We start from the raw sequence: 121,896 nt of genomic DNA, 5'->3' as shown, positions 1-121,896 counted from the left end.
CTTATCTGTGTCATATTTCAGCAATAATAGCTTTGCCCCAGATATCTCCTTAAACTCAGGCTGCTCCTTGAACATCTCGAGCACGTTCTTGCTTCAGGAACTGTACTGGTTGTTCCATCTGCCAGAAATGTTCTTGCATCTGTAGTCTTTCTTCATAATTTTTTTTCCTCAAAAAAAAAAAATCATCTTTCAACAAGGCCTAAGCAGACTACTCTATTCAAATACAATCTTCTCCTATCCTGTACTAATCCCCCTTACTGCCTTTATTTTAAAATTATTTATCTTTTTAATTGTGATATAGTTGACTTGCAATGTTTCAAGTATAAAGTGATTCAATTATATACACATTGTTGTTCAATCACTAAGTTGCATCTGACTCTTTGCGGCCCCATGGCCTGCAGCATGCCAGGCTTCCCTGTCCTTCACTATCTCCTGGAGTTACCTCAAACTCATTTCCATTGAGTTGGTGATGCCATCTAACCACCTCTGCTGCCAACTTCTTTTGTCTTCAATCTTTCCCAGCCATATACATATACATATATATCTTATCCTCTGTTGTCCCATTTTCCTCCTACCTTCAATCTTTCCTAGCATCAGGGTCTTTTCAAAGAGTTAGTTCTTCACATCAGGTGGCCAAAATATTGGAGGGATGACAGAGGATAGACTGTCACCACCTCTATAATCTCATCTGTAACTATTCTTTTTTTTTTCCATCTGTAACTATTCTTCTGCAGGAAGATTCCAGTGACTCTAGTAAGCACAATATTCCAGCCACACTGGCCTTCTGGTGGAATTTATCTCCTCTGTTGGTTTTCATGCTTGTTTACTTCAGTCTTACCCACGACCTTGAGGTAAAGTCCATGAGGACAGAGACTGTCTTCGTTTGTGTCCCTCTGGAAGCTGACCCTGAGACAAAGATTGAAGTCAGGAAGCACCTGTTGGGCAGTGGGAAGTGAGGAAGTGAGACAAAGGAAGGGCAGTCAATGAAGAGTGTTACTAAGTGACTTAGCACTGGGGCTTGTTCCCACTGTGGAGTTCTAAGGACTGATGGAGAACATAGACCTCAGGCATGTCCCATCTGAGGGGGAAGGGGTATTTATCTACCAGCTCTTGTCAGTCACTGGCTGAGGGTTGCCGCCAGGAGGTGTTCATTTCCTGGCCCCTTCCAACCTGCCAGACCCGGAGGCAGAACAGCCTTCTGCAGTTTGAGAGGAAGCCCCCTAGCTGAGAGATGCAAACCCAGGCAGTTGCCAGTTGGCCAGCACACGCTGAAGCAGTGAGGTCACAGGGTTATGGGCGGGGAACTGACAGTGTCTGCCACAGGGACTGTGACCATCCTGTTCACTGGGCCTTGCCCATAATAAATGCTCCCCTAGATTGAAGAATGAAGGTGCTTGTTACCTGTTATGTTGCTGGAGCAAAGCTGGACCCCAAATACCAAGGCTCAAATATCCTTGGGGCCAAACAGCAGGATGAAAACATTGACTTTAAGTCTCTGACTACTCACACTGGCCTCCACCCCAACCCTGTGAAATTCCCGAGGACAGGGATCCTGGTATCTGTCATTCCTGGTGCCCTGTCAGGGCTTGGCACACAGTAGGCATTCAACTCCCAGCCCTTCATCCCAATGTAGTCCATAAAAGGTCAGTCAGTAATCAGCATGGCTATGATGAAACAGGTGGGGAGTGCCATGTGATGTTGAGGACGTGGCATTCACCACTGGGGAAGCATAGATTGGAGAACTGGCATGATTTACACAGTTGATCATATGTCTACTCCCATGATTGAACAATTGCATTCTTGGGTATATGCCCAAGAGAAATGACTGCATATATCCATCAGAAGATATACACAAGAATGTTCACAGAAGAATTATTCTTAATAGCCTCAAATAGAAAATTACCCAAATGCCCATCAATAACGTAATAGATGAAGTGTGATCTACTCATAGCAATGGAAGAGAATATAGCAGTGAACATGGGCAAACTACAAGTTCCATAACAACGTGGATCCATCGTGCAAACATTGTTAAGATCAAAAGTTGTTAGAAGTCCAGAAAGTGATTACCCTTGGGGTGGAAGATTGGACCTGAAGGGAGCTTTTGGCATTTGTTTCACATTCTCCTTTTTTTTTATTATTTTTAACTGGAGGATCTTTGCTTTACAATCGTGTGTTGGTTTCTGCCGTACACCAGTAAGGATCAGTCATAATTTTATATATGTATATATATGTGTGTGTGTGTGTGTGTGTGTGTGTGTGTGTATATATATATATATATATATATATATATATATCCCCCATCTCACCCCTTTAGGTCATCACAGGGTGCCAGACTGGGCTCCATGTGTTATATAGCAGCTTCCCACTAGTTATCTATTTTATACTTGATCGTGTATATATGTCAATGTCACTTTCTCAATTTGTCCTACCCTCTCCTTCCCCTACTGTGTCCACAAGACCGTCCTCTACTTCTGCATCTCCATTCCTTCCCTGCAAATAGGTTCATCAGTACCATTTTTCTAGATTTCATATATATATGTGTTAATATATGGTATTTGTTTTTCTCTTTCTGACTTACTTCATTCTGTATAACAGGCTCTAGGTTCATCCACCTCACTACAACTGACTTAAATTTGTTCCTTTTTATGGCTGAATAATATTCCATTGTGTGTGTGTGTGTGTGTGTGTGTGATATTATCTTTATTCATTCATTTGTCAGTGGACATCTAAGTTGCTTCCATGTCTAGGCTATTGTAAATAATGCTGCTATGAACATTGGGACACATACGTCTTTTTGAACTGTGGTTTTCTCAGAGTATATGTCCAGTAGTGGGAGTGCTCCCTTTACACACTAGTACTGTCTGCTCTGGAGCTGCCCTCAAGTTGGGAGGCTGGCCCCACAGGGGAGCACTCAGGGAATGACACTGCTCAGTTCCAGGAAGGTTCAAATGGACATTGCTCTCACCTTATCCACATACAAGTGAACAAAGACTCCTCCTGACTCAAAAGTTAGGGATACACATCACCTGTAGTGGAGGGTTCATTAGGCCAGATGTTCTTCCAATAGCCAGTGACTAGGGGCTCTTGAACTTTCCGATGTCCCAGGCAGGGACACTCACAGAGATGGGAGCAATGAGTGCATGATGTGGGAATCTGCAAGCTGGAGCTGTGGAAGGGGGCCACAGAGAAGAGGGCAGAGATGCCAGGAGCATGAAGGGGAGACCAGATGCCGAGTTAACAGGGATCTTAGGACATATTTCCCAGAAAGAAATAAAGAGACAGAGCAAGTGTCCAACTCCATCTTCCAGATCCAGAGACAGAGAGAGTCTGAGAATGAGTCCCTGATGCAAGCAGATGGCCTACTCCCAGAAAAAAAGAATGTTTGGGGGAAAGGCGGTGGGGAGAGACTTCCTGCTCAAAAGAGAGACAGAGAAAGACAGAGACAGATAAGGGGGCAGGGAGAGAAATAGGCACACATGCACAGACAAGAGAGATGTGCATCCTGAGTCAGAGACCACTCAGACTGGGACACAGGGGAAGAGAGAGGCATCCAGATTCACCAAGACACAAGGTAGAGGTGAAAACTCCAGCACTGAGAAAAACAGAGAAGAAGTTAGGGAGGGAGACAAACACTCATCCTCAGCAATAGAAAAGCCCAGCTCTGAGTCACCATCCTCAATCCCTGGTCACCCTGGCCCTTCTTCCAACATATACAGTCCCAGTGTGGTAGTTTTTTTCCTAAAGATGGCTGCTGTCCATTTCTTCCCATGTGCTACACCTTGATGCAGAGGCCTGAGCCACCGTACAAAAAACCCAGGCTATTCTGCTGGAGAGAGAAGCCACATAGAAGACTCAAGTACCAAACATGGAAAGAAAGAAGCCATCTTGGATGTTCAACCCAGTTGAGCCTTCCTATGATTCCAGACCCAGCCACCATCTGACTGCAACCACCCAAGTCTTCAAGAAGGACCACCTCGTCGAGCCCAGTCAACCATAGGACCATGAAACATAATACTAAATTGTTTTAAGCCACTAAGTTTTAGGGTGTTTGTCGCATGGCAACAGATAACCAGAATACCCAGAAAAGGCACCCCTACTCCGACGCCCCCACTCCCGCATCCCTCTTACAACAGAAGCCACACCAGCCAGTCACACTTTCAGTCCCTTTAATTAGGGGCTCTGAGGAGAGGGCAGAATGGCAGGCAGGGTAGAGAAGGTGGTGCTTCTTATGCCTCTTTTGGCAACCAGTTAGTCCTCATCCTCTGGCAGCTGGATCTTGCTGGGGTCGAAGCAGTTGGATTCCATGATGGGGAGGCCATGGGCCTCTCGGTATTTCACAAGCCTCTCAGCTTCCCGGCGGGCCCACTCCTGCATCCTGGAGGCAGCAGCATGGGGGAAGACGTGAGGGAGCCTCAGTGGACATCAATCCCCATCTTAATTCCCCAGGGAATGGACTCCTGGCGGTCTCCTTCAGTCTCCACCCTTGTCTCTGTCCCCACCCATCCCGCTCTCTTGGACACCACACGCACCTGTAGTCAGGCAGATAAGCCACAAAGGTGCTGCCAAGGACCAAGACGATGGAGAATCCAAAGAAGAAGACAACCCGCATGTTCCAGACGTCCACAGCAGGGTCCTTGTCATAACCGTGAGAGTCTGGGTTCTACAGCAGAGAGAAGTCAATGAGGGCTTCCTGCTGCTCCACAAAGCCTGATGCTGGTCCTGTATGACTGACTTGGTCTCCAACTTCACCTTGGACCAATCCCTCCTTCCTCCCTAAATTCCTGTCTGTTCTTAGGACTTGTCAAGCTCGTTTCCACCACAGAGCCTTAGAACTTGCTGTTCCTTCTGTCTGGAAATCCTCTCCCCCAGATTTAGTCGGGGCTGGATCTGTCTCCTTATTGAAGCTTTTGGCTCCATTCCCCTTAGGAGGCACTCCCTAGTCACCTTATCTATTAAGTTGACCTATAGGAAATTGACATTTTTACAGGTCAAAAATGATTAATATTCTCTATTTCCTATGGCTCAACCTCGTAACTCCCTACCCCCAAGTCACTCTGCATCCACTTATCTCATTTAACTTTCTTTCAAGCATTTATTAGTTTACCAAAGTAGCATATCCTTCAAATACTCTGATCACATTATATTATTGGTTGCATACCCTATCTGTTTTCTAATATTTTACATGTTTATTTTCTGTATTCTCCACTACCATGTAAGCTCTATGAAAGCAAGGGCTTTATCTGATTACGATACTGCTGAATTCATAACACCCTGAACTTAGCCTGGCATACAGCAGGCCCTCAATACATAGCTACAGAATGCATGAATGAGTATCCTATATATCCAAGCCCCTCAACAAGAGGTCAGTATGGATGAAGCATCTATTATATGCCAGGCCTTTTCACAAGCACAAGTTGCACAATATCCCTGTGAGATGGAAAGTGGCAAAAAAAAAAAAAAAAGAACACCTTCTAATGGAGAGTATTTACTAAGTGCCAGCTGCTGTTTTGAGCATTTTGACTCATTTAAATACCGGAGGCACATGTAGTATTTTATTCTTTTAGAAAATGTCCTAATACTTTCCTCATCTTACAAAGAAACTGAAGCATCAAGGGCTTAGGCTACTTGCCCAAGGTCAATGCCTGTATTCCAACTAAGGCATTCTAATTTCAGTCCGCTATCAGATAGCACAGCAAACCTGGTTCTACCACACATTCAGTTATGTGAGCTTAGGCAAGTCACTTAACATCTTTATGCTTCAGTTTCCTCATCTGTAGAATGGGTACACCAAAACCACCTACCTCGAAATACGGTTATTATGAGAATTAAATGAGTTAATGTATGTAAAGTGCTTCAAACACCTGAGCAAGCACCACACCAGTGTTTAGTAACATTGTTGTTATTCTATATTGCTACAAACGTGCTTTGAACATTGCCCACTTCAGGTTTGATGTCTGTCTGCAAAATAAGGCCAATCTCTGACCCTGAACCCATACAAAGGAGGAAACAAGCTAAGCAGAATTTCCAAATATTCGAAGATTTCGCCAGCTGCGCAATTCCCAGCCGACTAAGACCGTCCTCTACAGCGCCCTATCCGCCGGTCCCCGATTGACCCTTCCGGCGTCCCGTTTCCCCTCCCTCTCACCTTCTCATAGAGGTTTTCGTCCTCGGGGTCTGGGTCCTCTTGCCAGCGTATAGTCGGTTCTGACGGCCGCTTTCCCGCCAGAGTGGACGGGGCGATTACAGCTCTGGAGGAGCTGGATTCCCAGCGAACACGGGCAGCCGGGAGCCCTCGCGTCGCCGCTACTGCCAAAAGGCGGCGGCCGCACAAACCCAACATCCCAGCCGCCATAACAGATTGTTCTGCAAGTTCTCGGGGTCGGGGACGGAAGTGAGACTCTGCGCAGCTGCAGTTGGCCTAAGCGCGAGAGTTGTCGCTCCGCCCCCGCCGCACTAAATAGGTCCTGAATCTCGCCCTCTCGAAGGGGCGAGAGGTCCTCTTAGCCTCACTCTGTCATGACCACAGGGAAGCAACCACCATCTTACCCTCTCAGTCAGACTATGGAACTTCTGACCGCTAGGCTGTGGAATTTACTTGACGAAAAGAAAGCAATGACACTTGCGTAGATGTCCCCAACCAATCGCGCAGAGAGCTGCCTCGCCCTCCAGCGAAAGGGGCGGAGCCTCCGTTGGTCTTTCCTCTCAGAAGGAAGCCAAGCTTCTAAAACGCCAGCTTCGCCGGATTGGCCAATAGCTACCGCTTTTCTCGACTTGCAGGCATTCGCAAGGGAGTGGGGAGGTGGCAATACGCTTGCCAATCAGAGTAGGCCAGGGATGACCGAGGGCGGACAGCGACCAATAGACGGGGTTGGCCAGAGCGCGCTCCCTTAGTAGGTGGATGGTGGTCGAAGCGCCGGCTCCTTTCTCGTCGTCGCCATTTTGTGCTGGTGATCGCGGCCGGCTGGGAGTAGGTGGCAGTGGGTTTCCCGGGGAGCGCAGCACGCCTGGCGCTTTTCCCCTCACCCTCCCCCGCCCTTTCGCCTCCAGCCTCGGACTTGGTAGTTGCGCGGACCGGCTCGGGCAGAGCTGGGAGAGTTGGAGGAGGTGGCGGCGGGCCGAGGTGATGTCCGGGAGCCCTCCCTTGACAGCCCGGGCGGAGAAGGTGAGCGTCGACGCTGGTCGTGGGGGCGGAGGTAAGGGGCCGGGGGTGGAGGAGGTTGCGTAGAGGAACCGCGAGGGCGGACTGTGGTCGACGGGTCTGTGCTTCGCGCAGAACCGACCGATGCTTGGCACAGTCTGAGCCTGGGAGAGGGTGTCTTTTTTTGTTGTTTTTTTGTTTTTCTCCTTTTGAGAGCAGAGGCGCGTGCGCGATTGGGGCACTGGATGGGTGCACGCGGGTTGGGGGAAGGGAGGGACGGATGGGAGTGGGCTCCTATGGCTCACTGTGTCTGCGAGGCCGAACTTTTTCCGTGGGAGGCCGCTGTCTGCGACTTTTCTTTTTAGCCGAAAAAGTGTGCTCTCTGCTTTCGTGTGTGACTTTGGTACTAACCAACCCATGGGGAAGTGTTCTGTGGCTCTGGTCCTTATTCTTGGGTGGAGGAGAAGGGAGATCGTCGCTCTGACTTGGGTCTCTCTCCTCGGAACCTCTGTCTGTAACTCTGGTCTTTATCCATGGGAGGGGGTCCTTGCCCATAGAAAGTCTTATTAGGACTGGCCATAATCCATTTACTGGGTGGGGGCGGGAAGTGCAAGAAAGGTGTGTAAGACTTGACTGCTCCTTTTTTTGAGGGGGAGGGGAGGTTCGTATCTGTTACTCTGATGCTTATTTTGTGAAAGGGGGCCTGTGTGATTATGGCCCGTATTTATTGTGGGTTCCTGTCCGTGGTTTTGACCTGTAGTTCTTTGGGGTTCGAGCCTGTGACTTGGGTCCCTATCTGTTATGGATGCCTTTGCCAGATGTACTGAGGGTTTTGTCTCTGGCTCTCATCCACTGGGTTCCCTTGTTGTGATTCTAAGTCTTACCCATCTGGGAGCAGGTAACTCTCATTCCCTGAGACTTTAGGAGGAAGAGAAAATTGGTGGGAGTGTATACATGGAGGAAAGGTGTGGTGGCAACCTAGTGTTGGGCAGGTGCTGTTAACGCCTGACTTTTGCTTGATTGTTGTTCAGAGGGTGGGGCCTGAAGATTCAGGGATACTTTGTGGTGACCCCTGGCCCGGTCACATGGCTCTTGGCCCTCCTTAATTCTCACCGCGGCCCTGAGGGTTGCCGTGAAGTGACTGCTCTCCCATTCCAGCAGAATAACACGGTGCTTCGAAACAGGCTCCAAAAGGGCTGCTTTTAACCTCTGAATAACTTGGGCCCAGAGCCGTGGGTAGGGAGCAGTCTTGGGGAACCTGGCTGTGCATAAGAGACAGGCTCAGGGCCGAGCCAGTTGCCGAGTGAGGGCCAAAACTGTGTTGGCTCAGAGCCTAGGGAGGCGGCAGCTGTCTCATTGCCAAGTTCGCCCCTTTACCCCCGGAGCCTTTCATGGTCTCCTGCCGTCTCATAGTGGGCAGCCAGCATCTTCTTGGGAGGATGAAATGGCACTTGGCAGCTCATAGAAGGAGCCTGGTGGGTGCCTGGGACTCCTGTCTGAAAACTTGCCTCCGTGCCTACTGTGCCCAATCTCAGACAAGTCATCCAGCACCGAGAGCCCCCCTGGGCAAGTAGCTCCAGGCTTGAGCTTGTCTACCAGTCTCAGATGGCAAAGCTGTGATCCCAGGATGAGTGGCACCACCAGGTCTCACTGCAAGATGCTCCGTGCCTGCCGAGGGCCATGCTGTTTCCAGGGCGGCCGGCTCTAGCCTCGCGTTTGTAGGGAAGGGAAGCAGCAGGCCAAATAAGGGCTGCCTTCCTGCTCCAATCCTCAGGAGCCCTAGGAGTTGGGATACAGCGTTGCTGGGCTTGGGGACAGAAGAGAGCCTTGGCACCAAGCGTTTCTCAAGGAGACCCTCTCTGCCGCAACTACCCTGACCTCTTTCTTCCTTCTGCTGTCCCCAGAGTCCCTGCAGGAGGCATCACCCAGGCTGGCAGATCATGGTGGCAACACTGGGGGTGGCTGGGAAGTGAAACGGAGCCAGCGGCTGAGGAGGGGCCCCAGCAGCCCTCGCAGGCCCTGTCAGGACATGGAGTACGAAAGACGGTGAGTTCCCCGCTAACCCCCACCCTCTCCCAAGCAGCTTAGGTTTATCCCTGTGTGAGAATCGACCCAGGAAGGTGCTTGGGGGGGGCATCTGGGCAGGAAAAAAACCAAACAGTGCTGCAGATGATTGGTTTCTTTTCAGCAAACATGTACTTGGCACTCAAGAGCCAGGACGCGTACTGGGTTCTGGGAGTGCATTGATAAACGAGACAAATAAGATTGCAGCCTTCTTCTCACTTAGGGTCTCACAAGGGAGACCACACAGTTTCCGGTTGATAGGTGCCACGTGTGGTTGCAGGGTGGGAAGGGATCAAGAGAAAGGGAGGCATGGAGACTGATGCCCAGGTTTCCACTTTGGATGACCCAGGTAGGTATGGAAGGTATGGACAGCCATTGCAGGACAGACAAAGATGGGTGACAGGTGGGCAGTTGTTGGGTTGTAAGTCCCTGTGGGTTCTCAGGGGAGAGGTGTGGGCTGTAGCTTTGGGTTTGAAGAATGGATTGGGGGTGGTTGCCTTCAGAGTCAGAAATTTGCCCAGAAAATGTATGGGGCAAACCAGGTCAGATAGTGTTACTCAGCCACGGCCTTTTTAAGATCTAGGATTCAGGGACAGGATGGGCTGAAGTTGGTGTGGACATTCTTATCCAGTTATTTTTAAACTCTGGGACTAACCAGAAACAGTTGGGACACTTGGTAAAATACAGAGATCCTAGACCATACCCTTACCATACTGGTGGATCACCTTACTTGATTCTAATGTAGATGATTCATTCCTGACATTTAAAGATTGTATAGAAAAGTAGACCTAACCGTCCCAGAAAGCCTCTATCAAAAGTCAATAGATTTATGAAAAAGTCAAGGAGGAAATAATTTTTTATTGCCTTGCAAAGGGTTTCTGCTACCACCCGCTTTTGAAAAATGTAGAATTATAATGTTTTGGTTTCTGAAAAGGGATGAGCCCGAATTTGAGATGTGGTTATCATCAAGTGTTATTCAGCCTTGACCTTTCAAAATGTCTTGTGAAAGGCATTCGATTTTGGATGGTATTCAGTAGAAGTGCTGTGTGGCAATTTCTGACTTTGAGTAGGTAGCTTACTTGCCTCAGACTTCATTACGAGGTAAAGCCACTGGCTTTCTTTTGGCTTTTAAAGAACCTCAGGTACAAGGGTTTGGCTTTTAATCATACTTTTCCAGTCCAAGGTACGTTTCTATCACAGGTTGATACAAGACCGCCTCTTGCCATATTTATTTTTTCCTGTTTTATTTGCAATTCCCATAGCTGTAGGCAGCTGCTCTGTTGTATTTGAAATGTATCCTTCTAAAATATGTGGTATTGTTTGGAGTGTTTTCAATTTACAGAAATGGCAGAATGTTACAGTCTTCATTCTGTTTCCTGAGCTTTATATTACTCAGCACTGCATTTTAAAGATCTGTCTGTATTGCTACATGTATGTTAGTGCTTTGCTTCTAATTGGTCCCAAGGACACCATGGGGTGTGTCTGCTGCCTCTTATTTAATAATTCTCTCAAGGGTGGATACCTGTTCTTAATTTTGGTGTGCTGAAATTCATCACTTTTTTTGTCTTAAAATCTGTCCTTTGAAAAATCTTCTCTATTCTTATCTCTAGATCCCTAACTTTATTTACCTTTTGCATTCAGGTCTTTAAATCCATCTAGAGTCCACTTTTAAATATGTTATAATGTAGGTTCTAGTTTTATTTTCCTCCATATAGTGGGCAGTGTTCCTAGTATCACCCCCAAAATAGGTCATTCTTTCTTTATTGATTTGTGGTACCTCATCTCATCTCAAGTTCCCTCATGTACATGAATCTGTCTTGAGTGGTCTGATTTGTTGCATTGGTCTTTTTGCTATTCTTGTACAGAACCTGAGTGTTCTGTAGCCTTATAGAATGTCTTAATAGTGCCTACTCTGCTCTTATTTTTCGAAGTTGACTAAGTCATTTTGTAGCTTTATGTAAAAAGTTATCGAGTCTTTCAAAAAGTTCAAGAACTTTGAGATTGCATTAAATTTATATACTTCAGGAGAATTGTCATCTTTGTAAGTAGTCATCTTATCCTCTTAAACAGGTCATAAAGACCTACAAGGTTTGTTTAAAGGACATAAAAATCTGAATAAACCAAAATACAGGTCTTGGGTATTCCTTTTTTCCCCCATTGATGTATGGTTGATGTACATTATTTCAAGTGAACAGCATGTGATATATTTTGAGAGGTTGCATTCGATTTATAATTATTACAAAATACTGACTGTTGCCCCCTGCTGTCCAATATATCTTTGTAGCTTATTTATTTTATACATAGTTGTTTGTACCTCTTAATGTTCTCCCCTATCTTGTCCCTCTCCCTTTCCTTTTCTCCATAGTAAACCACTAGTTCTCTATATCTGTGAATTTATTTGTTTCGTTATGTTCACTGGTTTTAATTTTTAGATTCACATATATGTGATATCATACAGAATTTATCTTTCTCTGTCTTACTTATTTCACTCAGCATTAATACCCTCTAAGTCCATCCATGTTGTTGCAAATGGCAAAATCCCATTCGTTTTTTTATGGCTGATTAGTATTCCTGTGTGTGTGTGTGTGTGTGTGTGTGTGTGTGTGTGTGTGTGTGTGTGTGTATAACACATCTTTATCCACTCATTTATTGGTGGACACATTGGTTGCTTCCATATCTTGGCAATTGTAAATAATGCTGTTGTGAACATTGGGTTGCATGTATCTTTTTGAATTAGTGTTTGATCTTTTTTTTTTTTTCAGATATATACCCAGGAGTGGACTGTTTTTAGTTTTTTGAGAAGCCTTCATACTGTTTTGCACAATGGCTGCACCAGTTTACATTCCCACCAACAGTGTATGAAGGCCCTCTCTTTCTCCACATTCTCAACCAGCATTTGTTGTCTGTGTTCTTTTTGATGATAGTCAGTCTGACAGGTGTGAGGTGGTATCTCACTGTGGTTTTAATTTGCATTTCTCTGATGATTAACAGTGTTGAGCATCTTTTCATGTGCCTCTTGGCCATCTGTATGTCATCTTTGGAAAAAAATGTCTGTTCAGGTCTTCTCTGTCTTTAAATCAAGTTTGTTTTTGTTTGTTTTGATATTGAGTTTATGAACTATTTATATATTTTAGATATTGATCCCTCATTGGTCGTACTGGTTGCAAATATTTTCTCCCATTCAGTCAGTTGTCTCTGTTTTGTTGATGGTTTTCTTTGCTGTGCAAAAGCTTTTAAATTTAATCTGGTTGTGTATTGTTTGTTAAAGTAATTCAGAGGTGCTTCGGTAGTTTTTATTGGCATCTTTTTTTTTTCCCAAGCTGGTATTTGTTGGGGTAAAGGAACGCTGTTGATTTTGGTAAATTACCTTATCTCTGCTGTGTTGTCTTGTTATTTCTACTCAATCATTGTTGATTTTGATTGTCTTTCTAAATCAGTCCAGGCCTGATAGGCAACCTCCTTTGCTTTGGCATCAAGTGTGATGTGTACTGTAGGCTCTTAAGATGTAGTCTTTAATAAGTCAAGAAAATTCTCTAATTTTAGTTTGCTAAGACCAATCAGAAATGAGTATTGAACTTCATAATTACATGCTTTTTTCTCCTTTTGTCTATCAACTTCATAATTGCATTAAATTGCATCCTTGATATTCTTAAGGTATACCCTCCTTGATCATAGTATGTATATGTATGTTTATAACTTCTTATTTTGAAAAAACTTAATATATTCCCCATCCCGATCCCTCCTCCCACCTCCCTCTCCACCCGATTCCTCTGGGTCTTCCCAGTGCATACATGTAAATCCATGGCTGATTCATGTCAATGTATGACAAAAACCACTACAATGTTGTAAAGTAATTAGCCTCCAACTAATAAAAATAAATGAAAAAAAAAAAATAAACACAGTGGAATATTAGTTAAAAAAAACAAAAAGAAAAAACTTCAGACTTACACACAGAAAAATTGCAAGTACAATGAATTCCCTTAATCCTCTACCCAGAAGCACTAACTGTAAATATTTTGTCACATTTGCTTTGCCTACCTACAAGCCTACTCCTTCTTCCCCCTTTTTTTCTCCTCTCCCCTCCCCTCTCCCTCTCCCTTTCTATACATAACACCTTTTTTTTTCTTTTTAGAATCTTTTGAGTTAGTGGAAGACATGAGCAGTAAATACTATAGAAAATACTATAGTTCCTTCTACTTTCTCTTTCATAACCACAGGATACTTATCAATATCAAGAAATTTAACACTGATTCAGTACTTTTGTCTTTTAAGTCTGTTTTCAGATATCATCAGTTGTTCCAAAAACGTCCTTTTAGGACGTTTATAATACGTTTTAATATTTGATGGGATTCCTCTCCCCATCATTAGTCTTCTTTTTAAACAGAATTTTCCTGACTCTTCTAAGTTGTTTCTTGTCCTTTGCTATTATAAACAGTGTCACATTGAATACTATTTCTGTATACATACTAGTGCTTCAGCACATTAAATTCCCAGAAGGAAAATTAGGGGTTAGAAAGCATATAGATTTTTAGTTTTGCCAGCTGTTGCTAAGTTCCCCTCCATGGGGATCATTCCATTTTCACTCATACCACCAATATGAGAGTGCCTATTTCCCATACAGCCCTGCCAACAGTTTTTTTGTCAAACATTTGGACTTTTGAAGATTTGTTGAGTTAAAAACATTTGATCACAAGATCTTCCTTAGGGAAGAATTCCAAATAATATATGTAGATACTCCCCCCTCTAGGAGGTAGAGGTTAATTTTTCCTTCTATTGAGTGTGGGCTGATCTTAGTGATTTGCTTCTACAGAATAGAGTATAAGGGAAAAAGAAACTTTACAGCAGACCCCACCATAACCAGATGATCGAGTTCAGCGTCACCAGTAGTAAGTCATGTTGATAGCATGCACCTGAGATCTAGTGTGATCAGATGGGTGGCTCAGCTCTATTAATCTCCTCTAATAACCAGAACATATCAGATATACCCAAGTTGAGGTACATTCCACAAATTACCTGACCAGCGTGCTTCAAAACTCTGTCAAGGTCATTGAAAAAAAAAAAAGAAGCAAGACTGAGAAACTTTCACAGGCCAGAGGAAACCAGGGGCATGATAACTGAATGCAATGTGGTGTCTTGGATTCAATCCTGGAACAGAAAGAGGATAGTAGTGGAAAAATAGTGAAATGCTAATAAAATCTATAGATCAGTTAGCTTTTTAGTTCTGACAAATGTACCATGGTTCTCTTAACAGGAGAAACTGTGTGAAGCGTATATGAGAATTCTAGCATCTTTGAACTTTTCTGTAAATCTAAAATTATCTTTTTTTTTTAATAAATTTAACTTTATCATGATTAGAAACTTTGGGACTTCTCTGGTAGTCCAATGGTTAAGACTCCACACTTCCAGTGCAGGGAACATGAACTCAATCCCTGGTCAGGAAACTTAAGATGCCACATGCCTCAGGGCAACTAACTCGAACACCTCAACTAGAGAGCCCACATGCCACAACTAGGGAAAAACCTGAGTACTGCAACAACTAAGAGCAAGCACAGCCAAAAAATGAAATATTTTTTAAAAGATTAGAAACTTTTGTACATCATAGAACACTATTCAAAAGGATGAAAAGACATTCTAAAGAGTGGGAGGATGCATTTGCAAATCATATATCTTATAAGGGATTAACACCCAGAATATATCAAGAACTCCTACAACAGTAACAGAAAAACCCAATTCAAAAATTGGCAAAAGACTCAAATAGACATTTCTTCAAAGAAGAGGTATAAATGACCAATAAGCACATGAAAAAAAGGCAAAGTAACAAGTGTTGATGACAATGTGGATAAATTGGCAACTGCATCACTGGTAGGAATGTAAAATTGTACAGATGCTATGGAACACTAGCAATTCCTCAAAAAATTAGAGTTACTGTGTCCTACTCTTTGCAGCCTCATGGACTGTAGCCCGCCAGGCTCCTCTGTCCATGGAGTTTTCCAGGCAAGAATACAGGAATGGGTTGCCATTTCCTACTTCAGGGAATCTTTCCAACCCAGGGATCAAACTGGTGTCACTTGTGTTTCCTGCATTGGGCTGGCGGATTCTTTATCACTGAGCCACCTGGGAAACCCATAGGATTCAGCAGTTCCACTCCTGGGTATGTACCCTAAAGAACTGAAAATAGACTCAGATACTTGTACACCAGTATTCATAGTAGCATTATACATAGTATCCAAAATAACCAGTAGGTGAACAAATGTGGCATCACAGCTGTGGATTCAGCAGAACTTTTTGTAAGGGCTGCCTTGAAGATGACAACTTTGGAGAAACTATGGTGACTGGCAGTAGAAAGAATCAGGACGTGTGAAAATCCTTAAAAATTTATTGACTTAAATAACTTTGCCTATGTTATGAATAAAAAGAAACCTTTGTGCAGAAAACACAAACAAAAAAAAAATGAAATTCTGATACATTCTGCACCATGAACCTTGATGGCATTCTGCTGAGATAAACCTGCCAGGCATAAAGGCATAAATATTATGTGGTTCCACTTATATGAGGTATGTAGAATAGGCAAACTTAAAGGGGAGAATAGAGGTTGCTAGGTGGGGTGGGAAATGATTATTTAATTAAAGTATGGAGTTTCTGTTTGGGGTGATGAAAAGCTTCTGGAACAGGTAGTGGTGATGATTATACAACATTGTGAGTGTACATTGTGCCACTCACTGAGTTGTACCCTTTAAAATGGTAACATTTTTGTTAATTATGTATATAATTTATCACAAAAAAAGATTTGGGAAAATACACAAAAATAAATTTTTAAGTGTTACAAAAATGAACTGTCCAGTATAGTTTTAATTTTCATCTTTTGTTGAGTGAGATAGAGCATATTTTCAAATATAAACCATCTGTACAGTTGACCCTTGAACAACACAGGTTTGAACTGCACAGGTCCGTTGATATACAGATTCTTTTCAGTAGTAAATACTACAGTGCGCCACAATCCATGGTTGGTTGAATCTGAGCATGTAGAGGAACCACAAATGCAGAGGGTTGGCTATGAATTATACTCGGATTTTCAACAGAGCAGAGGGTCAGTGCTTGTTCAAGGGTCAACTGTATTATTTTCTGTAAATCCAGTTCTCTTTTTTTTCCACTATACATTTTCCTTGTTTATTGTCTGTCTTGACTTGGCTCATGATGGTTTTTGTTTTTCTGTTTTTTGGTTTTTTTCCCATACAGATGAGGGTTTTTGTTTCTCTGTTTTTTGTTTTTTTTTTCCCAAACAGATATGTTTTATTTCTATATGGTCAGATCTGATAGCTTTTTCGTGTATGGCTTCTTGATTTGGGTCACAGTTTTCCTCATTTCAAGATTATTAAAAAGCTATCTCGTGTTTTCTTCTTCTTTTCTTCTGTGGTTTCATTTCTTCCATTTAAATTTTTGACCGATTTCAGATGAATCCTGGCTCATATGTGTGACGTATAGTCATAAGATCTTCCATATGTCTAGGTATTTAATCTTTTTGATGCGATTATACTTGGAATCTTCCGATTTCTGAACAGTGGCTGTCTGAATACCAGCAAGGTATTTATTCCTCCATATTAATTTCTGAATACATCATCTTTACTGATTTATTTGTAATGATTTTTCCATTGATTCTCTTAGGCAGAGGCAGATACATCCTCATATCATCTACAAGTAATAGTAATTTTACCATTTCCTTTCCAGCTTTTAATCTCTTTTTTCCTTTGTTTAATTGTTTACTAGCTAGTTTCTTAGAATAATACTCATGGTGATGATAATGGACATTCTAGTCATTTCTAACCAGGATTACGATCCTGCTAGTAGTTATATTGGTGTCCAGTTTTTCTTGTTTTAAGTAGATACAGATTGGTTACATTTAGAATACTGGGAGTTCCCTGCTTGTCCAGTGGTTAGGACGGTGCTCTTTAGAGTCATTATTTTATCAAAAGAGAATTGTTGGGCACCTGCTAAGTATTAGGCACTAAGCTAAGCTTTGGGGAATACAGCAGTGAACCAAACAGGTGTGGTCCCTTCCCCAAACTCATTCTAGTGATTTTTTAAATCACCAAAGAAACACATATTAAATCAATGTTGAGCTAATTATTTTACAGTTATTTCAGTAGGAGAAATTTTAACAAAACAGCTGCCAGTACTAGCAAGGTAACCATGAAACAGAGGGGCAGAGTGGTGCAGTGCCCAGGGAGCTGAAGGGAAAGAGGTCAGCAGGGACCTCAGCCCACAGGACCCTGCAGGCCTTGTAGGATCTTAGTGAGCGTTTTGGTGTCTTGAGTATAAGAGGGAGCCATCGGAGAAGCACTGTGGTTGGGCTTGATTGGCTTTGCCTTATGAAACACTCACTTGTGTTGAGGGTGGAGAGAATGAACTGGAGGAGGCCTGGGTTGGGGTGAGGAGACCAGGCAGGGGGCCACACCTGAAGGCCCATTGAGAGAATGGAGAGGTGGGGAAGGGAAGGGGAGAAGTGGGCTGGATTTGAGGGAGAGGTGGTGGCAGCCTGGGGATTAGGGGTTGGCCTTAGGGATCCCTGTGGGGGTGGAGCTGAGGACCTGAAGGGGGGGAGTGGGTGGGGTCCCCCTCCCCGCTTGCCTCTTTCAGAAAGAACTGTCCTCTCATGCCTTCCCAACCTTCTTTCCCCAGAGGGGGACGTGGAGACAGGACTGGCCGTTACGGAGCCACTGATCGTTCACAGGATGACGGTGGGGAAAACCGTAGCCGGGATCATGACTACAGAGACATGGACTACCGCTCATATCCCCGAGAGTACGGCAGCCAGGAGGGCAAGCATGACTATGATGATTCATCCGAGGAGCAGAGTGCAGAGGTGAGGGCTGGGGGGCCGGCTCCTGCAGGGCCTCGATCTGGCTGCAGCCCCGCGTGCAGTAGCTCTCCACTCCCATGCCTTCAGACTGTGCTCAAGGGCTTTGCCTCACCTGAAGGGTCTGTCCCCACTCCCCTCTCTGAGGGCTCCTCTCCCAGGTTGGGTCTCCCTGACCTCCACGTGCTTGGCTCTGTACTTCTAAGGGCCCCTGGCCACCACCTCTCTCCCTTCTTCCCTGTTCTTCAGGGTTCACTGCAAGCCCTCTACTGCTTGCTCCCAGCCAGTTTGGGGACCCAACATCTAGGGTCAGGAGGGCACCTGGATGTCACGTGGATATCAGCAAGCAGAGTGGCTCTGGGAGGCTGAGTGTGGGCATTCCCAGTGGTAGCAGAGCCCCTAGACAGAAAGGAAAGCCCCCTCAGGACTCTCCTCTGAGCTTCAGCTAGCCACTTCCATATTGGATAGCTAGCCCTGGCCTGAGGGGGAGGCATGATGCCCACCATCAGGGAGCCCCCATCTGAGGGGATGAAGCAGCCTTGCCTTATGCAAATCCCAGGTTGAGAGGGTACTCAGGGCCCTGGTCCACACGGGCACAGAGGAGTGGGAAGGTTATCCTTGCAACCTCAGCCCTGGGAAGCAGAATATGGGCGGCCAGCCACCCTCTGGGGGTCCAGCACAAAGACCCCCGTGATGGGCAGTCAGGCTTCCTTGGTGGCAACTGTGAGCTGTGCCTGGATGTGTCCAGAGCACTGGGTGGACCAGGAAGAGTGGAGAGCTGAATTTTCTGGCCCCCGTGAGGGCAGGATGGGCATGGACCCAGGCCTGCCTAGCTTAGTGCTGAGCGAAGGGTTTGGGCAATGCCCAGGAATCCAGTGACCACACCCTGTTAGGAAGGAGCATGGTGGTGACGGAGGACTGGCCAGGCAGAGGATCAGGGACCAGGGGGCAGCACTGTAGCCCTCACAATCTTTGCCAACCCTTGTTGGCTGACTCTGGCCGAGGTCTTAAGCGATTCCTAAACCCACAACTTGGTGACAGGGCCCAGGCTGGGAGTCTTAAGGGATGTGTGGCCTTCTGTGGCACAGGGAGCAATTGTGCTTGTACTAGCTGAGCTGGCGAGGGAGGAAGGGGGAGAAAGAGTGCAGGGTTTAGTGTGCCAACCTCCAACAGTTTCTTCCCAGGGAGGTCTCAGTGGTGTCTGCTCACCTGTCTGTGGGAGTTCCTCCCCCACAACAACAGTGCCACCTGCTTCTCCCCCACTCCCCGTCAAAGCAGCCCCCCAAAGCATCTGGGGGAGAATTTCCAATCCCAGGAGGATTGCAGTTCAGGGCCCACCTTGCCTGCCCCGAGCCTTTAGCCGGAGCCCGCCCACCCCTGGCTTTCAGAGCCTGCCTGCCTCGGAGAGCCAGCGGCCAGCCCCTAGGCCCACCCTCAGACTGACTGCCCGCCTGGTGTCTCTCGTCTCATTCTGTTGGCCAGGATTCCTACGAGGCCTCCCCGGGCTCCGAGACTCAGCGTAGGCGGCGGCGGCGGCACAGGCACAGCCCTACTGGCCCGCCAGGCTTCCCCCGAGACGGCGACTATCGGGACCAGGACTATCGGACCGAGCAAGGGGAGGAGGAGGAGGAGGAGGAGGAGGAGGAGGAGGAGGAGAAGGCCAGTAACATCGTCATGCTGAGGATGCTGCCACAGGCAGCCACTGAGGATGACGTACGTGCTCCCCTTGTCCCCGGGCAGGCGGCAGAGCAGGAGGCCAGGCTGGGTCCCCTTCAGGGCCCTCAGCCCCTCCCTTACCCCCAACCTCCTTGGCACCTTTCAGCCCTTCTCCCCCCAGTCCTGTCCCCCAGCACTGCTCTGCCCCCGGGGCAGGCCCCATCATCTCCTAGTCTGGAAGGGAGGAGCGTGGCACAGGCTGGTTTGGCCAGAGGGCTGTGGCGGTGGGTGTGGGAGGGAACAGAGCATTCCTTCCATGCATTCTGCTGGTGATCCATCCCTTCTGCATATGCTGATCAAAGGCCAGATGCTCACCAGGCCCGCTGTCAGATATTGCTGGTGGCAGAGGCGATATGGAGACCCTGCAGGCCTGGGGAGGCTCTCCATGGGATTTTCTGAGGTTTTATTCTTATTCCCTACCACCTGCTCTCTTTTGCCAGCAGCCCCAGATCTCCTCACTGGCACAACCACAGAGCCTTAGGTCCTCCTTCCTTCACTGCTGTTGCAGCCCTCCCACCCCATCTGCCTGTGTGACATTCCCTCCCTGTCCGTACCAACTTCCCTTCATGAGCAGGAAAACCCCATTGGGGCCACTAGAATAGCCTCCTCACTACCCTACCCAATTCTCCTCCTCCTCCTCCTCACGGCCTGTGAAGGCTCCACTCAGCTCTCCCCTGAAACCTGCTGGGTGCCTGTGTTGTCGCAGAGAAAACCCCACCTGTGTGTCTGAGAGCTCTCAGGTCTGGCCCACCTGTCCTGTTCGGGGTCAGGCAGTAGCTGCGTGCTCCCGTTTGTAGAGGATCTGTCACATGGTGGGCCACATGCATAGCTGCCCTGCAGGGAAGGTCCTCTGTGTTTTTTATCTTACGGAGGAGGAGGCCAGGCCCCTGGCAGCTGGCCCCAGTTCCCACAGCCTGCAAGAGACAGAGCAGAGTTGGGGTCTGAACCTGGGCAGCTGAGCCCCAGAGCCCATGTTCCAGCCATTTCCTGAGCCCTCCCTGAGTGTTGCGATCCTGATCTCCATGTATCTCTCTTCTCCATTCTCGTGTGTGCCTGTTGTTGATCCTGGTGAGGGCACTGAGGCCCAGAGGCGTTACGGCCACTGGCCCAGAGTGCCCAGCACAGGCATCCAGTTGTTGGCGAGAGGCGCCACTGGCCTCAAGACCCTGCCTCACCTGGTCCAAACCCCAGGTTGCATCTGCAGCTTCACCTGGCGTAGGTCATCCATGAAGCTTTCCATACCCCCACAGCTGTACCTTTTGGTCTCAACCCCAAGTTCCCACTCTGTTCATGATCTAGTGCCCATGGCTGGACTTTGCTCAGACCCCAGTCCTTCCCAATTTGGGGCTTGTGCCATGGGTCTCTCTCGATGCAAGCCGGAGGGCAGTCCGTTCGTGAAGGGCCAGGTTTGCATCCCAGCTTTCCTCGCTTTGTGGCTGCAATAGCCCGTTGGCAGACCACTCATGCCCACCGTTTTTGAGCTGCTGGCTTGCTTGCTCTCGACATTCTCTGCCCCTGAAGGTCCTTACACTGCCATGCTTCACCTTGCAGCCCACCCTTCCTTCCTTTGATTCCCTCTGCAAGTCTGGGGCTGAAAGCTGAGACTGGGTACTGGTAGGGGGCTGGGGCTGTGATCACTGGGGGAGAATCCCTGAGAGAGGGAGTGGATACAGTGTGCGCACAACCCCTGTGACTCCCTTGAGGTCCCGGAGACCTCCAGCCAGCACCTGGTACCCACAGCCCCATTGTGCTGAGCCTGCCCCAATCCATATCACCCCGTACAGATCCGTGGCCAGCTGCAGTCCCATGGCATCCAAGCACGGGAAGTCCGGCTGATGCGGAACAAATCCTCAGGTGAGCTTTCGTTCCAGTACCCTCCCCTTCTGCTGGCCAGCCTCAGCCTCCGAGTCTCCCTCCTGCCTCTGCCTTCTCCCCCACCCTCCCCACCCTGCCTTCCTGCCACAGCTGGGAATGGGCCACTTGGGGGTACCCTCTCTTCTCTCCCCCCTCCTCCCGCCCTCCTCACAGCTCTGGCCAGGAGCCTCTGATGCAGGGCTGTTGGGGAGGGGGTGCAGCTGTGAGCTGCGCTGAGTGCTCCCCGGGGGCAGGGCCAGGGCCAGGCTCCGGGGATCGTCCTCTGTGGGACTCTTGAGGATCTGAGATGGTAACCCCGTCCCCCTTGTAGACTCCCTTCCTTCCCTCTTCTTCTCCTTCCCCTGCTCCTTGCTCTCCCTGACACTGTTCTGGTAACAGCCTCTGACCAGAAAGTAGGTCCCACCTATGTGTCCCGGGAGGGGAGGCAGAGGATGGCTCTTGTCCAAGAGTGCATCCCAAAGAACAGCCCAGGTTGCTGGCCTTGCTCGTTCCCTCCCTCCCTCTTTCAGGCTGCTTGGAGCTGGCCTGAGGTTAGTGGGTGGGGTGGGGTGTCTCTGCAGGATCTCTGGCCCAGGCTACCCAAGTCAGGCCCAGTGGGGCCTCGCTCTGCCTGGGCTTCTCTCTCCATCTTCAGTCTCCTCCCCACTCCTCCATCTCTCTCGTGTGTGTGTGTGTGTGTGTGTGTGTGTGTGTGTGTGTGTGTGTGTGTGTGTGTGTGTGTGTGTGTGTGTGTGTGTGTGTGTGTGTGTGTGTGTGTGTGTGTGTGTGTGTGTGTGTGTGTGTGTGTCCATCTTCAGTCTCCTCCCCACTCCTCCATCTCTCTCGTGTGTGTGTGTGTGTGTGTGTGTGTGTGTGTGTGTGTGTGTGTGTGTCCATCTTCAGTCTCCTCCCCACTCCTCCATCTCTCTCGTGTGTGTGTGTGTGTGTGTGTGTCTCTGTCCCTACCTCTTGCTCTCTCTCCATCTTCAGTCTCCTCCCCACTCCTCCATCTCTCTCGTGTGTGTGTGTGTGTGTGTGTGTGTGTGTGTGTGTGTGTGTGTGTGTCTCTGTCCCTACCTCTTGCTCTCTCTGTAATTATACCATTTCATCCTCCTGTGCATCCTAATGGTTATTCTTTTGGAGATCAAGCATGCCCCGCCGTGTCTACGCCCTCCCAGTGTGTGCACCTCCAAAGAAGGAGTTGCTTTCCGGCGGCCTCAAGCCCTGGATCCTTCTCCCAGCCCTGGCCAGGCCTGGAGTCTCTCTTGGTAGCATGTTGGTCTTGCTCTGCTGCACCCTAGCCAGGCTGGCAGGATTCTGGTCTCCCTGGGGTGGTGTCCCAGGTGGGGTGGTGTCCCAGGTGCAGCCCCCTCTGTGGCCCCAGGTGTGCCTACCAGGGCCCTACGGATTCTTGAAGGTCTCCTTGGACCACCTGGCCCCCATTCTCCTGCCATCTTGGAGGACCTAGACTGAGGTGGCTATAGTCTTCCCAGCTTGGCCCTGAGGTGGCTCCCTGGGGAGTCCCACCTTCCCTGCATGGTGGTGAGGCTGAGGGGGACATTGTATCTCTGACTCTATCTGATTCCTGATGGTCCTGGAGCCTCCCCAGCCTCACCAAGCAGCCTAGCCCCGCTTCTCTTTTGCTCCTTCCATTACACCCATTGCGGGAACCCACCTGAGCTGCCCTGGCCTCGTACTGGGCCCCACCATTCCAGTGTTGATTCTGGCCTATGTGAAACCATCAGCCTCCCCCTCTGCCCTCCTTCCTTCTCTGGAGACAGACTTCTCCTTGTACCTTTTCCCTCCCAGCTCCTCCTCTCCGTCTCTGTCACCCCAGGCTGTCTGGGCAGGTGTGCCTGAGCCCCTATCTCTCTGTCTTTCTTCCCAGCTGCCGTGTGTGTATCCCCTCCCCACCCCAGACTCCTCTCCGGCTGTGTTTTCCTGCCTCCCTTCTTCCCTCCTTCATGCCCCTCCCGACCATCTCCCTGGCCTCCCACACCCTGGTCTTTCTCTCTTTGCTTTTCTCTCTCCCTTTCTTCCTTTTTCCTCTCTCCACTTCCCTCTATGCCCCCCACCCCCAGTCCTCTCCCCTCGGGTCCCGCCCCCGGGAACGCCGTGTGTCCAAAGCTGTTGACTAACCCACTGCGTCTGTATCTGAATGCTGTCTCCAGGTCAGAGCCGGGGCTTCGCCTTCGTCGAGTTTAGTCACTTGCAGGACGCTACACGATGGATGGAAGCCAATCAGGTTGCTTTGCCGCACTTGAACCCCCCCCCAAACAAATACTACTTTGTAATCGAGCGCTCCCCATCGCCTGATTCTTACGGACACAGTTCCCTGCCCTGTGGTCCTGTGTCCCATCCCCCCCAACCCCTCTCTCTACCCTTTCCTGACCCTCACTATCTCCTCTTCCTGTCTCTCGCTACCCACTGGGCTTCCCATTAAGAGCTCACACTCGCCACTGGCCCTTCCTGCTGGTCAGGCACTAGCTCTGCCTCTCCTCCTCTCCCAGCTGAGCTTTCAGAGGAAGGACTGCCTTGGGGGTGGTAGGGGGGTTCTTCCACCCAGGTCCCCACTCCCCGGGGGACCACGTTGCCCTGGGGTGAGGCAGAGCCAGAACTTTGTTTCACTCAGGCACCACTGCAAGTCCAGCCACTGGGGAAACTTAGTTGTTGGCATACTAACTAGCAAGTCCCGTTTTGCCAGCTCTCTCCCTGTGAGCTCGGCCCTGTGATTTCCATAGGACAGGCCAGCAGGGTTCTATTGCTCTAAAGTACCAGTCAGGGGTCATAGTTTCATTCGCCAGGACAGTTTGGTGCCCCACCCCTCCCACTGTACCTGGCCCGCCCAGGAGTCTTCACTGGGGACAGGCCTGCCCTCCCAGCAAGGAGTCTTGCTGTCCAGAAGGGAGGGGAGCTCGCTCCCCCAGCCTGGCATGGGCTCCTAACCCAGCAGCTTTGGGACTTTCAGAGACCCAAAGCTTCTGCTCACCCACCCAGAGCCCAGCTCACTGCTGTGGGGCACTGTCCCTCGGGCGGGGGGAAGGGGAATGGGGCGATGTGGTGCAAGGGGGCTCAGCAGGGGCGGCCCTGGGGCCGTCTCTGCTGGTCCACAAGCTAGTGGGCCCAAGGACCCAGTTGGCCACGGGAAGACAGCTTCACTGCAGGACCGTCCATCTTTTAAATATGGCTCTTTCTTTCTCCCCTTCTCCAGCACTAGCGCGCGTGCGCTCTCTCTCTCTTTCTCTCCCCTCCTCTCCCTCCCCTCCCTGTCCCCCCTCATCCCAAGTGTACCCTGTGTAGTGCTGGCCCTGGGTGTGGCCTGGCAGTGTCAGGGCTGAGTGGGGGTTTGCCGCACTGTCCGGCAAGCTTCGGGCAGCCGAGCACTGTGTGCCTGGTGGAGTGTGTTCACGTGTGCGTGCCCGGAAAGGCAGCAAACAGCTGCGCCCGAGGGCTGTGGCTCTTTCCCTCCCTCCTTCCCTTCCTTCTTCCCTTGTCAGTTCTCCGACCTCCCTCCGTTCCCTGTCCCTCATCCATCCAGCTGAAGGGCTCGCTCACTCTCTTCTCCTGTGCTGAAACGGTGCGTGGGGCACTGCTGCCCAGGCCTCACTGTGCTCTACTTTTCCCCGCAGCACTCCCTCAACATCCTGGGCCAGAAGGTGTCCATGCACTACAGCGACCCCAAGCCCAAGATCAATGAGGACTGGCTGTGTAATAAGGTACAGGGGCGGTGGGCAGCAGGTGCTGTGGATTGAGACAACCACGGCAGGGGTGGCGACGTGTCTGTCTCCCTGGGGCCTCCGAGTGGTGTGGGCATGGAGGAACTGGCTCAGCTCCAGCAGCACCACTCCTTGCCTCCCCCTCAACCCCCCTCCCTGTCTACCCAGCCAGCTGCCAGTTCATACTGAGCTTTCACTCAGTGCCAGGCTCTGCCCTCATGCAGCACGATCTTGCCTGAGGCCCCAGGAGACATCACACAGACGTTTATGTGAGTGACTAGTGATGGTGAAGCATAACATGGTGTATGAAAAGTGGGCATCAGGGTCAGATTGGCTGAAATTAGACTCCCTCAAAATCTCCCTTGATTTTGGTCAGAGTATTGAACCTCTCTTTGCCTCACTCTCCCCATCTTGAAAATGCAAATACTAAATACCCAGAGGTGGTCAGAAGGATTGAAATGCAGTCATGAGGGTAGCACTCGGAACAGTACCTGTCAGCTGTTGTCCTGAATAACATGTAGGGTGTTCTGAGAGCTTGAGTCAGGTGACCCAACCCCTGACAAAGTCAGGTCCACAGAGACTGACTGTACAAGCTGTAGGTCTTTGCGGTCATGTTCCCTGGGAGGAGGCTGAGGCTCAGAGAGATGGAACCTCGAACTGTGTTTTATTCTGATCATGGGCTGTGGGTGCCACCGTGGGTTCAGGTCTCCCCTCAGGCCAACTCCACCTCCTGCAGCCAGCTGGCAGCCCTGAGACCTAAAGGGAGTCCTGAGAGCTTGCAGGGGGCCCCGAGTCTCTCCTCAAGAAGAACTCTGCCCAGTAAAGTGGAGTGGGGCGCGGAGGCGGGGAGTTGGGTGGCACCTCTTTGTTTGAAAATGAAAAGAGTAATACCAGAAGACAGATGTCCAACGTCTCTGGAGAGAGGGACCGGAGGACTCACTCCATCTCTCCTGTATTTTCAGATACTCCTTGAAACTAGGGCAGTCTGTTCTTTCCTCTCCTTTATCTACCACATCCTATTGCTCTCTGGTCTTGTCAAGTCCATCACACAAACGTCTTCCATTGCCATTCCCACTGTACAGGCTGGTCCTCACCCCTCCTTCAGACAGTCACCATGGTCCCCTGTCTGGTGTTCTGGCCTCTTGCCTGTCTCCCATTCCCTCACCTTTGGTGTTCCTCACACCCACTTCTGACCATGTCCCTCCTCTGCTGAAAACCTGCACATATCTGAACATGAGTGTGATGCTCCTCTGGGATCTAGTGTCACCTTACTTCTCCAGCCTTGGCTTTTGCCTTTCTCCCCACCCTCCTACACCAACTACACAAAATGTCTTGTGTCCTCTGCTAGCAAGCACTTCCCAGCAAAACCAAACCTCTGGACCTCCCAGGTGAAACAGCCATGTGGACTATACCCAGCTGAGTAAGCTGGGCCTCAAGGCCCACTCCTCTCCTGGAGTCCCTGGTGGTAACCATTTCCAGACTGACCTGCTGCCCCTCTGTGCTACATCCGCTCCCTACTGTTAGGCCGCATCCTACAGAGACCCTGGCATGGGAACAGTGCTCAGGACTTGACCGCGGATCAGAGACAGAAATGTGGTGAAAACTGGGGGTCTCCAGAGGCTGCAATGCCCAAGGCAGATTTATTTCTCAAGAGTGGCAGGATCCAACCTCAAGTTGAAGGGGTGAGGCCTGGCAGGAGAGGGGCTACTGACTTTTTAAGGATAGAAAAGTGATGAAGGTTTCTGAGAAGGAGAGTACGTTCTGGGAAGAGGAACCTACTAAAAGAACTTTGGAGGCAGAAACGTCTCTGAGCTGGTCCCTTGGAGGAGACAGCAGTTGGTAACAGAGGTGGGGGGTGGGTTACGGACTCCTGAGTTGAGGGGTGGCCGCTGAGGAGAAATTTGAAACCATGTAAAGAGTCATGTGTCTGAGAATGACAGCCATTCCCCAGAGCCCCTTGCTCCCCTCTCCCCCAACCCTGGGACCTTCCTGGGGCATGGTGGGATCCCTGGAAGATTTCTGGATCCACGTTTGGAGGGTGCAATGGAAAGCCCCCACCCCCTGCTGCCTCTGACAGCCTGGCCTGTGCCTCACAGTGTGGTGTCCAGAACTTCAAACGCCGCGAGAAGTGCTTCAAATGTGGGGTGCCCAAGTCAGGTACGGCCTTCCTACCTCTCTCTTCCTTGGGACGTTGTGGGGAGAGGGGCGAAGGGTGATGGGTCAGAGCTCTGGAAGGAGGGTAACCAGCCTGAGAGCTCCTTCCTGTTTGTCACCGGCCTCTCTCCTGATGCCCCTAGCAGAGGCGGAGCAGAAGCTGCCCCTGGGCGCAAGGTTGGATCAGCAGACGCTGCCGCTGGGGGGTCGGGAGCTAAGCCAGGGCCTGCTGCCCCTGCCACAGCCCTACCAGGCCCAAGGAGTGCTGGCCTCCCAGGCCCTGTCACAGGGCTCGGAGCCAAGCTCAGAGAACGCCAACGACAGTGAGTCCATTGCTCCTTCCTCCCTGCCTTAGGGTGTCTAGGCTGGGCTCCCTGAGGCCAGAGAGACAGTGGTGACCAGGACTTAGTCTTCCTGGGGGTCTGCCGGGTTGCAAGTCAGACACATAATGTAGGAAGAGTAGAAGAAGAGCGTTACCAAACTCTACTTGAAGGGTGTGTTGAGACGATTTTCAGCAGGCAGGTGACTGAGCTGGGACTTGGGCTGACAAGCAGAGAGGAAGAGGTGGGAAGAAGCAGTGGGTACAAGAACATGGAAGCCAGGGAGAGGAAGCAGTGGGGAGCCAGCAGAGGCCAGGGCTGGAGGGGATTATTGGTGCTCCCTAATGCTGGGTCCCTTCCCACAGCCATCATTTTGCGCAACCTGAACCCACATAGCACCATGGACTCCATCCTGGGGGCCCTGGCACCCTACGCAGTGCTGTCCTCCTCCAACGTCCGTGTCATCAAGGACAAGCAGACCCAACTGAACCGTGGCTTCGCCTTTATCCAGCTCTCCACCATCGTGGTGAGGGCGGCACAGGGGGGGGCCGGGCAGCCAGGGTCCCGGCCCCCAGGGCAGGGAGGAGGGACCCTGACCCTAGCTCCCCAACCGCGGCCCCAAACCTGGAAATGGGGCAATGGAGCCGGGGGCCTCCCCGGGCCTGACCCTTCTGCCTGCCCCCCCCAGGAGGCAGCCCAGCTGCTACAGATTCTGCAGGCCTTACACCCACCACTCACCATCGACGGCAAGACCATCAACGTTGAGTTTGCCAAGGGTTCTAAGAGGTCAGGGCCCCACCTGTGTCCCTTCTCAGCCTGCCCCCCAGCTTGGGGCCTCCTGTCTCACTTCCAGTCTCTGACATCCTCCCCAGGGATATGGCCTCCAACGAAGGCAGTCGCATCAACGCTGCCTCTGTGGCCAGCACTGCAATTGCCGCAGCCCAGTGGGCCATCTCACAGGTATTCAGAGGTTCTCCTCCACCCCAGCTCCCCCGTACCTGGGCCGCCTCCACCCTCCCACTCCCTCTCTGCAAACAGGACGGCTGCCTTGCTGTGGTGGCTTCCCGTGGACCAGAAACCCTCTCCTGGTGGTTGCCGGTGTGGGCTGCAGGGGCCTCACGGCAACTCCCTTCCCCAACCCCTCCTCCCAGGCTTCCCTTTCCAGGGCCACACAGCTGCTTTTCTCTTCTATTTGGTGGTCACGTGTCATTGTGAATTGTTTCAACTTTTTTTGATAAAAGGGAACTTAGAAGTGGCTGTAAGAAAATTGGGAGAGGAAAATAGAGGAGGGCAGGATGGTATCTTCCCTGGTCTGACCCCCAACCTATATAACACAAGCGCATCTATAGCAGTGTCAGCTCTGGGAGTGTTTTGGCACGTGTCTTTGTTCCAGTCTTGTTTTTGTCACCACCCCGCTCTGCTGTGGCCCGGTGTTTCTTGTCTGAAGGCTGCATGCTTTCTGTCAGCAGACAGACACTAGCTTCATTTGTGGGCAGATGCCTCTTAGCCGGTTCCCCTCCCCTCTTTGCCACCTCCTCTGCTAATGAGCCCCTCCCACCTGCCCCTCAGGCCTCCCAGGGTGGGGAGGGTGCCTGGGCCACCCCCGAGGAGCCAACGGTCGACTACAGCTACTACCAACAGGATGAGGGCTATGGCGGCAGCCAGGGCACAGAGTCCTCTCTCTATGCCCATGGCTACCTCAAGGGTGCAAAGGGCCCTGGCATCACCGGAACCAAAGGGGACCCAGCTGGAGCAGGTGAGCCCCAGCGTCTCCCCTAAACCCACAGTGAGGACTGGCACGCCAAGGGTCCTGGGCCCTGCCATTCACATTCTCTCTTCTCCGTTGCCCTTCCCAGGTCCTGAGACCTCCCTGGAGCCTGGGGTGGACTCTGTGTCCCTACAGGCTTTCTCCCGTGCCCAGCCTGGTGCCACTCCTGGCGTCTACCAGCAGTCAGCAGCTGAAGCAAGCGGGAGCCAGGGCGCTGCCAACAGCCAGGTGAGGAAAATCAAGGGGGAGGGTTCTTGGGGGGGCTCCTGGGTGACATGGGGTCACTGGCAGACACTGAGCCCTGTTCCCTGTTCTTGCCCCCATGACCAGTCATACACCATCATATCACCTGCTGTGCTCAAGTCAGAGCTCCAGAGTCCCACCCATCCCAGCTCTACCCTGCCACCGGCCACGAGTCCCTCTGCCCAGGAGTCCTACAGCCAGTACCGTGAGTAGCCATAGCCTGCAGCGAGGGGCGGGGGACTCCTTCACAAAACAGTGAGGTGTGTGACACTCCCCCCCCCCCCACTTCTCACTCCCCAGCTGTTCCTGACGTCTCCACCTACCAGTACGACGAGACATCTGGCTACTACTACGACCCCCAAACCGGCCTCTACTATGATCCCAACTCTCAGGTGATGGGGCAGCCTGGGGAGGGAGTGGGGTCTGCAGCCCCATCGTCTCAGTCCTCCCTCACACCCCTTCTCCCCCATCACCCCCAGTACTACTACAATGCCCAGAGCCAGCAGTACCTATACTGGGATGGGGAGAGGCGGACCTACGTTCCTGCCCTGGAGCAGTCAGCTGACGGGCATAAGGAGACAGGGGCACCCTCCAAGGAGGGCAAAGAGAAGAAGGAAAAGCACAAGACCAAGACAGCCCAACAGGTGAACACTAGGAGTCCAGCAGTCACTGTCTGTCCGTTAGGTGTCTTCTGGGCAGTATCTGTGCTTGAGAGAGACCCGGCTCCCAGTCTGACTCTGCTCTGTGCTGTCTCCTCAGTACATGTCTGAAGTACATGTCTCAGTACATGTCTCAGCTGTCTCCTCAGCTGCCAGCGCTGTCTCCTCAGTACATGGCGGGGCTGCCCACCTTCCTGAGGTGGCCACTGCCATCCAAGTGCAGCCTATCCACTTTCCTGTCTCCTGGTGGGAACCTTTGTGCTGTTGGTGACAGTGTGGGCTGGTCTGGGCACATCTGAAGCCAGGCTAACCCTGCCTAGGGAAACAGAGGCACAAGTCTGCTCCTGTGGGTCCAGAACCCCACCTGATGGTGTGTATTCATTTGTTTGTGTATACACATGCCAGAGAACTTCTTACAGGCTTATCAGGGGGTGGGCAGGAAAACAGCCATTGCAGTGTTCTGTGGTGGTGGGCAGTTGGAGGGAACCTCCATGTCTTGTCTGAGGAGGAAGAGTGTGACAGTCTGGGTGCAACACTTAGAAGCAAGAATTTCGTGTTCCCTTGACAGCCCAGTAAATTCTAAAACTGATGGTGTGCCTGGGTGGGGATTGGGCATTAATACGTAGAATCATACCTGACATAGAATCATACCTGTTAATTAAAATTGTATGCAGAGCAGGCCATTCTATGCATTTCAGAATGATGAAAACTCAGTGACCCTAGTAGCATGGACGCCTGTGAGGAGAATAGGGACACAGCCAGGGAGGGGCTTGCTGAGGAACACCAATGACAGGATGGCAGAGAAATGGGGACTTTAACCTCTGCCTCTCTCCTTCCGCTTGAGGCTGCAGGGCAGGAAGGGGCGGGCTGCTACAAGGGCAGTGGTTGGAGTTGGTGACCCCAGCAGTTGGAAGATTCCTAGGAGCCTCACCCCCCCACCACCCTCATCCCTAGATTGCCAAGGACATGGAACGCTGGGCCCGCAGCCTCAACAAACAAAAAGAAAACTTCAAAAACAGCTTCCAGCCCATCAGCAACTTGCGAGATGATGAAAGGCGGGAGTCAGCCACCGCAGATGCAGGCTACGCCATCCTCGAGAAGAAGGTGTGTTGTGGCCGTCCATCTGTGTTCTGTCCCCAGGCTTGTCATCCCTTTGGTCCTTCTGTGGAGTCCCTGAATTTCCTTATCCCTCCACCCCTGGTGCTTCAGATGGTAAAGCATCTGCAATGCAGGAGGCACGGGTTCCATCCCTGGGTCAGGAAGATCCCCTGGAGGAGGGCATAGCAATCCACTCCAGTATTCTTGCTTGGAGAATCCCATGGACAGAGGAGCCTGGCGGGCTACAGTCCATGGCGTTGCAAAGAGTCAGACTTGACAGAGCAACTAACACTTCCACTTTTCTGCCCCAGGGAGCACTAGCCGAGAGACAGCACACCAGCATGGACCTCCCAAAACTGGCCAGCGATGACCGCCCAGTGAGTGCCTGGGGCAGAAAGAAGGGCGGGGGGCTGTGAACTAACCAAGCCTGACCTCTTGCCTTCCCCTTTTCCAGAGCCCACCTAGGGGGCTGGTGGCAGCCTACAGCGGGGAGAGTGACAGTGAGGAGGAGCAGGAACGTGGGGGCCCAGAGCGGGAGGAGAAGCTCACCGACTGGCAGAAGCTGGCCTGTCTGCTCTGCCGGCGCCAGTTCCCCAGCAAGGAGGCGCTCATCCGGCACCAGCAGCTCTCTGGGCTCCACAAGGTGACTGAGGGAGGCCTGGCAGGGAACCCCAGCCTGGCCCGGCCCGGCCACTTCACTGTCCTCCTGTCCTCCTTTGCAGCAAAACCTTGAGATTCACCGGCGAGCCCACCTGTCAGAAAATGAGCTGGAGGCACTTGAGAAGAATGACATGGAGGTGAGGTGTGACCCACTCCGTGGCTCCATCTGTTGGTCCCTTGCCAAGCACCCCATCTGTCATGCAGGCATCTGGTGTGGGCAAGTTCCTCAGCTAGTTACAGTCTGGCTGCCATCAGCCACCTCACATCTGTCCCCATGCGCCAGCTTCTTCCCAACTACCCCATGCTGGCGGGCGGCTGGCAGCTACAGGACCTCAGACCTGTTGGCGAGATCTCATTCCCTGTTGGCCCCCCCACCCCAGCTGTGCCCATGTTTCCTGCAAAGAGCTGTCAGCCCCTTCATTCTCACACACATACACTGTTGCAGCAAATGAAGTACCGGGACCGCGCAGCTGAACGCAGAGAGAAGTACGGCATCCCTGAGCCACCAGAGCCCAAGAGGAGAAAGTACAGTGGCATGTCAGCGGCCTCCGTGTGAGTGCCCAGGGCCAGGTGGGGGGCATGGGTCCAGCAGATCTGTCGCTCACACTGTGCTCCTGTCCCCTACAGGGACTTTGAGCAGCCCACGCGGGATGGGCTGGGCAGTGACAACATTGGCAGTCGCATGCTCCAAGCCATGGGCTGGAAAGAGGGCAGTGGCCTGGGCCGCAAGAAGCAGGGCATTGTGACTCCCATTGAGGTGAGCCTGCTGGGATCCCGTCCCCGTCCTCCAGCACTCTCCACTGTAGCCTTGGCTGACTAACAGAGTCTGCTTTCCTCACACAGGCCCAGACACGGGTGCGGGGCTCTGGCTTGGGTGCCCGAGGCAGCTCCTATGGGGTCACGTCAACCGAGTCCTACAAGGAGACGCTGCACAAGACAATGGTGACGCGCTTCAACGAGGCCCAGTGAGCAGCTGCAAGACCTACTTAAACTTGCCATCAGGTGTCCAGCGTGGGGCGGGGGAAAATGAAATGTTGGGTGGTCAAAGCTAAGCCTTGCACCTGTCTACCAGCCCTGCTCCCCAGCCAGAGAAGCTGTGACCAAGTCAAACTTTGAGTTGCAGACTTTTATTGGAAAACTGGGCTGGAATCACTTCCTCGTTTTTGTAATAAAAGCTGAAAAGTCCGCAACTTGTGTCTCTTTCTCATGTCCCGGAGTGGTCTGTGGCCCGTGCATACATGGGACGTAAACACAGATAGACAAGGCTTTGTCAGGCTGAGGTGGGTGGCAGTGGTGGCATTCACAGTGTTTTTCATGGTAGCTCCCAGCTTGGTGAGGGTTGGGAGCAGGACATGGTGTTCTGGCCTGTGCCCCAACATGCAAGATCCTGGTCACAGCACCTCACCATTTCAGGTCCAGCAGGTTAGACTATACCAGGAAGTCAAGCACCACCAGGGCACTGTTGGGCTTGTCACTCGGGATCAGAGATAGGATGAGGAACCCCCACCCCCTGGCCTCGCCACCCCACAGCTACACTTGCTGTATAGTCATGAGGCTAAACTGTACTTGGCCCTCCCTAGATCTGGGGACAGTGCTTGAGGGCATTTCTAAGTGAATGATGATGGGCACTCTGGCACCAGCGGGCCCTGTGCTCTCAATGGGCTGATGACCCCAGAGGCATGGAGATAGAGAAGTCAACCTGCCAAACCCAGGTCCTAGGGCTATGCCCCACCATTTGGGCCCACGCTCGTCCCAGTCTTCTCCATGGTTTTTACCACAGTGTCTTACCGCTCCGGTCACGCTAACCAGTCTACACCCTGTGATTCACAAATACATGTGTGTGCTCTCAGCACAGGTCTGAGTGCAGCAGAACACAAAGCTGGGCTTTAGGGGGCTGGGCGGTGCAACAGGGCCAGGAACCGCCCCTCCCCAAAACATACAAGCTTGTGAGACAGAAAGGGAGGTGGTGTAGGAAGAGCAATTGACTCAAAGCCCCTCCCCCACTTAATAGTCTGCATTGAGACATCACCCTGCACCAGTGGCAGGGACAGGTGAGCAACATGGGGCCCCCTAGAAGTGGGATGGTGCTGATCTGGAAGTGGGGGGGGATGGTGTTGACCCAGTGGGAAAGGAAGAGGAAATAGGAACAGAAAGAGGCCACCTGAAAGGGTGGCTTTCAATCTGGAGACACCCCCATGTTCCCTTCCCTGTTGCATTTCCCCAGACTGTAACTCCCAGGAATCCCATGTTGAGGAAGCCTCATACATGGCTGGCAATAGTCAGTGGTACAGCCATTCTGGAAATATGGCTGTTTCATACTAAGGTACACATAAGGTTACCCTGTGAACAAGAAATTCCATTCTTAGATGTTTATTCCAAATAAATGTAAACATGGCAACAGAAGGACTTGTTACATGTATTCACAGCAGCTGTGTTCAGAATAACCACAAAATGGGAACAACCCAAACAACCCAAAAGAGGAAAATGGATAAACTGGTATATTCATAGAATACAACCTGGCAATAAAAAGTAACAAAATCACTGATACAAAAATCAACACAAATGAACTACAAACGTTGAGTGAATAAAGACATTAAAGAAGTACATTGTTTACTGTTCTGTTTATATCAAGTTCTCAATCAGCATATTTGTGGTGATAGAGATTTTCTGGATTTACTGGAAAGGGTTGCAAAGCAGCTTTCTAGAAAAATGAAATGTTCTGTATTTTGACTGGGGTGCTGGTCACATGGGTGTATAACTATGTATACATTCAATAAGCTGTATAATTAAAATCTGGGAGATGCGCCACGGCTTCGGTAGCGACCATTTCTCTACACGGGTGTGAGCTTCGCCAGCCCCTCCTGCAGGAGACCGTTGCAGTCGGCCAGCCCCTGCTCCTTGGTAACCATGTGTGACCAAAAGGCTGTAATCAAGAATGCCGATATGTCAGAGGAGATACAGCAGGACTTGGTGGAGTGTGCTACTCAGTCATTGGAGAAGTATAATATAGAGAAGGACATTGTGGCCCATATCAAGAAGGAGTTTGACAAGTACAACCCCACCTGGCACTGCATCATGGGGAGGAACTTTGGTAGTTATGTGACGCATGAAACCAAACACTTCATCTACTTCTACCTGGGCCAAATGGCCATTCTCCTGTTCAAATCTGGTTAAAAGCATGGACTGTGCTACACATCCAGTGGTCCATCCAAAAACAAGGACTGCAGCCTAAATTCCAAATACCAGAAACTGAAGTCTTCAGCCTTGCCTAAGGGAACACCTCCATCTTTGAACCTTTATTGTGGTTTGTACAGGGCATTCTCTGTACTAGTTTGTGGTTATAAAGCAATTAGTAAAACAGCTTACATTTGTATTTATTTTCTTAAATAATTAAAATCTGGGCATTTTGTCATATAAATTATACAAGAAGTTGGAAAAAGACCCCCAGATCAAACCTCAGCAACAGGAAAAGAAATAATAGAAGAGCAGAAATAGATGAAGTAGGGAGGGAAACAACAGTTTAATAAAATCAAGAGTGGAATCTTTGAAACAAAAATTAAGAGGAAAAGCAGACCTCTCTCTGGCAAGACTGATCAATTAAGAAAGAAGCAAACAAAAAAAAAAAAAAAAAAGAAAGAAGCAAACAAACCAAATACAAAATATAAACCAGAAGCAAACAAACCAAATACAAAATACAAACCAGAGTGGGGAATTCACTACAGATGCAACAGAGAAAGTGTATCTGAAAATACATTCATAGAGGGATATAAAATGCCAAAACTGTTCCGTGAAGAAACAGATTACTTGAATAGAGCAAAGTAGTAAAGAAGTTGAAATAGTAGTTGAAATCTTCCCTCCCCTCGCCAAAAAAGAACCCAGACGGTTTTTTATAGGTTCAATCTACCAAACTCCCAAGGAACAGTTAATTGCTATCTCATACAAAGTTGTTCTAGATATAAGAGAAAAGAACAAAAGCTATTTTATGAGACTGGTGTCGTCTTGATCCCCAAAACAGATGAGATAATACAAAAAAACATTTCAAGTCACTTATACCTGTAGATGTAAAAATCCTTAATAAAACCTTAGCTAAATGAATCCAATAGTATATTTAGCAAATATGTTTTAATCAAATACTTTATCTCAAGAATGCAAAATTGGGTCAACAATAGAGAATATATATATATATCACTACATAAACAGACTAAAAGTAAACAACAACCACAGAAATAGCATTTGATACAGTTTAAGAATCCATAAATCCATACTTACAGAAAGTAAAGATAAATACATGGAGAAGAGAAATATCTCCTTTACAGTAGAATGTCAACTAATAATTGGTACAGTAATGATGTTTGGCTAATGTGATTAGATCTCTGGGTGCTAAAGCCAGTGGTTATACTTTGACGTAAACAGGATATTTACATAGATCCAAAGTTTCACCAACTCCCGGAGCTTGCTCAAATTCATGTCCATCCAGTCGGTGATGCTATCCAACCATCTCATCCTCTGTCGGCCCCTTCTCCCTGCCTTCAAACTTTCCCAGCATCAGGGTCTTTTCCAACGAGTCATTTCTTCACCTCAGGTGGCCAAAATATTGGAGTTTCAGCTTCAGCATCAGTCCTTCCAATGAATATTCAGGACTGATTTCCTTTAGGATTGACTGGCTTAATCTCCTTGAAGTTCAAGGGATGCTCAAGAGTCTTTTACAATACCACAGTTCAAAAGCATCAGTTCCTCAGCGCTCAGCTTACTTTATGGTCCAACTCTCACATCCATACGTGACTACTGGAAAAACCATAGCTTTGACTAGAGGGACCTTTGTCCATAAAATAATGTCTCTGCTTTTTAATATGCTGTCTAGGTTTCTCACAGCTTTTCTCCCAAGGAGCAAGTGTCTTTTAATTTCATGACTGCAGTCACCATCTATAGTGATTTTGGCGCCCAAGAAAATAAAATTTGTCACTGTTTCTCCATCTGTTTGCCATGAGGTGATGGGACTGGATGCCATGATCTTTATTTTTTGAGTGTTGAGTTTTAAGCCAGCTTTTTCACTTTCCTCTTTCACTTTCATCAAGAGGCTCTTTAGTTCTTCTTCATTTTCTGCCATGAGGGTGGTGTCATCTGCATATCTGAGGTTATTGATATTTCTCCTGGCGATCTTGATTCCAGCTTGTGCTTCACCCAGGCCAGCACTTCGCATGATGTACCCTGCATATAAGTTAAATAAACAGGGTGACAATATACAGCCCTGTCCTACTACTTTCCCAATTTTAAACCAGTCCATTGTCCCATGTCCAATTCTAACTGTTGCTTCTTGACCTGCATACCGATTTCTCAGGAAGCAGGTAAGGTGGTCTGGTATTCCTGTTCTTTAAGAATTTTCCACAGTTTCTTGAGGTAAGCCTGTAATGCTATGAACCTTCCCCTTAGCACTGCTTTTACAGTGTCCCATAGGTTTTGGGTTGTTGTGTTTTCATTTTCATTCATTTCTATGCATTTTTTGATTTCTTCTATGATTTATTGGTTATTCAGAAAATGTAACACATTTGAAAACCAACTCCTGATTTTGCCCCATGCCTGCTCCTAATGTAGTATTTCCCCTGACAGTTAAGGACAACACCATCCTTCCAGCAGCTAAGGCTAAAAACCCAGGGGTCAGCCAGGGCTCCTCTCTAGTTTTCATGCCCTATATCTGATTTCTCAGCAAACCCTGGTGTCTTTACCTTCAAAATCAAGTGAAAAATCGATTCCCCACACCCACACCCCCCCTTGGCCTGACACTCTCTCATCTCTTCCTGGACTCTAGCAGTAGCTTTCCTGCTGGCTTTTCTGCTTCCTCTCTCTGCCCACACCCCCAACAGTTTTTTCTCCTTCCACACAGAGCAGCCAGATTGTTTATTCTAAAATATAATTTATATAATGTGACTTCCCTACATGGAATCCTTTTATGGCTCCCCACAGGACAGAATAAAAACCTAACCAAACACACAGCCTGACTTACAAGGCTTTGCTTGACATGGCCTTGGATCTTGTCTCCCAGTGCTCTCCCTTCCTCACTCCTCATCAGCTACACACACTTCAAGAACTTCCAACCTCAGTGCTTTGCACCTGACATTCCCTCTATCTGATGCTTCCCCCCATGTTAAATATACATGGTTTGCTTCCTCACTTTTCACAGGCCACCTCCTCAGAGAATTATTCCTTGACTACTCTACATGGGGTATCAGGGAAGATCTCTCAGAGAGAGGCAAATGATAAATCAGAAGGAAAAGATGTGATGGAAGAGTTCTCTTGACCATTGCAAGGGTAGTAGGAGAGCAAACCAGTCAATCCTAAAGGAAATCAGTCCTGAATATTCATTGGAAGGACTGATACTAAAGCTGAAGCTCCAATACTTTGGCCACCTGATGCAAACAACTGACTCACTGGAAAAGACCCTAATGCTGGGAAAGATTTAAGACAGAAGGGGAAGGGGATGACAGAGGACAAGATGGTTGGATGGCACCACCAACTCAATGAATATGAATTTGAAAAGCCCTGGGAGATGGAGAAGGACAGGGAAGGCTGGCATGCTGTAGTCCATGGGGTCACAAAGAATCAGACATGACTGTGTGACTGAACTGAACTGAACTGAGTTTCTTTGATGTGTTCCCGGAGCCCTGCACTTAGTAGGCACTCAATAGATCTTTATCAGATGAGCAAATTTGGAGGATTTGAGGACAGGATATGTGATACAGAATTTGGGATAAGACGATAAAGGCATTTTGTGTTAAATACCTTGGCTGGAGCAACACCTTCTCAGGAGGGCCTTCCATAACCAGACTATAAAAATGCAGCCTTCCCCCACAGATTTCCCCTTATGCGTGCTAAGTCACTTAAGCCGTGTCAGGTTCTTTGAGGACCCATGGACTGTAGCCCACCAGGCTTCTCTGCCCATGGAATTCTCCAGGCAAGAATACTGGAGTGGGTTGCCATTTCCTACTCCAGGGGATCTTCTAGACCCAAGGATCAAACCTGCGTCTCTTATGTCTACCTGCATTGGCAGGTGGGTTCTTAACCCCTAGCGACACCTGGGAAGCCTTATTTCCCCTTACCTTGTCCTATTTTTCTCCGTAGCAGTAATCACATATACACAACACATATTTACACATCTATTTAATTGTATATTCACATATGAATATAGACTATACACAATGTATTTGATATATTTATTATATATGTAGTTTGTTGTGTTTTTTTTTTTGGCAGCACTGCTTCCTTGTGGGATCCTAGTTGACCTACCAGTGATTGGCCTGAGCCTTGAGCAGTGAGAGCACAGAGTCCTAACTGCCAGGGAATTCCCTACAGATGTAAATTATTTACATATTGATACTAGTTATCATGTTATGTAAACTATGTAACATTTACAAATATTGACACATTTATTAGATATAATTGTTACACTTATGGGCTGTCTCTCTAGCCTGTCAGCTCCCTGAGGGCAAGGAAGATCCCTAGCACCTGGCTCACAACTTGAGCTCTATAAATGTCAAATGAATGAACTCCTTTGGTCACCTGAGCCTCAGTTTTTCCATCTGTAGGATGAATGTGCCTTTCCATCTGGAGTTACTCCCATGTTCTGATCCCTTTTCCTACCCACCCCACCCCCCAGAGTACAGCTCCCAGAATTCCACAGCCCAGGTTCACATTTTCCAGTACTCTGGGCGCTCCTGCCCACCACGTGCACCAGGCACCGGCCCAACTGGACTACGACCCCCAGCATGCCTCGCGCGTTCGGGAAGTACCACAACTCATAGGGGTGTCTGGGTCTGACACCGGCTCCAAGAGCGCAGGAGCAGGGGATGGCTCCCCTCTAGTTTAGCATCTGTGGTACGTCCCAAACCGGGGGCCCTCCAAGGCCCCGCGCTTCCGAGCTCCGCGCAAACTCTGGCTCTTCTACGACTGAGGTGATTTGCTCTTCCGTTGCCCCGTGGCTTCGGCTCATCTCCAGCAGGAAGGCGAGGCTTCCGCCCGGCACAGGGGGTGAGCTGGATCACGGTCCCCCCAGTCCCCTGAAGAACACTCGAAGGAGGGGGCTCAATTTCGGGGATCCTCAAAGGGGCATATTTGGGAGCTCTGAGCCCGGTGCGACATTTAGAGGTGGCCGTTTTTGAGGGGACGCAAGTGGCGTTAGGGACTCTGGGGTGGGACTTTGAAGTCTGTTTTCCGAGCGTCCCTCGGAGGCAGGGTTTATACCCCTTAGAGACTGGGTTTAGGGAGATGTTTGGGGCGACTCTTAGGATTCGTGTGTGAATACTCTTGTCCATGGGGTAGGATTCGGTGTGATTACCAAGGGGAGAGGCAAAGTTTGAGGTTCCTGAACTCAAGGTGGTATTTGGGGAGGGCTTGATTCAGGAAGGGTCCTGGTGACGGTGGGAACAGGCGGGACCGACGTGGCATGTGGAGGTATCTAATGGCCTTTGTGACCTCAGCTTCTATTATGACGTCTCACCGCGCTTGGGTATTAAAGGCTGAGAGACCGGACACATTGGGGCCCACATGTTGTTTTAGGAAGAGGAGCCCCCAGCCCAGGCTGTAGAAGGGACGCTGGAGCCTAGCGTGCTAGGCTCTTTCCGAGGGGACAGAGTGTCACCGGCTTTCCTTTACCATGGCTTTATTCGCTATGCTTGAGGAGATAGGCTGTTGAGGAAGACCATTGTGGCCCTTTTCGCACCTGGTTCGCTGAAAGTATCAGCTTGTGAATTATTCACAAGGGGGCGGTTCATTGTGCTTAAGGGGCGTGCTGAAAGGGGCGCCTTACTGTCTGCCGGGCAAATTTAGATCACACTGATAAAGCGTGAAAGGTGAGTAGCGACCGGAGTTTTCTGTGGCTTGTCTAGGGGTTTTGTGCATAATTCATGAGGGGCGTAGCTTTTAGGGCTTCATCGGCACGATCCGCTGTTAGCTTTTCCTTAGAGGTTTCAGGATTTAAGTTTTGCGTCTCCCGAAGGGATGAGGCCTCGCGCATTGTTCATTCTTTGCTGCCCGATAATCCCAGATTATCAACAAAGACTCTAGATTCAAGTCACATCGATCCTTGCCAGCTGTGTGATCTTTGGCAGATCTGTGAACTTGAAAAAATGAGTCTGCGCATAATGGTGATCAGGTTAGTTTGCACTCATTTAGCAGCTTGATTAGACCATTTAATCCCCACAGCAACCCTGGGAGGTAGGTTATTATCGTCCCACTTTATAGATGAGGAAACTGGGATACCAGGAGGCTAAGTAATTTGCCTAAGGTTACTCACATTTAGTGAGTGGCTGAGCCAGGATTCAAATCCAGTTAGTCTAGTTCCAGAGTCTGTAGTCTTAAATACCATAATGTCTCTCTCCCACCCACCCAATTTACTGGTACTTCTACTACTGTTAGTCATATAGCACCAACTGGCCAGGCACTGTTCTGAGCCCTTTCTACATGGTTATTCATTTAAACTTCATCACAAGGTAGGTTACTATTGTTTTCATTTTATGGTTGGGGAAACAGTGGCCCAGAGAAGTGTCTGGTTCCAGGTCACAAAGCTAGCCATTGATGGGTGGAAGTGATTTTTGTGAGGATTTGAGAACTCAGGAGGTCTCCTTTGACCTGAGACCTGAAGGACAAGAAGTAACTGATTCCCTGCTCTGCATTCCTGACACAAGTGGCACAACACATGGAAAGGACTCACCAAAAGGAACCACCACATAGCAGACGATTGGTTAATGTGATCTATTATTATTATATAGAAATGTAGTGGGTTTTTACCGTGTGCCTGGGGCTTTGGTATACAGTTGTATCTCAGGTGACCTGGTAGTCTGTGCTACCTATTTAACAAACATTGGTGGCCTTAGTGCTCTGTTTTACAGTGTAAATCTGGAAGGGTGTTTCAAGGCACTATTTTTTAGATAATGCCCCAAGTTGGGGGTTTCTCTGGTTTCTGGGTATACCCTCACCCATAACTAATTTTATATCAATACAAAATATTATATTTGCATGTTACCTTTACATTAATATATAATACTTTAAAAATGTAACAGTGCTCTGTGCCAGCAGTGCTCTGAGCTCATTTCATAGTTTATACTCTCTGGTTTTCATAGTGACACATTTTGCCTTTATGATGTAGGTGGGTTCTACTACTACCCCTATTCTACGGTTGTAGAAACTGAGGCAACTGCCAAACGCAGGTAGTAAACCTGGATTTGGGTGGACCAAAGCAGCTCTGGTTCACGTGCAGTTAGTAACGGTGGGGAGGAGGCAGCTCCACTTCCCCCCTGGGTTTCCCCTGCGGCTCTGCAGCATCTTTCATTATTCATGAACAGGAAGCGGTGACCACGTTACCTTGGCTGGAATACCATAATCCTTACTTGCTGGGCAGGGCTGTCTGGAGTATTTCTGTCCATCCAGCCTCATGCATAATTCATGAACGACTGGGTGGGACATTTCTTGACCTCTCTGAGTTTCCAGGTTGGGCTGCTGCAGTACCACTATTCATTATTCATGAGCCAGGTGAGAGTGTTTTCTTGTGTTAGCCCTATTTCCCTGTTTACAAGGTATTAGATGCAGCAATGGGCGGACCTGTCTCTTTTGTCCTTGCCCACCTTATGCATTATTCATGAGATGTGACCTCAAATCTCCTTGGCTTCCAGGCTGCAGCAGGATTATTCATTATTCATGAGCATTGGGGTGTGGCTTCCATGTTTTAACATTGGCTTTCTGGTTGCGGGGTGTTAGTCAACCAACCACCCGGCCTCATGCATAATTCACGATCAGGAAGTGTGTCTTTGGTGGCCTTTCTGGGTTTCCATGGTAGCCTGGCTGTAACAATGTATTCATTATTCACATTTCACGGGCGTGCCCTCTATGTCGTTTTACCTGTTTGCCTAGTTACTGCCAGAGTAACCCCCAGATGGTGCTATTCCCCTTCGAATGAGTTACAAACGGGGACCATCATACATGATTCATTAATGGGCGCGGCCTGCCTACATCCGGGTTTCTGGGGGGTGGGGCCCAAGGTTTTGTTCCGGCCTCGGGCTCCGCGGCCGCCATCTTGTGTCGGCGGCAGCGGAGGTGAAGGAGGTGCAGGAACGAGCAGAACCACTACGACCCGGGGAGGAGAAGGCGGCGGCGGTGATTCTAGGCGGCCCAGGCGGCGGGGAGGAGGAGGAGAAGGAGGAGGAGGGTGGCGGCCGGGCTTGGCTTCGGCTCCTAGAGGAGTTGGCGGCGGCGCGACCCGGGGAACCGGCATTGGTAACCAACCTTTCTCAGCGCCTTGGCCGGGGCAGGGGTTTCGGGATTGGATGGTGTTGGGCCAAGCTAATGTTTGGGGCGGGTGGTGATGACTCGGACGGAGGGATCGTTGAAGAGAAGTGGAGGGTACATTTTGGGCGGGGCCGATATTCCCCATCTGGGACCAGCCCAGTCCCTCGGGCTCCAAAATCTGACCTTAGGCTCAGACCTCCAGAATCTGCTATTAGAGCATTCCTAATCAGGGACCTGGCCCTGTCCTGCGTCTTGCATGGCAGATCGGAACTTCCCTCAGTCAGCAATGGAGACAAACGGAATCGACATTACTGGTCAAAGCCTCCTACCAGTGTATGTCATTAAAGACCTACCCCCAGAATCTTTCTTCATTCACCCTTCGTTCCTCAGAATTTGTCCTCGCAGCTTCCATGAGGGGCCAAACCTCAGGGAGGGTCCATTTGGTTTCATTTAATCTTCTCTAGCATCTTTCTTCAGAACCACCTTCCACACGCACATGCACACGCACACACACACAGTTTGCCCTTAGAGCTTTCAAGGAGTCTAGACCCTGTAAAAGGCTATTTGTGCTTGGCCTCCATGTCAGAGACCACTCCTCCACACCCCAGAGGTCTCCCAACCCACCTTGGCTCTAGCATCTTCCCTCCGAAACCTTTCTGGGCCAGCATTTCTATTCAGAGGTCCACTTCAGCACTCACCTTTAGAGACTGCTTTCATTCCTAGAATCTGTTCTTAAAGACTTCCTTTAAGAGAATGCTTCCTTTTTTCTTGTGGTCCCAGTATTCTCTTTAGAGACTATCCTTTGCAGGCCTCAACATCTCCCCCATCAGACACTCCTAACCCCCAGTATCTTCCCTCAGAGCTTCCCAGGGGACCAGACACCAGGGAGGAATGGCTTGGACACATAATCCTCCATTAGAGATCTCTCTGCCAGCCTCTGCCCTTGCAGACCCTAATGGCTCCTAGCCCCTTGCATCAGAGACTTGCCTCTCAAATCCCACCCTTCACTCAACCTCTGCCTTCAAAAGCCAACCAGGGTTCTAGCTTCTCTCACAGATCACTTAACGTTACATCAGGCCTCAGAATCTGCCCTCAGAGCCTTCCAGGATCCCAGCATCTTCATTCAGGGTTTCAGCTTTGTAGGACCCCAACATCATGGTCAGTTGTCTCTTCCCACAACAGGTCCAGTTGTTCTCCATCAGATTAGAAAACCTCTCCTCAGCACCGACTCTCAGAGCCACCATGGGCTTCCACATAATTGATCAGAGAAACCCTGCTTACTGAAATCTTTAGGGCCAAAACTGTCTGGGCTCAACCTCCCTTTTCCACTCCTCAGAGCAGTTGCAGTACCTAGCATGTACCAATCAGAGATCAACACGAGGCCTTTGTGCTCCATTAGAAATCCCTCCACAACCACACCCTGGGCCTCAGCATCCACCCTCCTGGATCTTTGACATCAAGGTCAGAGACACCTTTTCCCCTGCAAGTCCCTGTTAGTTTTGGTCAAAGATTTTGCTCTGCCACCAGTGTAGACCGCCAGGGCCCCAGCATCCTCTTGATGGAGAGCACCCCTGCCCCCAGACCCCATCATATTCCTGAAACCTACTTGGGTCCCAGAATCCCCCATCCATTCCTTGTGTAGCCACTGGGGCCTCCAGTGCAATTTCCCCACCCTTTCCTGAAAGCTCCTTTTCCAAAGACCCGGATTTGAGTCTTAACAACCTTGCCTAGTCACACCCTGGCTGTCCACCACACCACCACCCCCTGCCCTGGATTTCTAACATCCCCTTTCCTATCTCCCTCTGACCCTCCAGAGGCTCAGGCACCACTTCCTGATGCTTCTCTTATATTCCTAGGGATTTCTCAGTTAATCCCTCTTAGGAGGCTTGACAGGCCCCAGCATCCTGTGCCCTGCCTTCTCCCCATGCTGATGACTTGACCCGGTGGCTGCCTGCTCTCAAGCCTGCTCCAGGGCTCCTACCTCAAACCGTCTTTGGTTTGGGTGGTAGAGAATCCTCAGGCTTCAAAATCAGCAGTTTGGAGATCTCAGACAAGCTCTGAAGCTCTCTGAGTCCTGGTTCAGGTTTGCTGAACATTTGGTAGTATATGTGTCCTAACTGGGGCCTGAGTATATGTTGAGAGAGAAAAGATATTGATTTTATACTTGGGGTGTAGGATCTTTAGATCTGCTGTGGGGTTTCTGCCCCAGACCCCTTTCTGCTTGCCCTGAGACTGGCCTGTTCCCAATCTCTGCAATTGAAGTCCTCTCTCAGACCATCTGCTGAAACCTGCTTAGACCCTCACTGCCAGCACTAGGAATCCAGATGTCCAAGTCTAGAGAGCAGAGATCTCTCTGGCCCTGGACCACTTCTGATTTCAGGTGCAGGGAGATGGTGTGTGCTCAATAACCAAATCAGTGGCAAGGCAAGGAGATAACGAAGTAATAGAGGCCTCTCTGGAGGTGTCTGGGGAGGAGCTTAAGTCGCTGAGTTCTGACCACAGACTTTGATTTTTTTTAACCTCCCTAGCAGCTCCTTGAGGGTATTTCCATTTGTCCCTGCTTTGCAGAAGAAAAAATGGGGCTCAAAGGAAATGATCTCCCTACTCTGTCTTAGGAAGTCAGTCATGGAAAATGGAATTTGCCTTGGTCTCCCAACTAACTCAACAAGCTTCTTCTACCTAGGTTGGTTTTTGGCATTCCCAGCAGTTCAGTGGGGTGCCTTGGACTGTAGCCAGCCTCCTGCCTCCTGGGTACCCCTCCCTCACCTCTCATCTGTCAGCTCTGTGGGCTGTGCCCCAAGCTGGGTCCTGACTCTGTTCCCCCAGGAGGCATTTGGCAAACAGTCTAGCACCAGCTGCATGACGCTGGGCAAGTGACTGGAGTTTTATGACCCCTTGTTTTCTTATTTTTGGCATAGGTATAAGGTTATTTGGTTTGTGAACATTGTTAGAACTAGACAAAGCTGCTTACCCAGAGAGTGATGGGCAGTAAGCTCCTAGTAGATGTTAGGGTGTTCGTGTCATCTTGCTTAGTGCTAGCTTGTGACAAGTGCCAAGCTGGCCTCTTAGGTACAGTGGGGATACTTGGTGTGATTGGGTGTCAGAAAAGGCTCAGGGTAGGAGAACAGAGGCTTAGAGGTGCACTGGGGGTGAGGGGAAATGATTCAGAGTCCTGTCATCTCCAGTCTCTGGGTCTAGTCACCCCCTCGCTCCAAGATCTCACTTTCGCAGGCTGCATTATTCTGTCTCTGGGACCTAGTCCTCATGAGCTCAGGTTTTTCCATTTGTCTGGCAAGGACACTCAGCCCTGCCTTGCAGGGTCAGGACCATTGAGTGCTTGAAGCAACATAAGGTTGGGAGGCAGCCTAGGTTTCCAGGATCAGCAGATCCTAGTATGATTCCAGCTTGGCCACTCTCTTTGTGGGAACCTCAGTCAAGTCTCCAAAGTCCCTGAGTGGATTTTTTTCTTCCAGTGTGAGTCGGGGGGCGGTCTTACTGATAGTAGTCCAAACCCCACAGAAGTGCCCTGAGGACAAAGTGAGGCATAGCTCATAAAGTGCTTAGTTTGATATCTGGCACAGGGAGGACTCCTCATAAATATTCATTGATCATTGTTGACATGTTTAAAGGACTCCACACAGGGACAAGGCTTGGGAATTGTGTATTTCCTCTCTATCTCTGCATCTCTGTATCTCCTCTCTCTCTCTCTGCAACTTCTTTTATTGACTCTGGGTGTTTTCCCCTCCTGGAGCTGGAGGTGGTGGGGAGGGGGTTGGACTTTTTGAAACTCTTTTCTGTGAATCCCCTTGGATGTCCAAGTCATGTTTCCCTCCCTAACCCCTGTCGTTGGGATTAAGGGGGAAGAGAATGGCTCCTTGCTATTGCCTCCCTCCCTGCTCCATGTCAGGCTCTCTGGTCTGTGTTATATCTCATCACTTCAACAACTCCATGGGGTAGGTAAGTGGTATTCTCACCTGTGTTTTCCAGGTAAGGGAACCAAGCCCATAAGGGTTAAATGATATCTGTTGAGGAGTGGCAAGGTCTGACCTGAAACTACATCCTTCCTCTGACTCCCCCACAAGTACATTCTTGTCACTCCTTTCCCCCGACAGGATTGGAGTCTCTCCCTCATTATGCTGGGCTGGGGAGAAAAGCGAATGGCCTGGTGGTCAGCAGCATGGATTGCAAGCCAGACCACCTGGGTTCAGATCTTAGCTCTGACAGCTATGTGACCCTGGGCAAGTCACCTCACCTCTCTGTACCTGTATCCTCTTCTGTAAAATGGGGATATTAGCCCTTACATCTTCCTTTCTCCCCCCACCAGTCATCACTATCCAGCAGGAACACCCCCATGCCCCAGGCTCACTTCTGATTTCTTTTATGCTCTCCAGATGTCCAGCTCGCCGCTGTCCAAGAAACGTCGCGTGTCCGGGCCTGATCCAAAGCCGGGTTCTAACTGTTCCTCTGCCCACTCCGTATTGTCTGAAGTGCCCTCGGTGCCAACTAACGTGAGTGTGTTCTTCCTAGAGACTGGCAAGTGGGGTGGTGGGTGGGAATGTCTTCTGTATTCCTATCCTGTCTGTCCTGTCCCTCCTCCTTCCTGCACATCTCCCTGAGCCTAGTCTTCCCCTCCATTTCTAGGGAATGGCGAAAAATGGCAGTGACGCGGACATAGATGAAGGCCTTTACTCCCGGCAGCTGTGAGTGGGGCCGAAGTTGGACTGTGAGGCGGGAGGGGGCTCTGAGTGGATAGGGTCAGGAGGGCGTGACCCTGACCTGTGAAACCCTCTAACCTGGCAGGTATGTGTTGGGCCATGAGGCAATGAAGCGACTTCAGACCTCCAGTGTACTGGTATCAGGCCTTCGGGGCCTGGGCGTGGAGATTGCGAAGAACATCATCCTCGGTGGGGTCAAGGCTGTCACCCTGCATGACCAGGGCACTGCCCAGTGGGCCGACCTTTCCTCCCAGGTTCCTCTTCCTATCCCCCTTTTTTGCCAAGGCCCCAGCCCTCTGGGCTACACAGCCAGTTCACTTCTTCCTATATTGCCCTTTGCAGTTCTACCTGCGGGAAGAAGACATAGGAAAAAACCGAGCTGAGGTCTCCCAGCCCCGCCTCGCTGAGCTCAACAGCTACGTACCTGTCAGCGCCTACACTGGGCCCCTTGTGGAGGACTTTCTCAGTGACTTCCAGGTACCATGGGCCATCACCCGGCCTCTGCCCAGTTCTCTCAGAGCCCAGCTCTGGTTTATTCATTTGATAAACACTTAATGGACTAGCCTGTGTGCCAGGTTTCACGCTAAGGCTGCAGCGAGGGAATGTGAGCAGGCTCTAGACCCTGGGCCTGCCTCTTTAGGAGGAATACGTGAGCCAGCAGACGGGAAGGCATAGTGGTTATGTGCACAGACTGGAGCCAAACTGCCTTGGAACGAGTCTCTCACTGTACTTGCATAACCTCAGGCCGGTCATGGAGTCTCCTGTTCCTGCCTTTGTCTGTCTGCAGACATGGGAATGGTAGTAATGCTGACTTGATAAAGGTTTTGTGAGGTCTATGGACTAGCAGCTGGTTGTTGGTTAAATAAAAACTCTGGGCTACAAAGAGGAGTTATGGGAGCTGAAATTCTGCCCCAGGGTGTCCCTGCGAGCCAGGACACTGCTGCTGAAACCTGCTGTAGCCATGGGAGCTCACCCTGATGGGAATGGGTAGGCGTTCAAGCAGAGAGTAGAGACCCAAGGATCATGGCTGAGCAGGTGTTTTAAGAATTGGGAGCAAGTGGGCGTGGTAGGAGTGAGCTCAGACTTTGGCTGAGGACAAAGTTTTACTTCTGTGTCTCCCAGGGCATGGCAGGGCTCTAAATAGGCAGCAGTGGGTGTTGGCAAATGAAGGAGTCAGCTGTTATCCAGACTCTCTCCTCCCAGTTGCCTCTTTACCTTGCCTGCCATAGTCTAGGGATTCACATTTCCTTTCATTGAGTTTTGCTTGTGCTGAATCTGATACGTGGTAGATACTTTCTATTTGTGATAGAGAGCTGAACCAGCAAAGCCTTAAGGACCCCATGAGCCCTCCTACCAGCCTTCCTCCATGATCGCTCCCTTTACCCTTCACCCTGGTGCTGGGCCCTCGCCTGAGCTTCCATCTCTCCACAGGTGGTGGTCCTCACTAACAGCCCCCTGGAGGACCAACTGCGGGTGGGTGAGTTCTGTCACAGCCGTGGCATCAAGCTGGTGGTGGCAGATACCCGGGGCCTGTTCGGGTGAGTGCCCCTGCCCTTTTCCATCCTGACCCCTGCCTTGCCCAAGAAAAGACCCCCAGGCTGTGACTGCCCTCAGCCCCCCTTAGGCCCTTGGGTTTTGGATGCTGTGTGTTTACCTTGCCCCATGTAGCATGAGCGCAGTCTGATTCCCAGCAGTGATGGGCTGAATTTGCTCAGCAAATACTCACTGCATCTTGAAGGACACGTGCAGTTTCAGTGCGCGTGGAACTCAAGCATCAGCCCTATTCGCTCCCTCTACAGGCAGCTATTCTGTGATTTTGGAGAGGAAATGATCCTCACTGATTCCAATGGGGAGCAGCCGCTCAGTGCTATGGTTTCTATGGTCACCAAGGTGAGGAGGCCAGCCTTGGGTCCTGGCAGGCGGATGGGTGGTCACAGGCCTTCCTGTCTGCTCCCAGTACCCTGGGCCTGCCTCTGAGGTACTCCTCCTTCAACCAGGACAACCCCGGTGTGGTTACTTGTCTGGATGAGGCCCGACATGGCTTTGAGAGTGGCGACTTCGTCTCCTTTTCGGAAGTACAGGGCATGATTGAACTCAATGGAAGTCAGCCTATGGAAATCAAAGTTCTGGGTGAGCTAGGGCCGGGGGGAACCAGGGGAGATAGGAGGTGTTTCCCTGGGCTCTGCATGAGGGGAGACACATCCTGGGTGTCTGAGATGAACCACAGATAGAGTCTCCTAAGGTCTACCCAGCAGGGTGTGGGGGAGAAGTGCTGTCTTGTGTTTGAGCTGTTCGTAGAAAAGGCCCCTGATGTCTGCACTAAGGGGAGGCGAGGTCTCTGGTGTTTGAACAAAGATCAGAGGATCCACTTGTGTCTGAGCTGATTCAGACAGGGAGCAGAGAACGTCTTCCATTGTAGACATGGGGTTAGAGATGTGGGGTCCCATGGGCGCTGGATCTGGGGTAGAGGGGAGATGGTTTCTGAAGTTCAAGTGGAACCCAGGATGGAGAGGAGATTACTCCTGATGTCCGAGCTGGGTCAGGAATGGATTTTCCCTCATCTCATAGGTGGTTGTAGTTTTTAGGGAGAGTGGGTGTCCTGACAGTTTCCCTGTCTACCCTAGGTCCTTACACCTTTAGCATCTGTGACACCTCCAACTTCTCTGACTACATCCGTGGAGGCATCGTCAGCCAGGTCAAAGTACCCAAGAAGATCAGCTTTGTGAGTGTGAGGGGCAGTGGGATGTGGGGGATGTGGGGGCTGGGGCTGGGCATCTCATGATTCTCAATTCTTCTTTTCTGATTCTGATGCCCCGCTTCCCACAGAAATCCTTGCCAGCCTCCCTAGCAGAGCCTGACTTTGTGATGACAGACTTCGCCAAGTATTCCCGCCCTGCCCAGCTACACATTGGCTTCCAGGCCCTGCACCAGTTCTGTGCTCAGCATGGCCGGTCCCCTCGGCCCCACAATGAGGTGGGTGTGGGTGAGCCAAGCCAAGGCAGATGACCTTGGCACTGCAGGCCCACTCTGCCCCTCTGCCTACACCTCTCGTCCCCCACACAGTGACCTAACAGGCATGCTCTTGGTTCCTCTGGCCCCACTAGGAGGATGCAGCAGAGCTGGTGACCATAGCCCAGGCTGTGAACACTCGATCCCTGCCTGCAGTGCAGCAGGACAGCCTGGATGAGGACCTCATCCGGAAGCTAGCATATGTGGCTGCTGGGGACCTGGCTCCCATAAATGCTTTCATTGGTGGCCTTGCTGCCCAGGAGGTCATGAAGGTCAGCATAGGTGGAAAAAGGCAGGGTTGGGTAGGCCAGGCGCCTCCCTGCCTCTATCACTTGTCCCATCTGCATGAGGCCCCAGGTAAACACTGACTACTTCCCCTCTTCTGCCCATTCTCCAGGCTTGCTCTGGGAAGTTTATGCCCATCATGCAGTGGCTGTACTTTGATGCCCTTGAGTGTCTCCCTGAGGACAAAGAGGCCCTCACGGAGGACAAGTGCCTCCCGGTATGTGAGTAGAGCCCTGGGGCAGGTGACATAGGGGTCATTTCTGGTGAGGCTGCTCTCTGACCTTTGTCCCTTTGCATTCCTCAGCGCCAGAACCGTTATGATGGGCAGGTGGCTGTATTTGGCTCAGACCTGCAGGAGAGGTTGGGCAAGCAGAAGTACTTCCTGGTGCGTGATCTGCTGGGACACCTGCTTCCTTCATATCCCCTGGCTTCTGGCTACCTGTTATGGGGTCTCTTGCTACCTGAGGGAGTGTCTTTTTGTTCTCGTATCTGTATCACATGACTTTTGCCATTTTTTTTTTTATCTTGGGAAAGTCTGGTATGTCCTTCTGTTTCCCCCATCTCTGCCTCCACTCTCAGATGACTAGGTTATTTTCACAGCCCTGGCACTTAAGGATGTGGCACTAGACACCCCTCTCTTGCTGTCTTCTGGGTAGTGAGAGTACAGAGTGATAAGTGACTTCACACTGACCTGCATCACCCTGACCCAGACACTGTCTCTTCTTGGTTGTCTGCTAGGTGGGCGCAGGGGCCATTGGCTGTGAACTGCTCAAGAACTTTGCCATGATTGGGCTGGGCTGTGCAGAAGATGGCGAAATTGTCGTCACAGACATGGACACCATCGAGAAGTCAAATCTGAACAGACAGTTTCTCTTCCGGCCGTGGGATGTCACTGTGAGTGTGGTGGGGTTGGAGGTGATACTTTGTCATCTTGTTTTCCTCTTGTCTTTTGTTCCCATTTTTCCTGGAAAGGGGGCACTACTTACTGCCTTTTTCTTTCCTTCAGCCTTCTCTCAGTTTCTGTCACTCGTTCAATGAACACTGAGTACCCTTCCATTGAAGCCACCATTTTTCATCTCCTGTTTTCTTTTTCCTTGACCTCGTGTGAATGCTGGTTGGGACAGTGTGTTGGGGGTCCCAAGTTCAGTGATCACTAAGGGGATTCACAGGACTCAGCATATAGTCATACTCACGGCTATGATTTCTTCCAGTGAAAGAATGCTTAACAAAATCAGTAAAGAGAAGTTGGCTCATGGGGTGAAGTCTGGGAGAGCCCAGGCACAGGTTTCCAAGACACTCTCCCAGTGGAGTTGCACAGAACATGTGTAATTCCCCTAGTGTCGAGTTGCCACAACACATGTGAAATGTTGCCAATCAGCAAAGCTTGTAAGAGACCCAGTAGCCAAGGGTTTTCCTGTGGGCTGGTCATGTAGGCGCCCTCTTCTGGGAACATACCCAAATTCCAGACTCCTAGAAGGAGAGCAGGAGTTTGGCCTAAACCATAGGGGAGCATAAGCAGCCTAGGCACAGTGAACAGCCTTTACCAGATGGGGAATGGCAAGAACTCTTGAAATCCAGGTTTCCAGACTGCATCCAAGGCCCAACCTAGCCAGGAGACCTCTTTCCTAGGAGAGCACTTGTGCTAGGTTCACTGTTCTCTGCACAGGTAGAAGCTAGGCTATACGGGAATCTAGCTCGTCAGCCTTCTGTGGGGAATAGGGTCAGTGCCTGGCCAGGATTGACTCCCCTTTTGTTCATTCATTTATTCACCAAGTAGTTATCCAGGGAGGTGCTGTTGTAGGTACTTGCAGTATACCAAGGAAACAAAGATTTGGTGGGGTGGGGACAGAGAGTAAAGAATAATCACAGTACAATAATGAAGTTTATACTCAGTGTTCTTGGTAAATGCTGTGCAGAGGAAAGAGCAACAGCAAGATGAGGGAAGTGGGCAGACCGGGGACATCAGTTTGCAGTTTTGATATGTGGTTGAGGAAGGGCTCATCTCTGCCAACTTGGAGGGCGTGAGGGAGTAGAGTTCCTCAACCACTCAGGCCAAGATCCTGAGGTGGGAGGGGAGTAGGAGATAAGCTGAAGGAAATGGGGACCAAGTCATCTTACCTTCAGTGGAGGTAGGAGCAAGGGAGGGTTTTCAGCAGAGGAAGGATATGGCCTGACTCGAACTTCTTGTCTGTATGCTAAGATTGTTTTGTTTAGGGGGAATGTTCCCCAGCCTAGGTGCCATTACCTGAAAGAACAATGGATGTTGGGTAGGCAGAAGGACAGACGGCTATGCCTGTCCACTGCTTCCCTTTCCACCGAACTCCTGGCATATCTGTGCCTGCCCTAACCCTGTGGTACTGTCATGAACTGTTTCCTGCCAAACCAGGGAGCTTCCCGAACTCAGGGCCTAGTTCTTCACAGCATTAAATATGTAAGCCTTCAGGAGGACAGCTCTGTAGAGGTTCTCTGACTGCACACATGAATAACTGAGTTTTGTTCCCCCATTCCCACTCTCACCCCCTCTAGAAATTAAAGTCTGACACAGCTGCTACAGCTGTGCGCCAGATGAATCCTCATATCCGAGTGACAAGCCACCAGAACCGTGTAGGTCCTGACACTGAGCGCATCTATGACGATGATTTCTTCCAAAACCTGGATGGTGTAACCAATGCCCTGGATAATGTGGATGCCCGTGAGTTTGGAGGCGGGTGAGGAGGTCACGGGCCAAGTTGCCAAGTTACCTGTATGCGTGTGCACATGTGTGTGTGTATATTTTGGAGGCGTTTGTCTTCCTGCCTCCTAATGTTCCATCTTGCCACTCACGTTATGTTGTGACCCCACCCCCAGGCATGTACATGGACCGCCGCTGCGTGTACTACCGTAAGCCACTGCTGGAGTCGGGCACACTGGGCACCAAGGGCAACGTGCAGGTGGTGATCCCCTTCCTAACAGAATCTTACAGCTCCAGCCAGGACCCACCTGAAAAGTCCATCCCCATCTGCACGCTGAAGAACTTCCCCAATGCCATCGAGCATACCCTGCAGGTGATCAGCATTGGTGGGAGAGAGCAGGGAGCAGGCACCCTGGCCTCATGGCTACCGGCCCCTCTGCTTTTTCTCTAAACCTTTCTCTCTTACTTCCCATCTTGTAGCCTAGATTGCTAGAATGATCCATTTCTTTCTCTCTCTTTCTTGGGAAAATATTCAACATTTAGGGCTTCCCTGATAGATCAGTTGGTAAAGAATTCACCTGCAATGCAGGAGACCCTGGTTCGATTCCTGGGTCAAGAATATCCACTGGAGAAGGGATAGGGTACCCACTCCAGTATTCTTGGGCTTCCCTTGTGGCTCAACTGGTAAAGAATCTGCCTGCAATGTGGGAGACCTGGGCTCTATCCCTGGGTTGGGAAGATCCCCTAGAGAAGGGAAAGGCTACCCACTCTAGTATTCTGGCCTGGAGAATTCCATGGACTGTATATTTTGCAGCCTATATTGCTAGAATGATCCATTTATTTCTCTCTTTTGGGAAAATTTTCAACATTTAGACAAAATACAAAGAATAGTACACGAGGAACACTCAGATACTCTTAGATTTAACATTTGTTAATGTTTTGCCACATTTTCTTAGATTCATGTGTACTGTGGACATCATAGTGCTTCACTCCCTATACTTCTTCAAAGGGAGGCTATATTCCCACACAACAACAGGGTCTCAGCCTCAGCACTGGTGACAGTTGGGGCCCAATATTTCTTTGTCATGGGGGCATCCTAAGCACCATAGGATGTTTAGCACAATTCCTGGCTTCTTTCCACTAGATGCCAATGGCAGCTTCTTCTGTTTGTGACAACTAAAAATGTCTTCAGACATTGCTAGGTGTCCCCTGGGGACAGAATCACTCCCAAGTGAGAACTGCTGCATCTAGCCAAAATACCACCTTCATGTTGAACAACATCAGTGGTAATTCTTACTGTCTCTCCTGGTTACTTATTTGTCTCTAACACTCAGTCCATATTCATGTGTCCCCTGCTGTTGCTCCAGATGGGTTTAACAGCTGGTTTTCCAGGATGATTTTGTTGGTATGATGCATATACATGTATAATACACAGCAGTGCACATATTATCTGCCTGGAGGGTTTTACAAAATGAACAATATCTAGGTTATCCAGCACCTAGGCCTCAAATCAGAACCTGAGGATAATCATTGCGCTATCAGATGATTTTTACTGCAGTCTTTGAAAGCAGACCATTCAGAATGTTTACTTGAAGTATGGGGTATGGGAACAAAATAGGGAGAGAAAAAAAAAGTTTCCTCCATCACTTCCCCTTTCACCTCTCCAGTTCCAGGCTGGGTGTGTTTATATTTGTGCACCTGCCACAGTGTCACTAGGCCTTGAGTGACCTTGGACTTAGCTTCTCTGTCTCATGAAATGGAGTTGGCAGTGGTGTATACCTCACAGGGTTGCTGTAATGCACTTAGCATTCACTATGTATCTGGTGCTATTTTAAATAAGCTGTAAATGAAATGTACACATACTTGCAACCCCTGAGGTACTTAGGACTGTTACAGTATCTATTTGGGAAAGACCAACACAGGGTTAGGTGTTACTGTGTATTCCTGAAGTCACAAAGTTAGATACTATGTAACAGCTGGATTTGAACCTAGATCTCACATCTGTGTCCTCCAAACCCCCTCAGAGGGCAGAGCCTCTGTCTAGTTTGCTGCCGAATCTTCAGGGCCTGTATAGAAATTGTTTTTGGGTTTGGTCTGAATTTTCTTTTTTCTTTTATTTTTAAATTTTAAAATATACATAACTTTTTTTTTTTAACTGAGGCATGACATATTTCAAGTAAGGTGTACAGATCTTAATTTTTTTTTCACACATTCACAAGTGTAACCACTGTCCAGGTCAAGTTCATTGATTTTTCAATTGAGGTATTAGGTGGTTGAGGAGTGGGGAAGTTTGGGGATACTTACTTTCTCCCAGAGCAGCTATGTTCTTCCCATTGATTTGTTCACTGATGGTGTTTCTAACACTTCCAGAAGTCCGTTTTGTCTACCATTGCCCCCTGTAATCTGTTTGCTCTGTCTGTAGTGGGCTAGAGATGAGTTTGAAGGCCTCTTCAAGCAGCCGGCTGAAAATGTCAACCAATACCTCACGTAAGTAACCAAATGCCCCCTTAGCCCACCCCCTGCCCACCAGTCAAGACATCCTGGCTGCTTTCTTCACTGCTGAGACACCCAGCACAGGCACACTTCTCAAATGAATCTGTGAATGAGGCTTGGGCCTCATTCCATTGGGGGTCAGGATTTGCTTTCTCTGGAGAAAGTGAGGTTGCCCTGGAGCCCACTCCTGAGGCTGCTGTGTAATCCTGCCCCTTTGATCCCCCCCCAAATTCCTGATAGAGACCCCAAGTTTGTGGAGCGGACCTTGCGACTGGCAGGCACCCAACCCCTGGAAGTGCTGGAGGCTGTGCAGCGCAGTCTTGTGCTGCAGCGGCCACAGACCTGGGCTGATTGTGTGACCTGGGCATGCCACCACTGGCACACGCAGTATTCTAACAACATCCGGCAGCTGCTACACAACTTCCCTCCTGATCAGGTAATGCCCATTTGCCAGGTCCACTTGGCAGAATGCATTTTTTCCATAATGGGAGCCTGCTGTGAGTTCTCTGGCTCCTCCTGGGGATTAGTCCAGCTGTGGCATATGCCCCAAGGTGTGGGGAGTCTCAGAAAAATGATTAAACTTGACCTATTTTTGCCATCCCCTTTCCTTCCAGCAAGACACTTTCATTTTTGTTTCCCTTACCTGTGAGATGGGCTGACTCATCCACCTCCTAGGACTGTAGCGATCATAGAGGAGAAATCTTGGAGTTAAGAGCTCAGGAAATCAGTGGGGGTTCAACTCCCAGCACCATTTGCACTTGGGCAAGTCACGTAGCTTCTCTCTGTACTTCAGTTTCCTTGTCAGTAAAGTAGAGGTGGTAATAATTACCTAATGAGAGTTCTTGTGAGGATTTCTTGGTATTAATATCAACTCAGTACAGTACCTGGCAGTTCATAAGAGTTTGTTAAGTGGCTGTGTCTTGCACAGAGTGAGTGCCAGGAGAACTCACTGGCACTGCCCCTAGTTCATCCTGGCATCAGAACTTCCATTCACAGGACCCTTATAGTCTGGGTTGTTCATGATTGACTCTATCCCCTGCCATGCATGCCCAGCCAGGGCTAGTGAATAGGGCACACCCAAGGCCCAGGTGAGAAGTTAGGATTGCTGGAGAGGCCTCCAATTTTAGATCCTGCTCCTGAAAAATCTCTCCACTTCTTTAGCTCACAAGCTCAGGAGCTCCATTCTGGTCTGGGCCCAAACGCTGTCCACACCCGCTCACCTTTGATGTCAGCAACGTAAGTCTCCTCCTTGGGGTCTCCTAGGGTCAGGTGGAGAGTGGGTGGGAGGGAAGGAGGCCGAGGCTCCCCAGGTGAGGGCAGATGTGCTCACCCTTCTGGGCCCTGCCTTCTCCCAGCCCCTCCATCTGGACTACGTGATAGCTGCTGCCAACCTGTTCGCCCAGACCTACGGGCTGACAGGCTCTCAGGACCGAGCTGCTGTGGCCACGCTCCTACAGTCTGTGCAGGTCCCCGAGTTCACCCCCAAGTCTGGAGTCAAGATCCATGTCTCTGACCAGGAGCTGCAGAGCGCCAATGCCTCTGTGGGTGAGGATGTTTGGCCCTTCTGCCAGGAGTTACTGCCGCACTGGTCCTCTGCCCAGTGCAGCCTCCTCACCGGTTCTCTGCCCCTTGCACTGCTGTGCAACCCTCTCCTGAGACTTCCTTCTTGATCTGTTTATCTGGAGGGTGTGATTTCCACCAGTGGTCTTGCTCCTTTGGTATCTGCCCCCATCTTCTCACCCCCATGTTCCTCCATGTGTCTTCACCATGATGTTACCCTCCACATAGTTTTCCTTATCCCCCTCTTCATATTTCCACCCCAGTTCCCGACCTCTCTCCCCCAGCTCATGCTCTCTTATCGGGTGAAGGGCCAAACTCTCTTAGGCCATATAGTGTCTGCAGCTAATGATCTCTGCAGTTGAAGCCCAAAAGCAGCCATACACAGTGAATGAATGTGGCTGTTTTTATTTTCTCCCATGTCTCCCATCTTCATCCCAAATATCTACCCCTCATGTTCCTCTCTCTATATTTTTTCTACTTCTGCATTTCACCCATATTTCCTTTATCTTTTTCCTCATATACATGCACATGTATTTGTATATGTATAAAGTATATATAAAACATACACAAGGACATGTAAAATGTGTATAAACATTGTGTGTGTGTACACATTGTGTACACATCTGCATACTTCTCCCAACTTCCTCTCTGTATATCTTCCCCTGCCCTTTCCCCCTGTATCTTCCATGTCTCCCCACCTCTCTGCATCATTCTCCCTGAGATTATAGCTCTCCCGTCCTTATCTGTCCATCCCCACTTTCTCCCAATGTCTTTGTTTTAGTTCCTTAGTTTCTAGAGATACCTCTCTTACCTCTCTTGATATTCCACACTGCACCCCTCCCGACCCATTCTTCTTCAGGTTTGTACTCTGTTGTCCTGCACTGTTTCTTGCCATTGTCCCTCGTCTCTCCCAGGATGTCTTTCCTTTTCAAATCCTTTGTCTCCCTAAACACCTTTTGCCCCACTTGTTTCTATCTCAGACCCTGGCCTTGGATCTAAAGTGTTGATGGTGTCCCTCTCTCCCTGCAGATGACAGCCGTCTGGAAGAGCTCAAGGCTACGCTGCCCAGTCCCGAAAAGCTCCCTGGGTTCAAGATGTACCCTATTGACTTTGAGAAGGTGCTGGGTGGGGGCCCCAGCAGGCAGTGGGGATGGGCTAAGCATAGGTGGGCTGGACAGAACAGGCTTCTGGGGATCGGGAGGCAGCCCCAGGCCTTTGTGGGATTGGATCATGGGCCTGCTACGTAGCCCTGAAGGAATAGGTGTTCCCAGCCATGTCTTTGTGATCTGAGAGCCCAGCAGGTAATTGCAGTGGATACCTGTAACCCCTGAGGCTAGGAATCCTCTTCCTCTGATTCTCTCCTATTGTCTCCCCGCCCTCCCTTAACCTCTCACTCGTAAAAGGATGATGACACCAACTTCCATATGGATTTCATCGTGGCCGCATCCAACCTCCGGGCAGAGAACTATGACATTCCCCCTGCAGACCGGCACAAGGTGAGGCAAACCCAGACCCAACGTTCCACGCCCTCCCGGGTTGGATTTGCCCACATTTCATCCCTTCTTTAGATTCAGCCTCTTCTACTCTTAACTTCCACCATCCTTGATCCTTTGCTGCCTCACAGAGCAAGCTGATTGCAGGAAAGATCATCCCAGCCATTGCCACAACCACAGCAGCCGTGGTTGGCCTTGTGTGTTTAGAGCTGTACAAGGTGGTACAGGGGCACCGACAGCTCGACTCCTACAAGAATGGTTTCCTTAACTTGGCCCTGCCCTTTTTTGGCTTCTCCGAGCCCCTCGCGGCACCTCGTCACCAAGTGAGTGTCTACGTTAGGAAGTAGGTTTGTGGGTGGGATGTTTGTAGAGCTGACTCTAGTTTGCTTCATAGCCTGTCACCAGGAGAGGGTTTCTGTCAATGTATACCTCTTTGTGTATACCCTTGTTCATTTATTCACTTACCATGTTTTTTTTTAAGTACCTTCTATGTGTTAAGTAGGTGTCTGATTCTGACTGTGGAAGCCCTCAGAAAAAATATTTGAATATTAGATTATGATTAATAAGTGCACAATAGTAGCACCCAACATTTATTGAGTGCTTACTATGCTCAGTGCTTTTACTTGCTTCATTCATTTATGCACTCAAATATTTATTGAGCACCTACTGTGTGCTAGGTACTCTTACAGGTGCTAAGGTTATATTCCTGAAATAGAGTAATACAGTAAACGATTTTGGAACCTCCAAAAAAGAACAAGATAAGGAGAACTTGGGAATACCAGGGGGCAAGGGGATGGATTTAGGATTTTAAATGTGGGATAGTCAGGAATGGCCTTAAGGAGAAGATGACATCTGAGTCCAGACTTGGAGGAGGTGAAAAAGACAGGCCAGACCTTGCCAGAAAGGCATTCCAGAGAGAGGGCCAGTGTGTGCAAGGGTACTGAGGTAGGAGTGTGCCTGGCCTGTTTGAAGAAGAAGTCATTAGAGCAGAATGTGGGAGAGGATGAGGTGATAGGAAATGAGCAGAAGAGAATAGGATTCCATGATGTAAGGCCTTGTCTCCATTATAAAAGTTTCATTGCTTACTCAAGGCCAGACAAAAGCCACAAGAACATTTTGGACAAAAGAGGCTTGTAGTCTGACTTAGCATGTCTGCATGAGTGAGGGGGAGACTGGTGGGGTTTGGTGCCCTGGTGGCCCCCATCCCATAGACTGCTACTTTCCCCACAGTACTATAACCAAGAGTGGACGTTGTGGGATCGCTTTGAGGTACAGGGTTTGCAGCCTAACGGTGAAGAGATGACCCTCAAACAGTTCCTCGACTACTTCAAGGTGAGAGCCCTTTCTGACCTTCACCCCACCTGTGGGTGGAGTGTGCAGGTGACTGACTGTCCTGTCTGTGACACTGCTGTCCTCCCCCTCTTCCAGACGGAACATAAGTTGGAGATCACTATGCTGTCCCAGGGCGTGTCTATGCTCTACTCTTTTTTCATGCCAGCTGCCAAGCTCAAGGAACGATTGGATCAGCCGTGAGTTGGGTGGTGGGGAGCCTCAACTTGCAACTGTCCCACTGCTGCTCACTGCCCCCAGCTACCTGCCCCTCCTCACTTCCCTTTTGCCTCCCTGACCCTCTGCTCCCTCGTCCCCAGGATGACCGAGATTGTAAGCCGTGTGTCGAAACGAAAGCTTGGGCGCCATGTGCGAGCATTGGTGCTTGAATTGTGCTGTAACGATGAGAGCGGCGAGGATGTTGAGGTCCCCTATGTACGATACACCATCCGCTGATCCGTGTCCTCTCCTGTAGACTGACCCCAGCACCCCCTTTCCAGATCCCTTCCATCCAAGGGCTCCCATTTGACCTCTGGCAGTGGCCCAGCTAGCCAGCTTGGTGTTCCCCTCCTCATCCCCCTACCTGAACTCCTCTTGCCACTGCTTTCTACCTTGTTTGGAACCTGACTCCTAATAAAGAATTGTTAACCCAGATGTGGCATACCCTGCTGGTTCCAGGGAAAGAAGGGACTTCCTGGAGCTGTGTAATTCATGTGGTAACCCAAAGGGCTCAGCCTCACCCCAGCTTCCAGCATCCCAGGCAGAGAAAATGTGGGAATTGTCATGTCTTCCCCGCTGTCCTTCCTGCTTAGGAAGAAGTGGCGGCATGGGTGAGGCCATAGAGAGCAGGTATCTAGGTCTCTGTGACTTAACTGGAGCTGGGTTCCAATTAGCCTTCTCCATCTCTAGCTCCTAACTCCCTGCCTTATTGATTTTGAGAGGTAGTAAAGAGTAGTGTTTGAACAAGTCTTTTAACTTCTCTAAACTTGCTCCTCCTCTGTGAAGGAAAATATGGCAACCAGTCAGTCAGGGATTGGTCACTGTGGCTTATGTCCTTGGGGAAGATCCCTTCCCACCTGGATCGAAGCACTCAGATCCTGGACAAGCCTTCAGCATCACAGTTCCCAGTGCCAGGAATTCCTTTGGTGCCCTTTGTTCAACTTCCCTGCTGAAGGGAGGGCTCAACAGCTCTGCTGAACTGAGGAATGCCAGTGTTTGTGCATACTTTGAAGTTTTGATGAAAATATTTGGCTGAGAACATCTGTGGAGGAAAAGCCTCTTTCCTGTCCCTCAGGTCTGGGCTCCTTGTCATGAGGCTTCCCACCCGTGAGAGCCAGCTGTGGATTGTTGATTGGTTAGAGCAGGCAGTAGGAGGCCCACCACAAACCCCACCAGGACTGCAGAACTTCCCACACTCCATCTTAGGTCTTGGCTGAACACATCAGACAGTTGAAAGCACCAGTCTGACTGGCCACGTGGTGCCAGAGGATGCCATTCATAACCACTGTCTTTCACCCAGCCAGACTTCCAACTTTTTCCTTTTCCATTTAGAAAGTCCTTCACTCAAACCTGAGTATTGGGAATTGCACAACTGGCCTGAACTTGACCTGACACCCATCACAGCCTGTCTGCACAATTCTTGCCTCCTGGGCCAGCTCCAGACCCCAAGGACAGCATATGCCCTTGCCTACCTCGCTCTGGTTACTTTTCTTGACCTTTGCTGCTTGGGTGACCTCATCTTCCATACTTCCCTTCATTCTCCACCAGGACATTAGGGATTGAAGTGCTTTACTTCTGGGATCCGTTTACTGGTCATGCTGGCTGGCTAGGTCAAGTGGAGAGGTTTTCCCACTACAGGTACTTTGTCCGTTATTGCTGCTCTAGAGTACCCCAAACACTCTGCACCTCTGTCCACTGTTTTTACTGTTGCAGCATCTGAGGTTTGCACACGAACTTGATTTCTCTGCTTCTAGTATCCTGGTACCTTTGTGGGTACTCTAGGCCTTGTTCACTGTATCCCCCTCAGCACAGCTCCTGGATCCCCTTGCTACCTAATTCACACAAGGTATGAGAACAGCTTCTTCATCAAGAACCCATGATTTCTGGTTGCATCTTTGTTGCCCACACATGCCATTTTACTTCTCTGTCATTTTTGTCTACCATTATAACACCAGCAAGATGGGAGACGAGGTCTCAGTGGGCAAGGTTTCCAGTCACTGCACTGAGCCCTCTGCACCCAGCAGGCACAAAGGACAGGGTAGGGACAAGGTTGTCTCTTGTCACTGCCTAATACTATTTACCATCAGTCACTCAACAAACATTTGTCAACTGCTTACTGTGAGCCAGGCAGTATTGTAGGCGTTGGAGACAGCAACAGATTAAAAAAATCCCTGTCCTGGGTTGGGAGGTGTGTGTGCATGCACATACTGGTGAGACTCAGTAAACACAGTAAGTAAATTGCATGTTAGAAGTTGATCAGTGCAATTCAAAAGGTCAGTAGAGCCAGGTGTGGAGGTCTGGAATGATGGGGTGCAGGTAGGCATTTTTAAATAGGGGAGTCAGAGAAGGCTTTATGAAGAAGGTGACATTAAAACAAGGACTTGAAGAGGATGAGGCATGTGAATATCTGAGGGAAGAGCATTCCAGGCAAAGGGAACAGCAAGTGCAAAGTCCCTGAGACTGGATTTTGCTTTATTCAGGAACAGCTAGGATAATAGTATGGCTGGAGTGGAGTGAGAAGGGTAAGAGATGAGGCCTGGGAAGTGGTAGACCTGAAAATCTGTCCTGAGGTGGACTTTTGTCAAGTATTTCCACTCACGACATGCTCTGGTAAATCCTTGTTTGTATGAACTGGTATGGCCAAGGGTATCATAAAGCGAAGCCCAGAAGAGGTGGGGAATATGGCTTTAGACTGTAAAGATGTGCAATGGAGTCAGCCTCCATTTGAACTGGGCTTGGTGATAGTGTAGGAGTTTTCCAGGCAGAGAGAGGGGTAAGGGATTAGGTTGGCTTGGCAATGCTTGACACACAACAGGCACCCAATAAATAGAAACCTGGACAGCTCAGGAGGTGGTGCAGGGGGGAGTCACGGGTGGGGCTCTGGCGGACCAGAAGAGGTAGTTGAAAGGTGGCAGTTCAGTTCAGTCACTCAGTTATGTCTGGCTATTTGCGACCCCATGGACTGCAGCACGTCAGGCTTCCCTGTCCATCACCAACTCCCGGAGCTTGCTCAAACTCCTGTCCATCGAGTCGGTGAAAGGTGGCAGTAAAATCCAATTTAGGGTGCAAGTCCTCGGGCGAAGGGAAAGAGATGTCCCCTTCCAAGTCAAAGTCTGAACCATGCCAAGTAATGCTCTCGCCCCTTTAAAGGTCCATCTTTCCCATTAGCCTAGGCTGCACCCTGTGAGCTTCGTTGATGGAGATGGGAGTGGCTAGAGGCGGAATGAAATTCGATTGAGCGATCTTTTGACCAATCACCTTGCGAGGTATTCGACCTATGGTAAGAGGAGCTCATAACAAAAAGGAGACCCGCCCCCTCCAAGACAAAACCAATGAAAACCTGGTGGAGGCGTGGTCAGGACAGCGAAATCACGCCTTTCCAGGCAGGCCACGCCCTTCATTCTTGCTCAGCCTCACCCAAGGGAGCAAATCCGATTGCCTGGGCGACACCTCGAAGGGCGGGGCTGCAAACGTTCACAGTTGGAATGAGCTCGCGGTCTGGGAGGAAGGCGGGGGAGCTGCTGGGCGGGGCTAGACTCTCTCCTATCTAAGGTGGTAAATGCCAATGATTCTCCAGGCCGCCTCTCCGAGAAAAGTCATCTCGCGAACCTTTAAAATCCCTGCCTCCCGAGACACCTCAGGGGACTAGGACGGACTGCCTCATCTGTCTTTTTCCTCCTTGCAAAAGTCCCGTTTTCTATTATGGGGATGTACCAAGTGAGACCGAGTAGGGTGAGCGAGTGGTGACTGGCACGCTGGTCACTGGATGCTGCCCACTTCGGCGTTAGCAAATTTCTAGCAAGATCGCAACTCAGTACTAAATAACCTCTACACTTCCCGCTGGCGCCGTTCCAGGGCCAGCGCCACATTTCCCAGTGGGCGCGCAATGGCCGCGCCCCCTCCCGCTGCGGACGGGTCTTTTGGTACCTGCAGTCCGAGGTGAGTCCCCTCCTTCCCACTTCACCCTTTCCAGCGCGTGCGTGCGCATGCGCGGAGCGCGGCGCGCGCAGCGGTTTGGCCGTTGGCTGTTCGGCCCTGGGATTCGCTGCGTCTCCGTGAGCAGTAGGCTCTGAACCGTGAGCCGCCGTGAGCTCTCGGATTCCAGCCGGCGCCAGCGAGCCCGGGGGCATCGCCCGCAGCGGCCAAGCTCATGGCCGGCTGAGCGGGACGCCGCCTCCGCCTCAGCCACCGCCGCCGCCGCCGCCGCCTCCTCCTCCTCAGCCGGCGGCGGCCCGGGCCCAGCAGCCATGGCCGAAGACTACTGGGACGGGCGCCTGCGGCGAACTGGAGGAGAAGGAGGTCGTGCGGCCTCAGTCCGGGCCGCCGCCCCAGGCGCCGCCGCGCCGGCCCCGCGGCACTGAGGTTGCTCGCGCGCCCCCGCCGGTGAGCGCGTTCACGAGGCATGGGGTGGGGGCTGCTCTTCTTCCTACAGAACCAACCCAGACCCCGGGCGGTGCCAGGGGTCTGGGGTGCACCGCTGGCCTGTGCCCCCTCCCCCAGCGAGTTTCCCAGAATGCACCGGGGCGGGGGGGTCATTCAGGGCCTCACTGACCTTGGCCCCGCCCTGGGCCTGGTCTGGGAGCTAGGGATGAGAAGTACTATGGGTGCTAGTGGGGAGTAAGGTGATCGAAGGACCAGGGGGTGTGTAAATGGGTGGCAGAGTGGTGAAAGACTAGAGGTTTGCTAACGGGGGCCTCAGCTGTGAAGGGGTCGGAGCATGTGGTAATAAGTCTTACCGCTGTGTAAGGTTTTTAGGCTCAGTGTGTGCTAGCAGAGGGGCGGTGCTGGGCCCAAGGATGAATAACAAGGAAGAGGACGTCAGAGGAGTGCTGAGATATGCAAATGGGGTTATAGCTGTAGAAAGGCCCTGTCGGTGTTGCTGTTGGATAAGGTGGTAGAGGTGCCGGAAGGTTCGCTGGTGGGATTGGAGCTCTGAGGTCCTATGTGTGGTAAGGGAGTCACGATGGTGTTAACACTGTGTATTTGTCCATGAGGGACTTCAGGGTTTGAGGATACAGTGTGCTCATAGAGGACAGGGTCCAGTGTTGAGAGGGTGCCAGTGGGGGTCGTAGCTCTCAAGGGTATGTGCATATGGTAATAAAGGTCTGGGCAGTATAAGGCCCAGTGTATTAATGAGGGCAAACCGGTGGAGACCTGAGCCCTGTGCTAATGGGTATCAGAATTGTGGATATATGTGTGTGGGGAGTGGTGGTAAGGGAAGAATCTTAGCATTGTAAGAGGTTCATTGTATTAAGGATCAAAATGGTGTGAGATGAGTATGTATCCATGAGGTCAGGGGATGTAAGATTGTGTGTCTGTGTGTGTGTTAGACACTCAGTCGTGACTGACTCTTTGCGACCCCTTGGATTGTAGCTCGCCAGGCTCCTCTGTCCATGGGGATTCTCAAGGATTCTCAAGTATTATTCTGGGGTGGGTTGCCATGCCCTTTTCCAGGGTATCTTCCCAACCCAGGGATCGAACCTGGGTCTCCCACATAGAAGGCAGATTCTTTACCGTCTGAACCACCAGGACGCCCTATAAAGAAGTAGGGTAATATATGAAGTTCTAGTGACTGCTCATGTGGGTTTAGTGACAGAGGTATGTAAATGTGTGTTAGTGTGGGGAGAATCAGTGCAGTATGAGTTCTGGAATATGCTAGTGAGTGTTGGAATATGCTAGTGACTGTCAGAATATTGTAAAGATAGTGTGTTCCTGAGTGCCTGAGATTTGTTGAGCTTCCAGGGAGTGCTAATGGAGGATAGAGCTATGGAGAAGATCTTGTGTGCAATAAAGAAGAGAAGGGCTGTGAAGGGATCCAGTTGTCAACCAACGGGGTTATAGCTGTGGAAGAACTGAAGCAAAGAGAAATAAAAGAATATGTGATGGTCTAGGTGTGCTAAAGTGGATTAGAGCCATGGAGGGCTGAAGTGTGCTACTGGGGTTCTGGGCTGGATGAAGATTTGTGTGTGCTAATGAGGGTCAGGCCATTATAGAACAGCGTGTTTGTGTGTCCCTGGAGAATGGGGCTGAGTATGGGTTCAGGGTGTGCTAATGGGAAGGCACTGTGAGGTCCGGTGCGTGTTAATAGGGGTCAGGGTGAAGTGAAGGTCCAGCCTGTGCTGATGGGAAGTGGGGGGACAGGGTAGTAGGAGGGCCAGAAGACAACGTTAATAATGATCACAGCTGTAGAGAGGTCTGAGTGTGGGCAAAAACAGGTTCAGGGATCTGCAATATTCACTTTGTGTTAATGGGATTCAGGGCAGTGTGAAGGTCCAGTGAGTGCTAATATAGGTTACTCTGTACAGCTGTAGAGGGTCCCAAGTGCATGTAAATAGGGATCATAATCTTGCTGGGGGAACAATGAGTGCTGTAGAGAAGCTAACAGGCAGCATGTGGTGCTAAGAGTTAACTTAGAGGAGCCGGCTGGGTGCTAACAGAGTTCAGTGTTCTGTTGAGGCTTTGTATGCTAATAGGGTCAAAGATAAATAGGGACATTGCGATGCAGAGAAGCCTTCCTGAGGGTCCAGTGTGTACTGAAGGAAGCAGGACACTGTGAGAGTCCAGTGTGTGCTTATGGGATGTGCCTGAACAGAATGAGGATGGTATGTTCCTATGGGAGTTACTAGAATGTGATAATTGTGTCCTCAGGGGCTGGTGTAATGTGAGGTGGTAAGTATCCTTGGGTATGAAAATATTTTGAGGATGGAAACATCCCCTTGGGGAGTCAAAAAGAACATGTGCCCTTTTTTGAGTGTGGTTGTGTATCTAGTTTCTTGCTTCCTCATTCACTATTCTAAAATCTAAAAATCTGAGAAAACTAAGATGATATTTAAAAGTTTTACTGCATGTTAATGTTCAAGTGTCTCTGCTCACAGGACCCTGTGCAGGGTCCCCCTGCTGGGGGCATTGTATGAAACACAGGTTTTGTACCCCCATCTTCCTAAAATCTCCCCAAAACTAAGCCCTGGAACATGTCCAGCCCTTGGAGTTTCCACTTAGAGGTCATGGATCCATGGCTCCTTCTGGCTCCTTCTCATCCTTCATCCAACCCTACTTACAATACACACCCCCCCAGATCCTCTATTCCCTTCCACAACAGGCAAAACAACTGGATATCCATGCCGTATGGACAGACACAAGAGCGTGTGGGGACTGGCCATTCTTCACCTTCCTCAGCCTCAGGTCCAGTGTTCACCCTCCTGGGTCAGGATTTTTTTTTTTCTCTTGTTATCCCAGGTTGGACTTCAGTCCTCTTTATTGAGGTCTTTTCTGCTAGGCTGGCCCCTCTACCCTTCTGGGGGTGATGAATTCAGGCAGGCAGAAGTGGGGTGTGGGGACCGCTGGGGTAAGCACCTGATTTCACGGTAACAGATGATTCACTTATCTCCTCAAATCCAGCCCCAGCTTCCTATCTAGCTCTGCTTCCCTTGGGCCCAGGGCCATCTTAGGCCCTGCTGTGAGTCCAGATGGTCCCTGGGCCAGGTCTTTCCCCCTCCTTGCTGGCCCAGAGCCCAGGAGGAAGCAGAAGAAGGCCGGCCTAAGCCTTTTGGTGGCCCCGTTCCTGCCAGCAGCCCCATCTAGGTCATCATCTTGCCAATGCCAGTGTCCCTGGGCCACCTTGTCTGGAGTTGTTAATGAGTAGCAGGGACTCACCCTGACAAATGTTGGTCCTAGGTCCTTAGCTCCTGATTCATTAATTTCTGCCATGAGCACTTTTTGAGCACCTACTCTGTATCAGTCACTGTTCCAGGTCCTCAGGATATAGCTGTGACCTAAACAGACATCCGTCTGTCCTGGCAGAGCTGATCTTCTAGTTATGGTGGTGAGGAGACAGTAAAGAATAAAGAAACCAATAAGTACATGGTGTCATTTCTGAGGAGATGATAAGTGCTGAGGGGACAATTGACAAGGTGAGGGAGCTCAGGATGGTTCAGATTTTAAATAGGGTTATTCTTAGTTATCTATGAAAAAAAGTGATATTTGAGCAGTGGCCTAGAGGGGGTGAGCTACTTTAAAATCTAGAGAAAGAGTATTCTAGTACCGGGAACAGCTGTTGCAAAGGCCCTGAGGAGGGACTTTTGGGTGTGGTTGCAGAACAGCAATGAGCAGTGAGGTGAGGCCAGAAGGGTAGTAGTGTGAGTGGGGTAAGACCTTGAGGGCCACATGAAGGACTGAGACGTTTATTTGGGGTGATAAGGGACACATGGTACATTCTCAGCTAGACAAAAAAAGTGACCTGGCTTGTAAAAATCTCTGGGACCCTGTGGTCCAAACCTGATTGAACCTTTCCAGCAACTCTCAGGACAGCTGGTATACTTTGAGATCCCCCCACAACCCCACCCAGTGGTTGGGTCTGGGCAGGAAACCTCTCCCTCTCCCTGCACCCCTCATCGGGGTAGCCCAGTGGGGTAGTCCACTAGTCACCTTGACGATGGTTGCTGAGGGAGGCGAGAGGGACCTTGTGGTGACGAGGAGCGTTCTGCCTTGGCGGTTGGGGGTGATGTGGGGCTGGTGCCAGCGGAACATGCCATTGTATGGACATCCCTGGGGCCGTGTCAGTGGTCTCAGGGTCCTGAGAGAGTCCCCCACCTCACCAGTGGCTGGGTCCATCAGTGCCGCTGCACCTGAGAATGCCTGCTGTAGAGCCCTCTGCTCCCACAGTGAGGCTGCCCCCAAAGAGGCCAACACTTCACCAGTTGTGCCCTTTCCCTCAGCCAGCCACCCAAGCCTTAGTACCCAGGTGGGCTCTTAGGAGCAGGGTCTCCTGGGGCTGGTTGGTGTAGGTGGCAGGCACTGACCGAGATCTCCATCCATGCCAGGTTTCTAGGAATCCTGTGTGATTCCAGGGTTCCACAGTGTTTGGGTGGGCACTGCTGCAGGTTCCTGTCAGTGCACCTCACTGGGTTTTAGGGGGCCCATGGGGGTCAGGCAACTGCTAGGGTGGGACCCATTCCCATCCCTACCCCCTGCTCAGGTCGCCATGGATCGGATGAAGAAGATCAAACGGCAGCTGTCAATGACACTCCGAGGGGGCCGAGGTATAGATAAGACCAATGGTGCCCCTGAACAGATAGGCCTGGATGAGAGTGGCGGGGGCGGCGGCAGTGACCTTGGAGAGGCCCCCACACGTCCTGCCCCTGGGGAACCTCGCTCTGTGCGGGGCCCACTCAGCTCTGCACCAGGTGGGTCCACTGACCATTCCTGCTCCTAGCCTGGTCCCCAGGGGTGCTACCTGCCAACCAATTTCTTCTTAGACTTGTATTATTTTCACTTTCCTTTCTCCATTTTCTCCCCTACCTCTACCATCCTTGCTCAACACCCTCTCTCTGTTGTCCATCTGTGCCCCTTTCCTTGGCTTTGTGCCCAGGTCTCAGGGGGAGGAAGGGTACCCCGCCTGCCACAGCTGCCCCAAGCCTCCCTCTGCCCTTCTGCGCTCTGTGACAGCCCCTTCAGGCCTCCTAGCACCTGCCTGCCCCAGGCCTGCCTTCCCAGGGCATTCGGCTACTTCTGCCGCTGCCTGCCCACTGGCCCTGGGCAAGCCACAGTCTCAGCTCGCCGCTGACACGGGGTGCTCCACTAGGTGACTATTGCCCCCCCCCCCCCCCCCGCCCAATTCAACCTATTTTGACCTGTGTGAACCTCCCGGGGCCTTCCCACCCTCTTCCCTGAGGAACTCCAGGCTGCTCTGGAGTCCATGTGCGTACATGTGTGATGAGGGAATGTGTTATGAGGGTGGGGGGATTTGTCCTGGGGCTCCTGAGCCCACCTGGTGTGCCCTCCCCCTGTCCCCACTACCAGAGATTGTGCATGAGGACTTGAAGATGGGGTCTGACGGGGAAAGTGACCAGGCTTCAGCCACGTCCTCCGATGAGGTGCAGTCACCAGTGAGGGTGCGCATGCGCAACCATCCCCCACGCAAGATCTCCACTGAGGTGCTTAACTCTCTGTCTGGGCAGTGGCGGGGCTGGATAAAAAGGGTTGGATCTGGAGATTTGTAGCTGATGGTCCTGTTTCTTCTCCCATCTTGCCTGCTAGGACATCAACAAGCGCCTATCACTACCAGCTGACATCCGGCTGCCTGAGGGCTACCTTGAGAAGCTGACCCTCAACAGCCCCATCTTTGACAAGCCCCTCAGCCGCCGTCTCCGCCGCGTCAGCCTGGTGAGCATCTTCTGTTCCTGTCCTCCTTTTCCTCCTCCCAGTCCCTTCCGCTGAGCCTACTTCAGTCTGCATCCTTTACCTGACAGTCTGAGATCGGCTTTGGGAAACTGGAGACCTACATCAAGCTGGACAAGCTGGGAGAGGTGAGAGACAGCCAGGAGACCCATGGTAAGGCTGGGGTTCAGTGGGAACTCCCTGTAGCCTCATAGCTTCTCTCCTGTCACTCTTCCTCACATTCCAGGGTACCTATGCCACTGTCTACAAAGGCAAAAGCAAGCTCACAGACAACCTTGTGGCACTCAAGGAGATTAGACTGGAACACGAAGAGGGGGCACCCTGCACCGCCATCCGGGAAGGTACAGGTCCCACCCCATCTGTTGCAGGCTTCCCAGGCTCTCCCCATGGTGTGTATGTGCACATACACACCCATAGTGAGGACAGGATTGGGGGTTCTGGGACTTCTCTCGTGTGCTCTGGGCTTCATGAAAATGCTCATCACCCACATATCCAGATAATAAATTAGGGTAACCAGGAGTCTTCCTATGTTGAGAAGAGGCAGATAAATTGTTTGCTTTGATTCTGGGAATATCCCTGAAGTGCTAATCAGTTTACTTGACACAATAGTTTCTCGTCAGAAAATCACATGGAATGAGTCTGAACTGTATAGAAATTGAGTGTACAAACTCATTTTTACATGAAGCTGCAGGTCTGTATACTGAGGGTTGGAATAAGGGCCCTTTCCAAAACCAAAAACTGGTTGTGAAGATCTAGTGTCATGTAAGCCTAAGGCTGCGATCCCAGGTTCTGGCTCTGTACTGTTCTCTTGAGCCTTAGTTTCCATGTCTGGAACTTGGGGACACACCTTCTTCCTGATAGCAGGTGCGTTGGAGCTGGGTTAGAGTGGACTGTGAGCCACCATCCCAAACCACACAGGGAAAGGAGGAAACCCTGGGTTTGACCCCGTCTAGTCCTCTTCCTCGCCTCTGTCCTGAGCATAGGCCTTGATTCTTCCCCTGTCCCAACTCCCTGCTTCCTGCAGTGTCCCTGCTCAAGGACCTCAAACACGCCAACATCGTCACACTACACGACATTATTCACACGGAGAAGTCCCTCACCCTTGTCTTTGAGTACCTGGTAAGGTTGGGTGGCCATGGGTCCTGGGGGAGGTGGGGAGATGGCCAGGAGCCACAGGATGTGACCCTCTTTCCTCTACCTGCTCTTCTTTCCTCAGGACAAGGACCTGAAGCAGTACCTGGATGACTGTGGGAACATCATCAACATGCACAACGTGAAAGTGGGTGTGGGGCAGAAAGCAGGGGCACAAGGGGGCCCCCCACTCACCCACTCCACCCCACAAATCTCCCAGAAACAGATGTTTCCCGTTTGGCTTTTTGCTGGGAGCCCTTGAAGGGCATTGGGACCCTATCCTCTATTTGTGAGACAAGGCTCTGGGCTCAGTGCTTGTGTTTGGGAGGGAGAGCAGTGCCTGCTTGGGGTCAGGCTGCTGCTACTCTTTGACCTCTGCCTGCCGTTCCTGGGTCCCCAGCTGTTCCTGTTCCAGCTGCTCCGTGGCCTGGCCTACTGCCACCGGCAGAAGGTGCTACACCGAGACCTCAAGCCACAGAACCTACTCATCAATGAGCGAGGAGAGCTCAAGCTGGCTGACTTCGGTACCCCTGGCCTCCCCCTTCATCCCAGTGATCCCCCAACCTTACTCTCCCAGCCCCTCCTTCCCTCTGACCACCTCGTCTCAGTCCCTTCCCTTCAGCCTCTCTAGGCTTCACTTGGGAAGCCCTCAGTCCCAACCACATTCTCCCCCAGACGACCCATGATCTCCTCAATTCCAGCTGCTCATTATCTCCACCTACCAGGCCTGGCCCGGGCCAAGTCAATTCCAACGAAGACCTACTCCAACGAGGTGGTAACACTGTGGTACCGGCCCCCTGACATCCTGCTTGGGTCCACGGACTACTCCACTCAGATTGACATGTGGTAAGGACAGGCTGAAGTGTGGCAGGGGCCACGCAGTAAAGGGGAATGGCTTGGTCACAACAGCCAACTACCTGCCTATTCACTGTTGGTCTCCCTGCCCAGGGGTGTGGGCTGCATCTTCTATGAGATGGCCACGGGCCGGCCCCTCTTCCCAGGCTCCACAGTGGAGGAGCAGCTGCACTTCATCTTCCGCATCTTGGGTAAGGAGGCATGAGCCCTAGGGGCTGTGGGGATATGCAGGGAGGCCCTGTGAGATGCTTAGGATAACTCCGCTTCCCCGCCAGGAACCCCAAATGAAGATACATGGCCAGGCATCCTGTCCAATGAAGAGTTCAGGACATACAACTACCCCAAGTACCGAGCTGAGGCCCTTTTGAGCCATGCACCCCGGTGAGGCTGGTGGGTGGGTGGCTGTTAGGGGCCAGAGTACCCAAACTCAATTTAAAACAGGTCCCCTTGTCCTTGAGGTAGAATTGACAGCGACGGGGCTGACCTCCTCACCAAGCTGCTGCAGGTGAGACCACCTTCCTGGGCCACCCTAGGGGCCTAGTGGATTCCAGGTGTGGGGAAACAGAGCTACAGGGGCAGGGTCTGGGGTGGGGAAGAAGAGAAGCCTACTTGTTGAAGTGTCAATACTCCCCCACCCCAACACACACTCAGTTTGAAGGTCGCAATCGGATCTCCGCAGAGGATGCCATGAAACATCCATTCTTCCTCAGTCTGGGGGATCGGATACACAAACTTCCTGACAGTGAGTGGGGCTGGGGAATGGACCAGCTGGTGGGGGGCTTTGTGGAACAGGATTGCTGCAGATAGCTGGGCAGTTGTGTTGAGCTCTAGCTGTGCCACGTCTGATGGGGTGAGGCATATGCCCTTGTTCACATATGTGATATGTTGTATTTTATAAAAAAGTTTTTTAGCTTTCAGTTTCTTTTACCTTTCATGGAAATTTTCAAACATAAAACCTGACAGAACATCCATCACTTTACCTTAAAATCCCATATATTTATATATTAAACCAAGTAATATGGTCTATTATATATTGAACTAAATAATAAGTCCCCAAGTACTCCAACAAGTGATCAATTCATGGCCAGAGTGGTTTTATCTATATTCACTCTGATTATTTTAAATCAAGTCTCAGATAGATCATTCATCTATATACAATTTTAGCATGTACCTCTGAAATATTTTCTTAAGCACAACAATAATACAATGATCACACTAAAAAAAAACAAAAAACATTGGATTAATCTCAGTTACAACCCAAACATCATCCATCATCTAGACTTAACAGGTGGTAATTGCAATACCACTATTACACTTGACAAAATTACTAATTTCTCAGTGTCATGTAATAGTCTACATTCCATTTTCCCTAGTGGTAGCTGGTTTGTGTGTGGGATTATTTGGCTGATGAAAGTCAAGACTCAAAGAAAAGGCAGCTTTTTCTAATTGCCCTGATGGGGCCACACAGGAGGTGGTCCTGGATAGCCTCATGGGTCCTGCCCCACTTCTGTGTCTCCTCCACCCACAGCTACTTCCATATTTGCACTAAAGGAGATCCAGCTACAAAAGGAGGCCAGCATTCGATCTTCGTCAATGCCTGACTCAGGTAAGTGTAGGTGTGACCCTTGCCCTCTTCCCTGCCCCCTGGCCCCCATCCACTTGCCTGCTTGCTCACCAACAGCCATCCGCTCTGCTTTCCCCTGCAGGCAGGCCAGCTTATCGAGTGGTGGACACCGAATTCTAAGCCACAGACCGAGGCCCCAGCAGGCAGCAGCTGGAGGGATGCCACACCCCTCACAGGGCAGCCCCCAACTGCATCCTCCCTGCTTGCTGCCTGCCTACCTGCCTGACTCATGCTCCCATGCCCACATGTCCCCTGCTGCCTGTCTGAACACCTGACCATTGGCCTGTTGGCCCACCCATTGGCCTGTCTGCTGGGTGCTAACAAAGCTCTCATCGCTCCTTCTCCTGGTCTGTCTATCTGTCTATATGTGTCTCTTTCTCTCTCTGTCTTGGTAGTTGCCGGTGGACAGCGTGGCCGTGCCAGCCTCCCACACTGAGGCCAGGCCTAGACCCCTCCCCATCATACCCTCCCCCAGGACCACTACCCCATGGCCAACCAGGGGTCTGGAGCTAGCCCAGGCTGGGGATCTCGACTCAGACAAGTCATGGTGATGCCTTGGGTCTGAGGCTCCCCTTCCTGCTTTCCTGCCTCATGTTGTGTGGGCCTTGTTTGTTTGTTTCATTCATTGTTGTTTTTTTAATTATTTTAAATGAGGTTTTCATTTTTTAAATGCAATATCTCTGTATACAGACTGCTGGGCCCCACTCACTGTGTGTGGCCCTCCCACAGTATTTTGTGCAATGAAGCCCTACTCCCAGCCTTTTCATGGCAGGGACATAGTCCCTATTCAAAACCCTGATCATCACCAGACCCTGGGGTCAGCTAAGGGAAAGCATGCCTTGGCAACTCGCCTTCCAACCCCCACCTTCCATCCCCAGCCACAGGGGGACTTGGGGACTACTGGAGACTCTCTGGGAGATGGATGAGGTGGGGGGCCCCACTCTTTCCCTCCTACAGTCCCATAGCTGGGGCTTCCTTCTCAGGGTCTCCCTAGCCCAGCCCTCCTGCCCCCATCCTGCACGGTGCTGTCGAGTAGGGGCCCTGCCAGGAACTGACCAACTCAGTGATGGAGCCATAGTGTGCATATGTGCACAAGCAGGGACAGAGGGGCGCATGGGAGGTTATGCCCAGGCATTACCCCCATCCTCTGGGGAAAGTGAGACAGGGCAGGGACAGTCTCTGGGGTCAATCCCCAGATGGGTGGTTACCTTCCCTTCCTCCACTCTAAACCCTGGGGCCCTCAAATGGGGTGGGAGGGCAGGGGCAGGGGCCCTCCTAGGGGAGTTGGGAGGGGTGGGTTCCTGAATGCACCATAATCGCTGTATGAAATATTAAAAAGTCTAAAGTGAAAAACCTGATTGCAAATCCCTGTGGGGGTGGGCTCAACCCAGGGTGAGTACTGGGACCTTGGAGAATTCACACTTGGTGCCTGTTGCCTAGAAGAGCACTGCTAGTGGGCCAGGGATGTGTCAGGACTATGAAAAAGCATCTGAGGGGTTGCGCATATCATGGTTGAAGCAGGTAGGGCAGGCTGTATAGAGGATGGACTAAGGATTGAGCAGAGAGGAGTTAGATTTACCCCAGAATATGAGGAAACCAGATAGAAGATAGACTGTTAGGTATGGAGAGGCTGTTTCTTTGAAAGACACTTAGAAGGCCCAATAAAACCAGGATTTGGGGAGATAAGGCAGAGAAACCCAGTATGACTAAGACATGTTTAGCTGGGACCATGAGGCAGGCCAGTTGGAATATGATACAGTAGATTTTAAACCACAGAGAAGATAGGGGAATCTTTTTAATACTTGGGTCAAATTTAGGACTAGGACCATTGATGGAAGTTTAAGTTATTGGTATCTAGGAAGTAATGGAAACCATGGACATGTACGAGATGACTGTGGAAAGAATGCAATGGTTTGTGAGAAGTCTATAGGTAGCCTGGGACTCAAGTTGAGGCTTTGATTTCCTCTGTCCTAGGAGTTCTAACCCCTGTCCACCATCTTGAGCAAAGCCTAGGATAGATTTCCAGGCAGAAGACGTGGGGTGCGCAGGGCCTGGCAAATGCTATAGGAAATACAGGCCTAACTGGCTGGTTGATGAAGTCCAGCGGTGGCAGTGGACCTCTGCTGTGTCCTGTAAGCATTCTGGTGATAGTCTACAGCCTTATGGTTCCACGATGACTGTGAAGTCCCCAAAGATGGGCAAGCAAGCAAGGAAAACCACCTTCCCTGTTTCCTTATAATGGCTAAAACTGTTAAGCCCCTCATCAGACTTCTTGTGCCATCCTTCGACTAGAATCAGTTGGCATGGCCACTTCTGATAGCAAGGAGGTGGGGAAAATGAAGACCTTGCAAAAGGGGACAAGATTGCCAGGCTGGACTTAGGACTAGAATTCACCCAACTGCTCTAGGAACTGGTAGGGTCATTGGTGTGGGCAGAGATTAGTCTCTGAAAAGGGGAGAAAACAAGCCTAGGGAGAGAGGCCTCTTGTTGGACTGTAGGAAGGACAGGCTTAAAATTAAATGGGGAGGAGTTGTCTGCAGATGGGCAATGAGAGTCCGTTCAGAGAACCTGACAAGCTTCAGGTAGGCCTGTAGGGCATCTATCTACCATGTGCCAGACCCAACTCGAATGCCACTTTACAGATCCTGAGGTGAAATGGCTGCTCCCTTTCCTCCCTCAAAGATTACACAACTGAGTTGTGACCCCCTCATCTGTGCCAGGTCTGAGCTGGAGGCTGGCATCAGTAATTCACAATTCCTGCCCTAATGAAGTTAACTGAAGATAGAGGTAAATTGTGAGATAATGTGTATTGGTGGCAGTGGGGGTTGAAATTGTGCAAAGAAAGGGTATTTTGGACACCTGTGTGTGCATGGGCCTAAATGTGTGAAAAGGCAAGGTATGCGTTTGCCTGTGGGAATGGGTAGTGATAGTGAGGGAAATACACTGAGAGAGACCCAGAATCATGAGCCTGTCTTAGGGAGTTTGTGCAATGGTTAGGTGGGGACAGCCAATAGGCAGGTCGATATAAGGGAGCCAAAGGGGGAAATTTTAGTTACCACCAACATAAGAGGGCTAGGAGCCCCGGCAGAGAAAATGTAGACATATCCTAGAGCAGCGGTTCTCAGCAGATAATCTCCCCCACCCGCAGAGGAAGTTTTGCAACTAGGAGATGCTCCTGGAATCTAGCAGGTAGTGGCCAGCAGTGCAGCTAAACATCCTACAATGCTTCCTACAACAAATGTCAATAGTGCCTAAGCTGAAAAAACCCTGATGCATTGGACTGGTTCTCAAACTTTTGGTCTCAGAATTCCTTCCTATTCTTAAGGCTATCCAAAGAGCTTTTGCTTACGTCATGCAGTCTCTGGAAAATTCCATGGCACACGCAATAGAAAATGACCATGAAAGAGTCTTGTGAATAGTTTTGACTTCGTGAACCCTGAAAGGGTCTCCTGAACGGGTAGAAAGCCAAAAAGGACCCTAGTTTGAAAATCTCTGGCGTGGAATTTAAAGGTGGCACCTCTGGAACTGGAATTCCTGAGTTCCAACCACAACTCCAGTACTTTACTAGTGGGGCGAGGTGAATTAACGTTTCTGGTCTTCAACATCCCCATTGTTTCCCATAGGCAACCTGCTGCCTAAGACTACTATTTATGTGCAATAAAACACCGAAACAGAGCCAACTATTATTATCAGTGCTATAACTCCAATAAATATACCTGGCCTGGGGCTGATTTGCCTTCAACACGTTTATTAAGAGGATAAATCTAGTTCACGTAAGGAAGAGGCCGGCAGGCCAGGGTAGCGCCCTGGAAGTGATGCCTTCTTTTGCATTAGTTTCTGATAGAGAAGGGTAGTGCAATGAAGGAAGGGCATCCTGGTCAGGCTTGCAAAAAGGCCGCTCCCAGGATACAGGCCCGCAGTCCTCAGCAAAGCATGGGACCGAAAGGTCCTGGAAGTTTCCCCTGAGCACGCCCCAATATGTCCTCTTCCACCTCGGGGACCACTACCTAGACCTTCCGCACAATCGTTTGTCCTGACTCAACATGGCGTTAGAATCCCACAAGACACCTTGGTCCTTAGTTCCCAACTGGAGGATTTACCCCGCCTATTGGTGGCGGAAATCACCGCCCACGTGCCTATGCCTGCCCAGCCCTTCGACGAGTCCCACCGCGGGGGTCCCTTTTCAAGATGGCAGTAGCCCCCTGGCTGTATGGGGGGCTCTGCTTCCGTTTCCGGGACCCAAATCCGGAAGTGGCCGTTGAGGGGCCCTTCCTATTCCCAGCTGCGGTGGCCGCTAGAGGAGGGCAATGGCTATGGCGGCGGTCGCAGCGAGTCCCGCGGATGCGGCTGCGGTCGACGACCAAGAGCCACAGCGCGAAGCGGTGCCGGACCTGGAGAGCCAGCGGCGCCAGATCGAGAATGGCGAGAATGGGCGAGGGCGTCCGCTGCAGGTTGGCGAAAGCTGGTAAGGCAGAGCTGCAAGCGGAGCCTCGGCTTGGGGGGACGGTGGGGGACGAGGCGGCGGAGCTCCACGTGAGAGCCGCCTTGGGGAGGAGGAATGGCCTATGGGACTGGGAACGAGAGGGGCGGGGAAGTGCCTAGTCTGGGAAAGAGGTGGAGCCTGTGCGGTGCAGCCTGCAGCCTGACAGCGCGGCGCGATTTGGCGCGGAGGCAGGGGGCGGGCCATGAGTAGGGAAGGCCGCGGCGGCGGGGCCAGGCCTGCGAGGTGGGGAACTTGGGAAGGAGGGGATCTGAGCAACTGGGGAGCTGGGGAGCGTGGTCTGCGCGGCGTTACGAAGCATCTGGGGGCGGGCCGTGACTGCTGCGCGGCGCCTGAGAACTAAGTCAATGCCGGTGACGTCAGGCCGAAGAGCGGTTTGGGAGCTGATGGCGGAGCGGGTGGGGGAATAGGGAGGGAGTCAGACCCTGCGTGGTGGAGCGAGCTGGAGCCTGGGAACGAGGCTTGTGACGAGGCCGAGGGGTGTGTCCTGAGGCTGTGAAGAGACTGCAGAGGGGAGGTGGTGCCCGTGAAGCAGAAAATGGCGCCTGCGAATGAGCAAAGCTTGTGAAGCGGCGAGGTTTTTGTCTCTGGCCAAGCTCATCTTCCCAGGACGGGAGAAAGTGCAGGTGATTGGCACGGGAGGGGCCTTCGATGTTACGTTTGTTTTCTGTTTTAGTAGTGGTTTCTTTTGTAGTCAAGAAAAAACAGCTATTTTTAAAACATCAATGCGTATCTTGATAAATCGACTTGTTTAATTGATTTCTTTGCTAACCGCTGCTCGAAATGTACTGTTCCTGGGTTCATTTTATTTCTCGCCGAGTTGCATCTCGTTTTTTAAGTTGTGAAATACGTAAGACCTGCAAAGGTAATATGAAACGTTTACGTAGGCCAGGTTGATGGATATTTTATAAAAATAAACGATCTGTACTCTTCAAAAATTTCAAGGTCGGGAAGAACTGTTCCATATTGAAGAAATTAACGGGACTTAACGAATGCATAACGAAATGCAATGTGTGATCCTAGATTGGATCCCGGAGCAGAAAAATTATTTAAAAATCTTTTTTTTTTTTCACCTCATAAAGTGAATTTTCTCTCTTTTACTGTAAAAGATATGAATGGGGAAAATGATAAAATGTTTACCAAAGTCTGTAGACTAGATGCTAGTACTGCTAATTTCTTGGTTTTGATCATTGTATTGTGATTGTGAAAGATAATATCTTTGTTTTTAGGAAATTCATTTAGGGTTAAAGAACCGAAATATTTAAGGTTAAAGATCTATTGTAACAGCATGTATATTATCGAGGGTGAAACAGATCACCAGCCCAGGTGGAATGCATGAGACAAGTGCTTGGGCCTGGTGCACTAGGAAGACCCAGAGGAATCGGGTGGAGAGGGAGGTGGGAGGGGGGATCGAGATGGGGACTACGTGTAACTCTATGGCTGATTCATATCAATGTATGACAAAACCCACTGAAATGTTGTGAAGTAATTAGCCTCCAACTAATAAAAAAAAAAAAAGATCTATTGTGTAAGCAAGCTTACTCTGAAATGGTTGAAAGAATAGCATATATAAAGACGTATTTCAAGAAATAATGACCGAGTGAGTAAAAATTTAAATTTGGAGAATCTTGAATGAAGGGCACGCAGTGATTCTTTGTATTATTTTTACGACTTTTCTGAGTCTAAGTTTAAAATTTAAAGAATAATACAAAATTTGTGAATTAACCACCTAGGTTAAGATTCAAACTGTTACCTTAAGAAATTCTGTGCCGCTTCCAGATGAAAATTCCCCTCCCTGCCACAGGAAATTATTACCCTGAATTTTTAATTTCGTTATCAGTTTCCCACCATTGTATGCATCCCTAAAGAGTATTTGTGGTCTAAGCTTTCTTTTTATGGGAGGATATGTGTGAAATCAGACTGGCTGCGTATCGAGTGCCCTGTGCATCACATCAGGTGGGTACTCAGTATCTATATGACGTCATTGGTGACGTTAGCCTTGATCACTTGGTGAATCTATTTGCTGGGTTTCTCCACTGTAATGGTGCTATTTCCTGTTTCTATACACAGTGATTCTTTAAAAAAATAATTTTATGTCCATCCTTTCCTCAGAACGTTCCAACAGTCTTCCTGTTTCATGCAGTGTAAATGCTAAAATTCTTACAGTGAATTGCAGGGCTTTACAGTTTCCAGCTGGTGTCTGGCTCGGATCATTTCTCCCATCTTTCTTCAGATTACCCTCCCCCCTCATTTTCTCCATTCGGCTATATTGGACTCGGCGTTCCTCCATCGCTGCAAGCAAGCTCTCACCTGAAAGCCTTTAGGATAGGAGTGAGGTTTGCTCCTTTTAGAGTTCTTTAATCTCAGTACTAGCGAAATACATATTCCTGTTACTGGAGAGACAAGTTGAGATTCCCCAAATCGGAAATATGAAACCAGTTTATTTTACTATTGCACTATAGCTCTCCAGCAAGGTAAAGCCTCAGTCCATCTTGAGAGTAAACAACAATAACAGAAATATTGCCATAGCCCATTTGGAGGTGTTCAGAAGGGCTTGCAGGCTTTGGTTCCTGCCCCATCTTACCTTTACAGCCTTGTGACAATAGCCTTTAAAAGTATCCCACCCATACCAGGTTTCCTCTTGGTGTGTTGAAAATGTTTTGGAAGTATATAGAGGTTGTGGTTGCACAACACTGAATGTATTAAATGCCACTAGATCGTTCATTTTTAAATGGTTAATTTTATGTTATATGAATAATAAAATTATGATATGTCAATAGAAAATTATCCCATCAATGTTGGTTAAGCATTGAAGCCAGTTTAATTTGCTGTCTTGTTTTATAGGGGGTCACTGGAGTGATCAGGAGTTTTGTGTTCATAAAGCATTTCAAAGTCTCAGACCTACCCCAAATCATAAACCTAAATATACATGTTAATATTTGCACTTTCTAGCTTTTGTCAACTGGCAGATCTGGGTGAGGGCACTTATTTGGCTATCTAAACTGATTAATTTCTGGGAGAAGCTTAAATTTTAAAATTCAAATCAATGATACGTATTTTGGCAAATTTTCAAAGGTGAACTATCTGAAGTTGTATCTGGGGTAGCTGAAGGAGCCTCTGGTTGTTTGCAGGGTGTAGATAGTTTCTTAACGAGAGGTAAATAAGCATGAGTCTGTCTTTGTTCAGATCAAGGAAGGTGGGTACCTGGATGCAGTGTTGCAGAATCGATTGTGATGTGTGAAGGGAAAACAATTTCTCACTGGAAGTTAAGAGACTAGACAGTGGCCAATGCATATTTATCCTGTGTAACAGCTATAGCAGCAATTGACAACCAAATGTGTGAAAATTTCAGTCGGTTTAGTTCTAGGGTCTTCATTAAAGGTTAGTGCTGTGCAGACTTCTCCTAAAACTGTTACACAGGATAATTATGCCTTGGTCACTGGATCTAATGAAAGAGTGGAATAAATAATAGGCCTCTGACAGTTCCCCTGTAATTGAGTCAGCACCCCTAGTATCTGCTCAGATTTTTTATGAACCAAAAAGGAAAAGGGGGTAGTGAGTCTAGAGTTATAGAGGTGGAGATCTTTTGATAGAAAGTTATTGTACCAGTCTTTGTTGGTTGAACACGAGTATGCTGTTTAGCTTCAAAAGTATGCAGTTATTGAAAGGTTTTTATATTAGTATATCTAATTATATATAATTAACCATAACTAAGCTAGGAAGATAAACTTTCTTTTTGGTTTGTCATTTTTAAAAATTTTGAAAAGTTTGAAAAAAATCAAAGAGCTTTTCTAAAATAGTTAATTAAAATTGGGGGAATTTTAGGTAAACCTAATGCATTCCTTTTGTAGGGTGAAGGAGTAGATCTTTGTGGTATCTCCCAGAGATAGTTTAGGCAGAAAAAAACATTTGAACAATGTTACTATTCTTACTTTGGCCTGAATTTGAGAAAGACAAAGCAAGAATAGTTTATTGTTTTATATTTATTTCTGTATTTTTGACTGCATCAGGTCTTAGTTGCAGCATGTGTACTCAGTAGCCTTGCGGCATGTGGGATCTTACAGGGATCAAACCCCCATCCCCTGCATGGTAAGGCAGGTCTCAACCACCAGCAAGGGGATCCCAAGAATAGGTGTTTTTTTTTAAAAACAAGATATAAATCGAAGTGAAGACAAGAAATATTTATAGTCAACCTTGTAAAACATACAGTGATAAATAGCAATATTTATTAGAAGCTTAACTTTTCTTAAAAGCAAGAATTCTTTTTAAAAAGTGAGCTAAGAGAGGTCAAAAGGCACCAAGAGTTAACAGTAATTTGGTGACAAAAAAGGAGCTTCCAGTCTGGGCATAAGTTAACGTAGCCATTTTCTAGGAAAAAACCCCAATTCTAATTTTCCTCCTTTAGTACATTATTCATGTAACAATTTACAGAAAGGACTTATTTACATCTATTTTTATTTATGCATTTAGGCTTATACAGATAAATAAGTTAATTTAGAACAGTGTAATAGTACATTTATATCTGAATAAGCTAACAACCTTTTAATAAAACGAGTAGGAAATCATATCTTAGTTTATATCCATATTTTTGTTTCTCCATAATTATTATACATAGTAATGTAATGATTAACCAAAATAACCGATATTTTCTCCAGACACGAGAAATCTAGAGGACAGACAATATTTTTTAGTAATTTCTTTCCATAAGTGCAAGTTTCATATCACTTTAACAAATTGGAGGAAACAGAAACATAAGTGACTTTAACAAGATCTGTCTTATTTCTGTATATTAGCAATAAGAAATTAGAAAGTTAAAATTTTAGAGATACATTTACAGTAGCAACCAAAAAAAAAAAAAACATGAGCATATAGGAATAAATGTAATGATGTGTGTGCTTTTCCATTAGACAGTGACAACTCTATATGTCATGACTGTCACCTGAGCTGACAGATTATGAGCCATCCCAATTCAGAAATGTTAAAAAAAATTAAAGTGTCTTTGAATTGAAAAAAACATGGTAGTAATATTTTGTGAAAATTTATGTAAAGCTTCAGTCTTCTATGAAGGCTTCAGAAATTCTTGTTGTAGCCAGGTGTGGAGATTTTGTTTACCACTCTAAAAAGTTATTTTAATGTTAATTTTCCTTTAAAATCTGCTTTTAAAAAAACCTGTTTAGCTGTGCCTTCTTTTGTGTCAAAGTTCCCATTAACAAGAGACTAGTTTTACTGAGTAAATTCACCTCATAGACCATCCATGGAGGCAATTAAAACCTTGAAGGTGCAAGTGGTAGAGGGTAAGGTCCGTGACAGAATCTTCTAGATGAGAGTCTGTGGCATGAACCACTGGGGTGGGGAGGGTGTGTATGTGTCCCTGGCCTGGGTGAAGTGCGGGATCTGTGGGAGTCACTGCAGCCCCCCCCAAATAAATAAAACAGCCCACAGAAAAGTTTGCCTATTTTGGATGACATTCCAGGTTAACAAAGAAAAGTGCCATTTTAAAGAATCCAATGTGGGTGGAGAGGGAGGTGGGAGGGGGGATTGGGGTAGGGAATACATGTAAATCCATGGCTGATTCATGTCAATGTATGGCAAAAACCACTACAATATTGTAAAGTAATTAGCCTCCAACTAAGAAAAATAAACGGAAAAAAAAATAAAGAATCCAATGTATAGAGTTAAATAGCTAGAAAACTGTTACCTATTTTTCATCCATTTTGTAACTTTTAAAATAAGTTTTTATTTGAGGCTGTTAAATACTTTGGATAGCCTTATATGTATCAAAAATTGCATAGCAGGAACTTCCCTGGCAATCAGGTGGTTAAGACTGTAAGCTTCCACTGCAGGGGGACATGATTTGATCCTGGATGGGGAACTAAGATCATGCTGTGAGCATGCCCCCCGCCACCCACCAAAAAAAGTCGTTGCTGAGCAACGAGGTGGGGGGAGGGGTGGGAGCTGGAGGGTGGGGATGGGGCATGAGGATTATGTGTACCTGAACTTTTTTGTCTAAGCCCTAGGATTAGAATGATAACAGCTAATGTTTATTTAGCACTTTCTATATATCAGGTATTCTGCAGACTTGAGAATTTGTCATGGCATTCTACAAAGGCAGATTTCAGCAGTCCTAAATGTTTATCCTAGTAGGCATATAGAAGTGTCTCCTTTAAAAGAGGGCAAGTCAAACTGTACTTAAAGATGGTTCAGATGGTAAATTTTATGTTACATATTTTTCACAGTTTTACACAGAGTAAGCTAGTCACCATACGCTTAGAAATTTATTATAATATCAATATAAATCCTAAAGACAAAAAAATTATTTTAAAGGTCACAGTGTGCAGTTTTTGAAGGAGAACTTTGTGATTCTTTTAGCAGTTGAAAAATTTTTTTTTTTATTTCTGAGCGGATTTTCCATATTTAACAATCCATTTCTCAGCTGAAGAGTTTTGTATCCTGTACAAACATTGCACATTCAAAAAATGGCTGAAGTCTTATAACATTAGCTGCAAATAACAATTATTTTGAATCTAATTTGATTGTGTTACCCCACAGATTAATACAAGTAAATTATCATTTATTATATAATAAAACCTCATGTTTTCTGGCATCATGGGTATGAGTTTGGTTTTGGTTGTTGTTTTATTTTTTTAGCTCTGTATTAGTTTCAGATGTTCATGAAACTTATCCTTTTGGTAACGTGTGGCTATGTTTAGTCCAATAACCATGGGATGTGGTACCACTCATCGCCAGATAACTGTGTAACACGCCTGTCACCTGTCTGGTCCAGGTTCCTCGTGGGGCAGCACTGGTACAAGCAGTGGGAGGTGTACGTGCAGGGAGGAAATCAGGACTCCAGCACCTTTCCTGGCTGCATCAACAATGCTGAACTCTTTGAAGGTACTAGGCTTCTGCCTCCCCATGTCAGTCGAGCCCTGGAATTCTTGTCATCTCTGTCCCAACAAACAATCATGAGCCCCTTCTCTGTGCTAGGTCATTGGTGAGATGGCCAGACTGACTCATCACTTTCCTTCCCTGATTGTTCCTCTGCCACCTCCCCCTGCCCTCCTGCAGACCAGGTAAACTGGCGCCTCAAGAAGGAATTGGTGGAAGGTGAGGACTATGTGCTGCTCCCAGCGGCTGCTTGGCATTACCTGGTCAACTGGTATGGTCTAGAGCATGGCCAGCCTCCCATTGAACGCAAGGTATAGTGGGTGGCGCGGGTGCTGTGGGGTGGGGTTTGGCTTCTGGTGGGGGGAAGCGTAGGAAGAAGGCCTTAAAGATCCAGGACGGGTCCAGACCTGTGTATTCATGTCCACTATATCCATACACCTGGCTCTGCCCTTCTTAGGTCATTAGATGGTATCTTGCTGTGCCCCCTGCGTTTGCTTGCCTGTGTGTGCTCACCTCACACAGCTTCATACATGTGTCTGTGCCATGTGTGTTCGTCTCTGTGGGTGCTCCATCCTCTGATTGCAGAGGTTGTCACCCTGTGTCGGTGTGTGCACACGGGGAGTACGCCAGTGTGTGTACCCTTCCCTCCTTGCAGGTTGTGGAACTGCCCAGCATCCACAAGGTTGAAGTGTACCCAGTAGAACTGGTGCTCGTCCAGCACAGTGATATGGACACACCTCACACAGCTCAATTCAGCCAGACAGATTCTGTTGGTGAGCCCGAGGGTCATGGGATGGATTGGCATTCCTGGCAACAGTCACAGTTCAGTGACCTAAGGAGTCTGCAGTCAAGAAGGGGGGATCCTTCAGGGTGCCAGGAAGACCTTGAACGTGCACCATCCCCCTCCACAGACCTAGTTTTGCAAACCGCTCGAGAGCAGTTTCTGGTGAGCCCCCAGGAAGAGACACGGCTGTGGATCAAGAACGCGGAGGGCTCTTTTGAGAGGTTGTGCAACACCCGTGTCACAGTGCTTGACGCCTCTCTCAAGACTGGACAGGTGAGGGTGGGAAGGACGTGTTTGCCCACAGGCCATGCTCAGATTCCAGAGAAGTGAAAGCTCGGTACCCGTGGGCCCTCCATGAATGCCTTCCCTGTTTTTTACTCCTCTTCCAACCCAGGTGGTTGTCATGGAGACCCGAAACAAGGATGGCACTTGGCCCAGTGTGCAGCCACATGCCACGTGAGCCTTCGGGGTTTCCAATCCAGAGTGGGGTCCCACAGTCAGCAGATTGAGCCCATGAGCACATTCTCCCTGGGCCTGGTAGTTCCTCAGCTGATAAAAATTTCTCATCCGTCTCAGGAGCAGCACATTGGAGGAGGAAGAGGATTTCCAGGGCCAGCCGGGCATCTGTGGTCTTACCAATCTGGGCAACACGTGCTTCATGAACTCGGCCCTGCAGGTTGGACCATGAGGTCTAGGTTTGGTGCAGCATGGGGGTGGATTTGCGAATTGGAAATGGAGGACAGAGTCAGGGGCACTGCAGGGCAAGGGGTCAGGTTGGAAGCTAGGTCCCCACAGTCTGGCTTGATGTGCCCATGTTTCTTTCTGAAATATTTGTGCCTTTCCTCTCCACTTGCTCCCTGCTTTCCCTAGTCTCCTCTCCTCTGTCACCACATTCTTCTTTCTCCTGAAGTGCTGATCTCTCCTCCTCTGCCCGTTCCTTTCTTTCCCCTTCGTATTTCTCCCCCTTCCTTTCATCCATCCCCACTTTGGTTACCTCTTTTTTCCCCTTCACTCACCTGGCTCCTGCCTCCTGCAGTGCCTCAGTAACGTGCCGCAGCTCACCGAGTACTTCCTCAAAAACCAATATGTGGAGGAGCTCAACTTCTGCAACCCACTGGGCATGAAGGGGGAGATTGCACAGGCCTATGCAGACCTGGTGAAACAGGCGTGGTCTGGCCACCACCGCTCCATCGTGCCCCAGGTGTTCAAGGTATGGCTCAGCCCTCGCTAGCCCCTCTCTGCCCCCCAACCCCCATGCATCGCCTCCCTCATGCCTAGATGTCCCGTCCATCTCCTCAGACCAAGGTCGGCCACTTTGCGTCCCAGTTTCTGGGCTACCAGCAGCATGACTCACAGGAACTGCTGTCATTCCTCCTGGATGGGCTACACGAGGACCTCAATCGCGTCAAGAAGAAGGAATATGTGGAGCTGTGTGACGCTGCTGGGAGGCCAGATCAGGTGGGTGCTTCCGGAAGACCCCCATCATGAGAGCCTTGTTAAAGCTACTAGGACCTCTGCCACAGGGATTTTCTGTCCTCCCTGGGGTACCCTCACCACTCCCCATTTTTGGTTAAGCTCATCTTTTCTGACCTCAGTCCCATTCTTGTCTTCAGCACATCTCCACATCTGCTCCCACACCCAATGAGAGTTAACTCCACCCAGTCTCCTTCCCCAAGTAACGCCCAGCCCTGACAGTGAACAACACAGTCTCCAGGTGGCCCTCACTATAAGTCTGTCTCTGGACTTTACCAGTGGCCTTAACCTTTACTCCCATGTGCATCCCGCCTGCAAACCATGGTTTTCCCCAGCCCCCAGCAAGCCTCACCACCCAGCACAACACTGTCAACAGGAGGTTGCTCAGGAAGCCTGGCAGAACCACAAACGGCGGAATGATTCTGTGATCGTGGACACTTTCCATGGCCTCTTCAAGTCCACACTGGTGTGCCCTGATTGTGGCAATGTGTCTGTGACCTTCGACCCCTTCTGCTACCTCAGTGTCCCACTGCCTGTGAGCCATAAGAGGGTCATGGAGGTCTTCTTTGTCTCCATGGACCCCCGCCGCAAGCCGGAGCAGGTATGAGGAGAATGAGGACGGGGGTGTAATGAGGGACCTGCACTCATAGAGTTGGTTTGATTACTCAGCCATACCTCAGGGTTTCCTGCACTAACTCACTACACATCCTTCTGCTCTTCTGTGGTTACCGTTTCTCCCTCAGCACCGGCTCGTGGTCCCCAAGAAAGGCAAGATCTCGGATCTGTGTGTGGCTCTGGCCAAACACACTGGCATCTCGCCAGAAAGGGTGAGGCTCTGCAGACGGAAGGAAGATGGGATACAGGGGCAAGGAGACCAAGGGAGGCAGAAAGGCCTGTGGGAGACCTTGCAGACTGATCGGTCCCCTCTCCGTAACCCATTCCCAGATGATAGTGGCTGATGTCTTCAGTCACCGCTTCTACAAGATCTACCAGCTGGAGGAGTCCCTGAGCAGCATCTTAGACCGAGATGATATCTTCATGTGAGTAAGAAGACCAGGGGGGATGGGGGTTTCTTAGGAACCTCCTTTGTTAACTACCTTCCCTCTCCCTTCCTCAGCCTGATTAACAGGGCACCAGCCTTCTCAGGGCTTCGGCCGTGTACCTTAGCAGGGCAGGCTGCTAGGGGCTGTCAGTGAGTGGGGTGAAATCCTTATGCAGACTGTCCTTGGGTGTTTTCTTCCTTATTATGTGAGGAAGGCTCCTCCTTATTTACCTTGCAGGCCACAAAAACCAAATGATTTTTAAGATAAGGAATGCTAAGCTGCTTTCTGAACATAAAAGCATTCAGAACAATTTTGGGACTTCCCTGGCAGTTAGGACTCTGTGCTTCAGCTACAGGGAGCATGGGTTCTATCCCTGATCAGGGAACTAAGGTCCCACATGCCATGTGGTTTGTGGCCAAAAAGAAAAAAGATGTTTGAAATGTTTGGGTAACTGAAATAGAAGGTGCTTTATGAGTAGAAAAGTTGTTTGTAACCAAGCAGTTTTCCAAAAAAAAAATTGTTTTAGATCCTTGTATCATGAAAATTTTGTTGTCAACTCCCTCAGTGCTCTAATAACACCAAAAGACTTTATCTCACATCACATAAACAAGGTGTTGTGTAAATGATCCAAAAACTCTGGGTGACTCTTTGGACCCTTTTAAAAATACTTTCAGGCTGTGAGTGGCTGGAGCAACCAGGGCAGAGTCCTTGAATCCCTCTTGGGTATCTTTATCAGACGGGACCTGATGTTCATCTCCCACAGATATGAGGTGTCGGGCAGGGCTGCTGTTGGTGAGAACTCCAGAGAGGATGTTGTGCTTCCTATCTACCTGCGGGAGCGCACCCCAGCCCGGGACTATAACAGTTCCTATTACGGCTTGATGCTCTTTGGGCACCCGCTCCTGGTGTCGGTGCCCCGGGACCGGCTCTCGTGGGACGCCCTGTATCACATCCTGCTGTACCGCCTCTCGTGAGTCTGTACTTCCGGGTCAGGTGGGGAGGTGGAGTCAGAACTCAGAGCTGAGTGTCTAACCACTTGGTTGCCACCTCCCATCCAGCTCCCGAAGACAGTTCAAACTTAACATGGCCAGAGAGTAACTTGTAGGTTTTTCTCTTCCTCTAAATTTCTGACTTCGCCACCACCTCGCCTAAGTGCCAGAGATATAGGAGTGAACACGGCAGATAACATCATCTTGTACTTAATTGTCTTCCTAGGAGAGTCTTGGTTATTTGTGTTTCGATTGATTTTTATTGTGCTTAAAACCCAGAATCCCTCCAGGCAAACAGCAGTGCACTATCTGGCTTCACCTCTCCCTCACGTGGCACTTATGCATGCTCCTCAGAGGCCTTTCCTGATGGAAATGTGCAGTTGATCATGTATCTGTATAACAGTGGCTTATCATACTTAAGATCCATACTCTTTAACTGTGGCCCACAAGATCCTCCATTGTCAGGCCATCTCTTCCCATGTTCCTGTGGCATCTCCTGAGACCTTCTGGTTCCTCTGCTACAATTGTGTGTGTGGGGGTTGACCCATGGCTTCCCATCATAAGCAGAGTAGACTTCTGGGCTGTGTTCTTCCCGCCCTTGGGCCCCTCCTTGAGAGTCTCCTCTGTTCTGTTGGCAGACGCTATGTGACCAGACCCAGCTCAGATGATGAGGATGACGGGGATGAGAAAGGTGAGGAAGAGGAAGAAAGAGAATCCGCAAGGATGAGGGTCTGTACATGGATCTGCAAGGATGAGGGTCTCTCATGGCCTGAGGGAGGGTCAATGGGTCAGCAGTGGGTCTGGGGTGGGTCTGACACACACAGGGTCCACCTGGATATGCATTGCTGCTCAGCCCACTGGGGTTCACACATTCCCACCTCTGACATCCTTCCCCCATCCTAGCAGACCTGGAGGATAAGGATAGCCTCCCTAAGCCTGGACATGTGACTGAGGGCAGCTCCCAAGACCCTGGGCTGGAGCAAGCTGGGCCCAGCTCCGGAGTCGTGAGCGGAAGTCGGGCCCCTGTGGACAACTCTCCTGGGCCATCTCACTGGCCCCAGAGGGCACGGCGCAAGCACCTCTTCACCCTACAGACAGTGAATTCCAACGGGACCAGTGACCGCTCGACCTTCAACGAGGATACCCATGGTGTCTCCTTCAGCTGTGAGCCAGGATTGGGGAGGCGGGAGGGGGTTTTCCTTGGCAGCAGGACCCATGACCACCTCTCCTCACCCCTAGCCCAGCCGTACATTGCCATCGACTGGGACCCAGAGATGAAGAAGCGTTACTATGACGAGGTGGAGGCTGAGGTAAAGGAGATCTCAGGGATGGCAGGGAGGGGGGTGCACTTTCAGTTGGCGCCACACACACCCTCTCCTACTTCAGCTGAGCCGTGATCACAGAGCTCCCAGGGCCTCAGATTCTTAACTTCAAAGTCCATGCCCTTAACCACTTGGCGTGCATCTTCCACCCCCACTCCTTTTTTATCCCCCAAGGGAATGGCTGCTCACTCCAGTGTTCTTGCCCGGAGAATTCCAGGGACAGAGGAGCCTGGCAGGCTACAATCCATGGGGTCACAAAGAATCCAACACAACTGAGTGACTTTCACTTGTCATCCTCACAACCGGTCGTCCACTCCCCCATCCTAGGGCTATGTGAAGCATGACTGTGTCGGGTACGTGCTGAAGAAGGCACCAGTGCGGCTGCAGGAATGCATTGAGCTCTTCACCACCGTTGAGACCCTGGAAAAGGAAAACCCCTGGTAAGGGACCAGAATGGGGCCTCTGGGGTGCTATTGGGTGGGACCACCTCCGCCCAGCCCCTGTTAGCACTAAATACACCTCCTTCCCCCACCCGCTCATTCAGTCACCTCCTGCCACTCTGGCCACCAACACCCCAAGCCTATTTCCACCTCAGAGCCTTTGCCCGAGCTGTTACTTTTCCCAAAATCATCCTTCCTCCAGTTATCTACAGGACTTGACCTCCTTCATTCTGCTGAAGTCTCTCTTCAAATGTCACCTTATCAGAGAGGCCTTCTCTTACTCTTCTGTTGAAAACTGCTCCTACTCCAGCCATCAGCTCCCTTCATTCCTTCCATGTGCTATTTTTGTCCTAGCCTAGCATTTCTTTCTTGCTCCCTTGATGTCACATCTTAGATTCTTCTCTTACATCAATTTTTGTCTTTCCTGTTAGAGTGAGTCCCTTGAGAGTGAAAACATTTTAAGTTCACTGTGTGTCTCTTCTCATTGATTATAATGGTGTGGGCTGTGCAGTAGACACTCATTAGATTGTTGGAGAATAAACGAAACAGAAAGAACTGAAAAGATAAAACCAGTCTCGAAAATAAGAGGAGCATCTTCCCACGGAGCAGAAAGGAAACAAATATGAAGTAGTGCCAAATATATCAATGGTAGACCGTCAGCAAATACCTGGCGAGTGAGTGAGTAAAATAGAAGAGAGAAAACGAGAGGGACAGAGGCAGGCTCAAAAAGATGACTAGGGTCTGCCAGACCAGAATCCAAACAAAAACACATGCCAGTACAAAAATGCATATGTTGGGCAATTGATAAGTACGTGGCAGGGTTTTAACAAGCATGCTAGAGTAACATAGGAGTAGAAGTAGTGTCTCTGGACCAGATGTGGCCCATCAAAGCTGCATGGCAACAAGAGCTCAGAAAGTTTCTGTGTCCTGACCTGGGCTCCATCACTAGGTACTGCCCCAGTTGCAAGCAGCACCAGCTGGCTACCAAGAAGCTGGACCTGTGGATGCTGCCAGAGACACTCATCATCCACCTGAAGCGCTTTTCCTACACCAAGTTCTCCCGAGAAAAGCTGGACACCCTTGTGGAGTTTCCTATCCGGTCTGGGGCCTGGGGAGGCTGGCTGGGGACAAGGGTGGGGTGGGGAGGAAGGCAGGGACTGGGGGAAGGGGGCGCCACTGATATTAACCCTTGCCACACCCACAGGGACCTGGACTTCTCTGAGTTTGTCATCAAGCCTCAGAATGACTCAGCCCCAGAGCTGTACAAATATGATCTCATTGCGGTTTCCAACCATTATGGGGGACTGCGGGATGGACACTGTATGTACCGGGGGCATGCTCATGGCGGGGGCGATGGGGTTGGGATGCCCCAGTGGGTAAGTAGATATGTGAACCAGTGGCGAGGTCATTGGTGTCGGAGGATTGAGAGAGCCAATGTGGACCCCTCTTAGGGGCAGGAGGGTGGGTGAGGACCGCTTGCCCTCTCTTACAGACACGACATTTGCCTGCAACAAGGACAGCGGCCAGTGGCACTACTTCGATGACAGCAGCGTCTCACCTGTGACGGAGAATCAGATTGAGGTGATACCCATCCTCCTTCCTCCCTTTCTCCCGACACCTTCTTCCCCGACCCACACTGACTCCTGTCTTCCCACAGTCCAAGGCAGCCTATGTCCTCTTCTACCAACGCCAGGATGTGGTACGCCGTCTGCAAACCCAGGCCAGCTCATCAAAACCCCCAGCATCCTCTGCCTGCGGTGCCCCACCCAAATCGGAGTTCATGGATGTAAACTGAGGGGCCCTGGCCCTGCCACCGGGAAGGAAGCTGTCCCCGCTCTCTTCCTTCCTGAAGCCACCCCTGTTCTCTTAACCCAAGTTAGGTGCCCCACGCCAGGCGTCACAGGCTTAGTTGTGGCTACTGTTCTCCTTGCTGCTACGTTGCGCTCTCCCAGGGAAGACGAGGTTGTGTTTCCTTCCAGCAGTGTGTTCCCTGCCTGTGTTTGCCCTTTAGAGCATTGACTTTCCCTTCTATTCTCTATTTATGATTCTCCCCTTCCTCTTGTCCTCAATCTGGGGTGTTCTCAGGGGGTGGGGGTGGGGTGCACCTGAACAGAGTGTATTTTCTTATTGAGACCCTGTACCTTGCTCTGTGTATATATAAAAGTGCCAGTGTGTTCCTTGGCATTCTGGGTTTTTTTTTCCACATCCTTAACCAAGCACCAGTACTGTGCCTGTGTGCATAGTGAATGCCAGATGTGTGATGGCTGCTGCTCTTGAGTGCTCATTGAGCACCATCTGTGTGCCAGGTCCTATTCTAAGTGCTTGTGAAGTGCCATCTGTGCGCCAGACAAAATTCTCAGAACCAACTGCATGCCCAGTGTTTTCCAAACCATTTTGCAAATATTGACTCATCATAATCCTCACAAGAGTCTCATGCAGGAGTTGTCATTGCCAGTTTTTGGTGGGGAAACAGATGCAGAGGTCAGGTAATTGCTCGAGTTATGTCCAGAGGTCCAGGCACCTCATCACTACACTGGAGGTAATAGTCCCCAAAGGGGACATTTGACCTCTGTGGACCCAGGATGGAAATAGTAGTGGACAGGACCTGTGCTCAGCTGCTGTGGGAAAGGTGTGCCTGGAACAGACAGGCATGTGTGGGGGCAAATAGCTGGGTTCTGGATATAAAGGTACTAACCAGACCACCTCACAGGCCACTAGTAGTGTCCTCTGAGGAGTGGGTAAATCTGGCCCAAGCCACCCACAGTGACAGGATAGATGGGCTGTGTCTGTGTTGTCCCTGTGGTTAGCCTCCCACCATGACCGCAGCTTTCCCACCAGGCAGGGTCCCTCCAGCCTCATCCCACAGAAGAGTGAGATGGAGCACCTCCTGCAGAATGGGTGCAGCATTGTGTGAGCATAAGATGCCACCTAAGCACTGCACAGCCCCTGCCTGAGCCCTCCTGTGGGTGCCAGCTCTCACCTCAGAGGAACGGAGCTCCAGTGGGGACAACCGTGGGGCAGAATGGAGTGGACTAGTGTGCAGTATCTGGACGTAGACAAGCACTCCAGCCCTTCACACTGAGGAAGGGAATCCTGATCAGGGTGGCTGAGAGATCATTTCCCCCGCCAAGCCTGCTGCCTTTGCACTGGGCCTCTGAAGCCCCCTCTGAGGGGCACTCAGCCCAGCCTTATCACCCACAAACCTCCAGTCGTGCTGTGGATACAGGCAAAATGGAGATAGTTGCTGTGAGGAACTCAGCTCAAACTGACTTAAGCAAAAAATAAAAGTGTTGGATCCAGGAACTCATAAGCTGTCATTTAGTCCTCACAACTGAAACTCCAATACTTTGGTCACCTGACTCACTTGAAAAGACCCTGATGCTGGGAAAGATTGAAGGCGGGAGGAGAAGGGGATGAGAGAGGATGAAATGGTTGAATGGCATCACTGACTCAATGGACATGAGTTTGAGTAAACTCCGGGTATTGGTGATGGACAGGGAGCCCTGGCATGCTGCAGTCCATGGGGTCGCAAAGAGTCGGACACAACTGAGTGACTGAACTGACTGAACTGAAGTTCTCGTGAAGACTATATGGTTTAAGCACTATTACCCCATTCTGCAGATGAAGCAGGAGTGAAGAGCTGGTTCAAAATAAGTCCTCATTAGCTATGAATAATCAGTCCTAGACAAAAATCCACCTAAAAGGAATTAACTCAAAATAACTTCCCTGGTTTAACCAAAGACACCTTGAAAAGACAACATGCCTAAGAATCAGGAGAAATAAGAGATTACAGTAACACAGAGACACAATAGAATCCTCAGACATCAGTGTAAAACATGCTTATTCTGGTCATGGAAATAGAGATGATTACATGTGAAAAAGGAATTTAAAACCTTTAAAAGTGAAAATGAAAACAAGTGAAAATGAGAAAGAACCAAACAAAGTGATAGATCTGATCTAGATAATAGCAAAACTTAAGAATTATCTTTTATTTTTTGTCTGGCTACTTACTGTGAAACTGATAAACATCTTTTACTATTGCGATTATGTAGCTGTTATTTGCTTAATACCATTGTATTATGGTTGGTCAACAGAAAATAATAGAATTCTATATTACTAAAACTAGCATTTAGTAGAAAAAGTCAATGGATGAGTTTAGCAACACATCAGACCTAGCCGAGAAAGGATTCTGTGAATTGAATACAGTTTAGGGCATGCTAAGAAATGCATCTTCTAGAAGATCTAAGTTAGACTAGTACTGTATTTTAATAAGGGTATAAAAATAAAAAATATAAAGGGTACACATTTCAAACAAGAGGGAGGGAAATAGATGAATAATCCAAAAGGCCAGAAGAAAGGAATATGGAACATGGTGGATGGGTAGAAAGCACATAGGCAACTATTTGCAAATAGTCTGCTGTGTTTCCTCCAGTTCAAGGGAGGGGACTAGGAACCAGGCAGTTGCTTTCAGACCACAACTACCACCGTCCTAGGGAGAAGGTGGGATGAGGGTAAGAATGCTGCAAAATTCCCATGATTTTGAAAATGACTTTTTCTTGATTGGACACTTGTTCTGTTGCTGTAAACCTGTGACTTTTCCAGAAGTGCTGACACAGTTGGTTCTGACAATTCGGCTTGCTTGCTTTTTTCTTTTCAAATTTAATTTTAGGTTTTTGTTGGGGAACATAAGCTTGGAGCTTTCTAGTCTGCCATGTTGCTGATGTCACTCCGCTTGTGTATTATAAGTGTGTTTCTTAACACACTTAGGAAGCAATGCAGTTGGATCTTTTTACATAATCTTACATTGTCTGAGTTTTAATTGAGGTGCTGAGATCACTTAGTTAATGTGATTATCGATAAGTTTTAGTATTTCGTCTAGCTATCTGATTATTTTTTGAGGGAGATGCTTTCATTTTTTATTTTTATCATGTATTATTTTACAATGAATTGCATTACTTTTGTAATTGAAAAAAAATACATAGGAAAACAGTAACAACAGCAAATATTTGACCTGGATTCTGATTCTTAGGGCTAGAAATTCATGTTGGGTTCAAGATTTTGTTGATCACAACTTATTTTTTGGTTTATATGCAAAAACCATTACTTGAATGCCTCCTGGTTAGCTGGCACTGCCATTGGCACTTCGATAGGCTTTTCATCCTCATCCTCACAATAGCCCTGTGAGGTAGGAATTGGTCCCGCTTTATACATAGGAGATTATTGCTTGAAATGCTTCTATTTGCCACATGTTTTCATTGGCTAGAGGTTCTTACCGGCTGGTAAGTCATTGGTCAAGAACTCTCACTGGTTCCTAGAGGTTGCTCTAAGATTCAAATAATCAAACTACTAGAATTTTCCCCTGACAGGAGTGATGGATTAGGTATCAGGATAAGAGTGGAGGAGAGTCTGTGGTCTCTCCCTTTGTAGCACCATTTGAGTTTGCTCTTGTCACTCATGCATGGCAGGGGGACGGGATGGGGGAGAGGAGGGAAAGTGGTTATAAGTCTTCTTGCTTCTTCAGGATGAGCTTCATCACCAGCGCTGTAACCTGGGGCCTGATCTCCTCCACCGTCATGCTTGGGTCCCAAGCTCCTACCACCTTTCCATCTGGGGCCTCTAGGTACTTCTAGAAGTTCCAGCTGGGCTCCTTGCCAGAAGTCTCCATCAGGTACTTGAAGGAGGGGGGACACCAGTGCTGGCAACTGCAATCTTGCTAAACATGGGGAAAGAGACACTGTAGGCAGTGGGGCAAAGCTGTCAATCTTGTTGCTGTCGGGCTTCTGCTGACCACACTGGTTGCAGGGGAAGGCAAGCACATTGAAGTGCTGGGGCCCCAGGTCCTGCTGTGCTGGTCTATGAAGCCACATTCACTAGCCAGATACACCACCAGGGGCACCTAGTCATTGTACTTCTTCAGCAACACCAACTTGCCTTGGATGTTGATGGCCTTGAGGCTGTTGAAGTCCTGCTGCCACTGCGTGCCAGCCATGGATGCCAGGAGCAGCCAGGCCACCAGTGCCACCACCATGACTCGCTCCAGAGCAGGTGGCGTGGTGAGGCAGCTATATGATTCTGTTTGTCCTCTTCCCTCTTGTCATTTTCCCGCTTTTATTGCTTTATTTTGAATTAGGTTTTTTAAAATGATTTCACTTCATCTCTTTTTTTTTTGGCTTATTAGCTCTAACTCTTGGTTTTATTCACTGATTGCTTTATGGTTTATAGTGTACATTCTTTTTTTGGCTGTGCCAGATCTTTGTTGCTTCATGCAGGCTTTCCCTCCTTGTGGGTGAGTGGGGACTACTCTAGTTGCATTGCATGGAGGGTGAGTCTTGTCCATGTGGCTTCATCTTGGCTGAAAGCAGAACTGCTGTCCTTCAACTTTATAAAAATTAACTGTTTTGGTGATCTTTTCCTCACTTCTTGAGATGAAGACTTAGTTCATTAATTATTATAACATTTTGTCTTGATATGTTTATAGAAAAGAAAGTGAAGTTGCTCAGTCGTGTCCAACTCTTTGCGACCCCATGGACTGTAGCCTGCCAGACTCCTCCATCCATGGGATTTTCCAGGCAAGAATACTGGAGTGGGTTGCCATTTCCTTCTCTAAGGGATCTTCCTGACCCAGGGTCAAACCTGGGTCTCCCGCATTGTGGACAGACTCTTTACTGTCTGAGTCACCAGGGAAGCCCTGTTATGTTTATAATCCCAGATAATAAAAGACAAAGAAACATGGATTGTGAAAACCCCATGTAAATAGATTATTTTGACACTATTGAATTCTTTAAATAAAAAGTAACACGTTTGTGAAATGCTTACAGTTTTTTGGTGCCATCATAGACTCAATTTTGAAAAAAGTTTCCTTAACAACTGTGTATAAATATGGGTATCTCTGTATTTTAAAAGCTTATCATACCTTTAAAAAATTGTAGTCTTTCTGCGTGGAAAGGAGATAGAAGAGAGATCAATTTGGAAGTTACAAAAGAATTATGGATGGCAGAAAAAAGCAAGGAGAAGAGGGAACAGAAAATTAGTAAAAAGTAGTACATGGATGAGGTTTATAGAAATGGCATATAACCCTTATGGTTTCTAGATCTTCAGTTGTAGTTTCCATAGAATGCAATGCATGACTGGTCATGGTCCACGTGCATTCACCAGCCATCCCATTGAGCTGACCACTGCCTGTGTTAGCTACTCTATAAAATGGTAAAATAAAATAAACTAAAAAACACCAGTATGTAAATACACTATAGAAGAAAACTTAATTGAGAATATAGCTTTCTGTATTTTTAAGAATGAACAATGTCTGAAATCAGGATTCCAAGGGATCTTTCTTTCTTTTCTTCTATTTCTGTGTAAGATTCCTGTCCTATTCTCTGAGCAGCTCTAAAATCTTTTTCTTTCCATATTTGAACTTAGAAAATTCTTAGGTTTTGTGTGTGCTGGCAGTTGCAGTTACTAAAGTGCTTTTCTCTTTCTCTTTCTTTCAGTTAATAGGTTTCCTGTGCCCAGTTGGAAATGGGGCAGGTTGGGGAGGACCTTTCCTCTTTCCAAAAGGACACTGTACTGAAAGTAGCAGACTTTGTATCTATTTGGTAACACTGCTGCCTTTCCCCAAGCTCTTGTCCCTGTCTCTGGCTTTCAGCTGACCCTTTCTTTTTGTCATGTATGAATAGGGGTATGAGTTTCAGTGAAGGTAAAATATGTTTTCACATAAAATCTGTTTTTTAATCTATCCTGGAGACAAAAATATTTCAATAATTATTATAAACTGTGTACTCTTCTAATGTCATAAAAACAATGTATATGAGACTTTAGGAATTACCAAAAAGTTTCTAGATACATTCTCACTTGCTCTCTGCCTGACACTGTGGAAAATGGTGTTATAATTGTGATGGAGTTGCCGCTGAGGCAGGTATGCATTTTGCCCTTGCCCAAGGTCATATAGCAAAAAAGTGGTATCTTTTAGCCAGGCCTTGTTTTTACAGCCCCACCCTTTCTACTACTGTATTCCTTCTAACTTGTGCTAAAAAGCAATTTTGTTTGTTTGAAGGAAAAGAGAGTACTTTCAGTCCTCCTAATGACTTTAATCATGTGTAAGCTTTTTAAAAATGGAAATGTATTGGGAATTTCCCGATGGTCCAGTGGTTAGGACTGTGAGCTTCCACTGCAGGGGACATGGGTTCAGTCCCTGGTTGGGGAGCTAAGATCCCACGTGCTGCATGGCAGGGCCAAAAAGAAAAAAAAACCAAGGAAATGTATTCCTATAATTGGAAAGAAGGAGCCATGTTAGCAGGGCCAACTCTTTAGAGAGCTGTTAATTATTTTAGACCATCCCATTCTCTAGCTTTATCCCTTTGCACCCTGCCATGGTGGGGTTAATGCCTCCTGGTTACTAAAGGAGGTTCCATCATCATAGAGTGGGCAAGGGGGAAATGTTTCAAGTTCAGGGGATTTCCTACTTTCTTGGTGGTTCTGGCATGAGATTTGATAGCACTTTAACAAAGCTGACTTTCTCTAAGAATCCCCCCACCACCAAATTTCAGCTATTGGTGGTAGCTCTTTGTTTTAACCTAGGATCAAAAAAAGAAGAGATTGGTTGTTTTGTTGCCCAAGCAGAGCCTGAACATTGCCTGCTTTGACTGCTACAGTGTAATTCATCCATATCTCCATCTCTATCTTTGGCATGTTTTGAGGACTCCCATCATGGAACCACACAGGGCTGCTTCTCCATTGTCACAGGATACAGAAATGCTAGAAGCTTCTGATTGTGCTGTTGTAGTCAGTGGAGTAATTTAATTATAAGAAAACAAGTTAATTTTGTGCTTTTGGAGAATGAAGAGAGTTTATAATAACCATAGTCCAAAGCTTGGGCTTCCCCAGTGGCTCAGTGGTAAAGAAGCCACCTGCCAATGCAGGAGATGTAGGTTTGATCCCTGAGTTGGGACGATCCCCTGGAGAAACAAATGACAACCCACTCTAGTATTCTTTTTTCTTTCCACTCCAGTATTCTTGCCTGGGAAATCCCATGGACAGAGGCACCTGGCGGGCCACAGTCCATGCGATTGCAAAATAGTTGGACATGACTTAAGAACTAAACAACAACAATAGTTCAAAGCTTTCATCTTTTCTGATGTTAAACTCAGCAGAAGACTCCAAATGAAATTGTTTTATAGGAGATAGAACAGGGAACCACCCAAGAGAGTTAGACATATGAAGCAGGCTACTTTTACTAAATATATTGAAATAAATGACAAGGAAATGTATTAAGTGTATATGTATTACCTGACTACATTTAAGCCCTAAATCTCTTAGCAAAGAGATCTGAGCATTTAGGAAAAGTGAGTGCTGAATACAAGTTGGCATGTGTGTAGTGGTATGTGTTCTGAGATCTTTTTTTAAAAGTTTTTTTTTTTTTTTTTTTTTTTTTTTTTTTTTTTTGCTTTTCACGGTTCTATTAGGATGTAATTGACATAGAACGTTGTATTAGTTTTAGATGTACAACGTGATGATTTGACAAATGTATATATTGTGATATATATTGGGCTTCCCAGGTGGCACTTGTGGTAAAGAATCTGCTTGCCAATGCAGGAGATGTAAGAGATGCAGTTTCAATCACTGGGTTGGAAAGATGCTCTGGAGAAGGAAATGGCAACCCACTCCAGTGTCCTTGCCTGGAGAATCCCATGGACAGAGAAGCCTAGTGGGCTACAATCCATGGGGTCACAAAGAGTCAGACATGATGGAAGTGACTTAGCATGTGTATATGCACGTGCCCTGAACAGTAGAACAGAACAGTAGAATATATTGTGAAATGATCACCACAGTAAGTCTAGTTACCATCCATGACCAGACAAATCTACTACAATATTGTTGACTATATTCCCTATGTGTACATTATATACATGGGGGTTATTTATCTTATAGCTGGAAGTTTGTGCCTCTTAATCCTCTTCACATATTTCATCAGCACCCCCAACCCTTTCTGTCTGGCAGCCGCCAGTTTGTTCTGAGATCTTTTTGAAAGAAGGATGTTTGTGCTCAGTCGTGTCCAACTTTTTGTGACCCCATGTACTGTAGCCCGCCAGGCTCCTCTATCCGTGGGATTTCCCAGGCAAAAGTACTAGAGTGGGTTGCCATTTCCTTCTCCAGGGTATCTTCCCCATCCAAGGATCAAACCTGCATCTCCTGCACTGGCAGGCAGATTTCTTTACCACTGAGCCACCTAGGAAGCCCCTGAAGGAAGGACTGTACTTCCAAAATAGACACATAACTCCTGATTTGGGGGGGAATGCAATCATTTAAGGGGCTGGCTTATCAAATTCCAACTTAAAAACAAAATAGGTTTTCCACAAATTCTACTTTAAGAAAGTGTTACAGGAAAAGTGGAGGAGGGGATGAGGATTCCTCTTTAACTTTTTTTGGAATGCTGTGATATTTCTTACTTTCCCCATGGTATCCTTCTAACACCCTTCCTCACCCCTCCCCCACTTTTCCTCCAACACTCTCCTAAAGTAGAATTTGGGAGACTGGGTTTGATCCCTGGGTCGGGAAACCCACTCCAGTATTCTTGCCTGGAGAATTCCATGAACAGAGGAGCCTTGTGGGCCATCGTCCATGGGGTCGTAAAGAGCCGGACACGACTGAGCAACTAACACCTTTCACACTTATCCTGTTTTTAAGTTGGGATTTTATAATCCAGCCCCTTAGGTGACAGCATTCCTCCCAAATCACAAGTTATATGTCTATTTTGAAAGTACAGTGTTTAAAACTGCAGTGATCACTTCTTAATTTCCCTGAAGGCATAGCATCAAAAAATGATATTTGTACTTTCAAAGCATTATTAGATGATAAAATTAAAGATAAAGGAATAATTCACACTCCAGAGCTCAATAATGTCCTCACAATAGTGCTTTCTGTATGATAGATGTCATCACTCTCCAATGTCAAAGGGGGCCTCTTTCATGGGAAGTTAGCATTTTCTGGGAGTATCTTTCATGCCATCTTAATCTTGGGACAAGGAGCACACTCAGGATCTAGTCAGAAGCCTGCTCCTAACTCCCATCTCAGGCTTTGACCTAATTTTCTACAGCTGCAACCATAGTATGTTGGATAAGATTCTGGACACAGAGCCTCTTGTTGCTCTGAGTTTCCATGGTTCCAAGAGCACAGATGAAATAACAGCATAACCTAAATTTTGTGTGAGTATGTTGCTTGACTGTGTTTAGCCTGCGTCTGTGTGTGTGTGCGTGCACGTGAACATGTGTATCTGAGTATTCTAGGAAGAACATAATTATAGTGGATGCATTCTGAGCAATGAAGAGCGGTAACTGGGAACAGTACGGCTGGCTGTCTCTATGGTAACCTCCGTTAACTGAGTGTATGCATATATTTCCTCATTTTGGTAATTTGTATTTTAAAGTAGAAATAATTTTATGTGCATGATCATGCATTTGTGACCATCAGTTACTTGTGACTGCAGTGATTATTGGCTATTATTTCCTCTCTGGAATCATAAAAGTGGTGGAGGAGGTGGGTAGAGGAGACAGAGGGAGAGAGATGACTCATTTTAAGTTTTTTTCTGGAAAAAACAAGTGATTACATCAGAAAAGATGATTTTTGTATTTACTTCCCCTCCCCCTCACCCCAAACACCTTTCTCAGTGATGTATAAATGCCTTTCTGCATTGACCTTGTTTTTTGTTATTAATTTTATTTGTTGGCTTATTTATTGGCTGTGCTGGGTCTTTATTGCTGCTCAAGGGCCTTTCTCTAGTTGTGGCGAGCAGGGGCTACTCTCTAGTTGTGGTGCTTGGGCTTCTCACTGTGGTGGCTTCTCTTGCTGCAGAGCATGGACTCTAGGGCACAAGCTCAGTAGTTGTGGCACTGGGGTAAGTTGCTCCTCGGCATGTGGGATCTTCCTGGACCAGGGATCAAACCCATGTCCCCTGCATTGACAGGTGGATTCTTTACCATTGAGCCAGGGAAGCACCCCCAAAATGATATATGTAAATTTATTTACAAAACAGAAACAGACTCACAGACATAGAAAATAAACTTATGGTTACCAAAGGGGAAGGGAGAGAGAGGAGGGATAGATTAAGATGGAGGAGCCTGGTAGGCTACAGTCCATGGGGTCGCAAAGAGTCAGACATGACTGAGTGACTTCACTAGTAGGGAACTATAGGGCTTCCCAGGTGGCGCTAGTGGTAAAGAACCTGCCTGTGAATGCAGGAGACATAAGAGACTCAGGTTCAATCCCTTGGTCTGGAAGATCCCCTGGCAGAGGAAATGGCAACCTACTCCAGTATTCTTGCTGGAGAATCCCATGGACAGAGGAGCCTGGTGGGTTACAGTCCGTAGGGTTACAAAGAGTCAGAAACAACTGAAGTGACTTAGCACGCACACGCACAGGGAACTACAGTCAATATCTTGTAATAGCCTGTAATGGAAAATAACCTGAAAAAATACATAACTGAATCACTTTGCTGTGCACATGAGACTAACTCAATATTGCAAACCATCAGTACTTCGATTTTTTAAAATGCTGTTTTGGATTTGAATGTCCCATAATAGATTTGTTTTAATCAAGAAACTTTAGGCTTTTCCAGTTTAAACCTTCCATATTTCCCAATTCAAGACAACCAGTCTTCATTAGTCTTAAAGGTTAGCAGAGCTTTCCTCACAGAAATTTATGGGCACTGGGTGTTCAAAAGCAATGATAACATATTTGAAACTCTCTTCCTTATGTCTTCAGCAAGTGTCTCTGCCATCTGTCTACTTGCTTTTTCTGTCATTCCTGAAATTCTGACATCATGCTCATGGTCAAAGCCACTCTCCTGGCTATTCGAATTTGCTTCCTGCTTTTCTCATTCCTTTTTTGTTCCTTATGCTCCTATCAAACTCACCTAGTTATTCACAGTAATTCTCTTGGTGAGAATAAATAAGAGGTTTTGATTCTCAAGGCATATGACCCGATTTTTCTGCTTGTTCTGACATATTTCTCCTTGTCCTTGTCTCCTTGTCCTGGTACTCTGTACTCTGTCCTTGGTACTCTGTACTCAGACCCAGAGAAGTAACATTTTCTTCTACATTTGTAAAAGTCTCTACTTTTTCCCTCAGATATTTCATCACAGTTGGCTATTTTAACTGATAGCATGTAGCATGCACAACAATGCATTTGTTTTCTTTAGTCTTTGAAAATAATTTTCAGCTTTTGTTATTGTTATATTGTTATTCCCAGATACTTTTTCAGAAATACAGTGCAGAAACTTACTACTCTTTTAAATCCATAGTAATTTAAAAAATTAAAAACTTTCTTTTTACCACCTAGAAAATTCTAATGAATCCAACAAAGATTGTAAAATGGCCGGGGAATAGTTTGTGATCCCCTGAATCACAAGGGTGATTCAGAAAGGGTATCTGTTTCTTAGCAATGTAATAGAGCATAAAAACCTGCAACTGAACAGACTTGTGAGATACTTTCTTAATTGTGAGATGACATTTAAATTATATTGATTGTTACTTTTTGCATTCAAATTCTCTGAAAAATTAATAATTCAAGTGTGATATGAAAAGTGGTTGTTGCTGTTTAGTCGCTAAGTCATGTCTGACTCTTTGCGACCCCATGGACTGTAGCCCACCAGTCTCCTCTATCCATGGCGCATCAGCCCTGAGCACCCTGTCTCATGCATCAAACCTGGACTGGCGATCTCTTTCACATATGATAACATACATGATTCAATGCTATCCTCTCAAATCATCCCACCCTCGCCTTCTCCCACAGAGTCCAAAAGACTGTTCTATACATCTGTGTCTCTTTTGCTGTCTTGCATATAGGGTCATTGTTACCATCTTTCCAAATTCCATATATATGTATTAATATACTGTATTGGTGTTTTTCTTTGTGACTTACTTCACTCTGTATAATAGGCTCTGGTTTCATCCACCTCATTAGAACTGATTCAAATGCATTATTTTTAATAGCTGAGTAATATTCCATTGTGTATATGTACCACAGCTTTCTTATGATCTTTTTAATATGTTGTTGGATTCTGTTTGCTAGAATTTTGTTAAGGATTTTTGCATCTATGTTAATCAGTGATATTGTTCTGTAGTTTTCTTTTTTTGTGGCATCTTTGTCTGGTTTTGGTATTAGGGTGATTGTGGCCTCATAAATGAGTTTGGAAGTTTACTTTCCTCTGCAATTTTCTGGAAGATTTTGAGTAGGATAGGTATTAGCTCTTCTCTAAATTTTTGGTAGAATTCAGCTGTGAAGCCATCTGGTCCTGGGCTTTTGTTTGCTGGAATCTGATTACAGTTTTGATTTCTGTGCTTGTGATGGGTCTGTTAAGATTTTCTATTTCTTCCTGGTTCAGTTTTGGAAAGTTATACTTTTCTAAGAATTTGTCCATTTCTTCCAAGTTGTCCATTTTATTGGCATATAGTTGCTGATAGTAGTCTCTTATGATCCTTTGTATTTCTGTGTTGTCTGTTGTGATTTCTCCATTTTTGTTCCTAATTTTGTTGATTTGATTCTTCTCCCTTTTTTCTTGACGAGTCTGGCTAATGGTTTGTCTATTTTATTTATCTTCTCAACAAACCAGCTTTTACCTTTGTTGATTTTTGCTATGGTCTCCTTTGTTTCTTTTTAATTTATTTCTGCCCTAATTTTTATGATTTCTTTCCTTCTACCAACCCTGGGGTTCTTCATTTCTTCTTTTTGTAGTTGCTTTAGGTGTAGAGTTAGGTTATTTATACGATTTTTCTCTTGTTTCTTGAGGTAAGCCTGTATTGCTATGAACCTTCCCCTTAGCACTGATTTTACTGAATCCCATAGGTTTGGGGTTGTTGTGTTTTCATTTTCATTCATTTTTATGCATATTTTTATTTCAATGACCCTATATGCAAGACAGCAAAAGAGACACAGATGTATAGAACAGTGTTTTGGACTCTGTGGGAGAAGGCGAGGGTGGGATGATTTGAGAGGATAGCATTGAATCATGTATATTATCATATGTGAAATAGATCGCCAGTCCAGGTTTGATGCATGAGACAGGGTGCTCAGGGCTGATGCGCCATGGATAGAGGAGACTGGTGGGCTATAGTCCACCAGTGTGTTGTTTAGCTTCCATATGTTTGTATTTTTAATAGTTTTTTTCCTGTAGTTGACATCTAATCTTACCGCATTGTGATCAGAAAAGATGCTTGGAATGATTTCAATTTTTTGAATTTGCCAAGGCTAGATTTATGGCCGAGGATGTGATCTATCCTGGAGAAGTTTCCGTGTGCACTTGAGAAAACAGTGAAATTCATTGTTTAGGGGTGAAATGTCATATTAGAGATATCAATTAGGTCTAACTGGTCCATTGTATCATTTAAAGTTTGTGTTTCCTTGCTAATTTTCTGTTTAGTTGACCTATCCATAGGTGTGAGTGGGATATTAAAGTCTCCCAGTCTTATTGTGTTACTGTTAATTTCCCCTTTCATACTTGTTAGCATTTGTCTTACATATTGCGGTGCTCCTATGTTGAGTGCATATATACTTACAATTGTTATATCTTGTTCTTGGATTGATCCTTTGATCATTATGTAGTGTCCTTCTTTGTCTCTTTTCCTGGCCTTTATTTCAAAATCTATTTCATCTGATATGAGTATTGCTACTCCTGCTTTCTTTTGGTCTCCATTTGTGTGAAATATCTTTTTCCAGCCCTTCACTTTCAGTCTGTATGTGTCCCTTGTTTTGAGGTGGGTCTTTTGTAGACAGCACATACAGGGATCTTGTTTTTGTATCAATCCAGCCAGTCTTTGTCTTTTGGTTGGGGCGTTCAATCCATTTACACTTAGGGTAATTATTGATAAATATGATCCCATTGCCATTTATTTTATTGTTTTGGGTTAGACTTTATAAACCTTTTCTGTGTTTCCTGTCTAGAGAAGATCCTTTAGCATTTGTTGGAGAGCTGGTTTGGTGGTGCTGAATTCTCTCAACTTTTGCTTGTCTGTAAAGCTTTTGAATTCTCCTTCATATTTGAATGAGATCCTTGCTGGGTAAAGTAATCTGGGTTTGCAGGTTTTTCTCTTTCATCACTTTAAGTATGTCCTGCCATTCCCTTCTGGCCTGAAGTGTTGCTATTGAAAGATCAGCTGTTATCCTTATGGGAATCCCCTTGTGTGTTATTTGTTGTTTTTCTCTTGCTGCTTTTAATATTTGTTCTTTGTGTTTGATCTTTGTTAATTTGTTTAATATGTGTCTTGGGATGTTTTGCCTTGGGTTTATCCTGTTTGGGACTCTGGGTTTCTTGGACTTGGGTGGCTATTTCCTTCCCCATTTTAGGGAAGTTTTCAACTATTATCTCCTCAAGTATTTTCTCATGGCCTTTCTTTTTCTCTTCTTCTTCTGGGACTCCTATGATTAAAATGTTGGGGCATTTGACATTGTCCCAGAGGTCTCTGAGGTTTTCCTCATTTCTTTTAATTCTTTTTTCTTTTTTCCTCTCTGCTTCATTTATTTGCACCATTCTATCTTCTGCCTGACTTATCCTATCTTCTGCCTCAGTTATTCTACTGTTGGTTCCCTCCAGAGTGTTTTTTGTCTCATTTATTGCATGATTCATTATTGATTGACTCTTTTTTTATTTTTTCTAAGTCCTTATTAAACATTTCTTGCATCTTCTCAATCCTTGTCTCCAGGCTATTTATCTGTAACTCCATTTTGTTTTCAAGATTTTGGATCATTTTTACTATCATTATTCTGAATTTTTTTTCAGGTAGATTCCCTATCCCCTCCTCTTTTGTTTGGTTTGGTGGGCATTTATCATGTTCCTTTACCTGCTGGATATTTCTCTGCCTTTTCATCTTGTTTAGATTGCTGTGTTTGGGGTGGCCTTTCTATATGCTGGTAGTTTGTGGTTCCTCTTTATTGTGGAGGTTCCTCGCTGTGGGTGGGGTTGGACGAGTGGCTTGTCAAGGTTTCCTGGTTAGGGAAGCTTGCATCAGTGTTCTGGTGGGTGGAGCTGGATTTCCTCTCTCTGGAGTGCAATGAAGTGTCCAGTAGGGAGTTTTGAGTTGTCTATGGGTTTGGTGTGACTTTCAGCCGCCTGTATTTTAATGCTCCGGGTTGTGTTCCTGTGTTGTTGGAGAATTAGCTTGGTATGTCTTGGTCGGAAACTTGTTGGCTCTTGGGTGGAGTTTGGTTTCAGTGTAGGTATGGAGGCTTTTGGATGAGCTCTTGTCAAATAATGTTCCCTGGAGTCAGGAGTTTTCTGGTGTTCTCAAGTTTTGGATTTAAGCCTCTTGCCTCTGGCTTTCAGTCTTATTCTTACAGTAGTCTCAAGACTTCTCCATCCATACAGCACCAATGATAGAACATCTAGGTTAATGGTGAAAAAATTCTCCACAGTGAGGGACACCCGGAGAGATTCACAGAGTTACATGAAGAAGAGAAGAGGGAGGAGGGAGATAGAGGTGGCCAGGAGGAGAAGAGGGGGAAGTAAAAGGGGAGAGAGCAATCTAGCCAGTAATCAATTCGCTATGTGCTCTCCACAGTCTGGAACACTCAGAGAGGTTCATGGAGTTACATAGAGAAGAGAAGAGGGAGGAAGAAGATAGAGGTGACCAGGAGCAGAAGAGGGGAGTCAAAAGGAGAGAGACAGATCTAGCCAGTAATCAGTTCCCTAAGTGTTCTCCACAACCCAGAACACCCAAAAAGATTCACAGAGTTGGATAGAGAAGAGACGGGGGAGGGAGGAGGTAGAGGTGAACTGCAGGAGAAAAAGGAGAGTCAAAAGGGGGAGAGAGCAATCAAGCCAGTAATCACACTCCTAAGTAAAAATGGGTACTGAAGATTGGATTCTTAAAGGTACAAAATTGATAACAAAAACCAAAAAACAAAGATTAAAAATCTAGAGTAGAGGTTAAACTCTCAGAAATACAATATTAAAAAAACAAAACAAAATCACAAACATTTAAAAAATATATATGTATGAAATTTGCTTTAAAAATAGAGTCTTTTTTTTGCAAGGTAATAGTAGGTTATAAAAATGAAAATTAAAGGAGTAATAAAGTACTTAAAATTTTTTTTAATTTAAAAATGATAATAGTAAAATATATCTAGGAATTTCTCTGGAGCTGTTGAGGGCAACATGGGGTCAGTTCAGTTTCAGATAGTTCCTTGTTCCAGCTTATACTTATTCTCAAGGTCTTTAGGCTCCTTCCAATGTAGTCAGTGCTAACTACACAGTTTTAATCTGTTGCACCTGTCACTTTCAGAGCAGTTCCCTCTTCTTTGTTTATTTTGGCTTCCTCTATTTGCAAGTCTCTTCAGTGTCTAATTTCCACCCTGACACAAGGGGTCGAATGTGGTCACTTATTTACGCTCACTTGTTCAGCCGTGCTGTGGGGAGGGAGGAACACTGCAAGCAAGTATCACTGGCGTGTGTGGGGAGTGCTCACAGTGTCTGGGCCACACTGGGTTTGCCCCCGCTCACAGTGTATGTGCTTTCCCGGTCTACACTGCTCAGGCTCCAGGTTGCTCTGCAGGGGCACTGTCTAAAGTGGGCCCTGGGTTGGATGTACTTCCCAGGTCTAAGCCGCTAAGGTTCAGGTTCTTGGGTACTCTGCAAAGGCACAGACGGTTGGGCCTGCGTCTTGTGCTCTTCCTGGGTCCAAGCAGCTCAGGCGACCAGGTGCTTGGTGAGTGCACTCTCCCAGCTGGGCGATGCGTCTTGTCACCTCCCCGGTCCCAGCCCCTTGGTTTCCTGGTTGTGCCATGAGAGTGCCATCTCAGGTGTGCTGTGTGTCTTCTCTGGGGAGCTGATCTCTGATTGTGACCCTCCTGGCAGATGTCAACCGTCCAGGGTCCCAGGAAGACTTGGTTAGTAACTGGGAGCCTGCTCACAATTTGGTGGAGGATGCCATCTCTGGAGTCAAGATTGCCTCTTGCCTTCTAGCTCTGGCTGCTGCCCGCCTGCCTCTCTGCCTCTGGTTGAGGGAGGGGCCAGTCCGCAGCCGGCTAGCTCTCCTCTGCTGTTTGCTCAATCCTTTGTTCTGTGAGCTGGCCAGGATGTCCCGAAAGCTCTCTCTTTTCTTTCTCTCTGGCTGTCCCACAGTTTGGGTTGCTATCTCATGTTAGCTCCCTCGGATTGTATTCAGGCCTGGTCCCCACCCTAAGCACACATCCTGCACCTCCCTGTTTAGCCCCTGCTCGCTGCTGGTGGACTCAAGCATCTGGGATACCTCTCTGCTGGGAGTCGTGGCTAGGCATGTAATCTGTGGGTTCTTTTTTTTTTTCCTCCCAGTTATGTTGCCCTCTGAGATTCCAAAACTCCCCACAGACCTGCCGGTGAGAGGGTTTCCTGGTATTTGGAAACTTCTCTTTCATGACTCCCTCCCTGAGATGGGTCTCTGTCCCTAACTCTTTTATCTCTCTTTTTCTTTTGTATTTTGTCCTCCGTCCTTTTGAAGAGAATGGGCTGTCTTTCTGGGTACCTGGTGTCCTCCGCCAGCATTCAGAAGTTGTTTTGTGGAATTTGCTCAGTGTTCAAATGATCTTTTGATGAATTTGTGGGGGAGAAAGTGGTCTCCCCATCCTATTCCTCTGCTATCTTAGGACCGCCCCCTGTTACCTAATATTTTTTTAAGTTTTATTGAAGTATAGTTGATTTACAATGTTGTGTTAGTTTCTGGTGTACAGCAAAGTGATTTAGCTTTATATATATATATATATATATATATATATATATATATATTATGGTTTATCACAGAACATTGAATATATTTCCCTGTGCTATACAGTAGGACCTTGCTTATCTTTTTTTATATAGTAGTGTGAATATGTTAATCCCCAACTCCTAATTTATCCCTCCCCACCCGATTTCCCCTTCAGTGACCAAAAGTTTGTTTTCTATATCTGTGAGTCTGTTTTGTTAATAAGTTCTTTTGTGTCGTATTTTAGATTCCATATATAAGCAATATCATAAAATAATTCTTTGTCTTACTTCGGTTAGTATGATAAATCTAAGTCCATACATTCTTTTCTGTTGCTGAGTAATATTCCATTATCTATCTATCTATCTATCTACCACACCTTTTTTATGCATTCATCTGGCAATGGACATTTAGGTGACTTCTGTTACTTGGCTATTGTAAATAGGGCTGCTGTGAACATTGGGGTGCATGTATCTTGAATTATATGCTACAGCTCCCAGTAGAATGATCACACCCACCTGGAAGCCAGATCACAGCCAGGATCTTGATCCAGAGCCAAGTCAGTGAAATATGTCATTTAATGGAGATGCAGCAAGAGGTGTTGGCAATTGCACACACCTTATCTTGGTGGCCAGCAGGAGGTCCAGGGTGATGCAATTGTCCATCCCGAGTCATGCTTCACCGCTTAGACTGGTTCATGTGTGGCAGGCAAGTACAGGCTTGATGTCCATGTCAGAAGTGGAACCCTACTGGGGCATAAACTGTTGCAGAAGTGTATCATTTCTTATGACAGGAATAAACCAATTTTCTGTCCCTTGTGGTAAACAAACTCAGCTGAATTAACAGCTCCTGTGAAAAGTGAAAGTGAAGTTGCTCAGTCATTTCCGACTCTTTGCAATCCTGTGGGCTGTAGCCTGCAAGGCTCCTTCATCCATGGGATTTTCCAGGCAAGAATACTGGAGTGGGTTGCCATTTCCTTCTCCAGGGGATCTTCCCAACCCAAGGATTGAACTCGGTTCTCCCACATTGCAGGCAGACTCTTTACTGTCTGAGCCACCAGGGAATCTTAAATCTTTCTGTAAAAGCAAGTAGAAGTGTTTCTAAAGAGAATGATTAGGCTACCCCAGTCAACTCAGCCCCCTGCCATAGCCTGATCTGGTGTAACTGCTGCTTAGTTGCTTCAGTCATTTCCGACTCTGTGCGATCCTATGGACTGCCGCTTGCCAGGCTCCTCTGTCCATTGGGATTCTCTAAGCAAGAGTACTAGAGTGGGTTGCCATGCCCTCCTCCAGGGGATCTTCCTGACCCAAGGATCGAACCTGAATCACCTGCATTGCAGGTAGATTCTTTACCCCTGAGCCACCTGGGAAGCCCCATCTGGGGTAACCAGATTCTGCTGATAGGTTTATTGCAACCTCAGCAACAGCATTTTGTTGCCTTGGGACAAGGTTGCCACAGCTTTCTGAGATGACAGGACAGGTCAGGGGTCCTGCGGGCAAAAGCCAAGAGAGCCTAATGTTCCCCCATCCATGCCAATCCCTGAGTCTAAGGTGTTTTTTCCCTTCCAGCCCAGGTTTTCACTCTCATTTTGTGGTCATGTGATGGGTACACCCAGTCTCCAAAGCACTCCCATCTTCTAAGCTCCCCATGTGTTCCCCATACCTTGTGTCTATGCTCATCCTAAGATGGCTCAGTGGTTTCTTCTCTGTATACTTTGTGCCCTTCTAGACTATCTCCCACTCCCAGATGTGTGCACCCCTCCAGGACCAACTTAGAAGTCATCACTTCATACCTATGATTATCATTAACCTGGAGGAAAGAGAAACACTAAGTTAGTGATGCCAGCCTCCCATCTCTTCTCACCTAGTTGCCAAGTCCTGGCTTTGTGCAGGTCAGAGTGGAAGGGAAGAGGCAGAGTGAAAAAGACTACTTGGGTGATTTGGGTCTCTTACAGTCAGTTTGGGCCTCTTCCCTTACCCCTCAGCTTCATAATTAAAACATTTTCTCCAAATGGGAAATTCTTTCATGAAGAAGCCTTCGTGTACTGCAATCACCAGGTTTTATTCTGGGGCCCAGTCCTGAACTGTAGCAGTAGGAGCCCACAGTCCTTACTTGGGTAGCATGGTGCTTACCATCTTGTTGATTTATTGATGCAAATCCCAAAAGGGTCCTATTCCTTAGGCATCCACTGCATGGGTCAGAAACAGAGCTGTGATCTCAAACGATCTGCTGCCATACTGTTTGTCCCCATGGAGGCTGATGATCCAGTCACCTTGATGCCAGGCTACATATGTCCAGGGCAAGCTCCACATTCTGCAGCTCTGCCTATTGAGTGTGAGTCCCTTCTCCACGCAGTTTTTCTTCTAACCTTTAATTTTAAAATAATAATAAATTCACATGAACTTGCAAAAACAAGGTACAAAGGGGTTCCTGCAAAGAAAAATGTGCAAAGGGGCTTTCCCATAACTATAGTACAATATCAAATGAGGAAATCAGGATTTCCCTGGTGGTCCAGTGGTTGAGAATCCATCTTCCAATGCAAGGGGCACAGGTTTGATCTCTGGTCAGGGAACAAAGATCCCACATACTGTGGGGCAACTAAGCCTTATCACAACTTGATATCTTGGCTAATTCCAGTTTCAGGTATTATGAATAAAACTGTTAATACTGTTTTGTATAAAGGTTTTTGGGTTAACATAAGTTTTCATTTCTTTGGGTAAATACTGAGGAATGCAGTGATGGGTCATATACTAATTACTTGTTTAAGAAACTGCCAAACTCAAATTATTTTCCAAACTAGCCGTACCATTTAACACACTCTCTAGCAATGTGTAGGTGATCTCTGCATCCTCTCCAGTATTTAGTGTTGTTACAGTTTTTCATTTTAGCCATTTTGATAGTTGCATAAGGATATCTCACTATAGTTTTCACTTATTTCCCTGATGGTTAATGATGCCTAACATCACTATTTGCCATCTGTATATCCTCTCTGGTAAAATGTCTCTTCATGACCTCTGCCCACTTTCTAATTGGATTTTTTGGTTTTCACTGTTGAATTTTGAGAGTTCTTTATATATTTTAGACAAGTCTTTTGTCGGGTATACATTTTGCAATTATTTTCTCCCAGTCTGTAGCTTATCTTTTCATTCTCTTAATGAAGTCCTTCCCAGGGCAAAAACTTTTAATTTTGCTGAAACCTGGTTAGTCACATTTCCCTTTTATGGATTGTGTTTTTGGCATCATATATAAGAATTCTTTGTCTAGCCTGATGTCTGAAGATTTTCTCTTATGTTTTCTTTTCAAAGTTTTTGAAGTTGTACGTTTTATATTTAAGTCTGTGATCCATTTCAAGTTAATTTTGTGTAAGTTGTGAGATTCCAGATTCCAGGTTTTTTTCCCATTGATGTCCATTTGCTCTAGCACCATTTGTTGAATAGCCTGTCCTTCTCCCATTGACTTGCTTTCACTCCCTTGGCGAAAATTAGTTGGGTGTATTTGTGTGGGTCTATGTCAGACTCTCCATTCTTTTCCCTTGATGCATATGCCTCTGCAAACACCACACTCTCTTAAATCCTATAACTCTATAGTAAACCTTAATATCAGGTGGAGTGGTTCCTCCTGCTTTTTTCCCAAGATTGTTTAAGCTATTTTGGCATTTGCTTTTCCATATAAATCTTAGAAAAACTTTGTATATATCTATACCATCTTCATAGTAATTGCATTAACTTATAGATCTGTTTGGTAAGAACTGACATTTCTTTGCACATTGAGTCTTCCAATCCATAACACGAGAAATCTCTTCAGTTATTTAGAGCTCCTCTGGTTTCCATCATCAGTATTTTGAATTTTTAGCATACAGACTCTGTACATGTTTTGTTAACTATATACCTATTTCATTTTCTTTGGAGCAATTATAAATGGCATTGTGTTTTTACCTATATTAATATAAATAGTATACAGAAATGCCATTTGTGTGTGCATGTGTGTATATTTCAATAAAACTTATTTACCAAAAGAGACAGTGGCCTGTATTTGATCATGGGCCATAGGCTTCCCTGGTGGCTCAGGGGTTAACAATCCACCTACAATGCAGGAGACCAGGGTTCGATCCCTGGTTTGGGAAGATCCCCTGGAGAAGGAAATGTTAACCCACTCCAGTATTCTTGCCTAAAAATTCCGTGGACAGAGGAGCCTGGCGGGCTATAATCCACTGGGTCACAAAGAGTCAGACACTACTGAATGACTAACATTCTTAAGATATATTCAAGTTTCTTCTCAAAGGCAGATTTCCATTATTACAAAACAAACAAACAAACAAACAAGAACACAATCAGTTGTCATTTGCACTTAAAAAACTTTCTAACATTTAATTCTCACTAGTAATATTATAGTTATTTTTAGGCCACAGGCACATATCTCCATGGCTAAGTCACATACATTTTTAATTTCTTCTTTTGAATCCCTTTTGTATATTAATATCTCCTAATCAAGTGAGAAAATCTCTTTGAGTTATTTTCCTTGGATGAAATATTTAGACAGATTATGCATGCCCAGAAATGTAAGTAGCTTCTCTGTCTTTGTTACTGTGATATTGTGATTTATAATAAAAAATATATATTTGGTCTTTACCCCCTCTTTCTGTCACAGAGCTCCCAAAACTCCTGTAATTTCTTAAATGATAAGAGCACAGGAGAATCTTTTCTTCTAATATTTGGTCTTTCACCCTGTTTCCTGATACTGAGCTCCTAAATCCTTTGGAATTTCTAATGAGGTGACTTTACATAGGCTCCTGGATGGGGGCTGGTCACCAATAAGACTAAGCAGTGATTGAAACTTGGAATTTTCAGCCCTACTTACCCACCCTCCAGAAAGGGGAGAGGGCTGGAAGTGAGTTAATAATTGATTGTGCCTACATGAGGAAGCCTCCATAAAATCCCAATAGCATGGAGTTCCAGGAGCTTCCAGGTGGGTGAACCATCCACATGCCAGGAGGTGATGTACCCCAACGCCATGGGGATGAAATGCCTGTGCTCAGGACTCTCTCAGATCTTACCCTGTGTGTCTCTTCAGCTGACTGTTTATCTGTATCTTTTATCATATCCTTCATTAAACTGATAAATGTGGATGTTTCCCTGAGTTCTGTGAGCTTTTTTAGTGAATCCAAGGGAGAAGAGGTCATGGGAATCTCCAATGTTTAGCTGAGTCAGACAGAAGTGGTGGGTAACCTGGGGACCTACTACTTTCGATTGGCATCCAAAGTTGTGGGAGTAGTCTTGTGGGACTGAGCCCTTAACCTGACAGATCCGATGCAATCTCCAGGTAGATAAGTGTGTCAGAACTGTGTAGTAAGACATGCAACTGGTGTCACAGAGAACTGTTCGGTGGTGGAAAAACCTCCACACGTTTAGTGATCAGAATTATCAGAAGTGGGAATTCCCTGACAGTCCACTAGTTAGGACTCTGTGCTTTCACTGCTGAGGGCCCAGTTTCAATCCCTGGTCTGGGAATTAAAATCCTGCAAGCCGTGTGGCACAGTAAAAAAAAAAAAAAAATCAGAAGTGGTGTTCTGTGTGAAAGTAAAGGAGAAAGGTAGGACAATTGAGATTTTTCTTAATGCAATTGAACATTGCAAGTTTGTTTCCAAGCCTTTTCCATGTATAGTCTTCATGTCCCAACATTCACCTTATTTCTCTTACAGGCTGCCTGTTTCCTGCTCCTTTGGCTAGGGAGAAAAGGTTTTCTTAAATCTTTTCTTGTCTGCACTACTTAGTGTTTTGAAATTGCTGGTTTTTCCAGTGCCTCGTCTTGGATCTATTACACAGAAAGAAAACCCAGGGAACTAACTGCCATGTCATTTCCTCCTTGAGTCCCTAGCCAGTCTGCTGTCTTTTCTCCACCTTTCAGAGTCTTCTAGAGTCTTGTTTATATATGATATCCAGGTTTTTAAGTGTACTTAGAGGTAGAAATAGGGAAAAGTGTGTCTATTCCATCATCTCCAGAAACCAGAAATCTGGCTGTTAGAGTTTGTCAAATGGGGTTTTGGTGGGGTTTTTTTCATCAAGTGATATGATCATCTGATTTTTCTTGGTACAGTGGCTGACATTGGCTGATTTTTGTATATTGAACCAGCCTTTCATACCTAGAATATATTTCACTTATTTGTGGTATATAATTTGTATGTTGAACCAGTCTTTCATACCTGGAATACATTTCACTTGGTTGTGGTGTATAACTCTTTATAAACCTTGGTAATGTTTTGATTTGTTTTTGTTTTGATTTGATTTTGTTTTAATGTTTTTGATTTGCTAACATTTTGTTGAGTTTCTGTGGATAAGTTCAAGAGAGATAGCAATCTGTAGTTTTCTCCTTTTTTTCTGGTTTTGATAGCAAAGTAAAATTAGCCTTATAAAATGAGTTAGGAAGTGTTCTCTTACCTGGAAGAGATTCTATAAAATTGGTGCTAATTTCTCTTTAAATGTCTGGTAGAATTCTTCAGTGAAAACATCTAGGCCTAGAGAGTTCCTTTTGGGGGGCTAAATATCAATAAAAAATTCAATCTCTTTAATGGCTATAGGACTATTTAGATGAGTTTGGAAGTTTGTGGTTTTGCAGTATTCAGTCTATTTCTTCCGAGTTGTTGAATTTGTGAGCCTAAAGTCATTCATAGTTTTATTATATCTTATAATCCCTTTAACTGTTGCAGTATCTGTAGAGCTATCCTATTTTTTATTGGTGATGTGTATCTTCTCTTTTTGTTTTTCTTTCTCAATCTTTCTAGAGGTTTTTCAATTTTATTGATCTTTCAAAGATCTAACTTTCTGTTTCATTGACTTTTACAGTTTTTCTGTTTTCAATTTTCTTGATTTTTAAAAATATTTGTTTATTTATTTTCTTGGCTGCATTGAGTTTTAGTTGTGGCACACAGGCTCTCTAGTTGTGTCACATGGGTATGGGTTCAGTTACCCTGCAGCATGTGGGATCTTGGTTCCCTGACCAGGGTTCAAACCTGCATCCCCTGCATTATAAGGTGAATTCTTAACCACCAGACCACCAGGGAAGTCCCAGATTTTGCTCTTATTTTCGTTATTTCCTACCTGCTGCTTGCTTTGGGTCTATTTTGCTCTTCTTTTTCTAGTTTCTTGGGGTAGGAAGTTTGATTATTGATTTGAGAACTTTCCTCCTTTTTAATGTAAGCATCTAGTGCTGTGGATATCCCTCTCAGCACTGCTTTAGTGCATTGCACAAATGTTGATATGTTTTGTTTTCTCTTTTCTTTCAGTTCTATGTATTTATAAAAGTTTCCTTTTGACTTCCATTTTGACCCATAGATGATTAAGAAGCTTTTTTAAAAAAAAATGTTTATTTATTTGGCTGCACTTGGTCTTAGTTGTGGCACACAGCAGTTTCAATCTTCTTTGTAGCACATGAGTTCATTAGTTGTGGCATCCGGGAACTTTTTTTTGTTGTTGTCGTGGCATATGGGATCTAGTTCCCTGACTAGGGATCGAACCTGGGCTCCTTGCATTGGGAGCATGGAGTCTTAGCTACTGGACCACCAAGGAAGTCCCAAGAAGCATGCTTTTAAATAAGAGTTTTAGATGTTTTCCTGTTGTCTCTGTTATTGACTTATAGTTTGATTCCACCTTTTTTTTTTTTTTTTTTGGCTGTGGAACTTGTGGGATCTTACTTTCCTGACCAAGTATTGAACCCCGGGCCCTTTTTATTTATTTATTTTTTTTAATTTTAGTTTTTTTTATTTTTCAGTGGGTTTTGTCATACATTGATATGAATCAGCCATAGAGTTACACGTATTCCCCATCCCGGTCCCCCATCCCACCTCCCTCTCCACCCAATTCCTCTGGGTCTTCCCAGCCCACCAGGCCCGAGCACTTGACTCATGCCTCCCACCTGGGCTGGTGGTCTGTTTCACCACAGATAATATACATGCTGTTCTTTCGAAACATCCCACCCTCACCTTCTCCCACAGAGTTCAAAAGTCTGTTCTGTACTTCTGCGTCTCTTCTTCTGCCCTGCATATAGGGCCATCATTACCATCTTTATCTTTCTGGCTTACTTCACTCTGTATAATGGGCTCCAGTTTCATCCATCTCATTAGAACTGATTCAAATGAATTCTTTTTAACGGCTGAGTAATATTCCATGGTGTATATGTACCACAGCTTCCTTATCCATTCATCTGCTGATGGGCATCTAGGTTGCTTCCATGTCCTGGCTATTATAAACAGTGCTGCGATGAACATTGGGGTGCACGTGTCTCTCTCAGATCTGGATTCCTCAGTGTGTATGCCCAGAAGTGGTATTGCTGGGTCATATGGTAATTCTATTTCCAGTTTTTTAAGAAATATCCACACTGTTTTCCATAGTGGCTGTACTAGTTTGCATTCCCACCAACAGTGTAAGAGGGTTCCCTTTTCTCCACACCCTCTCCAGCATTTATTGCTTGTAGACTTTTGGATAGCAGCCATCCTGACTGGCGTGTAATGGTACCTCATTGTGGTTTTGATTTGCATTTCTCTGAAAATGAGTGATGTTGAGCATCTTTTCATGTGTTTGTTAGTCATCTGTGTCTTCTTTGGAGAAATCCGGGCCCTTTTTAAAATTTGTTGAGATTTGTTTTATGGCTCAGGTAATGGTCCATCTTGGTGAATCTGTTCCATGGGTACTTGAAAAGAATGTGTTTTCTGTTACTGTTGGGTAGAATGTTCTATAAATATAAATTAGATCCTGTTAATCAGTGGTGGTGTTCAATTCTTCTTTATCACTGCTGGAATTTCTCTCCACTGGCTCTATTAATTGCTAATGTCCTCAATTATAATTGTGGATGTATCTATTTCTCCTTTCAGCCCCATCAGCTTTTGCTGTTCATATATCCTGAAGCTATTTTGTTTAGTGCATACACATTTAGGATTGCTATGTCTTTTGGTGAATTGATTCTTTTATCATTATACAATGTTCCTCTTTGTCCCTATAAATTTATTTGCTCTCAAGTCTACTTTAAAAAAAAAGATTGATTAATTTATTAATTTTTAACTCTGTTGAGTCTTTTTTTTTTTATCAACAAACAATTTTTTGGCCCAGTCCACATAACTACTTCAAAAGAATTTGAAGGTAAAGGTACATCATGAACAATATGCATGAGAAAAACTGAAAATTTAACCTACATTATAAGCGCACCCTTGAAGTTTCTGGACTAGAAAATGGAGAAGACTCCCAACAATTATCTTCTTTCTCAAAGGAATCTTCTTCTTGGAATGCAAATTTCTGCTTAAGTGCATGGGATATTAGAGACACTGGATCCCAAGGTGAGTCTTCTCTTTTCCTTTTATGAATGGGTCTGCCTCCAGTCTGCTGAGTCTTTGTTGTTGCACGCAGGCTTTCTTTAGTTGTGGTGCCCAGATTTCTCATTGTGGTGGTTTCTTCTGCTGCGGAGCACATGCTCTAGGTGTATGGGCTTCAGTAGTTGTGGTGCATGGGCCCAGTTGGTCTGGAGCATGTGAGATCCTCTTGGACCAGGAATCAAACGTGTGTCCCCTGCACTGGCGGGCGGACTTAAACCACTAGACCACCAGAGTAGCCCTCAAGTCTACTTTTTAAAAATGTATGTTTGCATTGCCTATCTTTTTCCTTTTTTTTTTTTTTGGCTACTCCACAAAGC

At 47.7% G+C, this 121,896-nt stretch overlaps 6 protein-coding genes and 1 pseudogene across 26 annotated transcripts; 5 read left to right on the top strand and 2 right to left on the bottom strand.

Annotated features, from left to right (window-relative positions):
* Positions 1-4,149: 4,149 nt before the first annotated feature.
* On the bottom strand, positions 4,150-6,654 carry NDUFB11 (NADH:ubiquinone oxidoreductase subunit B11). Its single transcript, XM_065914905.1, has 3 exons — positions 6,146-6,654; positions 4,530-4,660; positions 4,150-4,375 (listed from the first exon to the last, which is right to left on the bottom strand). The coding sequence occupies exons 1-3, from the start codon at positions 6,350-6,352 to the stop codon at positions 4,249-4,251; spliced, it is 465 nt and encodes a 154-aa protein (XP_065770977.1). The 5' UTR covers positions 6,353-6,654; the 3' UTR covers positions 4,150-4,248.
* Positions 6,655-6,768: 114 nt separating this feature from the next.
* RBM10 (RNA binding motif protein 10) lies at positions 6,769-33,427 on the top strand. 9 transcript variants are annotated; one of them, XM_065914899.1, is made up of 24 exons: positions 6,769-7,193; positions 9,043-9,184; positions 17,879-18,062; positions 19,539-19,769; positions 21,557-21,626; positions 23,798-23,871; positions 25,256-25,342; positions 27,439-27,499; positions 27,640-27,819; positions 28,182-28,342; positions 28,505-28,602; positions 28,689-28,776; positions 29,458-29,572; positions 29,673-29,812; positions 29,915-30,032; positions 30,128-30,219; positions 30,307-30,471; positions 31,441-31,590; positions 31,896-31,961; positions 32,039-32,227; positions 32,307-32,381; positions 32,690-32,796; positions 32,872-33,001; positions 33,088-33,427. In XM_065914899.1, exons 1-24 carry the CDS (start codon positions 6,899-6,901, stop codon positions 33,211-33,213), a joined length of 3,144 nt encoding a protein of 1,047 aa, XP_065770971.1. In that variant the 5' UTR covers positions 6,769-6,898; the 3' UTR covers positions 33,214-33,427. The 9 variants fall into 9 exon arrangements, with proteins under 9 accessions (XP_065770971.1, XP_065770969.1, XP_065770967.1 ...); XM_065914897.1 differs by having other exon boundaries at positions 6,770-7,193; positions 28,182-28,339; positions 29,386-29,572; XM_065914895.1 differs by having other exon boundaries at positions 6,770-7,193; positions 29,386-29,572.
* Positions 33,428-35,059: 1,632 nt separating this feature from the next.
* LOC136154001 (dynein light chain 1, cytoplasmic-like) lies at positions 35,060-35,604 on the top strand. Its single transcript, XM_065916170.1, has one exon. It carries the CDS (start codon positions 35,152-35,154, stop codon positions 35,416-35,418), a length of 267 nt encoding a protein of 88 aa, XP_065772242.1. The 5' UTR covers positions 35,060-35,151; the 3' UTR covers positions 35,419-35,604.
* Positions 35,605-40,134: 4,530 nt separating this feature from the next.
* On the top strand, positions 40,135-61,725 carry UBA1 (ubiquitin like modifier activating enzyme 1). 4 transcript variants are annotated; one of them, XM_065915446.1, is made up of 26 exons: positions 40,135-40,266; positions 47,910-48,026; positions 48,160-48,218; positions 48,319-48,487; positions 48,576-48,710; positions 49,665-49,771; positions 50,033-50,123; positions 50,231-50,363; positions 50,858-50,955; positions 51,060-51,206; positions 51,338-51,514; positions 51,640-51,744; positions 51,832-51,912; positions 52,266-52,421; positions 54,054-54,219; positions 54,375-54,571; positions 56,621-56,685; positions 56,932-57,127; positions 57,853-57,927; positions 58,047-58,236; positions 59,281-59,369; positions 59,655-59,747; positions 59,876-60,067; positions 60,975-61,076; positions 61,173-61,273; positions 61,394-61,725. In XM_065915446.1, exons 2-26 carry the CDS (start codon positions 47,910-47,912, stop codon positions 61,527-61,529), a joined length of 3,177 nt encoding a protein of 1,058 aa, XP_065771518.1. In that variant the 5' UTR covers positions 40,135-40,266; the 3' UTR covers positions 61,530-61,725. The 4 variants fall into 4 exon arrangements, with proteins under 4 accessions (XP_065771518.1, XP_065771520.1, XP_065771519.1 ...); XM_065915448.1 differs by lacking the exon at positions 40,135-40,266 and adding an exon at positions 43,329-43,386; XM_065915447.1 differs by lacking the exon at positions 40,135-40,266 and adding an exon at positions 43,371-43,405.
* Positions 61,726-65,542: 3,817 nt separating this feature from the next.
* CDK16 (cyclin dependent kinase 16) lies at positions 65,543-76,371 on the top strand. 4 transcript variants are annotated; one of them, XM_065916197.1, is made up of 17 exons: positions 65,554-65,675; positions 68,392-68,495; positions 70,267-70,474; positions 71,091-71,224; positions 71,328-71,453; positions 71,540-71,596; positions 71,695-71,809; positions 72,493-72,587; positions 72,685-72,747; positions 73,000-73,123; positions 73,325-73,445; positions 73,548-73,645; positions 73,730-73,835; positions 73,917-73,959; positions 74,106-74,196; positions 74,983-75,060; positions 75,474-76,371. In XM_065916197.1, exons 2-17 carry the CDS (start codon positions 68,418-68,420, stop codon positions 75,512-75,514), a joined length of 1,578 nt encoding a protein of 525 aa, XP_065772269.1. In that variant the 5' UTR covers positions 65,554-65,675; positions 68,392-68,417; the 3' UTR covers positions 75,515-76,371. The 4 variants fall into 4 exon arrangements, with proteins under 4 accessions (XP_065772272.1, XP_065772269.1, XP_065772270.1 ...); XM_065916198.1 differs by having other exon boundaries at positions 75,161-76,369; XM_065916200.1 differs by lacking the exon at positions 68,392-68,495 and having other exon boundaries at positions 65,543-65,675; positions 75,474-76,370.
* A 2,986-nt stretch (positions 76,372-79,357) lies between these two features.
* Positions 79,358-94,623, top strand: USP11 (ubiquitin specific peptidase 11). Of its 7 annotated transcripts, none has more exons than XM_065916189.1 (21): positions 79,358-79,543; positions 86,364-86,473; positions 86,648-86,778; positions 87,123-87,240; positions 87,379-87,524; positions 87,646-87,707; positions 87,828-87,927; positions 88,288-88,461; positions 88,551-88,709; positions 89,101-89,325; positions 89,468-89,551; positions 89,670-89,764; positions 90,531-90,737; positions 91,395-91,447; positions 91,660-91,920; positions 91,996-92,066; positions 92,406-92,518; positions 93,468-93,617; positions 93,723-93,838; positions 94,011-94,099; positions 94,176-94,623. In XM_065916189.1, exons 1-21 carry the CDS (start codon positions 79,386-79,388, stop codon positions 94,311-94,313), a joined length of 2,760 nt encoding a protein of 919 aa, XP_065772261.1. In that variant the 5' UTR covers positions 79,358-79,385; the 3' UTR covers positions 94,314-94,623. The 7 variants fall into 7 exon arrangements, with proteins under 7 accessions (XP_065772261.1, XP_065772263.1, XP_065772262.1 ...); XM_065916191.1 differs by having other exon boundaries at positions 91,660-91,905; positions 94,176-94,622; XM_065916190.1 differs by having other exon boundaries at positions 79,359-79,543; positions 91,663-91,920; positions 94,176-94,621.
* A 3,333-nt stretch (positions 94,624-97,956) lies between these two features.
* Positions 97,957-98,644, bottom strand: LOC136154013 (glutathione peroxidase 7-like; annotated as a pseudogene).
* Between the last annotated feature and the right edge of the window lie 23,252 nt (positions 98,645-121,896).

This window comes from Muntiacus reevesi, chromosome X, assembly GCF_963930625.1.
Source record: "Muntiacus reevesi chromosome X, mMunRee1.1, whole genome shotgun sequence".
Lineage (NCBI taxonomy): Eukaryota > Metazoa > Chordata > Mammalia > Artiodactyla > Cervidae > Muntiacus > Muntiacus reevesi.
Note: the sequence above shows the minus strand (reverse complement) of the source record. Positions and strands in the feature narration are given on the sequence as shown.

Coding starts and splice junctions, on each gene's coding strand:
- USP11 (XM_065916189.1), top strand. CDS start 79,386: ATGGCTATGGCGGCGGTCGCAGCGAGTCCCGCGGATGCGGCTGCGGTC. Junction 86,474..86,647: donor CAATGCTGAACTCTTTGAAG/GTACTAGGCTTC, acceptor GCCCTCCTGCAG/ACCAGGTAAACTGGCGCCTC. Junction 86,779..87,122: donor AGCCTCCCATTGAACGCAAG/GTATAGTGGGTG, acceptor CCCTCCTTGCAG/GTTGTGGAACTGCCCAGCAT.
- NDUFB11 (XM_065914905.1), bottom strand. CDS start 6,352: ATGGCGGCTGGGATGTTGGGTTTGTGCGGCCGCCGCCTTTTGGCAGTA. Junction 4,661..6,145: donor ACGAAAACCTCTATGAGAAG/GTGAGAGGGAGG, acceptor TCTCTGCTGTAG/AACCCAGACTCTCACGGTTA. Junction 4,376..4,529: donor GCTTATCTGCCTGACTACAG/GTGCGTGTGGTG, acceptor TGCTGCCTCCAG/GATGCAGGAGTGGGCCCGCC.
- RBM10 (XM_065914895.1), top strand. CDS start 6,899: ATGGTGGTCGAAGCGCCGGCTCCTTTCTCGTCGTCGCCATTTTGTGCT. Junction 29,813..29,914: donor AGGGCGCTGCCAACAGCCAG/GTGAGGAAAATC, acceptor CCCCATGACCAG/TCATACACCATCATATCACC. Junction 31,591..31,895: donor ACGCCATCCTCGAGAAGAAG/GTGTGTTGTGGC, acceptor TTTCTGCCCCAG/GGAGCACTAGCCGAGAGACA.
- CDK16 (XM_065916197.1), top strand. CDS start 68,418: ATGGACAGACACAAGAGCGTGTGGGGACTGGCCATTCTTCACCTTCCT. Junction 71,810..72,492: donor CTGCACCGCCATCCGGGAAG/GTACAGGTCCCA, acceptor TGCTTCCTGCAG/TGTCCCTGCTCAAGGACCTC. Junction 75,061..75,473: donor TTCGTCAATGCCTGACTCAG/GTAAGTGTAGGT, acceptor CTGTCTTGGTAG/TTGCCGGTGGACAGCGTGGC.
- UBA1 (XM_065915446.1), top strand. CDS start 47,910: ATGTCCAGCTCGCCGCTGTCCAAGAAACGTCGCGTGTCCGGGCCTGAT. Junction 51,913..52,265: donor GCAAGCAGAAGTACTTCCTG/GTGCGTGATCTG, acceptor GTTGTCTGCTAG/GTGGGCGCAGGGGCCATTGG. Junction 54,572..56,620: donor CCATCGAGCATACCCTGCAG/GTGATCAGCATT, acceptor CTCTGTCTGTAG/TGGGCTAGAGATGAGTTTGA.
- LOC136154001 (XM_065916170.1), top strand. CDS start 35,152: ATGTGTGACCAAAAGGCTGTAATCAAGAATGCCGATATGTCAGAGGAG.